Raw genomic sequence first — 134,417 nt, forward strand, 5'->3', positions numbered from 1 at the left:
GGGGGCTCATCTGAACGACCTATTAGCCCAAGGCACCTGGCCACCGTCACTCGCAAAAGAATCCTCCAACATGAAGGAACTACTGGCGGTCAAGTTCGCTGTACTGGAGTTCTTGGGGTCCCTTCACTCTCACCATGTCAGGGTTATGTCAGACAACAGGGTAGTTGTAGCGTACCTGAATCATCAAGGGGGTACTCGCTCTCAAAAACTGATGGAGGTAGCCAAGTCAATATTCCACATAGCCGAAAGCAACCTTCTATCCCTATCAGGCCTGCACATAAAAGGGGTGGACAATTACAGTGTGGACTTTCTGAGTCATTCCCAACTAAGGCAGGGAGAATGGGAGCTAAACCAAGCAGTATTCACCCAGATTACACAAAAATGGGGGGTACCAAGCATAGACCTCTTTGCAAACAACCTAAACAAAAAAGCAGGCTCTTTTTGCTCCATAACTCCATTGGGGAATCCAGTAGCGTTGGATGCGTTCCTGATTCCGTGGCTTCATCAGCTAGCTTATGCATTTCCCCCATTTGCTCTGATTCCGGCAGTGCTGAGGAAGATTCGGGAGGACGGGGCTCATGTGATCTTAATAGCCCCGTTCTGGCCGAAGAGGCCTTGGTTCTCTTGGATGATGAGAATGTCAATCTCCGACCCGTGGGTACTTCCAGACCTCCCAAACCTCCTCTCCCAGGGCCCAGTTCATCATCCGCAAGTTGCAAGCTTACACTTGACAGCCTGGCATTTGAGAGGAAGCTACTAGAAAGCAGAGGGTTCTCTCCAGGTCTGGTATCCACTCTATTGCAAAGTAGAAAATCAACTACAACAAAACAGTATGGAAAGATATGGAAAAAATTCCTTTCATCATCAGGCGCTAAAATAGGTGAAGAAGTACCTCTTAGGTCCATACTAGAGTTCCTACAAAACGGGTTGGAGATCGGTCTAGCCACAAGTACCCTGAAAGTCCACGTGGCAGCATTGGGAGCTCTATTTAACTATGACTTGGCAGGGAACCAGTGGGTTTCCAGGTTCATCAGCGCAGCGGGTAGATCGAGACCACTTCCAGTAAAAGTTACCCCCCAATAGGATCTAAATTTGGTCCTTAAAGCCCTGACTAAACCTCCCTTCGAGCCCTTAGGGGATATCCCACTGAAATTCCTGTCCCTTAAAACATCCCTGCTCGTTGCCCTCACCTCTGCTCGTAGAGTTAGCGACATACAGGCTCTATCTGCTAACCCTCCTTACACACAGTTTTTAGAGGATAGGGTCTTTCTCAAAATAGACCCAGCATACCTCCCGAAGGTGGCATCCCGGTTCCACAGAACTCAAGAGATATCTCTTGATATCTCTTGATATCGGGTTACTAAACGCGGCCCTGCACTTAGTAACCCGATGTTTACCCCGGTTACAAGTAAACACATCGCTGGATCGGCGTCCCACACGCCGATCCAGCGATGACAGCGGGTGATCAGCGACCAAATAAAGGTCCTGATCATTCCCTACCACCAACGATCTCCCAGCAGGGGCCTGATCGTTGGTCGCTGTCACACATAACGAGATCGTTAGCGGGATCATTGCTACGTCACAAAAAAGCGTGACGTTGCAACGATATCGTTAACGAAATCGTTATGTGTGAAGGTACCTTTATGGGTGTGCACACTGATATAGTGCCATATGCTAATTACCTGATTAAGTCACGCGGTATCTCAATTAAGCTAAAGTAATGTTAAAACTAATACACTATCCATAGTCTCCCATTGTTCTCTAGTAAACAACTGATGCGGGAGAGTGGTACCGCCTTTTTATCTGTAGGTTTCCTGTCCTTGATGGGCGGATCCCCTCTCTCCGTGGTGCCGTCATGGGCTCAGAGAAATACCGTTACTGGTAAGACCTATATTTTTCCGCAGCATGGGCACTGCGGATTGCGTTTTCCATAGGTTTACATTGTACTGTAAACGCATGGAAAGCTGCTGCGGACCTGCAGCTGCAGATCTGCAGCAAAATCCGTAACGTGTGCACATAGCCTAAGGATCTTGTTGATGGTTATAGGAAGTGACTGGTAGCAGTTATTTATTCCAAAGGGTGTGCAACCAAATACCAACCCTTGTTTTCCCCTTCGGACCAGGCCAATTTTTACAATTTTGATCAGTGTCATCTTATGTGGTAATAACTCTGGAATGCTTCAAACTATCCCAGTAAGGCCGGTGTCACACTTGCGAGTGTGATGCGAGAAACTTGCGCAAGTCTCTCACATCAATACCCGGCGGCAGAAATACATGCAGCCGCACACTCTGGTCCAGAGTGCCGGCGGCAGTGCCGGGTATTGATGCGAGAGACTCCCGTGAGTTTCTCGCATCACACAAGTGTGACCCCGGCCTAATTCTGAGATGTGTTTTTCATTACATTTTGTACTTCATGATAGTGGTAAAATTTGTTCGATATGACGTTTATTTCTGAAAATATTTGAAATTTGGCAAAAATGTTAAAATTTCACCATTTTCAAACTTTTAATTTTTATGCCCTTTAAACCAGAGAGTTATGTCAAACAAAATAGTAAATAAAGTTTACCACGTGTAAACAGGAGCGCAATTTTTGAGGGGGAATTTGGATTTGGGAGCACAGAATTTGCTGAATTTCTTTTGAGGGGTGAGGAGCCATTTTGCTTTTCCAGAGCTTTGTACTATCGGTAACGTGGAAGCCCCCTATATTTCTGTTAAAAGATGACAGACCTGAGTGAGAGCTTGCTGTTTTTGTGGCTTGAGTTGAAGCTCTTATTGGGAACATTTTACGTAATGATTGGGATCACTTTTATCCAGCGCTCTACATTGAGCACTTTGGGGTTTCCATCTAAATCTCCGAGTGACGTGATTCAGATGAAACCCCCCCCCCTCCCCGAGGGATCCATTTACTTTAATGAGGCAACAGAGTTACTCTGGCCTTCATCTGGCCTCTGTTCAGCATTGTCCTTCTTTCCAGAAGTGCACAAAACTGGCCGACCGTGCTTTTATGCACACCTAAAAAGACGAACACTGTCGGATCATAGTCCATACGGTGTGCCCAGTGCCTCCATCTGCCTCATTATATGGAATCTTCCTCCAAAGGTTTATGTGGAAACCCCGGTGTAAGCGCTCAGTAGAGCACAGGATAAATGTGCGCCAAGCCTTACTGCGATCTTTGGGAGGCAGAATGAGCAAATCTACAGCAGGTGAAGAATTGGTTTTATTTATTTTTTTACGCCGTTACTTGTGCGGTATAAGTAATTAGATGACTTTATTCTTTGGGTCGGTGCGATTACAGAGATACCAGATTTATATCGGGTTTTTATGTTTGGCTGTTGTCACATACTAAAAGATTCTTCTTTTTTTTTTTTTTTTTTTAACTAATTTTTGCATCACCATATTTTGAGAGCTTTAATTTGTCCATATTTTGGTCGACAATCATGTGATGGACGAGTTGATGTTTTTATTGCTACCGTTTTTGGGCACATGACAGTTTTTTACCGTTTTCTATTCCAGTTTTTGGGAGGCAGAATTAACAAACACCAGCAATTCAGGATTCTTTTTGAGGGTTTTTTCATGCTTTTCACTGTGTGGTAAAACTGATAAGGTAGTTTTATTCTTCAGGTCAGAACGATTACAGCGATATGGATTTTTAGCGGTATGATGAAAAGGCATAGTTTTTTACAATTTTTTTTTTTTTACTGTATTAATTGAAAGGGTTAGCTAGTGACAGTTTCATAGATCAGGTAGCTCCTGATGCAGCGATACCAAATGTGTTTTTTTTTTATTATTATTATTTCTACATGTATACATATTTATCGGATATATATATATATATATATATATATATATATATATATATATATATATATATATATATATATATATATATATATATAAAATATTTTTTTATTATTTTTTTTTAATAGTTTTCAAAACATTTGTAACATTTTTTTTCTTTGTCCAAAGTTGCTGGGGGTCCCTGGAGGAGTAAAAGTAGAGGGGCTTCTAGATAGATAGTGTTTTCATGCTGGGCACATCCGTGGCATGCACACTGGAGTCGCTGGTGCGCACAGCATGGAAACACTATCCAGGAGATGCCCCCCTACATTTACCCCTCCAGGGACTCCCAGCAACTTTAAACAAGCTCAGCACATAAAGAGCGACTCCGTGAACAAGACCAGGGACCGGGTCGAAACTTCTAGGTCACATTCACAACCTACCGTATATGCCTAATCTGAGCATATGTTTTGGCTGTATTTTAAAATAAAAAAATAATTGCATTTGACATAAGAGTGAGCAGTGAGCTTATCTACAGTGGACAATTGCAAAGCGGTTAAGTTGAGGGTGCTTGGCCCATTTTTGGGATTTTGTGTGAAATTATGTCCAATTTGGCTTTTTTCCTCTGCTTTTTTGTGCTGTTCCAATAGACAAAAAAGGTAATAAACATGTATAAAAAAATGTATAATTGCAATAATTTTCTGGGAGAAATACTTAATTTTTTAAATAATTTCAAAGATGCAAACACTTTTGTCATGAATATATAATACCGTATTTTCCGGCGTATAAGACGAATTTTTAACCCCTAAAAATTGTCCCAAAAGTCGGGGGTCGTCTTATACGCCAGGTACGGCATGTGCAGGGAGCGATCCTGGATGTTCCCAGGGTCTGAAGGAGAGGAAACTCTCCTTCAGGCCCTGGGATCCATATTCATGTAAAAAATAAAGAATAAAAATAAAAAATATGTATATACTCACCCCTCCGAGAAGCCTGGCTGTCACTGCTGCAAGCGTCTGCCTCCGTTCCTAAGAATTGCAGAGCATGAAGGACCCTCGATGACGTCGCAGTCCTGTGATTGGTCCGTGACCGCTCATGTGACCGGTCACCTGACCGTGACGTCATCGAGGGTCCTTCATGCTCTGCAATTCTTAGGAACGGAGGCAGACGCTTGCAGCAGTGACAGCCAGGCTTCTCGGAGGGGTGAGTATATCCATATTTTTTATTTTTATTCTTTATTTTTAACATGAATATGGATCCCAGGGCCTGAAGGAGAGTCTCCTCTCCTTCAGACCCTGGGAACCACACGCCGTATAAGATGACTGGGCGTATAAGATGACCCCCGTCTTATACAGCGGGCATATCCCAAATTCCATATTTTATATGGAAAAGTTGGGGGTCGTCTTATACGCCCAGTCGTCTTATACACCAGAAAATACGGTATATATCTATATATCTACATACATACACACACACACATACATACATACATACATACACACATACATACACACAGTACAGACCAAAAGTTTGGACACACCTTCTCATTTAAAGATTTTTCTGTGTTTTCATGACTATGAAAATTGTACATTCACACTGAAGGCATCAAAACTATGAATTAACCCATGTGGAATTATATACTTAACAAAAAAGTGTGAAACAACTGAAAATATGTCTTATATTCTAGGTTCTTCAAAGTAACCACCTTTTGCTTTCACTGCTTTGCACACTCTTGGCATTCTCTTGATGAGCTTCAAGAGGTAGTCACCGGGAATGGTTTTCCAACAATCTTGAAGGAGTTCCCAGAGATTGGGTTCAATCTGGTGACTGTGGAGGCCAGGTCATCTGGCGTAGCACCACATCACTCTCCTTCTTGGTCAAATAGCCCTTGCACAGCCTGGAGGTGTGTTTGGGGTCCTTGTCCTGTTGAAAAATAAATGATGGTCCAACTAAACGCAAACCGGATGGAATAGCATGCCGCTGCAAGCTGCTGTGGTAGCCATGCTGGTACAGTATGCCTTCAATTTTGAATAAATCCCCAACAGTGTCACCAGCAAAGCACCCCCACACCATCACACCTCCTCCTCCATGCTTCATGGTGGGAACCAGGCATGTAGAGTCCATCCGTTCACCTTTTCTGCATCACACAAAGATACGGTGGTTGCAACCAAAGATCTCAAATTTGGACTCTTCAGACCAAAGCACAGATTTCCACTGGTCTAATGTCCATTCCTTGTGTTCTTTAGCCGAAACAAGTCTCTTCTGCTTGTTGCCTGTCCTTAGCAGTGGTTTCCTAGCAGCTATTTTACTATGAAGGCCTGCTGCACAAAGTCTCCTCTTAACAGTTGTTGTAGAGATGTGTCTGCTGCTAGAACTCTGTGTGGCATTGACCTGGTCTCTAATCTGAGCTGCTGTTAACCTGCGATTTCTGAGGCTGGTAACTCGGATAAACTTATCCTCAGAAGCAGAGGTGACTCTTGGTCTTCCTTTCCTGGGGTGGTCCTCATGTGAGCCAGTTTCTTTTGCTTGATGGTTTTTGCCACTGCACTTGGGTACACTTTCAAAGTTTTCCCAATTTTTCGGACTGACTGATCTTCATTTCTTAAAGTAATGATGGCCACTCATTTTTCTTTACTTAGCTGCTTTTTTCTTGCCATAATACAAATTCTAACAGTCTATTCAGTAGGACTATCAGCTGTGCATCCACCAGACTTCTGCACAACACAACTGATGGTCCCAATCCCATTTATAAGGCTAGAAATCCCACGTATTAAACCTGACAGGGCACACCTGTGAAGTGAAAACCATTCCTGGTGACTACCTCTTGAAGCTCATCAAGAGAAAGCCAAGAGTGTGCAAAGCAGTCATCAAATTATACAATTCCACATGTGTTAATTCATAGTTTTGATGCCTTCAGTGTGAATGTACAATTTTCATAGTCATGAAAATACAGAAAAATCTTTAAATGAGATGGTGTGTCCAAACTTTTGGTCTGTACTGTATGTCATGGCAAAAGACCTATAGTTGTAATCTAGGAGGGTTATGAGGTGATGTTTACTTTGAAAAATCTAATAGTATGACGATAATTTCAGATCTTGATCTTCCTGTTTACAGACCTTGGTGAAAGAAAGAAGACTGCAGGATCAGGATCATGCCAAGGTCAAGGAGCAATCTGGTCTTTTGCGACGTAAAAAAAATATGTTTCTCTATTTAAGAAAAACTTGATATCACTGAAGGTGCAGTTATACTCCACGATTAACGTGAATTAGTGTTTCTGAGAACGGTCCTGTTCTGATAATCATGCAGTGTATACAAGCTGCTGATTGTTCGAGAAATGAGCAAATCTCTCGATCATCGGCAAACATAGTCAAATCAGCAGTCATTTAGCTGTACATTCGACAGGTGGAAAGGCACATTTAAGAAGACTTTACTTTTGCATTTTTTTTAAAAGTTCTACATAAAAGATTGGGCTTTGTAAAGCACTCCAGTGAGGAATGGTCAATAGAAAATGCAATGGTCACCATGACCTCTTGCCAAAATGGTGTTCCACCCTGTTTGATCAATTTAGGACTTTGGGAATTCAGGAACAGTATGCATCAAATGGCTTGAACAAAATTGATTGTCTTCTGTTGTATTGTCTTGGTGAAACAGACAAATATCTGCCTACAAGAAGATCTGGGCAATTAGCTGATTAAGGGTGTAGCCTCCTGCGTCTCCTGCTTATATACAGCCTACTGTCGTATACTTGTCAGGAAATATCTTTGCTTATTTGACCAGTGTTTCTCGATTATTGGACCAAACTCTCGTTATAGAATCGGTCAACTCTCCTGCTGTCACATATGAGTTATCTGGCTGTTGACTGATCTTCTGGATCTTAGCCCAAGGAAACACGGACTGTTCTCGCATCGGAAGACCCGGCCTGTGCCAACAGCTTCATGGGCATATACGAAGCAGCTAGCTCCGGTCAGCAGACCCGGAGGTTTTCCAATGTGTGAACAACCTTTGTTATACGGATGTGTGGAACCATCCTTAAATGGTATCCCATTGATTTTGGCATGGTCTTATAACTATATTTGAGGTTCCCCAAACTGTCGCTTTTTGGCAGATGCTTGACCATTACAAAGCCGAACATGCATGCCTATTAAAAAGAAAAAGAGGGGAGCATTCTGTCAAAAGATAACAAGTAGGCTTAGTTTATACCGAAAAGTGCTCAATTCATTAATGCATAATAATTAAAATAGTCTAACATATACACAATGCGTGCATATATTGATATTCACTGGGATTTTTATTCTCAATTAAAAAAACAAATTAACATGAAAACATATTATTGTAAAGGTGTGTGTCATGTTCCCAATGGCAGGGAATTAAACACATAACACGGGCAAAAACAGGACGAGCTCTAGGGTGATGGAACCTGAGCTGACTGCGATCCTGAACCTCAACACTCAACTAACAGCAGCCGGGGAACGTTCCTGGGGGAACTCTAGACGTCTCGCGCCAGCCGGAGATCTAGCTACCCCTATCAGAAGAATCACAGACCTATCTTGCCTCCAGAGAAATATTCCCACAGAAATAGCAGCCCCCCACATATAATGACGGTGAAATGAGAGGAAGGCACAAACGTAGTTATGAAAACAGATTCAGCAAAATGAGGCCCGCTTAAGCTAGATAGCAGAGGATACAAAAGGTGAACTGCGCGGTCAGCTTAAAACCCTTCAAAATACCATCCTGAAATTACTTGAACTCATGTGCCAACTCATGGTACATGAGTGGTAATTTCAGCCCACTAGAGCAACCAGCAGCAGAGAATTACATATCTGCAAGCTGGACTAAAAACATGAAAGCAAACATGAAACAGGGAAATCCAGACTTAGCTTGTCTTGAAGGCCTAGGAGCAGGTAGCAAAGGTAACAGAGACACACTGATACATTGATAGCCGGCGAGGGAATGACAGGAAAGCCAGGTTAAATAGGAAACACCCAGCCTCTGATGGACAGGTGGAAACCAGAGACCGCAACCCACCAAAGTCACCCAGTACCAGCTGTAACCACCAGGGGGAGCCCAAAAACAGAATCCACAACAGGTGTGGACTCTATTGCCCTGTTCCTGAAGTCAATAGAGTTATGTGAATGGTGTCATGCCTCTCTATGTGTCGTGTATAATATGGTTTGGTGTAATAGAAGTATTGTTAATATGGTAATGTAATGCATAATGTGCATGATATGTAGCAATGTATAATTTTGGTAGTGTACAGCATAGGGCAAAACATAGTTTAGGACCTAGGGCAGCATAAGATAACGAAAATAGGTTTATGACATACTGATCTAGCATAAGATATAGTTAATGTTTTGTGTTGTGAATTCTGCTTTTGGGTTCCCTCCGGTGGTAGTAGGTGGTAATGCAGTTGTCCCTGGGTTGCAGTCCTGGTCAGGTGTGTCTGCTGATTGCAGTTCTGACTGGGGTATTTAGGTGTGCAGGATTCATTAGTCCTTGCCAGTTGTCAATTGTTGTTGGGAGGTGTGGACCTCTGCCTGGTTCCTCCTGTCTTTCTGCCAAATCAGCAAAGATAAGTGTCTGGTTTTTTTTTCCTGTGGCACACATGCTGTGTGCTTCACAATTCAGTGCTATTCTTTGTGTTTTCTTGTCCAGCTTAGATTGTGTCAGTATTTTCTCAGTCTTGCTGGATTCTCTGGAGTGGCAGACATACATTCCATGTCTTTAGTTAGATTGTGGAACTTTTTGTATTATCTGTTGTGGATATTTTTGGAAGGGTTTTAATACTGACCGCCTAGTAATCTGTCCTATCCTTTCCTATTTAGCTAGAGTGGCCTCTTTTGCTAAATCCTGTTTTCTACCTGCTTGTGTCTATTCTCCTACTCACAGTCATTATTCGTGGGGGGCTGCCTATCCTTTGGGGGTCTGCTCTGAGGCAAGATAGCATTCCTATTTCCATCTATAGGGGTATTTAGTCCTCCGGCTGTGTCGAGGTGTCTAGGGTTTGTTAGGCACACCCCACGGCTACTTCTAGTTGCGGTGTTAGTTCAGGATTTGCGGTCAGTACAGGTTCCACCGACTCCAGAGAAAGTTTTCATGCGGCTCCAAGGTCACCGGATCATAACAGTACAACTGGCCAATAATGAGTTAAATGCATCTCAGAAGAAGGGAAGAAAGGTGTTGAGCCATTTTTTTTTCTGCAGTCTGTTTTGTCTTCTCTTCCCTCTTTATTTATGGGTGGCTGAGGAGTCTTGTGCCAGCATGGATGTTCAGGAATTAGCTTCTCGTGTAGACCAGCTTGCTGCTAGGGTACAGGATATTTCTGATTATATTGTTCAGACTCCTGCTTTAGAGCCGAAGATTCCTACTCCTGATTTGTTTTTTGGTGATAGGTCCAAATTTTTGGGTTTTAAAAACAATTGTAAACTGTTTTTTGCTCTGAGACCGCGATCCTCCGGTGATTCCATTCAGCAGGTTAAAATTGTCATCTCCCTGCTGCGTGGCGATCCACAGGATTGGGCATTTTCCCTGGAATCTGGGAATCCGGCCTTGCTTAATGTAGATTCCTTTTTTCAGGCTTTAGGATTATTATATGATGAACCGAATTCTGTGGATCAAGCGGAGAAAACCTTGTTGGCCCTGTCTCAGGGTCAAGAGGCGGCAGAATTGTATTGTCAGAAATTTAGAAAATGGTCTGTGTTGACTAAATGGAATGATGATGCTTTGGTGGCAATTTTCAGAAAGGGTCTTTCTGAATCCGTTAAAGATTCCGGTCTGAGTGATTCTATGTCTCTGGCCGTTCAGATTGATCGGCGTTTGCGGGAGTGTCAAACTGTGCGCGCTGTGGCGTCGTCCTTAGAGCAAAGTCCTGAGCCAATGCAGTGTGATAGGATTTTGTCTAGAACGGAACGACAAGGATTCAGACGTCAGAATAGGTTGTGTTATTATTGTGGCGACGCTTCTCATGTCATTTCAGTCTGCCCTAAGCGGACAAAAAGGATCGCTAGTTCATTTACTATCAGTACTGTACAACCTAAATTTCTGTTATCGGTGTCCTTGATCTGCTCATTGTCATCATTTTCTGTCATGGCGTTTGTGGATTCAGGCGCCGCCTTGAACTTAATGGATTTTGAGTTTGCCAGGCGTTGTGGTTTTCCCTTGCAGCCTTTGCAGAACCCTATTCCTTTAAGGGGGATTGATGCTACACCTTTGGCTAAAAATAAGCCCCAGTTTTGGACACAGGTGACCATGCACATGGCGCCAGCCCATCAGGAAGATTGTCGATTTCTGGTGTTGCATAATTTGCATGATGTTATCGTGCTGGGTTTCCCGTGGTTGCAGGTACATAATCCTGTGTTGGATTGCAAATCTATGTCTGTGACTAACGCAACCACAGATACAAGAATCACTGTATACCAATTGATTATAACTAAATATAAAATATTCTTATTGTGTTTCTATAACCACCAGTGATACGTGTTCTGTGGAGAGAAGTGTGGATACCCACTAACCAAAGATAGCAACCACAGCCAATATGGAGCCACCCAGAGATAACACCAAGCAGGAGTGAGATATAAAATGCCTTTATTTAAATTGGCAGCAATATAACATATATAATACATATAATATATAGAAAGTGTGCGCACACATGGGAATAAAAAGATTAGAATACTAAAAGCAATAGGGGAGTTTATACAGGCTGACCCTTTTATATTGGGATATCAGGTTAATGAAACCTCCAAGAATAAAAAATACATAAGAACATGCGGGCATGTGAAATTCATTGATTACTACTGATAGCATAGGGGGTGATGTAAGGACCGTTAAAGTGCCATGTGATAAATAAATAAAAGGTTTATATACTGTTAAATTAAAGTGATATGTACGTGACACAATTAATTTATAATATGTGTGCAGAAGTAGGCAGAATAAGGTGCAATGTGCAATACTGTGCAAAAGCCACAGGGTATATAATGACAGTATCCGCAATAGGTGCACAATATAATAAAGATACTACAATATTTAATTGTGATGTAGTGTACTAGCTCACAAAATACGTGTTAAAAAATGTGCAAAAAAAATATCTGCAAAAAAATATATAAATTGCAAAAATCCGTGCAAAACTCATAAGTTATACAATTATAATATCCGCACCAAGTACACAGTTTTGCGGACATAGATAGTAACAGACTTGCTGAAAATTGCACCATATACCGCAATGCCTATTGAGAGATCTCATGAGACTATCACATCCACAACCATAGTCCAACCCGAGGAGGAATGCAGTATTGCAATATACCTGTAAAAGGGGGGTCAGCCGGGTCCCATGCAGCGTACCCCGACGCGCGTTTCGGATCTAATCCTTCGTCAGGGGGTGGCCATTTAAGCGTTATGGGATCCTTTTATATGATAAACCAACTGAGCGCTACGGTCCGGGCCACGCCGGCGCATGCGCAGTCGCACAATCAGGGACTTCCGCCGCCCGCGTCATGCAGCCGGACGTACGGGGGCTGAGTACCCGACGTCTCCAAGCAACAAGGACGCGATACGGCAAAGCCCCATCATGGAGACCGGGCATGCGCACGACCAGGTCCCGAGTCTCAGATGGTATACTGGCAGTACGTATACAAAAACAATAAGGGATGCACTTAATGTCCAGGTGGCAGAGGAACCGCCGCTCTGTAATTGCTGTATAACAAAGAAAGGGGAAACCTAAAGGGGATGGAAGAGAGGGTAGGAACATATAAATAGGATATGCATCACTACCATATATATCCAAGTATTTACATGTATATTTGTAAATGACGGTAAAAGTATGTGCATGCATGGATGTACACATAATGTGAGGCAGGTGTGTGCAGCATGGATACATGCACACGTATGGAAGAGTCCGTATGGAAGAGTCTTTATTTTTGCAGTTGCACTAGTCCGTTTAAGAAGTCCGTCCCAGAGGTGCCGAGGAAGAAATCAAGCCAATTATCATAACAAGGTAAGTGGACACTAAAAAAATTGTATAATAGATAAGTTAATATATGAATTAAAATGACAGTACAACACAAAAGGGTTCCCTGTGCAAAGGCCAATATAGTAATGTATAAGATAAAAACATAAAAATATTTATTAAATTAAAAGAGGTGCATGTATACATACACACATATATATATATATACGCATATACACATATGCGCGCCCACGTGCACACACACACATGCACAAAGGACATATGTGGCGATTCCTATATATAGTGGGGGATAGGGAATTCATGCATATATCACATAATCTATTAGTCGAATATGGGGGAAAAAAATCTGTTTGTTTTTATGGATATATTGTTGTTGTGATATATATACTATATGTGTTTATGATCCCTTGTAATATTATGGGATATAGTACATGTGTGTGATCATATACGTGTGCATGTATCCATGCTGCACACACCTGCCTCACATTATGTGTACATCCATGCATGCACATACTTTTACCGTCATTTACAAATATACATGTAAATACTTGGATATATATGGTAGTGATGCATATCCTATTTATATGTTCCTACCCTCTCTTCCATCCCCTTTAGGTTTCCCCTTTCTTTGTTATACAGCAATTACAGAGCGGCGGTTCCTCTGCCACCTGGACATTAAGTGCATCCCTTATTGTTTTTGTATACGTACTGCCAGTATACCATCTGAGACTCGGGACCTGGTCGTGCGCATGCCCGGTCTCCATGATGGGGCTTTGCCGTATCGCGTCCTTGTTGCTTGGAGACGTCGGGTACTCAGCCCCCGTACGTCCGGCTGCATGACGCGGGCGGCGGAAGTCCCTGATTGTGCGACTGCGCATGCGCCGGCGTGGCCCGGACCGTAGCGCTCAGTTGGTTTATCATATAAAAGGATCCCATAACGCTTAAATGGCCACCCCCTGACGAAGGATTAGATCCGAAACGCGCGTCGGGGTACGCTGCATGGGACCCGGCTGACCCCTTTTACAGGTATATTGCAATACTGCATTCCTCCTCGGGTTGGACTATGGTTGTGGATGTGATAGTCTCATGAGATCTCTCAATAGGCATTGCGGTATATGGTGCAATTTTCAGCAAGTCTGTTACTATCTATGTCCGCAAAACTGTGTACTTGGTGCGGATATTATAATTGTATAACTTATGAGTTTTGCACGGATTTTTGCAATTTATATATTTTTTTGCAGATTTTTTTTTGCACATTTTTTAACACGTATTTTGTGAGCTAGTACACTACATCACAATTAAATATTGTAGTATCTTTATTATATTGTGCACCTATTGCGGATACTGTCATTATATACCCTGTGGCTTTTGCACAGTATTGCACATTGCACCTTATTCTGCCTACTTCTGCACACATATTATAAATTAATTGTGTCACGTACATATCACTTTAATTTAACAGTATATAAACCTTTTATTTATTTATCACATGGCACTTTAACGGTCCTTACATCACCCCCTATGCTATCAGTAGTAATCAATGAATTTCACATGCCCGCATGTTCTTATGTATTTTTTATTCTTGGAGGTTTCATTAACCTGATATCCCAATATAAAAGGGTCAGCCTGTATAAACTCCCCTATTGCTTTTAGTATTCTAATCTTTTTATTCCCATGTGTGCGCACACTTTCTATATATTATATGTATTATATATGTTATATTGCTGCCAATTTAAATAAAGGCATTTTATATCTCACTCCTGCTTGGTGTTATCTCTGGGTGGCTCCATATTGGCTGTGGTTGCTATGTCTGTGACTAGTTGGGGTTGTCAGGGGGTTCATAATGATGTTCCTTTGATGTCAATCTCCTCTTCTGAAATTCCAGCGTTTTTGTCTGATTTTCAGGATGTATTCGATGAGCCCAAGTCCAGTTCCCTTCCACCGCACAGGGACTGTGATTGTGCGATTGACTTGATTCCAGGCAGTAAGTTTCCTAAGGGCCGACTTTTCAACCTGTCTGTGCCTGAACATACCGCCATGCGGAGTTATGTTAAGGAGTCTTTGGAGAAAGGGCATATTCGGCCATCTTCTTCACCGTTGGGAGCAGGTTTTTTTTTTGTTGCTAAGAATCTCCTTGAGACCTTGTATTGATTATCGCCTCTTGAATAAGATCACGGTCAAGTTTCAATACCCTTTACCTTTGCTTTTCGATTTGTTTGCTAGGATTAAGGGGGCTAGTTGGTTTACGAAGATTGACCTTCGGGGGGCATATAATCTTGTTCGTATTAAGCAGGGTGATGAATGGAAAACTGCGTTTAATACGCCTGAAGGCCATTTTGAATACCTTGTGATGCCATTCGGGCTCACTAACGCTCCATCTGTTTTTCAATCCTTCATGCATGATATCTTCCGGACTTATATTGATAAATTCTTGATTGTATATTTGGACGATATTTTGATTTTTTCCGATGATTGGAAGTCTCATGTGGAACAGGTCAGGATGGTATTTCAGATCCTTCGTGACAATACTTTGTTTGTGAAGGGGTCTAAGTGTCTCTTTGGGGTGCAGAAGGTTTCTTTTTTGGGCTTTATTTTTTCTCCCTCATCTATGGAGATGGATCCGGTTAAGGTTCAGGCCATTCATGATTGGATTCAACCCACATGCGTGAAGAGCCTTCAGAAATTTTTGGGTTTTGCAAATTTTTATCGCCGGTTCATTGCTAACTTCTCCAGCGTGGTTAAACCCTTGACTGATTTGACGAAAAAAGGCGCTGATGTGGCGAATTGGTCCTCTGCGGCTGTCTCTGCCTTTCAGGAGCTTAAACGCCGATTTACTTCTGCTCCGGTGTTGCGCCAACCAGATGTTTCTCTTCCGTTTCAGGTTGAGATTGATGCTTCTGAGATTGGGGCAGGGGCCGTTTTGTCTCAGAGGGATTCTGTTGGTTCTTTGATGAAACCGTGTGCCTTCTTCTCCCGCAAGTTTTCACCTGCTGAACGCAATTATGATGTCGGCAATCGGGAGTTGTTGGCTATGAAGTGGGCGTTTGAGGAGTGGCGACATTGGCTTGAGGGAGCTAAGCACCGTATTGTGGTCCTGACCGATCATAAGAATTTGATTTACTTCGAGTCTGCCAAACGGCTGAGTCCTAGACAGGCTCGATGGTCCTTGTTTTTTTCCCGTTTTGATTTTGTGGTTTTGTATCTTCCGGGTTCTAAGAATATTAAGGCTAATGCCCTTTCTAGGAGTTTTTTGCCTGATTCTCCTGAGGTCCTTGAACCGGTCGGCATTCTGAAAGAAGGGGTGGTCCTTTCTGCCATTTCCCCTGATTTACGGCGGGTTCTTCAGGAATTTCAGGCTGATAGACCTGACCGCTGTCCTGTGGGGAAATTGTTTGTTCCTGACAGATGGACTAGTAGAGTGATTTCTGAGGTTCACTGTTCTGTGTTGGCTGGTCATCCTGGTATTTTTGGTACCAGAGATTTGGTTGGTAGGTCCTTTTGGTGGCCTTCTTTGTCGCGTGATGTGCATTCTTTTGTGCAGTCCTGTGGGACTTGTGCGCGGGCCAAGCCTTGTTGTTCCCGTGCTAGTGGGTTACTTTTGCCATTGCCGGTCCCTGAGAGGCCCTGGACGCATATTTCTATGGATTTTATTGCTGATCTTCCGGTTTCCCAGAGGATGTCGGTTATCTGGGTTGTTTGTGACCGGTTTTCTAAGATGGTTCATTTGGTGCCTTTGCCTAAATTGCCTTCCTCTTCAGAGTTGGTTCCGTTGTTTTTTCAGCATGTGGTTCGTTTGCATGGTATTCCAGAGAATATTGTGTCCGACAGAGGTTCCCAGTTTGTTTCTAGGTTTTGGCGGGCCTTTTGTGCTAGGCTGGGCATTGATTTGTCTTTTTCTTCTGCATTTCATCCTCAGACAAATGGCCAGACCGAGCGAACTAATCAGACTTTGGAGACTTATTTGAGATGCTTTGTGTCTGCCGATCAGGATGATTGGGTGGCCTTTTTGCCATTGGCCAAGTTTGCCCTTAATAATCGGGCTAGTTCGGCTACTTTGGTTTCGCCTTTTTTTTGTAATTTTGGTTTTCATCCTCGTTTTTCTTCTGGGCAGGTTGAGCCTTCTGACTGTCCTGGTGTGGATTCTGTGGTTGACAGGTTGCAGCAGATTTGGGCTCATGTGGTGGACAATTTGGTGTTGTCTCAGGAGGAGGCTCAACGTTTTGCTAACCGTCGTTGATGTGTTGGTTCCTGGCTTCGGGTTGGGGATTTGGTTTGGTTGTCTTCCCGTCATGTTCTGTTGAAGGTCTCTTCAACTAAGTTTAAGCCTCGGTTTATTGGTCCGTATAGGATTTCTGAGATTATTAATCCGGTGTCTTTTCGATTGGCGCTTCCGGCCTCTTTTGCTATCCATAATGTCTTCCATAGATCTTTATTGCGGAAATATGTGGTGCCCGTTGTTCCCTCTGTTGATCCTCCGGCCTCTGTTTTTGTTGATGGGGAGTTGGAGTATGTGGTTGAGAAGATTTTGGATTCTCGTTTTTCGAGGCGGAGGCTTCAGTACCTTGTCAAATGGAAGGGTTATGGCCAGGAGGATAATTCTTGGGTTTTTGCTTCTGATGTCCATGCTGCTGATCTGGTCCGTGCCTTTCATCTGGCTCGTCCTGATCGGCCTGGGGGCGCTGGTGAGGGTTCGGTGACCCCTCCTCAAGGGGAGGGTATTGTTGTGAATTCTGCTTTTGGGTTCCCTCCGGTGGTAGTAGGTGGTAATGCAGTTGTCCCTGGGTTGCAGTCCTGGTCAGGTGTGTCTGCTGATTGCAGTTCTGACTGGGGTATTTAGGTGTGCAGGATTCATTAGTCCTTGCCAGTTGTCAATTGTTGTTGGGAGGTGTGGACCTCTGCCTGGTTCCTCCTGTCTTTCTGCCAAATCAGCAAAGATAAGTGTCTGGGTTTTTTTTTTCCTGTGGCACACATGCTGTGTGCTTCACAATTCAGTGCTATTCTTTGTGTTTTCTTGTCCAGCTTAGATTGTGTCAGTATTTTCTCAGTCTTGCTGGATTCTCTGGAGTGGCAGACATACATTCCATGTCTTTAGTTAGATTGTGGAACTTTTTGTATTATCTGTTGTGGATATTTTTGGAAGGGTTTTAATACTGACCGCCTAGTAATCTGTCCTATCCTTTCCTATTTAGCTAGAGTGGCCTCTTTTGCTAAATCCTGTTTTCTACCTGCGTGTGTCTATTCTTCTCCTACTCACAGTCATTATTCGTGGGGGGCTGCCTATCCTTTGGGGGTCTGCTCTGAGGCAAGATTGCATTCCTATTTCCATCTATAGGGGTATTTAGTCCTCCGGCTGTGTCGAGGTGTCTAGGGTTTGTTAGGCACACCCCACAGCTACTTCTAGTTGCGGTGTTAGTTCAGGATTTGCGGTCAGTACAGGTTCCACCAACTCCAGAGAAAGTTTTCATGCGGCTCCAAGGTCACCGGATCATAGCAGTTTTGGGCCAGCCCACAGTGGGAGGGGTTAGTAAATTGATTCACTTCCTGGAAGTTGGGAGATAAGGAAGTACAGTGGGCTGCTAGGGCAAACATGGAACAGTCGTTCAAGGCAATGGGAGGCTGTATTGATATCCCATGTGGACATTCCGGCTATGTCAGGATCCCAAAGCTCAATGTGGAGGCTGATGGGCACATCGGGTCCTCTGGTGTACAGGGGAAGATGGACCATGTGAAGGGCAGATGGCTGATCCCGGGTGCACTGCAGAACTGGATAGAAAATCCCTGGGGCTGTTGGAGTCAATGGGATTAAGGATAGTCTAGGGGGAATGAATGGTAGGTCTGAAGATGTGTAGTGTTAAGGAAGTAAGGAATATGAAGTGTTGTGCCCTGTTCCACATGTTACCACTTGATGAAATGACCAGTAAATCTTTGCTTTTTGCAATGAACTTTGTGTCCTCTAAATTGTGAGCGGCGACTCCTGAGGATGAAGGTCTGGAGAACAGAGGAGGCTCGCTGCCTACAAATGAGTGTGATGTACCCCACACCATACCACAGCATACTGGGACTGGGACACAGTTTTCTTGTAAAGTGCCAGAGTGTAACTGGACAGCAGCTGGGTCATAACTACCGCTCTTGGCCACATTACATTATTGTTACTGCTCATTTTACCATTAAAATATTTAGCTTTTTATTTGCTAAACAAGCACTGCTATCAAAGTTTTTATCTACTATATAATCGTCTAATTCTGTCTGTTTGTCTGTAAAGGAAATCCCGCGTCGCTGATTGGTTGCACCAGCCGCCCGTGACCAATCAGCGACAGGCGCAGTTCTGTCAGTCACAGTGCCACGTAGTTCAGTCACGTTTACTGAACAAGTTCTGTCAGTCACAGTGCCACATAGTTCAGTCACGTTTACTGAACAAGTTCTGTCAGTCACAGTGCCACATAGTTCACTTACGTTTACTGAACAAGTTCTGTCAGTCACGTTTAGTGAACAAGTTCTGTCAGTCACAGTGCCACATAGTTCACTCATGTTTACTGAACAAGTTCTGTCAGTCACAGTGCCACGTAGATCAGTCACATTTACTGAACAAGTTCTGTCAGTCACAGTGCCACGTAGATCAGTCACATTTACTGAACAAGTTCTGTCAGTCACAGTGCCATGTAGTTCAGTCAGTCACAGTGCCACATAGTTCACTCACGTTTACTGAACAAGTTCTGTCAGTCACAATGCCACGTAGTTCAGACACGTTTACTTAACAAGTTCTGTCAGTCACAGTGCCACACACAAATATATTATAGTGTCGATGTACTTCTTTTGTCCGATGATTTATTTAAATACAGTTACATATTCATGTAATGGTTTATATATTTTGATAATCTGTTTAATAATTTCGTTCAGTTGTATTAAGTTCTCCGAGCAATAAAATGTAATGATAATGTATATATTTTACCCGGAAAATCCTGTGTATTTGTTGCATTATTATTAAATCTTCATAAATAAACTACATACATATTCTAGAATACCCAATGCGTTAGAATCGGGCCACCATCTAGTCCTTAATATATTGCAGTCATATTATATAGCCCTGTGTATGTACATTTGCTCTTTTTCCCTTTCTACCCAGCTAATTCTTCTTTTCCATTAGGTCTATGACATCACGATTTAATAACTGACTAGCTGAATCCTTCTAAGCTCTATATAGAAACAGGAAGTCTCTTGTATGAGTCACTCCTGGCAAGAATTAACTGAGTAGAAAAGCAAAATGTGCAATTGTAAGTACAAAGTGCTGTATAATATGATAACTGCATTAAATTTAGAGGATAAAAACTGTGATGGGAGGAGGCCTTTTTTAATAAACAAAGTAACGGGAAGTTTCAAAGGTCTTGTCTGGGACCAACACTTCCTGTAGATCATCAACATAAGGTCGGCGGCAGTCCGACACCAAGCAGCTCCCCCAAGAATCAGCTCATTTTTACTCCAGCAGTGGGGTCAATATGACCCACAGGCCATTCACAGAACTGCAAATCATGCCCTCAACATATAAAATAAAAACACATAATACCAGATCCATCAACAGCAGCTTCTTAATGGTTTCCCATTACAGATTACTTTCCTATACTGTATAGATTGAGAGTAACTGAAAAAATAAAAGGTAAAGTCTACGTACAGTTCAATGAAGTAATGTGTTACTTGCAAATGCTTTTGTATATGCAGGAGGGGATGTGAAGCCCATGCTATCTGCTTCAGTGGGAGCTGGGCTAGAAAAGCCTGAGACATTACACATCCTTCCAGCCAGCTGCACTTCTTGGAAGCAGGTCACACTCTGTCTTACATCCCAGGATGCTGCACTTGAAGGTCCAATTCCTGGATGACTCTCAGAAGACCTTTGTTGTGGATGTAAGTACATTATTAGATTACATAGCTTACATGCTCAGATGAGGGGTGACATTGGAGGACACTGCGCTGTACTGGGATCTGACATGTAGCATGTAGACTATTGCTCTTATCACTGCAGAGATTGTGCCAGGTTCTGGCCAAGACATTCTAGAAACGTTGTATCCACTGCAGACACTTGTATTAATTGGTGAATTGTCTTCATAGTTGTGGTTTGTGTAGCAGCTGACAGCTGGTTTATGTAGTGGAATAAGCTGAAAATCCCAAACTGACTGACCCCAAATATCACCTGATCACTACACAGAGATTTAGATACTTCTTCAAGGAGACATGGGATGTTCTGGACCAAGTAGCACATCAATATGGCATTCCGTGAGTTATAGGCACACAGATGTAGCAGAGCTGAATTAGGCTGATTGCCTAGGTGTATTGTCATAGAACGCGTCGGGTCTTGATGACTTAAATATTACATAAAACTATGTTCCATCAGTCAAAATATACATATAGCGATGTATTAATAACATTAAATGTGTGTGATTAAAAGTGGCATAGCTTATCTTGATATTGTGTTATCTGTGGTTTTTACATAGGACTGCAAGTGAGACTGAACAATACTGAAAAACATAGTTAAATCTGAGCTTCAGCTCTGCTACATCTGTTATAGATGCGTTACCTAATTAGGGTTATACAAGAGTATATGGGCAAATCATATCACGAGCTTGCAATAATAATTATTATTTATATAGCACCAACATATTCTGCAGCGCTTTACAGTTTAACAGTTTCAAACACAACAGTCATAAGTAATAATGTTAACAATACAATAATAAAGCAAAATAAGACGACCCTGCTCGTGAGAGCTTACAATCTACAATGAATCAGTCTCATAGAACTTTTGCTATATATGTATATAATATATATTTGTGTTTAATATATATGCGTGTGTATATATATAGAGAGAGAGGTGTGTATAGATATATATTTGTGTAAAATATATATATTCATATGTATGTGTATATATTTATATTTGTGTGTAATTTATATGTATTCATATGTATGCATGTGTATACATTTTTAGATTTCTGTGTAATTTATAATCACGTGTATGAACAGTGTGTGTGTGTGTGTAATACATATATTCATGAGTATTATAAATATATATTTGTGTGTATAATACGTATATTTATCTATGTGTATGTAAATGTATATTTGTGTGTGTGTATATAATATATATATTTCACACATTCACTCCTATTTCTATATGATACAGACCTATATTCAATTGCTTTGGAGCCATTGGTGAATGATGTTATTGTAGCTAATGGCTCCATTAGGGCTTGTCGTGCTGGTTATTCTTCCACACCGTGAACACATCTGACCCTTCACTTGCAGGCATTTGATCCATTTGGTGGAGGATACCGGACAGCATGAATGGAGCAAATGAGTTCATGGAAGATAAAATGGAGAATAGCTCAGGGCCCCATCAGCATGGGGAGGTCGCACCTGTGCATTCACTGACAGTACAAACGTGCAGATAGCACGGGGGGATTCGGGGTATGATCACTGCTGTAAGGAGTTAATGAGTGACATTAGGTTGTTCCATCTGTCTCCTAGAGAATAAGTAGCACAGAGGAGCTTTCCTGCTATTTACACCAGTTCTCTTTTTGTTACTTTTTTGCTCATTTCTGTATCTGACGCCAATGTATAATGTGAAATCCCACTGACTCATAATAAATCTAGGATGGAAAGTATATCCCTATGGATCATAAAGACTAATAATATCATTGATCTAAAGAAAATCAGAACTGTGACTTAAATTCAGTATGTGAGTGCATATTTCTGGGGTATACAATCACTTATTCATCTCTGGGAACCCCACCTATGAGGAGTATGATGGCCTCTGTGATGTGCAGGGAGCTGCTTTGGGCCCCATTCTCCTTAGTAGAGCCACATTGCAGCTTGTGATATTTGTCTTATAGTTTGTAACGTTTATTACCTCCTATTATTTTTCAATAGTAGGGGTCAATCAAGCCCTCTCGCTGACCAACAGATTTACCATCATGTAGGCCAAAATGGGCATCTAATTAAAGGGAATCTATCACCAAGTTTTTGCAACTACCTTGAGAATATCATAATGTAGAAGCAGTGACCCTGATTCCAGCGATGTGTCACTTTCTCGGCTACTTGCTGTAGTTTTGATAAGAGCACTTTTATATCAGCAGTCGATTTTCACTAGAAGACTAGTAAACCTGCTGCTGTGTAGTCGTCCATATTCATGAGCTCTGTATAACTCCTTGCCATCATCACTGATTGGGAGGTTTCTGCCTATGCACAGTGCACATAGAAAGCTGCCAATCAGTGACGTGGATGGGGTTATACAGAGCTCGGCATTCAGAGAACTGCTAGATGTGCTTCAGATAAAACTGCGATTGCATCAAAATTGCTGCAAGTAGCCAAATAAGTGACACATTGCTGGAATCAGGGTCTCTTTCCCTACTACTCTCAGATGGGCTAGCAAAAAACCTTGTGAGAGATTTTCTTTGTACTGTGAAATTGAGTCTAAAGGGCACATAATGGGCCATAGATTTATTCTTGTTCCATACTACAGATATAGCCATAACACCCATAAACCTATATAAATATATTTATATAACTGAATGAAGCAGCGGATGTTTCGCAAAGTTTTACAATATCTGGGTTACTGGCCCATGTCCTGGACACGTGTAGTGCACAGACGTTCATGTCAGACTAATTTGATCAGCTTCTATGAAGAGGTAAGTTCCGGACTGGACCAAGGGAACCCAGTGGACGTAGTATATATGGACTTTTCCAAAGCTTTTGATACGGTGCCACACAAAAGGTTGTTACATAAAATTAGAGTAATGGGGATAGGGGAAAATATGTGTAAGTGGGTTGAGAGCTGGCTCAGGGATAGGAAACAAAGGGTGGTTATTAATGGAGCACACTCGGACTGGGTCACGGTTAGCAGTGGGGTACCACAGGGGTCAGTATTGGGCCCTCTTCTTTTTAACATATTTATTAATGACCTTGTAGGGGGCATTCAGAGTAGAATTTCAATATTTGCAGATGACACTAAACTCTGCAGGGTAATCAATACAGGGGAGGACAATTTTATATTACAGGATGATTTATGTAAACTAGAAGCTTGGGCTGATAAATGGCAAATGAGCTTTAATGGGGATAAATGTAAGGTCATGCACTTGGGTAGAAGTAATAAGATGTATAACTATGTGCTTAATTCTAAAACTCTGGGCAAAACCGTCAATGAAAAAGACCTGGGTGTATGGGTGGATGACAAACTCATATTCAGTGGCCAGTGTCAGGCAGCTGCTACAAAGGCAAATAAAATAATGGGATGTATTAAAAGAGGCATAGATGCTCATGAGGAGAACATCATTTTACCTCTATACAAGTCACTAGTTCGACCACACTTAGAATACTGTGCACAGTTCTGGTCTCCGGTGTATAAGAAAGACATAGCTGAACTGGAGCGGGTGCAGAGAAGAGCGACCAAGGTTATTAGAGGACTGGGGGGTCTGCAATACCAAGATAGATTATTACACTTGGGGCTATTTAGTTTGGAAAAATGAAGGCTAAGGGGTGATCTTATGTTAATGTATAAATATATGAGGGGACAGTACAAAGACCTTTCTGATGCTCTTTTTAATCATAGACCGGTGACAGGGACAAGGGGGCATCCTCTACGTCTGGAGGAAAGAAGGTTTAAGCATAATAACAGACGCGGATTCTTTACTGTAAGAGCAGTGAGACTATGGAACTCTCTGCCGTATGATGTTGTAATGAGTGATTCATTAATTAAATTTAAGAGGGGACTGGATGCCTTTCTGGAAAAGTATAATGTTACAGGGTATATACACTAGATTCCTTGATAAGGCGTTGATCCAGGGAACTAGTCTGATTGCCATATGTGGAGTCGGGAAGGAATTTTTTTCCCCATGGTGGAGCTTACTCTTTGCCACATGGGGTTTTTTTGCCTTCCCCTGGATCAACATGTTAGGGCATGTTAGGTTAGGCTATGGGTTGAACTAGATGGACTTACAGTCTTCCTTCAACCTTAATAACTATGTAACTATGTAACTATGTAACACAGATTGCAAAGCAAGGTCAATGATGAAGCAGTTCTAGAGTTTCCAACCAGTCCTTACATGGAAGGTCTAGTATGTAGCCACACCATTATCTGTAGCTTCCTGCTCACATGTTAAGCGCCATGGCATAAATAATAATAATAATAATATTATAAACAGACGTCCGTCTGGCCAAACCCTTGTATGAGGGATTAGATTGTTTCTCTACATGTACAGCAAATTGATCACAAGAGATTCTAATTTCAAATCAATAGTCTAGGAGATCCACTTCACCGGAGTTTCTAAAGTTTTGACCCAGTATAAATGTAAATACATATAATCCATGTCTAAGATTTTTCGGAGGCATTTTACAGCAGGTGAAAGTGTTGGGAGTACACAACTCCTTTAGGTTTTTACTGGGGAGGCGATCTTGAGAAAGCAGCTGAATATGGTGCTTTGTGAACTGTAAGTGCAGGTGCCAATGACCACATTTTTGGTCCGAGTGTAATCCGATAAAACATTAGATCACCATCGGACCAATGTTAGTCTATGGAGCCATGCACATGTCAGAATTTCCCCTTGGACTGAGTCTATCAGAGGAAAAAAATCGCCGTATGCACAGTTTGCATGCATAACTGGATTGCTCTCGGCCATGCAAGTCAATCGATCTTTCAAAAAAATCGGACTCCACTGTGATAACATCTGAGTGCAGTCTGATTTCTATGGAGTGACAGAAAGGAGAAGATAGGAAAAAAATGTATCCATCGCCACATCCGAGAAAATTAGATCACACTCTGATCAAATACCACCCTTACAGTTTGATAAGTCTCTACTTTAAGTCCCCTCTTTTTCTTTTTTTTTTTTTAATTTGGTAATTTTCTTTTTGTAATGCTCATATTGCTAATAATGAAGGTACTTTCACCATACGGGGGAATGAGTGAGACAGACAGGAATCCTTACTAGAGATGAGCGAATATACTCGTTACTTGAGATTTCTCGAGCACGCTCGGGGGTCCTCCGAGTATTTTTTTAGTGCTTGGAGATTTAGTTTTTTTGGCTGCAGCTGAATGATTTACAGCTACTAGCCAGCTTGATTACATGTGTGTATTCCCTAGCAACCAGGCAACACCCACATGTACTTATGCTGGCTATCAGATGTACCGTATATACTCGAGTATAAGCCGAGATTTTCAGCCCACTTTTTTGGGCTGAAATTGCCCCTCTCGGCTTATACTCGAGTCATACCGGGGGTCGGCAGGGGAGGGGGAGCGGGGGCTGTCTAAAAATACTCACCTAGTCCAGGCGCGGTCCCTGCTTCCCCGGCGCCGGCAGCAGCAGCTTCAGGTTCTTCCTGTACTCAGCGGTCACATGGTCCCGCTCATTACAGTAAATGAATATTCGGCTCCACCTCCCATAGGGGTGGAGCCGCCTATTCATTACTGTAATCAGCGGGACCATGTGACCGCTGAGTACAGGATGAAGCGCTGCGGCGTCGGGGAAGCAGGATCTACACAGCGGCAGGACCAGGTGAGTATACGGGGAGGGGAGCGCAGCACTGCGCGATAGTCACCTGCTCCTCGTTCCGGGCGCCGATCTGTCTCCAGCAGTGACACTGAGGTCAGAGGGCGCGGTGACGTGGTCAGTGCCTGCCAAGTGTCTGTATGGAGCATCTATGGGGCCATAACGTTCCTGCAGCACTATATGGGGCCATAACGTTCCTGCAGCACTATATGGGGCCATAACATTCCTGCGTCACTATATGGGGGCCATAACGTTCCTGCAGCACTATATGGGGGCCATAACGTTCCTGCAGCACTATATGGGGCCATAACGTTCCTGCAGCACTATATGGGGCCATAACATTCCTGCAGCACTATATGGGGGCCATAACGTTCCTGCAGCACTATATGGGGCCATAACGTTCCTGCAGCACTATATGTAGCCATAACATTCCTGCAGCACTATATGGGGCCATAACGTTCCTGCAGCACTATATGGGGCCATAACGTTTCTGCAGCACTATATGGGGCCATAACGTTCCTGCAGCACTATATGGGGCCATAACATTCCTGCAGCACTATATGGGGCCATAACATTCCTGCAGCACTATATGGGGCCATAACGTTCCTGCAGCACTATATGGGGCCATAACATTCCTGCAGCACTATATGGGGCCATAACGTTTGTGCAGCACTATATGGGGCCATAACGTTTCTGCAGCACTATATGGGGCCATAACGTTTCTGCAGCACTATATGGGGCCATAACGTTTCTGCAGCACTATATGGGGCCATAACATTTCTGCAGCACTATATAGGGGCATAATGTTTGTGCAGCACTATATGGGGCAAGTGTCTGTATGGGGCCATAATTAACGTTTGTAGGGCACTACGGCATATGGGGCAAGTGTCTGTATGGAGCATCTTATAGGGCCATAACGTTTGTGCAGCACTATAAGGGGCAAATATCTTTATAGAGCATCTTATGGGGCCATAATCAGCATTTGTACAGCATTATATTGGGCAAATGTGTCTATGGAGCATCTTATGGGGCCTTTATTACCCTTTATGCAGGATTATATGGGGCATATTTTAATATGGAACATCTTATGGGGCCATAATGAACAGTATGGAGCATTATATGGGGCTCCTGATTCAATATGGATATTCAAAGACACTTAACCTACTGATGTCTCAATTAATTTTACTTTTATTGGTATCTATTATTACTTTTGACATTTACCGGTAGCTGCTGCATTTTCCCCCCTAGGCTTATACTCGAGTCAATAAGTTTTCCCAGTTTTTTGTGGCAAAATTAGGGGGGTCGGCTTATACTCGGGTCGGCTTATACTTGAGTATATACGGTAAATCATTCAGCTGAGGCGATGAAAACTAAATCTCTGAGCACTAAAAAATACTCGGAGGACCCCCGAGCGTGCTCGGGAAATCTCGAGTAACGAGTATATTCGCTCATCACTAATCATTACCTTCATTATTAGATTTCGGTGCATGAAGCCGGACTGTGCACTGGGTCTTCTCCTCCCTGTCTGTGATTTCTTATCCCTCTGCCTTCCTCTGTCTTTGATTCCCCGGCCCTTCTGCTGCCTCCGGTCTGTGAATGACATTGACATTCACAGACCAAGAGACAGGCGGAGGGGCCGGAGTCGCAGACAGGAGAAGACCACGTGCACAGTCCGACCCCTGTGCACCGAAATCTAACCAGCAGAAAACTTCTAATGCTGATTACAGAAGAACCACAAAGCCAATTTCTTCCGCCAAGGCTTCAATGTAATCTTTACTACAGCGCCGTTACCGCCATGTCTTTACATTACAAAATGGTGCTGACAGGCTATCTTTAAACAAGAAAATATATTTATGGTTGCAATAATAAGCAAAATATCGGTTAAGGGGGCTATTTTGATTTCTGGAAATGCTCCATTTTTTTTTTTTTTTGTATAATTAAAAGTCACAGAATTTTGCAATGTACTTTGTGCCTCCTGTCCTGCATTCTCTGAAACTAACCTTATTTGCTTACATCCTGAGCCATCAGAAGAACAGCCCTAATCTCTGAATTTTACATACGAATGCATGAGAATCTCATGGCCAGGAATGATTTTCAGAATGTTGACAGTCAATGACTATAGAAGTTGAAAATGCTTCCAAAATACAATAGATAACCCCCACTCTCCATTTTTAAGAAAAAAAACTTTGAGGAGCAATACAGCATGTGCCAATGTAGCATTTAGTCGGTTTAGACTGTTTCTTTAAAAAGTTTTGGAGAACTTGATGTTTGTTTGCAGCAAGTAGATAAAATGTAATTTTCCGTGCTTCATAGTAGAAGAGGTAAACTGATCTCCTATAGAGATAGAAAAAAACCCGCAAAGAACAAAGCAGCGCTCCAAACTTTCCATAATGACTGTTTTTTTGACCCACGACGACCCTATAGAGATACATGTTTGTGGAATCATTGTACGGTGACATCATTATTTTTTTGCAGCTCTTGGCAATGTTTTAGTTTTGCCGACGTCTTCACAGAACGTAGCACATGAAATGTTTAATCGGAGAGCGTTTTAATTGCTTTAATTACACGAGTCCTGCTTAACTTAGACAGGAACCAGCAGGACTGCTCGCTGCAAGCTACCATTAGACTGTCACCGAGAGAGGCTGAACACAGAGCATAGCAATTTTATCCAACAGCTCTTGATTTTTGGATACTTGCTATGCTCATTATTTCAACAAACAGCTCCGCTCCCCACCCCGATGTATCCCACCCTTCTTAGACAATGGAATTAAAGCTTCATTCATCACATGTTCATTCCGGAATCACTCCAGATTAGCATTATACCAACTATAATCCTTCTACCTCTTAATTTGACTATTAATGGTTCTGTGATTTACTAGATATTGGAGTATATGAAAGCAGACTCGTGGGAGCCTCCAACATGTTCGAATTTATCCAATATTTACATATTATCCTATGTGTATAATATCGCAAGGTGCGAAGAGCGGTAATCATGGGTGAAGGGCTGCTGTGTTCCTGCACCCTGGCACCCTACAATAAAGCAGTGTCCTGATTCCCTTGTACTGTGCGTGTTGTGCAGTACACTCCCGTTTCGACCTCGGGTCTCCTCTGTGTTCACAATTTCATTTGCAGGGACATCCGCACACAAGTCAGGGGACACTCGCTTCTTAACAAACAGTTCAACGTTACTTAGCATCTTGAGATCAATTGCAGTTACAGCACAATAAATTTCCATGTTCTGTTTGTTCCGCCTGAGGTATCCCTTAGCCTAATGACTCCCTCGACTCCCTGAGATACTCCATTCGGCTTCACTATTTCCATGAGTCCTGTCCTGTCTCCTTCATACGTTTCCCCGTCCAGCTTCCACTATTGGAAGGGAATAAGACATGCTTCTCAGAGCCTAATTGGGGCCGTAGGCCCCGAATGTTACAGGAATGTCCACTGAAGACAGTTTCCGACGTTCTCATACTGCCAAACAATCCGTACTTCTTGTGTCCTGATGACCTCTGGCCTTGAACTCCTGCTAACACTTTATCTCAGATCTAATCTCCAACTCTCATCTCTCTGACTAAAACCAGGAAGTGTTCCCTTTATTAACTGACCCTTACCCTTCCCATGCTGGGGTTGATCTCGAACATTTGACTGTATCCTAACCTGTGCAATTTACTTCCTACTTCCTATATCTAGCATGCACGCAACTGATACTTTCCCCTTTCTAACTTAATCCCTATGTCCAATGCCATTACTATGTCCTTTCCTTATATACTGTACATTAATCAAATTATACATTTATCACAGTACATTACATTAACCGCACATATTATTGCCTATAAAACTCTACACAGTTCCACATATTAATACAGTCACAAAAATACAGTAAAAGTCACACACTTTGTACAAACACTGTTATGAGAGGAAGAGGCAGATGACGGCCTCTGTCCCAGTCTTACAATTTGATCTGAAATTCATTTTAGATCCAATATTGGCCCTGATAGCATGTACCTGACTCATACAAAGAGGTTTGGGGACTTATCTCCAGCCAAACTTGGGCAGATGCTAGGGCCCACTAGAGATCTGCTTGTCATGCAAGTCCTGATCTGGTTCTGTCTGCCAAACACATTATCACTTTAAAGGTTTGATCCGTGCTTTATAAAATTGTAATTCTACCTGGAAATGGCGATGTAAATGGAAAAGAAACCCTAATCACCTGCTTTTCCAAACACAACTGTCCACAGACCCCTGTTGAGCTTACATTGGTTGGAGATATTGCATAGCAACACACAACTTCGTCCAAACAAAGAGCTCTGCGGGGGGGATGCGTACCGGGGGTGCTGGTGCAGCAAATTGCAAGTAAAATTCTGGTTACTGCTTAAAAATAAGCCTAGTTTACTTATTTAGGCAATTTATGAACATTAAGTTGGCTGGCATAGAATATAGGAAGCTCTAAAACAGAAATCATTTTTTTTTATATCTTATGATTCAGGACAGAAGGTTCTGGTGTTTTCCCATCTATGCCACCACCTCATTAATAACAATGCAATATGTCTTCATAGGGGAGTCCTGCCCAGTTCTCTCCACCAAATGGCACATATGATGCGGCCAGCGAGGACTGCCCCTCCACCTCTCCCGTGGTTGATGCAGCTGCATGTTTTGCCTGTATAGTGTTTTCTTTTTCACACTTGGAGTCCGATGCATCATTTTTCATCAGTCACTTTTCATTTATTTTCTTGTGTTATTCGCTGACATTTTTTGTATTAAATTCTCCAAAATGACGCATGGTGTTCATGAATTTGGAGCAAAATCAAATATTTTTCTTATTTTAGTCTTTGACCAATTTTTGTAACTTTTTAGTTCCAAAAATCACATCTTTAAAAAAAGAAACACAAAAATGCCTATATTGAAAACTCCATCTGAAACCTTATTTCAGGTGGGGATTGGAGTAAGATGCGCCAAACAAATGAGATATTTATTAAAAGTCACATTTCATGAATCTGTCTAAAACATCTGGATGAGCAACATTGGCTAGGAAAAGAAGCAAAAATGATTTTAAGAAAGAAAAACAACTTTAATAGAGGCACAAAATGACACTAAAAATGAGAAAATTATTCCAGAAAAGTGGGGAAACAGCAATAGCAGATAAGGGATTTGATCTTTAACCCCTTAGTGACAGAGCCAATTTGGTACTTAATGACCGAGCCAATTTTTACAATTCTGACCAGTGTCACTTTATGAGGTTATAACTCTGGAACGCTTTATCGGATCCCGCTGATTCTGAGATTGTTTTTTCGTGACATGTTGTACTTCAAGTTAGTGGTAACATTTCTTCGATATTACTTGCGATTATTTATGAAAAAAATGGAAATATGGCGAAAATTTTTAAAATTTTGCAATTTTCAAACTTTGTATTTTTATGCCCTTAAATCAGAGAGATATGTCACAAAAAATAGTTAATAAATAACATTTCTCACATGTCTACTTTACATCAGCACAATTTTGGAAACAATTTTTTTTTTGTTAGGGAGTTATAAGGGTTAAAAGTTGACCAGCAATTTCTCATTTTTACAACACCATGTTTTTTTTAGGGACCACATCACCTTTGAAGTGATTTTGAGGGGTCTATATGATAGAAAATAACCAAGTGTGACACCATTCTAAAAACTGCACCCCTCAAGCTGCTCAAAACCACATTCAAGAAGTTTATTAACCCTTTACGTACTTCACAGGAACTAAAACAATGTGGAAGAAAAAAATGAACATTTTACTTTTTTTTGCAAACATTTTACTTCAGAACCATTTTTGTTAATTTTCACAAGTGTAAAAACAGAAATTTAACCACAAATTTTGTTGTGCAATTTTTCCTGAGTACGCAGATACCCCATATGTGGAGGTAAACCACTGTTTGGGCGCACCGCAGAGCTTGGAAGTGAAGGAGCACCGTTTGACTGTTTCAATGCAGAATTGGCTGGAATTGAGATCGGACGCCATGTCGCGTTTGGAGAGCCCCTAATGTGCCTAAACAGTGGAAACCCCCCACAAGTGACACCATTTTGGAAACTAGACCCCCCAAGGAACTTATCTAGATGTGTGGTGAGCACTTTGAACCCCCAAGTGCTTCACAGAAGTTTATAACATAGAGCCGTGAAAATAAAAAATCGCATTTGTTTTCACAAAAATGATTTTTTCGCCCACAAATTCTTATTTTCACAAGGGTAACAGGAGAAATTAGACCACAAAAGTTGTTGTGCAATTTCTCCTGAGTACGTCGATACCCCATATGTGGAGGTAAACCACTGTTTGGGCGCACCGCAGAGCTTGGAAGTGAAGGAGCACCGTTTGACTTTTTCAATGCAGAATTGGCTGGAATTGAGATCGGATGCCATGTTGCGTTTGGAGAGTCCCTGATGTGCCTAAACAGTGGAACCCCCCCACAAGTGATACCATTTTGGAAACTAGACCCCTTAAGGAACTTATCTAGATGTGTGGTGAGCACTTTGAACCCCCAAGTGCTTCACAGAAGTTTATAACGTAGAGCCGTGAAAATAAAAAATCTCATTTTTTCTACAAAAATGATCTTTTTGCCCCCAAATTTTTATTTTCACAAGGGTAACAGGAGAAATTAGACCACAAAAGTTGTTGTGCAATTTCTCCTGAGTACGTCGATACCCCATATATGGGGGTAAACCACTGTTTGGGCGCACCGCAGAGCTTGGAAGAGAAGGAGTGTCGTTTTACTTTTTCAATGTAGAATTGGCTGGAATTGAGATCGGACGCCATGTCACGTTTGGAGAGCCGCTGATGTGCCTAAACAGTAGAGACCCCCCACATATGACACCATTTTGGAAACTAGACCCCTTAAGGAACTTATCTAGATGTGTGGTGAGCTCTTTAAACCCCCAGGTGCTTCACAGAAGTTTATAACGTAGAGCCGTGAAAATAAAAAAATCGCATTTTTTCTACAAAAATGATCTTTTTGCCTCCAAATTTTTATTTTACCAAGGGTAACAGGAGAAAATGGACCCCAGAAGCTGTTGTACAATTTGTCTTGAGTACGCCGACACCCCATATGTGGGGGTAAACCACTGTTTGGGCGCATGGCTGAGCTCGGAAGCAAAGGAGCGCCATTTGACTTTTCAATGCAAAATTGACTGGAATTGAGATCGGACGCCATGTCGCGTTTGGAGAGCCCCTGATGTGCCTAAACAGCAGAAACCCCCCAAAAGTGACCCCATTTTGGAAACTAGACCCCCCATGGAACTTATCTAGATGTGTAGTGAGAACTTTGAATGCCCAAGTGCATCACAGAAGTTTATAATGCAGAGTCGTGAAAATAAAAAATATATATTTTTTAACAATAAAGATTTTTTTAGCCCCCAAGTTTTTATTTTCACAAGGGTAACAAGAGAAATTGGACCCCAAAAGTTGTTGTCCAATTTGTCCTGAGTATGCTGGTACCCCATATGTGGGGGTAAACCACTGTTTGGGCGCACGGCAGAGCTCGGAAGGGAAGGAGTGCCATTTTGGAATGCAGACTTTGATAGAATTGTCTGCGGGCGTTATGTTGCCTTTGCAGACCCCTAATGTACCTAAACAGTAGAAACCCCCAACAAGTGACCCCATTTTGGAAAATAGACCCCCCAAGGAACTTATCTAGATATGTGGTGAGAACTTTGAATGCCCAAGTGCTTCACAGAAGTTTATAATGCAGAGTAGTGAAAATAAAAAATATTTTTTTTCCCACAAAAAAGATTTTTTAGCCCCCAAATTTTTATTTTCACAAGGGTAACAAGAGAAATTGGACCCCAAAAGTTGTTGTCCAATTTGTCCTGAGTATGCTGGTACCCCATATGTGGGGGTAAACCACTGTTTGGGCGCACGGCAGAGCTCGGAAGGGAAGGAGCGCCATTTTGGAATGCAGACTTTGATAGAATTGTCTGTGGGCGTTATGTTGCGTTTGCAGACCCCTAATGTACCAAAACAGTAGAAACCCCCACAAGTGACCAAATTTTGGAAACTAGACCCCCTAAGGAACTTATCTAGATATGTGGTGAGAACTTTGAAAGCTCAAGTGCTTCACAGAAATTTATAATGCAGAGTAGTGAAAATAAAAAAATATATTTTTTTCCAACAAAAAAGATTTTTAGCCCCCAAGTTTTTATTTTCACAAGGGTAACAGGAGAAATTGGACCCCAAAAGTTGTTGTCCAATTTATCCCGAGTACGCTGATGCCCCATATGTGGGGGTAAACCACTGTTTGGGCGCACGGCAGAGCTCAGAAGGGAGGGAGTACCATTTGACTTTTTTAGCGCAAAATTGGCTGTCGTGTTTGGAGACCCCCTGATGTACCTAAACAGTGGAAACCCCCCAATTCTAACTCCAACCCTAACCCCAACACAGCCCTAACCCTAATCTCAACCCGATCCATAATCCTAATCACAACCCTAACGATAATCACAACCCTAACCCCAAAACAGCCCTAATCTCAACCCTAACCATAACCCTAATCAAAACCCTAAATCCAACACACCCCTAACCCTAATCCCAACCCTAACCCTAATCCCAACCCTAATCCCAAACGTAACACTAATCCCAACCCTAATCCAAACCCTAACCCTAATCCCAACTCTAACCCTAACTTTAGCCCCAACCCTAACTTTAGCCCCAACCCTAACCATAACTTTAGCCCCCGTCGTCACAAAAAAAGTTCAATGTAACCTTTTTTTTGTACGTCGCGTCCGCCATTTCCGCGGATGCGTGGCTGTAACTCTGCCCCCTCCTCCCCAGGACATAGACTGGGCAGCGGATGCGTTGAAAAACTGCATCCGCTGCCCACGTTGTGCACAATTTTCACAACGTGCGTCGGTACATCGGGCCGACGCATTGCGACCGCCCCGTACCGACGCAAGTGTGAAAGAAGCCTAAGGCTACTTTCACACTAGCGTCGTACTCGGCCCATCGCAGTGTGTCGGGCCGACGTACCGACGCTAGCGTTGTAAGCGCCGCACAACGGGTGCAGCGGATGCTGTTTTTTCAACGCATCCGCTGCCCCATTGTGAGGTGCGGGGAGGCGGGGGTGGAGTTCCGGCCACGCATGCGCGGTCGGAAATGGCGGACACGTCGCACAAAAAAGTTACATGTTGTTTTTTTTGTGTCGACGGTCCGCCGAAGCACGACGCATCCGTCGCACGACGGATGCGACATGTGGCAATCCGTCGCAATGCGTCGCTAATGCAAGCCAATGGAGAAAAAACGCATCCTGCAAGCACTTTTGCAGGATGCGTTTTTTCTCCAACGACGCATTGCGACGGAAGCCAAAAAACGCTAGTGTGAAAGTAGCCTAACCCTAACCCTAGCCCTAACCCTAACCCTAAATTTAGCCCCAACCCTAACTCTAACCCTAACCCTAACCCTAACTCTAACCCTAACCCTAACTCTAACTCTAACCCTAACCCTAACTCTAACCCTAACCCTAACCCTAACCCTAACCCTAACTCTAACCCTAACCCTAACCCTAACCCTAACTCTAACCCTAATTTTAGCCCCAACTTGTCTTCTCCTGCCGGCCGGCAGATGGCAGCAGATGGCGGGCGCACTGCGCATGCGCCCGCCATGATGAAAAAGCCGGCTGGCAGGAGAAGACAGAAGAGGACCCAGGGACCCCGGGTGAGTATGATAGGGTCCCCGAATCCCCCTATTTCTCTGTCCTCTGATGTGCGATCACATCAGAGGACAGAGAAATAACTGATCGCTTTTTTTTTTTTTTTTGCGGTCGCCGGTAAACTGTTAATTACCGGCGATCGCAAAGCAGGGGTCGGTGCAAACCGACCCCGATCATGTTCTTTGGGGTCTCGGCTACCCCCGGCAGCCGAGACCCCAAAGAACATCCGGGTGCCGGGCGGCGGGCGCACTGCGCGTGCGCCCGCCATTTTTTCCCGGAAAAAAGATGGCGGCGCCCATGGGGAGACACGAGGAGCACCGGGGGAGGTAGGTAAGTATTGGGGGGCTATTGGGGGCCATCGGGGACCACATTTCTCTGTCCTCCGATGTGCGATCACATCGGAGGACAGAGAAATTAAACGGCAAATCGCGTTTTGTTTTTTTTTGTTGCGACCGCCGGTAAACGGTTAATTACCGGCGATCGCAACTCGGGGGTCGGTAAAAACCCCCCGAATCATGTTCTCTGGGGTCTCGGCTACCCTCGGCAACCAAGACCCCAGAGAAAATCCGACTCTGGGGGGCGCTATTCACTTTTTCCACAGCGCCGTTAATTAACGGCGCTGTGGATTAAGTACCCTTAGCGGCCGCCGTTAAAAGGCGTATCGGCGGTCGTTAAGGGGTTAAAAAAGTACTCACATCAAAATGTGTATCCTCTTAATATATTGCAATCATCATTTTATATACAGTGGAGAAAATAAGTATTTGATACACTGCCAATTTTGCAAGTTTTCCCACCTATAAAGAATGTAGAGGTCTGTAATTTTTATCATAGGTACACTTCAACTGTGAGAATCTAAAAATAAAATCCAGAAAAATCACATTGTATGTGTAATGCAACTGCAAGGCAGTTACACGCAACCTCCACCAGGGGGTGCGGGTAAGGGAAAAAGGTAGCACTCACCGTGTAGCACCACAGTGCAAAGCGAGGAGTGCCACCAGGAGGCGGCATAGTAGTCAGACAGGCCAGTCAGCAACAAACAGGAAGATGAAGTACCAGAAGTCACAGCAATGCACGTGGTCAGAAAGCCAGAAATCGGAACCAGATGGGAGCGCAGGATCCAAAACGTCAGACAGAAGACGTAGTCGGGGTACGAGCCAAAGAGTCAAAGCCAGACGGGAAACGTAGTAACAAAGACAGAAAACAGGAGGCAGGGTTCAGAATACAAGCAGAGTCATACACTGTAGAAAACCACCAAACACACACTAAGTCAGGGATAGGGAACGGGTCAGGCACAAATACGGGTAATCAGAGGCAGAAGGATCACTAGGGAATACTGGAAAGCTGCTCAAGCCAGGGACTGGAACTATCACTGACAAATGCTACCAGGAGTGGCACCAATAAATAGCCACCCAGGAACCAAAGAGAGGCAGGAAAGGTTAACCCCACCATAACCAGGCCAGGAAGGAAAAGCAAAGAAGCAAACCCCGACCTGGATCATGACAGTATGATTTTTAAATAATTAAATTGCATTTTATTGCATGAAATAACTATCTGATCACCTACCAACCAGCAAGAATTCTGTCCCTCACAGACCTGTTAGTTTTCCTTTAAGAAGCCCTCCTATTCTGCACTCATTACCTGTATTCATTGCACCTGTTTGAACTCATTACCTGTATAAAAGACACCTGTCCACACACAATCAATCACACTCCAACCTCTCCACCATGGCCAAGATCAAAGAGCTGTCTAAGCCTAGGTTCACATTTTGCATAATTGTGTACCATAACCAATGAGGTAACTTATGGTCTCGGTTTTTACAGCATATACTTCTTCTCCATCTGACTTGATGGATGACCTAATCTAATATTAATAATAAGGTAACCTAATCCCACCTGAGAGCACATTCCATCCTGCCAGTCACCACCTAATGGCACCCGTTATGTTTATTATATCCACAGAGCAGGTGATCATGTTCTTGTCTGATCAACCACCATTATTTCTTTACAAGTTTGTCAGTACGGTATGTTAATTCTTATTCCTTTTACACTGGAATTTTTTGTGGCTTCATCCGCACGCACGAGATATGCAGTTATCCCATTATGACCAAACTTTATTTATGTATATACCTTTTTTTCCTTTTTTTCTTGTTTTGTATGACACAAGTCTGTGTAACTTGATATAGCATTATTTTCTTTTATCCTCTTTCTTTGGATTTATTATGGTGTTTTTTTCAATTTATATTATTGTAGTAACTGAAGAAGGCCTCTTATGACCGAAACGTTTACTGGTACTACAAATAAATGTTGGGCTGCTTATACCTAAGTTGAGTGCCAGGTTCTCTTTATATTTACGTCACATGGTGTGGGAACCTACCTGTGCACCCTTTCAGTAGTGCTCACGTCGTATTTCTCACATTTGCGGTTGAGTTCGCAGTGTCTCGTACGCAACCGCAAACGCATGACAACGCTGCATTTTTTATCCGTGTCAGCTGACGCATGACGGATAAAAAACGCAATGTTTGCATGCATTTGCGTTGTTTATGCACATGCGTTTGTTATGAAAACATTTTTCAAGGAGAATTACCTTGACACAAGCTACGCCCAATAGTAGTGGCTCATGGGATTTCTGTATATAGACCCTTGTGCAAACACAAGCGTTGTTTTGGCGCACTCCTTCTGCAAGCGTCCGCATGCGTATGGTGGCGGAAATTTGACGCCCCAAAAAAATTCTAACATGGTGCGTCAGCCGCACACTGCAAAAATAAGCATGCGTAAGCAAACGCGTGCACCTGCGTCTACAATGTTAAAGATAGGTGAGAGCTTGGTGAGAAGGCAATAACTGTTGGCGCAATTATTAGAAAATGGAAAATACACAATATGACTGTCAATCTTCCTCTGTCTGGGGCTCCATGCAATATCTCGTCTCGTTGGGGTAAGGATGATTCTGAGAAAGGTCAGGAATCAGCCCAGAACTACATGGGATGACTTGGTCAATGACCTGAAGAGAGCTGGGACCACATTCTCAAACATTACCATTAATAACATAATACACCGTCAGGAATTAAAATCCTGCACGGCATGCAATGTCCTCTTGCTCACGCTAGCACATGTCCATGCTCGTTTGAAGTTCGCCAATGACCCTCTGGATAATCCAGAGGAGGCATAGGAGAAGGTCATGTGGTCAGATCAGACCAAAGTAGAACTTTTTGGCATCCACTCCACTTGCCGTGTTTGGAGGAAGAAGGATGAGTACAACCCCAAGAACACCTTCCCAATCAAGAAGCATGGTGGGGGAAACATCATACTGTGGGGGTGCTTTTCTGCAAAGAGGATGGAACGACTGCAGGGAGGATGATGCGGTCATGTATTGCAAGATTTTAACCAACAACCTCCCTCCCTCAGTAAGAGCATTGAACATGAGTTGTGGCTGGGTCTTCCAGCATAACAATGACCTGAAGCCCACGGAGTGGCTCCGTAAGAAGCATTTCAAAGTTCTAGACTGCCTAATGGCCCAATAGAAAATTTATAGAAGCAGCTGAAACTCCGTATTGCCCAATAACAACCCTGAAACCTGAAAGATCTGGAGAAGATCTGTATGGAGGAGTGGGACAAACATCCTGCTGCAGTGTGTGTAAACTTGGTCAAGAACTACAGAAAACATCTGACCTCTGTACTTGCAAACAAATGTTTCTGTACCAAATGTTTTTGAATTGTATCAAACATGCAATAAAATGCAAATTAATTATGTAAAAATCATGCAATGTGATATCCTGGTTATTCTTTTTAGATTCTGTCTATCACAGTTGAAGTATACCTCCATTCTTTGTAGGTAGGAAACCTGCAAAATTGGCAGTATATCTAATACTTATTTTCCCCAATGTAGCACTCTGTATGTACAGTCAAGGCTGCCACCATTAATTTCATGGTCCCACACTGGCAATATTTTCATTCCCCCTTGAGACTTCGCACAGGCTCCACCCAGCTCCTCCTCCACCCTAGTTCCACCTCCACCCCTCGAACCTTCCTCTGTCCCACTGGCCTTTCTGAGAAAACTCCACTTCTGCACCATGTGCTCACCAATCACACATTTAGGGTATGTGTCCACGTTCAGGATTGCATCAGGATTTGGTCAGGATTTTTCATCAGTATTTGTAAGCCAAAACCAGGAGTGGAACAATTAGAAGAAAAGTATAACAGAAACATATGCACCACTTCTGCATTTATCACCCACTCCTGGTTTTGGCTTACAAATACTGATGAAAAATCCTGACCAAATCCTGATGCAATCCTGAACGTCGACACATACCCTAACAGTTCCCATTGAACTCAATATCACTTACATAGCTATCAGCTTTGCTGTGGTCAAAAGATTTTTTAAGCCACCATCGACAATTTACGCTCTTCTTTGAATGTGACCAGACCACATTCTACTCGAACCTATTAAAAATTTCTTAAAATATCCCAAACTCTTTTTAGATATATTTTTATTTATTTTTCTTTAGGGCAACGTGTCACATGCATTTTTTAAAGTGACTAATAATACATACAAGAGACAAATATTATTACCACCACATAGTGACCGAATATGTTGTCTGGTCATGGTATGACTGTATTTGTACCTTGTTTGTGGTATTATTCACTCACTATGTGGTGTTAATACCACATACAAGGGACAAATACCATCACACCATGACCAAACCATATATTACCTCCACATATTGACTGAATAATATCACATTCAAGGAACAAATACTGTCACACTGTGACCAGACCACATATTACCACTACATAGTGACTGACTCATACCACATACAGGAAAAAATACTGACACACCGTGACCAGACCACATATTACCACCACATAGTGACCAAATACTACTAATACTGATCGTTAATAATAAAAAAATCACAAGACTAATACCATAAGTGTCATTATATACGGGAGCTCTGTACATAATATACAGTGTACAGTGTAAGTGTACAGGTAATACAGTGATCACGAGTGATATTATACACATGAACTCTGTATATAGTGTACCAGCAATAGAGGGATCACCAGTGACATTATACATAGGAGCTTACTAAATAGTGTACATGTAATACAGTGAGCAGCACTGACATACACAGGAGCTCTGTTTATAGTGTCAGTGTATAGTTAATACATTGATCACCAGTGATATTATACACAGAAGCAGTGTATAGTGTACAGGTTATACAGGGATTACCAGTGACATTACACACGAGCCCTGTATATATTGTCAGCGTACAGGTAATACGGTGATCACCAGTGCCATTATACTCAGGAGCTCTGAATACAGTGATCACCAGTGACATTATACACAGGAGCTCTGTATACAGTGTCAGTGTACAGGTAATACAGTGATTACGCGTGATAATATACACAGGAGCGCTGTATATAATGTATAGTGTACAAGTAATAGAGGGATCACCAGTGACATTATACACAGGAGCTCTGTTTATATTGTCAGTGTACAGGTAATACAGTGATCACTGGTGACATTATACACAGAAGCTCTGTATAAAATGTCAGTGTACAGGTAATACAGCGATCACCAGTGACATTATATACATTATACACGAGCTCTTTATATTGTGTCAGTGTACAGGTAATACAGTGATTACAAGTGATAATATACACAGGAGCTCTGTATATAATGTACAGTGTACAAGCAATAGAGGGAACCCCAGTGTCATTATACACAGGAGCTCTGTATATATTGTCAGTGTACAGGTAATACAGTGATCACCAGTGACATAATACACAGAAGCTCTGTATAAAATGTCAGTGTACAGGTAACACACTGACTCACCAGTGATGTCTCTAGTTAAAGATAATCATCTTCACTTTTCTTCTTCATCCAGTTCAGACTGCAATCTCTTCTTCCAGCCAGGGCTCGTCTGTTTGTTTTTTTTTTGTCTTTTTTCTACCTCCCAAATAAGAGATAATAAAAAAGGTAATCAAGTTTTTTGAATAGGACTTTTTATCCCTTGTAGAAAATATCTGCCTTTAGAAAATATGTATACTTATGTGTGTATATATATATATATATATATATATATATATATATATATATATATATATATATATATATATATATCCTTATAAAACGTTATATATATTTAAAAAAAATTGTTTTATTGAAATATGAAATATTTTCCTTATGAATTTTGTATGTTATCAGAAAAATATTTTTAAAAATTGGATTTTATTTGGATTACTTTTAGTGTTTATGCTTTTATGCGTGTAAAGCTCTGGATAAATTTGGAGTGATATGGTTGTCTAAAAAGGGTTAAACCCTGGTATGGCACCCAAAAATTATATGTACTGACTTCCTTTATATATATATAAAATGCACAAAGCAGTAATAGCTTATATTTAATACCTGAAGAAGACTCACAAGAGTTGAAACGCGTTGTATGCTGTATTGATAAACCTTGTTTTTGGAATATATCATCGTATCTCACCGACTGTGTTTTGGGAGCACACACCACTTGGAGAATAACTACATATGTGAAAATAATAGAAAATAATACACAGTTATCTAGAGCACTGCTTCTAGAGCACATTCCCAAATTTTTCACCAACTTCTACACTATGCCAGATGAAGACAAAAAGTGACATATTGCCGCCCTGCACAATAACAACCCCCCTGAAACAGTATCCTCAAAAATAAAATGCATCACAGCAGTAATACTATTCCTACAGTAATAATGTCCTCCTTGTGTCTCATTCCTGGCACCATATGTCTTCTATCCTGCCCCCATATATCCTCCCATCCTGGCCCCATGTGTCTCCACCCTGCTCCCATATTGTGAAAGGAAAAATGAGGAAGGTATCACTAACTGCTGAGATGGAATATCCTTAAAAGTAAAACTTTTATTTAACAGGTTTATAAGTCTACACGTTTCAGGGTCACACCAGGCCTCTTCATCAGGACAAAGAAAGTGGGTCAATTTTTGGGTCAATAGGTCAATTTTCCCTGCATGAGTGATTAGTCACTGCAATAGTCCCTGGCAGGGAAAGCGTGGAATAGCTGGACCAGGAGTTGAAGAGGGGAATGATAAATTCAATAACGAGATTTCCTGTTTCTACATAGAGCAGAGCAAAGAGAATAATTATCTCGGTAGAAAGGCAAAATGAGCAATTGTAAGTACACAGTGCTATATAATATGATGACTGCAATATATTAAGAGAAGAAACACTTTGATGGGAGGAAGAGAATTTCTTTAACTGGATGTTCATCTGCTAAGTCTAGAGACCAGGGAAGCTCCAGATAGACAAGTGTTTTGTATGGGTTTTACTAGAAGCACTTTTATGGAACAGCCAAATGCAAAAGTAAAATGCTGGAAAAATCTAAAGGTATATAGTATATCTATACATTGTTTTATTATTCACAGCAAAAAGCTCCTGGAAAAGAATTGTTCAATATGAGTTGTAGCCATCTGAACCTGACTGAGAAAGAATACTTTGGTTTGGAGTTCAAGAATCACACAGGCTACCAAGTAAGTGACAGATCTTTTATGTTTTCCTCGCAAGTATGTAGGAGAGATGAAAGAAAGATACAATGTAACTCCTCCAGAAACCTTTACAAATTGCATTAAAAAAGTTGTCAAATTGTGAAGGATTATCACAAATGCATCACCAAAAGGGACAGATTGTGCTCAGAGATCGATCAGATGAAAATGCATCAGACCCATTGGTGCAACAGAATACTAATCGGGGAATTATATGTAGAGTCTGTTTTCCAAGATGGATTCAATGTTACCTAGAGCCTTGTCTTCTTGGGAAAATAACACAATCTAATATATAAAGCTGAATGTGTGTATGTGTGTATGTCCGGGATTGGCATCTGCACCGTCGCAGCTACAGCCACAAAATTTTGCACAGTCACATGTCTGGACCCCGAGAGTGTCATAGGCTATGTTGTGAGGCATAATTTTAACCCCGCAAGTTCCAATTCACCAAACAATTTTGCCCCTATCTACATAATGGGGAAAAAAGTGAAAGGAAAAGTGTTGGAGGCAAATTGACAGCTGCCAGATGTGAACAAGGGGGACTTAAAGAATGAGAGCGATGGCGCCAAAGAGTATATACCGTACAGTTGCTAAGGTGGGGCCCCGACATGGGATATTCACCACACACGGGGATATGAACACACACACAAAATGCGCCACACACTACCACGTGCTTGAACACATATACCACCCTCAGCACACATTTCACCACACATACACCAACCTCGCCACATAAAAGTCGAAACACAAAAGTCGCCACTCAAAACTCACCATACGCAAAATTCGCCACATGGAAAACTTGCCACACGCAAAACTTGCTCACGTGGAAAAATTGCCACATGCACAAAAGTTGCAACACATGCAAAAGTTGCCTCACACAAAACTTGCACATACTCAAAAGGCACCACACATAAAACGCACCACACATAAAACTCGCCACGCACAAAACTTGCTGCACACAACTTGCTACACTAACCTGTCACATGCTACTCGACACACAAAAAGTTGCTACACGCATGTCATCACTCAAAACTCATCTCACAAAAGTCGCTACATGCATGTCGCCACACGCAACTCAACACACACAACTTGACACATGAAACTCGCCCTAAAACACACACAAGTCTGGTATTATCCTTCAATAATAAAAATCTGATTAATAAGCAAACTACAAGAGCAACAAATGTACCATATAGGAATCCGGCAGCTGTCAGTCACATGACCAGTCTATTATGTGTATGTGTGAGCTAATATATACTGCCAGGGGGTGGGCTTACTGTTGGCTGGGCATTTATCAGGCTGCCAATTTAGCTTACAAATACTGAGGTAAAAATACTGACCAAATAACGTGTGAACGAGGTCTAATACAGGAGGAGGTGACATACAGATATATACTATATACAGGAGGAGATGACACACAGGTATATACTATTTACAGGGGAGATGACACAGGTATATACTATATACAGGAGGAGATGACTTACAGGTATATACAGGAGGAGATGACATACAGGTATAATTGTAACAACTCTGCTGGCATCACGGCATGGCCTCGCATTTCTCACACTATCTTACCCACTGCTCCAGGTCATGATGTGGTTTCTGTTTCTTGCCAGCTCCATGTTCTGTGTCTCTGCTCTCTGCATGCTTCATAGTTCTGTGTATAGGGGGGCGGCGCCTGAACTCTCTGGTTCTTATAGGAATCAGGTGCATCTGTCCCTGACCAATTGTCAAGAGGCCTCCAGTATATAGTGCAGCTCCACCCAGTGTTCTGGGCCTGTGCAATGTGTTAGCTCAGTTAGTGTCTTGCTTCTGAGTTTGCCTGGCCTTTCTCTGAGTTACTCCCTCTCTGGAGGATTTTCTATGTTATTTCCTTGGTCTTGTTGTCCGCCCACCAGGAGGCAGAATATCCTGGTCCCAGTGTCTTTGTCCTTGTGTCTTGTTTCATTGCCTTGTCTGCACTTAGTCTTATCTCTGTCTCCTAGTCTTTGGCTTCCTTCCCTGTTGTCTTTCCTTGTATTCTCAGTCTGCTTACACTCCGCACTCTTGCAGCTCTGCCTGCTCTGAACCTTTGTTACTTTACCTCTGCTCCTCACTTCTGCGTTTCTGCTCCTTTCTTCTCAGCTTATCTTCTGCTGTTGCAGTTATCCCTTGCTGCAGCTTCTCTCCACATTCCTTGTGGCTCTGCTCAGCTTTGCTGCAGAGACCCCTCCCGCAGCTCCTCTCCGCTCCTTGCGGTTCTACCTGGCTCCGCTCCTTGCGGTTCTACCTGGCTCCGCTCCTTGCGGTTCTACCTGGCTCCGCTCCTTGCGGTTCTACCTGGCTCCGCTCCTTGCGGTTCTACCTGGCTCCGCTCCTTGCGGTTCTACCTGGCTCCGCTCTTTGTGGTTCTACTTCTCCTGCACTTGGCTCCGCCGCCAGCTCTTGGCTCCGCCTCCTGCCTATCTGCACTTGGCTCCGCCTCCAGCTCTTGGCTCCGCCTCCTGCTGTTTTGCACTTGGCTCCTGCTCTTGGCTCCGCCTCCTGCACTTCTGTTCTTGCCTCTAGCTCCTGTGCTTTCGCTCTGCATCCGCTCTTGCGGTCTTTTTCTACTTATTCCTAAGTCCTCGTGTCTGAACAGGTTCTTACCCGTTCTACATACCTGCCTGCAGACCGGTCCCTACCGGTTCTTCCAGTGTGCCAGTCTTGTCCACCAGAGAGCCAGCCGTGCCTGCCTACCTGAGAGCCAGCCGTGCCCGCCTGCCTGACAGTGTTCCTGTTGTACCCGTCTGCCTGCCTATGTGCCAGCCGTGCCCGCTTGCTTGTCTATGTTCCGTTCCCCGGTGGGATCAGCAGCCACAACCAGATTCCACCCTGGAGTGGTACCTGGTAGCTCCCTATTGCACAAGTCTGACCTCACCATCAGAGGCTCCAGCGAACACCTAGGAAGCTACTTAGTTACGCCCCTTCCTGGGAAGTTTGGTCTGTGGTCCAGTGGGGCCACTCCCCCGCACGCCCGCGCCAACCAGTTTGGGCGCGAGCATGACATATATACTATATACAGGAGCAGATGATACACAGGCCAGGCATATACTATATACAGGAGGAGATGACTTACAGGTATATACTATATATAAGAGGAGATGACATACAGGTATATACTATATACAGAAGGAGATGACATACAGGTATATACTATATATAAGAGGAGATTACACACAGGTGTATACTATATACAGGAGGAGATGGCATACAGGTATATACTATATACAGGAGGAGATGACATGCAGGTATATACTATATACAGGAGGAGATGACATGCAGGTATATACTATATAAAAGAGGAGATGACACTCAGGTATACACAGGAGGAGATGACCTACAGCAGGTACATACTATATACAGGGGAGATGACATATAGGTATATACTATATATAGGAGATGACATACAGGTATATACTATATACAGGAGGAGTTGACACATAGGTATATACTATACACTGTGTTCCAAATTATTATGCACAAAGAGTTTAGGAGTGATAAGGTTAGAATTTTTTTGTTTGTCATTTAAACTCATTGATGGTGATGTGTGTCAGGGCTCTTTATATCACTGAAAGCAATTGCAGATACCTGTGCAAATTAGTTTGGCAGGTGTGTCCAAATAAAGGCAAGACTACTTAAGAAGGCTGTTCCACATTATTAAGCAGCCTACATTTTTTGCCAAAATGGGAAAGAAAAAGGATGTGTTGGCTGCTGAGAAGCAACAAATTGTGGAGTATTTAGGTCAAGGCATGACTACAATCAACATTGCCAAGACACTTCATCGTGATCATCGCACAATCAAGCAGTATGTAGCTGATTCCCAGCACACACGTGTGCGTGCTGATAAGGAAAAATTGAGGACTCTTTCCAACAGGCAATTGCGTAAGGTTAAGAGCAGCTGCAAAAATGCCTTGTCATAGCAGCAGACAAGTTTTTGAAGCTGCTGGTGCCTCCAACTTCCCCAGAACAAGATGCAGGGTCCGACCACCTCTATCCACTGCACACAAGCAGAAACGGCTCCAATGGGCCAAACGATACATGAAGACTGACTTCCAAACTGTTTTGTTCACCGATGAGTGCCGTGCAACTCTCAATGGTCCAGATGGATGGAGTGGAGGATGGCTGGTTGATGGACACCCATGAAAACACGGCTAAGGCGCCAACAAGGAGGAGGTGGAGTAATGTTTTGGGCTGGAATCATGGGGAGAGAGATTGTCGGCCCCTTTATGATCCCTGAAGGGGTAAAGGTGAACTCCTTAATCTATGTGGAGTTTCTAAAACAACACTTCCTGCCATGGTTCAAGAGGAAGAACCGTGCTTTCCGCAGCAAGATCATTTTCATGCATGATAATGCACCGTCTCATGCTGCAAAAAACACATCTGCATCTCTGGCTGCTATGGGCATAAAAGAGGACAAACTTATGGTGTGGCCACCATCTTCCCCTGACCTCAACCCCATTGAGAACCTCTGGAGCATCATCAAAAGGAGTGTCTATGATGGCGGGAGGCAGTTCACATCTAAGCAACAGCTCTGGGAGGGTATTCTGTCCACATGCAAAACAATTGAAGCAGAAACCATCCAAAAACTGACAAATTCAATGGACGAGAGAGTTCAGAAGCTTCTTTCGAACAAGGGGTCCTATGTGCAAATGTAACATCACCTAGAATAAAGTTTTCACTTGAAAACTGTTTGATTTCATTTTGTAATAAGCTGATAATGCTTATAACTTCACAATTGACCTTTTTTTTGTTCAAAATAATAAAAAAGTTGAAAACTCTGCTGCGCATAATAATTTGGAACATGCATTTTGAGTGTTTATTTTTTTTTAAAAGATACTGTTTTCATAGGCAGTTTGTTCCAAAACATTGCAATTATACTAGAATAGTAGTTGACTGGAAAATAACAATGACTGCAATTCAGATAGGTAATTTAGAGAAAATATGAGGAAATATTATTTGCATAATAATTTGGAACACAGTGTATACAGGAGGAGATGACCTACAGGTATATACTATTTACAGGGTAGATAACATACAGGTATATACTATATACAGGAGATGACATACAGGTGTATACTAATACTGTATATAAGGGAGATATCAAACATGTATATACCGAGGGGAAATGAGAGGTGTGAGGTGAAAATGAAAAAGTGTCAGTGCAAAATGAGAGGAATGAGGGAAAATGACAGATGTGAGGTTCAAATGACAAATGTTAGGGGGGAATGAGAGGGGTGAGGGGGAAAATGAGAGGTGTGAGGGAGAAAATGAAAGATGTGAGGGGGAAAATGAGAGAAGTGAGGTGCTAAATGAGAGGCGTGATGGGAAAATAAGAGAAGTGAGGTGCTATAACTAACTACAGATATTTACTATGCCCAGGCAACGCCGGGCTCTTCAGCTAGTCTAATATATAAAGCTGAATGTGTGTGTGTATGTCCGGAATTGGCAACTACAGCCACAAAATTTTGCACAGTCACACGTCTGGACCCCGAGAGCTTCATAGGCTATGTTGTGAGGTGAAATTTTAACCCCTCACATTCCAATTCACCAAACAATTTTGCCCCTATCTACATAATGGGGAAAAGTGAAAGGAAAAAGGTTGGAGGCAAATTGACAGCTGACAGATGCGAAAAAGGGGGACTTAAAGAATGAGAGCGATGGCGCCAAAGAGTATATACCGTACAGTTGCTAAGGTGGGGCCCCGACATGGGATACTCACCACACACGGGGATATGAACACACACACAAAATGCGCCACACACTACCACATGCTTGAACACATATACTGCCCCCTCAGCACACATTTCACCACACATACACCAACCTCGCCACATAAAAGTTGAAACACAAAATTTGCCACTCAAAACTCGCCATGCGTAAAATTCACCACATGCAAAACTAGGCTCATGCAAAACTCGCCACACGTGCAAAACTCACCTCATGGAAAACTCGCCACACGCAAAACTTGCACACGCGGAAAAATTGTCACATGCACAAAAGTTGCAACACATGCAAAAGTTGCCTCACAAAAAACTTGCACATACTCAAAACGCACCACACATAAAACTCGCCACGCGCAAAACTCGCCATGCGCAAAACCTGCTGCACACAACTTGCTACACTAAGGCTACTTTCACACTAGCGTCGGGAACAACCCGTCGCTGCGCGTCGGGCCGACGTTCCCGACGCTAGTGTGGTCTCCGCCGCACAACGGGGGCAGCGGATGCATATTTTCCACGCATCCGCTGCCCCATTGTGAGGTGCGGGGATGTGCGGGGAGGTGGGGGCGGAGTTCCGACTGCGCATGCACGGTCGGAAAAAGCGGACCGTCGGGAGCAAAAAACGTTACATGTAGCGTTCTGTTTTCCCGACGGACCGCTACCATACGCCCAAACGCCGCCAAACGCATTCACCGTTTGGAAATGCGTCGCAAATGCGTCGCGAATGCGTCGCTAATGTTACTCTATGACGAAACAACGTATCCAGCAAAAACTTTTGCTGGATGCGGCGTTTCGCAAAAACGACGCATTTGCGACGTATTGCAGTTAACGCTAGTGTGAAAGTAGCCTAACCTGTCACATGCAACTCGACACACAAAAAGTTGCTACACGCATGTCGCCACACAAAACTCATCTCACAAAAGTCGCTACATGCATGTCGCCACACGCAACTCAACACACACAACTTGACACATGAAACTCACCCTAAAACACACACAAGTCTGGTATTATCCTTCAAAAATAAAAATCTGATTAATAAGCAAACAAACAAGAGCAACAAATGTACCATATTGGAAATACGGCAGCTGTCAGTCACGTGACCTGTGTATTATGTGTATGTGTGAGCTAATATATACTGCCAGGGGGGAAGGCTTCCTGTTGGCTAGGGATTTATTAGGCTGCCAATAGCAACCAATCACAGTTCTGCTTCTATTTTGCTGCAGTTAATTAATCTGTGCTCTGATTGGTTAATGTAGGCAACAAAGGACATTCTCAGTAGGGTTGAGCGACTTTTATTTTTATAGGATCGGGTCGGGTTTCACGAAACCCGACTTTCTCAAAAGTCGGGTTGAGTGAAATCGGCTGATCCTATAAAAAAGTCGGGGTCGGGGTCGGCCGAAACACGAAACCCAATGCAGTGCAATGGGATACTATGGTTCCCAGGGTCTGAAGGAGAGGAAACTCTCCTTCAGGCCCTGGGATCCATATTAATGTGTAAAATAAAGAATAAAAATAAAAAATATTGATATACTCACCTCTCCGGAGGCCCCTGGACATCGCCGCTGGTAACCGGCAGCCTTCTTTGCTTAAAATGAGCGCATTTAGGGCCTTCCATGACGTCACGGCTTCTGATTGGTCGCGGCCACCCATGTGACCGCCACGCGACCAATCACAAGCCGTGACGTAATTCTCAGGTCCTAAATTCCTAATTCTAGGAATTTAGGACTTGAGAATTACGTCACGGCTTGTGATTGGTCGCGTGAGCGGTCACATGGGCGGCTGCGACCGATCACAAGCCGTGACGTCATCTAAGGCCCTTCACGCGCTCATTCTTAGGAAGGAAGGCTGCCAGAAAGAAGCCGAGAGTGAGTATATTCCTATTAGGTATATACTCACCCTCGTACGTGCCCTGCTTCTTTCCGGCAGCCTTCCTTCTTAAGAATGAGCGCGTGAAGGGCCTTAGATGACGTCACGGCTTGTGATTGGTCGCGGCCGCCCATGTGACCGCCACGCGACCAATCACAAGCCGTGACGTAATTTTCAGGTCCTAAATTCCTAAGGAATTTAGGACCTGCGAATTGCGTCACGGCTTGTGATTGGTCGCGTGGCGGTCACATGGGCGGCCGCGACCAGTCAGAAGCCGTGACGTCATGGAAGGCCCTAAACTCGCTCATTTTAAGCAAAGAAGGCTGCCGGTTACCAGCGGCGATGTCCAGGGGCCTCCGGAGAGGTGAGTATATCAATATTTTTTATTTTAATTCTTTATTTTACACTTAAATGTGGATTCCGATACCGATTTCCGATATCGCAAACATATCGGAACTCGGTATCGGAATTCCGATACCAGATTCAGAAGATCGCCGACCTCACGGCCGACCCCACACAGGGATCGAGTCGGGTTTCATGAAACCCGACTTTGCCAAAAGTCGGCGACTTCTGAAAATGGCCGACCCATTTCGCTGAACCCTAATTCTCAGTATAACAAAGCTTGTGTGAGGTAATAACATGTCAGTTAGGGTGTGTTGGTGGAAAGGCTGATGTCAGTCACATTACCTCTATGTGAGAGGATATAGAAACTGCCACTTACAGACTATTTTTACCACAATAATGCCTCATAAGAAAAGGAATTCCATGGCACGAATGTCAGCTGATGCGAAAAGAAAAGCAGTTGGAATTGATTTACAATCTCCATGTTTTTCTCATGGTCAACTTTATGTGGCCTGTTCAAGAGTTGGAATAGCCAAAAATCTCTTTGTCTTTGCACCTGAAGGAAAAACTAAGAATGTCGTTTATCAAAAGGCTCTCGAATAAGTACTAGAAGATTACTCCACATTACTTGGCCAATTTAGTTAAATCTGTGTGGAATATCTCTGGTGTTGAAATATATGTTGTGAAATGCTTCTATTAGCTTACTTTTTGCCTTTTAATAATTACATTTCTATCTATTTGTTTTGTGCTTTTTGTGTGCAGAATACATTTTTGTTAACACATTCTATTTTGCTAACAGCAGTTATTAACCCGGGCGAAGCCGGGTAGTACAGCTAGTTTTATCTATATTTGTCTGCCATCACCTCGATGGATACAGCGCAGGCCTCTTCAATGGTGTACCCTGTCACTGAAAATTATGACATTACTGTTCACCTGTTAAAAGACTGCTACAGTCTGTGATTGGCTGCAACGGTAAGGCACCTTAAACAGTGCATCATCAGAGAGCCCTACCATGACTTGATGTTCAAGTCACGTGAACACTTGCAGCAAATCTCAGGGCACAGCAGTCTTATGACAATTTAAGACATCACTTCCTGAGTGGGTACAGGCCACTGGAGCATTCTGCGTTGTAGCCGTAAAGGTGATAGCCGGTGAGTGTCGGAAAGTTTATTTTCAGAGAAGCCTTAATGTCTATGCATATTAATATATTTCTCACATATAACCAATAAACCAACCATTCTGCAGCGTCTCCTTTATGCCCCTACATTGAACTGTTCCTCTTTCTCCTGAATTTGACAACTAGGCATTAGAATTCCCCTTGTTCGGCCTCATTCAGACATCAGGTTTTCACATACAAGTTCTATCTGTATTTTCCTGTTATAGTCTATGAGGCTGTTCACATGTCCGTGTATTCTTGCAGATTGAGTGGTCCACACAAAATCACAGAGACTTGTCCAGTTGTGATCCGAGTCACAGATTAAACCCTATACCCTAAGGGTATGTGTCCACGTGCAGGAAACGCTGCGTGTTTGATGCTGCGCAGAGCCGCAGCGTCCAGATGTTACAGCATAGTAGAGGGGATTTTATGAAATCCCGTCTCCACTATGCGTGGTAACATGCATCCGTCGACCCTGCGATTCCGGACATGCTGCGCGTCTTCTAAGATAGCAGCATGTCCGTGTACCTGACGGCGACGCTGCGCCGCCACAAGGAATATCACAGGGCCCTATGCGTGGGGTGCGATGATCCCGGATGTGTGCAATGAACACATCCAGAATCACCGCGTCTACAGAAGAGGGCGGGGCTTAGGGCGGAGCGGGTTTGCCGCTCCGTCCAAACCGCCGGCCATCCTGAAAGTGGACACATACCCTAAGTCTATGGGGCCAGGAAAAATCTTAGATAGCTCTTGGAAGCCATTTGTGTGCTCTCTATTTTTTCTTAGTTTTCTAGGAGCAGATTGAGAAACCTCCAACATAAAAAAAAAAGAAAAAAAAGAGAGAAACTGATGAAATTCTGATGGTAAAACTGATATGCTGAGCAAACACTGATGAAAGTCAGAAAAATACTACAGATGAAGCTTGTAGTGTTTTTTGTTACGAGAAAGATCATTGACATCTGCATGAGCCCCTAGATGTGTCTGTACACAGTTGGACATCACTAGGACTGACCTGATGCTTTGCTACAAGGTATTAGAGGTTATGTAAGTAAAACACATATATAAATACAACTTGGCCTATTTACATTGCAGGTTTGGCTGGGTCTTCTTAAACCAATAACCAAGCAAGTGAAAAGTAAGTCCTAATACTGCAGTGTATAAAAGTGGTGATAGAGTAACACAACTGCCTGTATAAGAAAATCCTGTGATTATATCATATAGGCATTAGTGATGAGCAAACGTGCTTGGATAACATCTTATCCGAACAAGCTCGTGTGTTATTCCAACATCTGGGCGTGCTCGTATATTATGTTCAAGTCTCTGCGGCTGCATGATTTGCGGCTGTTAGACAGTCTGGACACATGTGAGGATTCCCTAACAAACAGGCAATCCCCGCATGTGTTCAGGCTGTCTACCAACCACAAATCATGCAGCCGCATGGACTCGAGCATAAAGAGCACGCCCAGATGAATGGATAACACCCGAGCATGCTCGGATAAGATGTAATCTGAGCACGTTTCCTCATCACTAATAGGCATCATATGATCTGACTATGTCCTACTTCCCGGCCTCTTTCTACCGTCTGAGAAAGAATGAAGGGGACAGAATGATCACTAATAGATCACTAAGGCTACTTTAACACTAGCGTCGTGCACTGCATGTCGCTATGCGTCGTTTCGTCGAAAAAACGCATCCTGCAAAAGTGCTTGCAGGATGCGTTTTTTCTCCATTGACTTGCATTAGCGACGCAGTGCGACGCATTGCCACACGTCGCAACCATCGTGCGACGGTTGCGTCGGACCGTCGCCACCAAAAAACATTGCTTGTAACGTTTTTTGGTGCGTCGTGCCCGTCTTTTCCGACCGCGCATGCGCGGCCGGAACTCCGCCCCCGCCTCCCCGCACCTCATAATGGGGCAGCGGATGCGGTGAAAAACAGCATCCGCTGCCCCCATTGTGCGGCGCTTCCACAGTATGCATCGGTGCGCCACAACGTCGCATTGCGACGTGCAGTGAACGACACTAATGTGAAAGTAGCCTAACAGATCACCATACAGTATCATGTTATCAGAGCATATCTACAGGTAACACCTGTGATCTGCTGCTGAGAACAATGAGTTTTGTTCCAGCATAAACAATCCAATCACTCGATGAATATGCAGCATTTTGCTTGTTTAGTATAATACACCCCATAGTCCTCCCCATAGTATAATGTGCACCACAGTCCTCAATATTGTAAAATGCACAACCCATAGTCCTCCATATAGTATAATACACTCCTCAGTCCTCCATATAGTATAATACACTACCCATAGTCCTCCATATAGTATAATGCACTCCTCATAGTCCTCCATATATTAAAATACACTGCTCAGTCCTCCACATAGTATAATACACTCCTCATCGTGCCCCATATAGTATAATGCACCGCCATAGTCATCAATGATGTACAATTCACTTCCCATAGTATAATGCACCCCATAGTTCTTCATATAGTATAATGTATTTCCCATAGTTCTCAATACAGTATAATGCAGCCCACATATAGTATAATGCAGCCACCCCATAGAGCATAATGCAGCCACCCCACAGAGTATAATGTAACCCCCATAGAATATAATGCAGCCCCCTCATAGAGTATGATGCAATCACCCCTCATAGAATATAAATATAATACAGCCCCCCATAGAATATAATGTAGCCTCGAATAGAATATAATACAGCCCACCTCCCCATAGAATATAATGTAGCCCCATCAAAGAGTATGATGCAATCCTCCCTCATAAAATCTAATACAGCCCCCCCATAGAATATGATGTAGTCCCCATAGAACATAATACGCCCACCTCCCCATAGTATATTATGTAGCCCCCATAGAATATAATGCAGCCCCCATAGTATATAACACAGCCCCCATAGTATATAACACAGCCCACATAGTATATAACACAACCCTCATAGTATGTAACACAACCTACATAGGATATAACACAGCCCGCATAGTATATAGCACAAGTCTCATAGTATATAGCACAACTCACATAGTATATAGCACAGCCCACATAGTATATAGCACAGCCCACATCTCCCCCCTCCGAGAATGGCCCCACAGTCCAGTACTCGCTGTTATAGTAAAAAAAACACACTCCTCATCTCACCTCGTGCCCGCTCTGCTCCCTGCTCCTGTCTCAGTGGCTGCACTGCCTGGCACACAGTGAGTGTGCAATGATGTCATCACGCACCCACAGGGTCAGAGGCAGAGCAGGGAATGATGGGAGAGGGAGAGTCAGCTGACGCTCTCTCCTCCATCATTGCTTTGAACTGTACCGGCAAACGCCGATATTGTTCAATGTGGCGGGGGAGTTGGTGCTGGTGGCAGGCGAGCCCCCCTGCCTCACAGGGGCCCCATAAAGGCTGTGTGATGTGCCGCTGGCTGGGGGCCCCTGAGGGAGCGGGGGCCCCAGGCAACTGCCTGGTCTGCCTGCCCCTAACGCCAGCTCTGATGGGCAGATGGGTTTGCAGGACTCTAGTCCACCATCCAGGTCAGAACATTCTGGCGGCTGCACAGGAGATCTGTGATTCTCTTACTTTCCTGGATCTCCAGGGCAGCTTTTGGTTAGCTGGATTGGCGAGACAACTTCTGTACATCACATCACAGTAACCATAGGATAGGCTATCAATATGAGATTCTGGGGTCAAAAACGCAACGTCCCAATCAATCAGCTGAAAAATGTTCTTACAGCGGCCAGAGCCAAGCAATATGCGGTATGCGATGAAGTGTAGCCTTCCCATACATTGCTTAGTGGCTGTTACAATGTACTGTTGTAGTGCAGTACTCTTAAAAGTATACCTACTGGCCCCCCACCATTCCTCAGTACTGCTGCCCATGCTCCGGTATGGTCTCTTCGCTTTCTCTTCCAGTGGGGGATGTCACATAGCTGCCCCTGTCATAATTCATCCAAACCGGAAGAAACGCCCACTATCCCTCTCTAATGGCTCAGATGTAACCTGATTTTGCATGTGAGACAATTAACTGCAGCAGGAGCCTCTCCCCTCTGCTTTATCAGCTATAAATAATACTGAGACCTCCTTTTTGACTGAGATCAACATATTTTCTATTTTCTAACTAAAAAGGCCATTATGGGGTTATAAATAGGTTGCAGTTTTGCAATTCAATTTGATAAAAAAAAAGTACATTAATGTTTACTTTAGCTTATATTGTACATACCATTTTTGTGTGGATTTCTATATAAATAATGTATTGTTTTCTTGATTTTTGAGACCCTAAAGAATCTATCTTCAAATTCATGGTGAAATTCTTCCCAGTGGACCCCGGTCAGCTGCGAGGCGAGCTCACGAGGTTATCAATCCTTCATTCTGTAAATTCCATTCAGTATATCAAGATATAAGTGATAGATATAATAGATTCGTATGTGATGAAAAGTTCAGCTAATGTTAACCCCTTAAAGGCTATAGAAACCTTCACTGGCATTCTTTTTTTCTGCCTAAATGTATGTATTTTTGATAGTGATGAGCGAGCAGTAAACTGCTTGGATGCTCAGTACTCAAAACAATCCCATCAAACAGATTGGGAGCTCAACAGGAGTACCAAGCATAATGTAAGTTAATGAAGGCGTCAAACATTTTTCCAGGAGACCTGTATTCCACGGCCAGGTAGGAGAGAGAAAGAAAGATGCTCCGGGCCCTGTAATAAGCTCATTTGAATCTGAGCCATGCGCTGCACTGATGCCGGGAATACCACTGCTGGGAGCGCAGGGACACCTCTGTCAACCAGACTCTCTGTGAGCTCTCTCATCTATATCAACCAATCATGTGTACTCAGTACCCTCCTGGGACCCAGCCACAGCAGCACAGAGGAGGACAGGAGAGCCAGCCACAGCAGCACAGAGGATGTCAGGAGAGCCAGTCACAGCAGAATAGAAGATGTCAGGAGAGCCAGCCACAGCAGCGCAGAGGATGTCAGGAGAGCTCTGTGCTCTGAGGCTGGCTCTTCTAGCATCCTCTGTGCTGCTGTGGCTGGCTCCCCTGACATCCTCTGTGCTGCTGAGGCTGGCACTCCTGACATGCTCTGTGCTGCTGAGGCTGGCACTCCTGACATGCTCTGTGCTGCTGTGGCTGGCTCTCCTGACATGACATGCTCTGTGCTGCTGTGGCTGGCTCTCCTGACATGCTCTGTGCTGCTGTGGCTGGCTCCCCTGACATCCTCTGTTCTGCTGAGGCTGGTACTCCTGACATGACATGCTCTGTGCTGCTGTGGCTGGCTCTCCTGACATCCTCCGTGCTGCTGTGGCTAGCTCCCCTGAAATCCTCTGTGCTGCTGAGGCTGGCTCTCCTGGCATCTTCTGTGCTGCTGTGGCTGGCTTCCCTGACATGCTCTGTGCTGCGGAGGCTGGCACTCCTGACATGCTCTGTGCTGCTGTGGCTGGCTCTTCTGACATCCTCTGTGCTGCTGAAGCTGGCTCCCCTGACATGCTCTGTGCTGCTGAGGCTGGCACTCCTGGCATCCTCTGTGCTGCTGTGGCTGGTTCTCTTGACATGCTCTGTACTGCTGTGGCTGGCTCTCCTGACATCGTCTGTGCTGCTGTGGCTGGCTCCCCCTGACATCCTCTGTTCTGCTGAGGCTGGCATTCCTGACATGCTCTGTGCCTGTGCTGCTGTGGCTGGCTCCCCTGACATCCTCTGTGCTGCTGAGGCTGGCTCTCCTGGCATCTTCTGTGCTGCTGACGCTGGCACTTCTGACATGCTCTGTACTGCTGTGGCTGGCTCTCCTGACATGCTCTGTGCTGCTGTGGCTGGCTCCCCTGACATCCTCTGTTCTGCTGAGGCTGGCACTCCTGACATGACATGCTCTGTGCTGCTGTGGCTGGCTCTCCTGACATCCTCTGTGCTGCTGTGGCTGGCTCCCCTGACATCCTCTGTGCTGCTGAGGCTGGCTCTCCTGGCATCTTCTGTGCTGCTGAGGCTGGCACTCCTGACATGCTCTGTGCTGCTGAGGCTGGCTCCCCTGGCATCCTTTGTGCTGCTGAGGCTAGCTACCCTGGCATCCACTGTGCTGCTGAGGCTGGCTACCCTGGCATCCCCTCTGCTGCTGAAGCTGGCTCTCCTGGCATCCTCTGTGCTGCTGAGGCTGGCTCCCCTGTGCTGCTGAGGCTGGCTCCCCTGACATCTTCTGTGCTGCTGAGGCTGGCACTCCTGACATGCTCTGTGCTGCTGAGGCTGGCTCCCCTGGCATCTTCTGTGCTGCTGTGGCTGGCTCTCCTGGCATCCTCTGTGCTGCTGAGGCTGGCTCCCTTGACATCCTCTGTGCTACTGAGGCTGGCTCCCTTGACATCCTCTGTGCTACTGAGGTTGGCTCTCCTGGCATCCTCTGTGCTGCTGGGGCCTGCTCTCCTGGCATCCTCTGTGCTGCTGTGGCTGGCTCCCCTGGCATCCTTTGTGCTGCTGAGGCTAGCTACCCTGGCATCCTCTGTGCTGCTGAAGCTGGCTACCCTGGCATCCTCTCTGCTGCTGAGGCTGGCTCTCCTGGCATCCTCTGTGCTGCTGAGGCTGGCTCCCCTGTGCTGCTGAGGCTGGCTCCCCTGACCTCTTCTGTGCTGCTGAGGCTGGCACTCCTGACATGCTTTGTGCTGCTGAGGCTGGCACTCCTGACATGCTCTGTGCTGCTGAGGCTGGCTCCCCTGGCATCCTCTGTGCTGCTGAGGCTGGCTCTCCTGGCATCCTCTGTGCTGCTGAGGCTGTCTCTCATGACATCCTCTGTACTGCTGAGGCTGGCTCTCCTGACATCCTCTGTACTGCTGAGGCTGGCTCTCCTGACATCCTCTGTGCTGCTGTGGCACCCCATGAGTCCGGTTGCCACAGTGGCATTGCCTGCCTCACGGGGGTGGGGTGGGGGGGCGATGTCATGCCTGGAGGTAAGGAGGGATTCCCTTAGCAGATAACAAAAACATAAAGCACCTTCCTGACTGCAGTCCAGAAGGGGGAGCTCTAAACCCGGTTTCAGGGGAACTTCTCTGAGGTTAACTAGGGGGGGAGGAACATGTCCAATCCGGATGAAGATTCAGCGGCGGCCGCAGCCCCCATGATGCAGCCGGATCCAGCAGCGGCCGCAGCTCCTATAGACCGTCCGGATCCAGCGACGGCCACAGCCACAACTCCCATAATGCCGTTATCAGGGGTGTAACTACAACAGGTGCAGGGGTTGCAATCTAGGGGCCCCTAAAAGTTCCCTTGGCATATAGAAAAAGACTATTGCTATTAAAGATTTACAATATTTGGGGGCCCCATTGGAGCTTTTGCATCGGGACTCATGGGTTTCAAGTTACGCCACTGGCCGTTATCAATGCCGTATATACCAGGAGCCGCCTGGATACCGCAGTACTCAGAGGAGTTACACACCCTGAGCGATTTTAACCCCTTCATGACCCAGCCTATTTTGGCCATAATGACCTTGCCGTTTTTTGCAATTCTGACCAGTGTCCCTTTATGAGGTAATAACTCAGGAACGCTTCAACGGATCCTAGCGATTCTGAGACTGTTTTTTCATGACATATTGGGCTTCATGTTAGTGGTAAATTTAGGTAGATAATTTCTGAGTTTATTTGTGAAAAAAACGGAAATTTGGCGAAAATTTTGAAAATTTCGCAATTTTCACATTTTGTATTTTTATTCTGTTAAACCAGAGAGTTATGTGACACAAAATAGTTAATAAATAACATTTCCCACATGTCTACTTTACATCTGCACAATTTTGGAAACAAATTTTTTTTTTGCTAGGAAGTTATAAGGGTTAAAATTTCACCAGTGATTTCTCATTTTTACAACAAAATTTACAAAACCATTTTTTTTAGGGACCACCTCACATTTGAAGTCATTTTGAGGGTTCTATATGGCTGAAAATACCCAAAAGTGACACCATTCTAAAAACTGCACCCCTCAAGGTGCTCAAAACCACATTCAAGAAGTTTATTAACCCTTCAGGTGTTTCACAGCAGCAGAAGCAACATGGAAGTAAAAAATGAACATTTAACTTTTTAGTCACAAAAATGATCTTTTAGCAACAATTTTTTATTTTCCCAAGGGTAAAAGGAGAAACTGGACCACGGACGTTGTTGTCCAATTTGTCCTGAGTACGCTGATACCTCATATGTGGGGGTAAACCACTGTTTGGGCACACGGCAGGGCTCGGAAGGGAAGGAGCGCCATTTGACTTTTTGAATGAAAAATTGGCTCCAATCTTTAGCGGACACCATGTCGCGTTTGGAGAGCCCCCGTGTGCCTAAACATTGGTGCTCCCCCACAAGTGACCCCATTTTGGAAACTAGACCCCCCAAGGAACTTATCTAGAAGCATAGTGAGCACTTTAAACCCCCAGGTGCTTCACAAATTGATCCGTAAAAATGAAAAAGTACTTTTTTTTCCCCCAAAAATTATTTTAGCCTCAATTTTTTCATTTTCACATGGGCAACAGGATAAAATGGATCCTAAATTTTGTTGGGCAATTTCTCCTGAGTACACCGATACCTCACATGTGGGGGTAAACCACTGTTTGGGCACATGGTAAGGCTCGGAAGGGAAGGAGCGCCATTTGACTTTTTGAATGGAAAAATTATCTCCATCGTTAGCGGACACCATGTCGCTTTTGGAATGCCCCTGTGTGCCTAAACATTGGAGCTCCTCCACAAGTGACCCCATTTTGGAAACTAGACCCCCCCAAGGAACTTATCTAGAGGCATAGTGAGCACTTTAAACCCCCAGGTGCTTCACAAATTGATCCGCAAAAATGAAAAAGTACTTTTTTTTCAAACAAAATTTATTTTAGCCTCAATTCTTTCATTTTCACATGGGCAACAGGATAAAATGGATCATAAAATTTGTTGGGCAATTTCTCCTGAGTACGCCGATACCTCATATGTGGGGGTAAACCACTGTTTGGGTGCACGGCAAGGCTCGGAAGGGGAGGCGTGCCATTTGACTTTTTGAATGGAAAATTAGCTCCAATCGTTAGCGGACACCATGTCGCGTTTGGAGAGCCCCTGTGTGCCTAAACATTGGAGATCCCCTACAAGTGACCCCATTTTGGAAACTAGACCCCCCAAGGAACTTATCTAGATGCATAGTCAGCACTTATAACCCCCAGGTGCTTCACAGAAGTTTATAACGCAGAGCCGTGAAAATAAAAAATAATTTTTCTTTCCTCAAAAATGATTTTTAGCCCAGAATTTTTTATTTTCCCAAGGGTAATAGGAGAAATTGGACCCCAAATGTTGTTGTCCAGTTTGTCCTGAGTACGATGATACCCCATATGTGGGGGTAAACCACTGTTTTGGCACACGTCGGGGTTCGGAAGGGAAGTAGTGACATTTTGAAATGCAGACTTTGATGGAATGCTCTGCGGGCGTCAGGTTGCTTTTGCAGAGCCCCTGATGTGCCTAAACAGTAGGAACTCCCCACAAGTGACTCCATTTTGGAAACTAGACCCCCAAGGGAACTTATCTAGATGTGTGGTGAGCACTTTGAACCCCCAAGTGCTTCACAGAAGTTTATAACGCAGAGCCGTGAAAATAATAAATGTGTTTCCTTTCCTCAAAAATATTTTTTTAGCCCAGAATTTTTTATTTTTGCAAGAGTAACAGGAGAAACTGGATGCAAAAGTTGTTGTCCAGTTTCTCCTGAGTACGCCGATACCACATATATGGGGGTAAACCACTGTTTGGGCACATGCCGGGGCTCGGAAGGGAAGTAGTGACGTTTTGGAATGCAGACTTTGATGGAATGGTCTGCGGGCATCATGTTACGTTTGCAGAGCCCCTGATATGCCTAAACAGTAGAAACCCCCCACAAGTGACCCCATTTTGGAAACTAGACCCCCCAAGGAACCTTATCTAGATGTGTGGTGAGCACGTTCAACCCCCAAGTGCTTCACAGAAGTTTACAACGCAGAGCCGTGAAAATAAAAAATCATTTTTCTTTCCTCAAAAAAGATGTTTTAGCAAGCAATTTTTTATTTTCACAAGGGTAACAGGAGAAATTGGGCCCCAATATTTGTTGCCCAGTTTGTTGTGAGTGTGCTGGTACCCCATATGTGGGGGTAAACCACTGTTTGGGCACACGTCAGGGCTCGGAAGGGAAGTAGTGACATTTGAAATGCAGACTTTGATGGAATGGTCTGCGGGCGTCACATTGCATTTGCAGAGCCCCTGATGTGCCTAAACAGTAGAAACACCCCACAAGCGACCCCATTTTGGAAACTAGACCCCCCCCAAGGAACTTATCTAGATGTGTGATGAGCACGTTCAACCCCCAAGTGCTTCACAGAAGTTTACAACGCAGAGCCGTGAAAATAAAAAATCATTTTTCTTTCCTCAAAAAAGATGTTTTAGCAAGCAATTTTTTATTTTCACAAGGGTAACAGGAGAAATTGGGCCCCAATATTTGTTGCCAAGTTTGTTGTGAGTGTGCTGGTACCCCATATGTGGGGGTAAACCACTGTTTGGGCACACGTCAGGGCTCGGAAGGGAAGTAGTGACATTTGAAATGCAGACTTTGATGGAATGGTCTGCGGGCATCACGTTGCATTTGCAGAGCCCCTGATGTGCCTAAACAGTAGAAACACCCCACAAGTGACCCCATTTTGGAAAATAGACCCCCCAAGGAACTTATCTAGATGTGTGGTGAGCACTTTCAACCCCCAAGTGCTTCACAGAAGTTTATAACACAGAGCCGTGAAAATAAAAAATAATTGTTCTTTCCTCAAAAATTATGTTTTAGCAAGTAATTTTTTATTTTTGCAAGGGTAACAGGAGAAATTGGACCCCAATATTTGTTGCCCAGTTTGTCCTGAGTATGCTGGTACCCCAAATGTGGGGGTAAACCACTGTTTGGGCGCACGTCGGGGCTTGGAAGGGAGGGAGCACCATTTGACTTTTTGAACGCAAGATTGGCTGGAATCAATGGTGGCGCCATGTTGCGTTTGGAGACCCCTGATGTGCCTAAACAGTGGAAACCCCTCAATTCTAACTTCAACACTAACCCCAACACACCCCTAATCCTAATCCCAACTGTAGCCATAACCCTAATCACAACCCTAACCCCAACACACCCCTAACCACAACCCTAACCGCAACACACCCGTAACCCTAATTCCAACCCTAATCCTAACCCTAATCCCAACCCTAACCCTAATCCCAACCCTAACCACAACTGTAACCCCAACGCACCCCTAACCCTATCTGTAACCCTAACCACAAGCCTAATCTTAACCCTATTTCCAACCCTAGCCCTAATTCCAACCCTAACTCTAATTCCAACCCTAACCCTAAGGCTATGTGCCCACGTTGCGGATTCGTGTGAGATTTTTCCGCACGATTTTTGAAAAATCTGCAGGTAAAAGGCACTGCGTTTTACCTGCGGATTTACAGCAGATTTCCAGTGTTTTTTTGTGCGGATTTCACCTGCGGATTCCTATTGAGGAACAGGTGTAAAATGCTGCGGAATCCGCACAAAGAATTGACATGCTGCGGAAAATACAACGCAGCGTTTCTGCACGGAATTTTCCGCACCATGGGCACAGCGGATTTGGTTTTCCATAGGTGTACATGGTACTGTAAACCTGATGAAAAACTGCTACGAATTCGCAGCGGCCAATCCGCTGCGGATCCGCGGCCAATCCGCTGCGGATCCGCGGCCAATCCGCTGCAGATCCGCAGCCAAATCCGCACTGTGTGCACATGCCATAACCCTAACCCTACCCCTAACCCTACCCGTAACCCTAACCCTACCCCTAGTTCTAACCCTAACCCTAGTGGAAAAAGAAAAAAAAATATTTTCTTTATTTTATTATTGTCCCTACCTATGGGGGTGATAAAGGGGGGGGGGGTTATTTATTATTTTTTTTATTTTGATCGCTGTGATAGAACCTACCACAGCGATCAAAATGTACTTTGTAATGAATATGCCGGCCGGCAGATTCGGTGGGCGCACTGAGCATGCGCCCGCCATTTTGGAAGATGGCGGCGCCCATGGAGGAGGCGGACGGGCACCGGGAGCCTCGGTAAGTATAAGGGGGGGAGATCGGGGCACGGGGGGGGGCGTCGGAGCACGGGGGGGTGACATAGGAGCACGGGGGGAGCGGACAGGAGGACGGGGGAGCGGAGCACAGGACGGAGGGGACTACGGGACAGATCGGTGGCTTGGGGGGGCGATCGGTGGGGTGGGGGGGGTCACTTCAGTATTTCCAGCCATGGCCGATGATATTGCAGCATCGGCCATGGCTGGATTGTAATATTTCACCAGTTTTTTAGGTGAAATATTACAAATCGCTCTGATTGGCAGTTTCACTTTCAACAGCCAATCAGAGCGATCGTAGCCACGGGGGGGTGAAGCCACCCCCCCTGGGCTGAAGTACCACTCCCCCTGTCCCTGCAGAACGGGTGAAATCGGAGTTAACCCTTTCACCCGCTCTGCAGCGACGCGATCATTCCATGACGCCACATAGGCGTCATGGGTCGGATTGGCACGGGTTTTCATGACGCCTACGTGGCGTCAAAGGTCGGGAAGGGGTTAAGGAGAGACTGCAGTTTGTTTGAAGTGTACCCCCGTCTGAAAATTGTAAGGTCAGCATCCTTACTGGCCAGTTAACTGGTGCAACTCAGAGGGAGGAAAAGTCCTGGCTGGACACTGATAAAAGAACTGTTAAGGCCCCGTCTCACATAGTGAGATCGCTAGCGAGATCACTGCTGAGTCACTAGTTTTGTGACGCAACAGCGACCTCAGTAGCGATCTCGCTATGTGTGACACGTACCAGCGATCAGGCCCCTGCTGTGAGATCGCTGGTCGTGTCGGAATGGCCTGGACCTTTTTTTGGTCGTTGAGGTCCCGCTGACATCGCTGAATCGGTGTGTGTGACACCGATCCAGCGATGTCTTCACTGGTAACCAGGGTAAACATCGGGTTACTAAGCGCAGGGCCGCGCTTAGTAACCCGATGTTTACCCTGGTTACCAAAAAAAACAAACCGTACATACTCGCCTTTCGGTGTCCCTTGCCGTCTGCTTCCTGCTCTGACTGAGCCGTCGTACAGTGAGAGCAGAGCAGAGCGGTGACGTCACTGCTGTGATCTGCTCTCACTGTACGGCGGCTCAGTCAGAGCAGGAAGCAGACGGCAAGGGACACCGAAAGGCGAGTATGTACTGTTTGGTTTTTTTGGTAACCAGGGTAAACATCGGGTTACTAAGCGCGGCCCTGCGCTTAGTAACCCGATGTTTACCCTGGTTACCCGGGTGCTGCAGGGGGACTTCGGCATCGTTGAAGACAGTTTCAATGATGCTGAAGTCGTTTCCCTGATCGTTGGTCGCTGGAGAGAGCTGTCTGTGTGACAGCTCCCCAGCGACCACACAGCGACTTACCAACGATCACGGCCAGGTCGTATCGCTGGTCGTGATCGTTGGTAAATCGCTATGTGAGACGGGGCCTTTAAACAAATCTTGGCCAGGCTGAAGGACACCTTTGACCCCCGCACAGCAGTAGAGATAAAGATGAGATTCTTTGGGTGCAAACCAAGGGTGCAGGACAGTATACGGGACTATGTTCTTAATCTCCAGGAGGCGCTGCGGGCCATTAAGCAAAGTGACCCCAACAGCGTGCAAGGTGGGGACAGATTGTTAAAGGAGCAATTTATTGAGGGACTCCTGTCCAGCACCCACAGGACACAACTGCGCATCTTGGCCCTACAAAACCCTGTAAATTCTTACAATTGTTCACCTGTTGACATGTTTTCTTTTTGTTTCCTCAGTCCGGGACTACTGAATTGTACTAGGGGGGAATGTGGCACCCCAGGAGTCCAGTTGCCACAATGGCATTGCCTGCCTCATGGGGGGGTGATGTAATGCCTGGAGGTAAGGAGGGATCCCCTTAGCAGGTAACACAAACACACAACACCTTCCTGACTCCAGTCCAGAAGGGGGAGCTCTAAACCCCGGTTTCAGGGGAACTTCCCTATAAGTTCTGGTTTGGAGGTGGGGTTAGAGAGTAGTGTTAGACAGTGAAGGGGAAGGAAGGCTGTGAGGAGAGAGACTGGGAGTGGAGCTGTGATTGAGCTCTTCCGTGGATTAAGTGCAAAAGACACCGGAGTCCGTGGTTGTGTAAGGGTGGGGCAGGGTGGTAGTCGTGGCTGAGGTAAAAGTCTCTTGCACACCCTGACCTCCCCTCAAATACACTCCACGACTCTCAGTCAGCATACCTGCTGCTCCTTTAGTAAGTGTACCTGTGTCTCCAGGTCCAACTCCTTCAGAGTCTCCTCTCTTCTGCAGGGGACTCTCTTCAGTCGATTTCACACAAACAGAGACACAGTCCATTGCAACTTTCAACTGAACAACTTTACTGACTTCAGGACACAGCACATCCACTTCTGTTACAGCATTAATACCATGTTCTAAGCAGTACACGTCTTCCTCTTTCCCTGCACTATTCTTCTTGTCACACAGCACGTACCCGGGTCGTACCGTACCGCACGGTTTCTCAGTCTTCCCTGTTCAGCTCTATCACGGTCAGGGGTCCTGTAATCTGTTTCTCCCTAGACACAAGCCCTTCTGCCCCCGAAATCAGCTGCAAACAGGCGAGAGACCTGCCCTTCCGTCCTGGCTTTTTCTTCAGCCTTTGTTCAAATACTGCTGTATCTTATTGCTGTGGAGGGCCTGGTTCTTGCCTAAATCTTTATGTGGTCACTGCTATTGCTGCTGTCATGGCTGCAATCTTCCCCACTGACCCTGGATAGCGGGGCTTGTTTTAAAACGTTACGGGGCCCTTCTTCTCTCTCGGCTGGCCTTCCTGGCCCTGATGCTGCCTGACTGGACCTTGGACTTCTGCAGAGCTGACTGCTCTGACAGGGCGCTCCCGCCCAACTGATTCAAATTCTCAGCTGCTCTGAACTCTGTCACTAGCTCCTCCCACTTAACTATTTACAGGCTGAGTAACTCTCGACTCCCATCTAGTGGGCCAACTTGGGTACTACGCTCTCCCTAATACATATTAGAAACAATACAATATTTTAAAGCATAAATAAATATTAAATATTCATAACATTTCATGGCTTTAGTCAACCCCCTTGCAGTTGCACTGGTACCAAGGGCCCAGCAACTAGAACCGGAGGGCAGGAGATTGCAGGTCTCCTGGCCCATTTGACACCTGGAGGCACCACAGCAGGTTAGGAGCCTGGGGCTGCCAGTGAGAACACAGTGCCCATGAAAGGCTCATGCTGTTAACTATACAGGTCAGGAGTAAGAGACACTGAGAGGAACTTGTGTAAAGCTTCAGGCAGCTAGGGACAGAGTGTACAGCGCAAAAGGAAGGCCTCCGAACCCACCTGGCTGGGTGGATCCCAAGTTACTCCCAGGCTGTCCGGACCCCATCAATACCTGTAACCTGTGCCCCGGACTGCACCTGCAATTCACCAGTAAAAGGTAAAGGAAACTGCTATCCCTGTGTCCTCCAATTATTTCCTGCACCCTCAGTCCTGCACCCCACCGTCTATCATCCCTTACCAACTGCATCGGTAGCCCTGGGGCTCCCGCTCCACTTGTGGGGCGCAAAACCATCCTTGCTGCATTACCATCTGCCCCAGCGGTCCCTTTAAGCAGTGTCGGCTACAGGTGGCGTCACGAATTGTCCCCCATAGATTTTATTTTCCACTTACCCCCATAATTTTTGTTGGACGCCCAGGGCCACTGACTGTGTCACCGCTTCCGTGACCACTCCTTTAAGTACCGCTGGACCTGGACTGAGTACCCCACGGTCCTAGCGGGTGTTGCACTGCTGTGGCTGGCTCTCCTGACATCCTCTGTGCTGCTGTGGCTGGCTCTCCTGACATCCTCTGTGCTGCTGTGGCTGGCTTTCCTGACATCCTCTGTGCTGCTGTGGCTGGGTACATTTGATATAGAAGAGAGAGCTCACAGAGTCCTGCTGACCGAGGGTCCCTGCGCTCCCTGCAGTGGTATTCCCAGCATCAGTGTGATGTGCGACTCAGATTCAAATGAGCTTATTACAAGGACTTGAGCACCATGCAATACTCCGCACTGCTTGGTACTTGATTGAGCACCTGAATGCTTGAGTATGGAGCAGTGCCGAGCACATTCGTCCATCACTAATTTTTTTTTAGTAAAAATGATTCTTGCCATTAGGCTTAATTGCAATTTTTTGCACTATTTGCCTTCCATTGCTTCTGTCAGGGAGCTCTGATAGGAAGAGCAGCTCAAAAGAAGGAAGACAAGCACAAGCTCACTGATGGATTCTCAGCTAACTCATTCGGCAGCCAGCAGTAGATGCTGCAACCCAGAGACTCTGGAGGGCAAGCAGTACTACATTTTTAATTAAACTCATTTTAGCCAAAAATACACACATTTATAAAGGACTTTTCCCCAGGTCAAAAGTGGCTAAATTTGACAATTTTGCCCTTATTTTATTACAACTGCTCTTTTTACTTTTTAATTTATTGTTAATTTTTGTGGTCTTTACCAAGAGGATGAGGCTCACAGGATTCTCTGGGGGAGTGTGTTTAGACTACGCTGCATAATTACCTTGTGAGCAACGCCCCTGTGGAAAAGACCATAAAAATTAGCACCTAAATAAAAAGGCCAATGTCTTTGGAACCTAATGGTGGCAAGTACTAAAAATAAATAAATAAAATAATAATCAGTTGACCACTGGGAATAAATTAAGAGTAAAAACTGGCCACTTTCGACCAAGTCCTCTCTAGATAAAAAAAAAAGAAAAAAATGCCCTGGAGTGTGTCCATATATTTTCATGACCAGAGTGTTCTTGTGGTTTTGCCCACATGTTTTTATTCTAATTGATCATGACACATGGGATTGGTTTTTTTTTAACTCTTTAATTAATATTATTGTTTTAATATTATGGGTATTGTGTACAGAATGTTAATAGAATTTTTTGCATTTTTGGTTTACTTTATTGGACATTTTAACAAATAAAATGAAGTATCAGTTCCTTATTTTGTTTCAGATAGAATATGTATAGAATATGTATTACGGGCTGACTATGGCGACAGTTTTTGCTGGTGTGGATAGAGACGGTTATTTTTTTTTTTATTTATAGTTGTATTTTATTCAAACACTAAAAACATATGTTTACTAATATTTCAAATTTTCAGGTATCTGTTCGCTCTACAAATAAAAAAGGATTTGGCATCTGGGAAATTATCTTGTAATGATAACAGCGGCGCCTTAATGACTTCATATGTACTTCAGGGTAAGCAAAATACTTTGTCTTTGTAGATCATATCCAAACATGAAGGTTACATGTGTCTGTCAAATTAAAAAGTAAGACTTGTCACCTGGGGAATGGCTGTAGTTAGGAGAGCCCCAGTAGGGGCGGACAAACCATTGGTGCATTCTGTGCAGCCGGATAGGGGCCCAAGAAATTTCTAACTCCAAAACAGGTGTAATTGTGCATTATGATGAGCTATTGGAGTGCAAGGGGCCCATTTACTATTCTTGCACTATTCTCCTGTCTGTGGCCGCCAGTTGTAGCCTTGAAACATGCAACCGCAGAGACTCGAACATATTTTTCAGAGCATGTTCGCTCATCACTACTGATGAACCTGCAAACATAGTCACAGTCCATCCTCCATCGTGGCATTATCACCTCTCTAAATTATACAGGGGTTGGACAAAATAATGGAAACACCTGGAAAACTCAACAAAAGTTAGTTTAACATGGTGTAGGTCCACCTTTTGCGGCGATTACAGCCTCAATTCTACGAGGTATGGATTCATACAAGGTGTGAATTGTTTCCAAAGGAATTTTAGCCCATTCTGCAGTTAAAACACTCTCCAGTTCTTTGAGCGACAATGGCAGTGGAAATCGACGTCTAACTTGAATCTCTAAAATCGACCATAAATGCTCAATAATGTTGAGGTCTGGGGATTGTTGGGGCCAGATGAGATGCTCAGCTTCATTAGAATGTTCCTCGTGCCATGCTTTAACGATTCTAGCTGTATGAATTTGTGCATTATCATCCTGAAAGATGGCGTTCCCCTCCGAGAACAGTGCTTGAACCATTGGATGCACTTGGTTGCCCAAAATGCCTAAATAATCTCCGTTGTTAATTCTTCCATGAAGGGATATCATTGGCCCTGCGGATCTCCACGAAATAGCACCCCAGATCATCACAGAACCTCCGCCATGTTTGGATGGAATGCTTCTTTCGGCTGTCTCCAAACGTACACTCGGCCTGAGGTCGGAAATAGGGTAAACGATGATTCGTCTGAGAATATCACGTTTCCACTGCTCGAGGGACCAAATCTGGAGGTTTCTACACCACTCTAAACGCTTGGAAACATTTGTCATTGAGAGCAGCGGTTTTCTAATTGCAGCTCTTCCGTGGATACCAGATTTGTGCAGCTCCCGACGAACAGTTTTCGTGAAAACTGGGTTCTGTAGGTGTTCATTGAGCCCAGCAGTGATTTTTGGACCCGTGGTCTTGCAATCCTCTCTCACAATTCGCTTTAGAGTCCGACGGTCTCTCTCAGTCAACTTTGACTTTCGGCCGGACCTGTGCTTTCCTGCGGACATTTTTCCTTCTCTTTCAAACGCAGTCATTACTTTGGAGACAGTACCTCTTGACACGCCAAGCATTCGAGCACTTTCTGTTACACTAGCGCCTGCCATACGAGCACCAACAATTTGACCACTTTGAAAATCCGAGAGGTCTGCCATTGGTATCAGGTTCTCATCAATGTTCTTACAATTATGCAAAACAAACAGTTAATTTACATACACAAATAATCAACTACAAAACATTACCATATGTCACGGTTTGCATGTTTATCACATGTTTGAAGATTATCATGCCAAAACGTTAGGGGTTTCCATTATTTTGTCTAACCCCTGTGTGTGTGTGTGTGTGTGTGTGTGTGTGTGTGTGTGTGTGTGTGTGTGTGCGTGTGTATATATATATATATATATATATATATATATATATATATATATATATATATATATATATATATATATATATATATTTTAATATTTTGCACTGTAAAACAAAAAATGTTGTTGACAGTACACAATAGATTGTTGTACATGATGGGAATAGCATAATGCATTAAATAAACCTGCTATAACCTTTCCATGACATGGAGAATGAAAAATATCTAGTATTTTTTTTATTTTGTAGCAGAATTGGGCGATTATGAGGAAGAGACGGCCAGAAAACATGTGGAACAGAATCAGTACTTGCCAAATCAGGAATATCTGGACAACAAGATCCTCAAGTATTACCAGCGGCACGTGTAAGTAACTTTTTGAAAAGGAGCTGTCATCAGAAAATGATCTATTGATTGAATCAGATGTTGCATTAATTATACATATATATTTTTTACATGTTTTTCCCTAAAATCACAATCTCTATATAAATAAAAATTAGAATTGGAAATATTGTGGTTTTTTGCACTGGTTAGTGGGGCTTTTTTTAGACTCTTAACTTCCTGTTGTTTCAGGAAACAATACATGTACATAGCCACAATGCACAGACTCTGACCCTGTGTAATGAGCGTGTGCGAACGTCATTGTAGAGGAAGGGGAGCAGGGTCAGCTGTGATACGTCCAATTGTGAATGGTGTATCCTGTCTTACCAGCTGCGTATTGAAGTATAACGTTTGGGGTTAACCATCAGATATTAAAGATGGTGTTGTGTTAACATCCATATACAGTCTCCTCTTCTAGGCCGCGTTATCACAGCCTGATGACGCTAACTCTCTATTACAGGGGGAAATCTCCAGCAGAATCAGACATGCAGCTGCTGGACATAGCGCGAAAGTTGGACATGTTTGGAATACGACCGCACCAGGCTATTGATGGAGAGAACATGCAAATCAACCTTGCGGTGGCTCATATGGGTGTTCTGGTCTTACGGGTCAGTAATGTAAAAAAAAAAAAATGTAAAAAAGAAATCACATGCAAGTACCATGTTAAACAGTAATTAAAAAGGACGTGTCTGTTTTTTTGTTTTTTTTATGTGGACTGAATTCCAAAAATTCCTGTGAAGCACTGAGCCATCTCTACATGAGATTCCATACTGTTAATCTTTGTGTTTAGATTTCCCATTGTACTTGTTTAGGGAGGAGACCCGAGTCTGTGCGCTAATCTGGCACAAAGGACAAGTTCAGATGAAAAAGTAAAAGATTGAAAGCTGCCATATCTACTGTGGGCTCAGATATTTCCATGGAACTTTATTGCAAATTTTACAGTAGTTGTCCAACTTTTGGGACAAGATGGACAATTTTTCGGTTTTACAGAAATACATGTATTTGGGACTAGAAAGCATTTTTGCAATTGAGTTTTTAATTAAAAATGTTGTACTGTTTCGCTTTTACAGTCTTTTTTTTCTGCACATTCAATTTTGATATGGTTTGAGGTCATAAATCAAGAAAAAAAAAAAAACACAGACAAGGTGTACAAAGCCTCCTGTAAGACTGTCAGAGGAGCTCACCGATGACTTCTCTTCGTTAACGCATTCTGAAGCTAGAAACACAGAAGCTACAGAAGGCAAATGGTGCATGATTTTTAATGAAACCCAATAGTAAAAATAACACAGGAAACTAAAAGAAAAAAAATTCCCCAAAAGTGGACAACCTTTATTAAAATATAAGGTTGAACGACAAATCAATGTGTCTTGTTGGTTAAAAATAAATCCTGACTCTAGTGATCGGTTGCCTATAAACTGAATTGTTGGAAGACTTCCATGTATGAGGCTTGAATCACCTTGCATAATAAAAAACAATTGGGCCTTCTCGCATTTCCGTGAATGATCCCGATTGTACATCCTCCACTGTTACAATGTAATGTATGTTGGGGCACACTGATGCCCTCTGCACAGTATCAATCGACTGGCAGGGAAGGATGTCAAGTAGGGTTGAGCGACTTTTACTTTTTTAGGATCGAGTCGGGTTTTGCGAAACCCGATTTTGTCAAAAGTCGAGTGAAATCGGCCGATTATCGCGCAAAGTCGGGATCGACCAAAACACGAAACCCAATGTAAGTCAATGGGGAAGCAAAGTCGGCAGTGAGTGGAGGACAGGAAAACACCTACAGTGCCCATTTTAATGTCAAAAACATCAATTCGTGTCACTTAAGCTTGTGAATCTTAATTTACCTTATAATAATAGTTAGGCATTGAAAATTGGGAGTCATTTGGCTAAAGTTGTGGGGGGGGGGTAGGGCTGGCTCAAGTTTCTCGTGGGCCCAGGAAACGCGAACTACGTCACGGCGGTGGAGCAGGGAGCGGTCAGTATTTCAACTTTGCAAGTGCTGTGATCCTGAGCAAGCAGGGGGGGCCCACTCATTCGCATTGGCACTGGCACAGGGCCCCTCAAAGTACGGCGTTGTGATTGACGGCGGGGGCGCCTCCCACCGGCAGAGACACTTTTGCGTACTATGTGGGGCCCTGTGACAGTGATGTCGCCAACGAGTATGCCCTCCCCACTTGATGAAGGAACCTGCACTTTCATCTGCGCCTTCCTCTTTGTCCCCGTGTAAGGTGGTATAGTATGCGGGAAGGGGAACTGTTGTGAATTTACCTTTTTGGCTCCCTCTAGTGGTTACTAGTGATTTGACTCTGGGAATGTCTGCCATCCCTTGTATGCTCACCTGGGTCGTTAGGTCAGGGGTGTTGCTATATAAGCTCCCTGGACCTTCAGTTCAATGCCTGGCAACGTTGTAATCAGAGCTAATCTGTTGTGCTCTTGTCTACTGATCCTGGTTCCTGCTAGATTAAGCTAAGTCTGCTTTCTTGCTTTTTGCTATTTGTTTTTGTTTGCATTTTTGTCCAGCTTGTACATAATCTGTATCCTACCTTGCTGGAAGCTCTAGGGAGGCTGGAGTTCTCCCCCCGGGCCGTTAGACGGTTCGGGGGTTCTTGAATTTCCAGTGTGGATTTTTGATAGGGTTTTTGTTGACCATATAAGTTATCTTACTACATTCTGCTATTAGTAAGTGGGCCTCTCTTTGCTAAACCTAGTTCATCTCTGTGTTTGTCATTTCCTCTTACCTCACCGTTATTATTTGTGGGGGGCTTGTATCCAACTTTTGGGGTCTATTTTCTGGAGGCAAGAGAGGTCTTTGTTTTTCTCTTCTAGGGGTAGTTAGTCCTCCGGCTGGCGCGAGACATCTAGCGACCAACATAGGCATGTTCCCCGGCTACTTCTAGTGTTGGCGTTAGGAGTAGATGTATGGTCAACCCAGTTACCACTGCCCTATGAGCTGGATTTTTGTACTTCGCAGACTTACTTGTTCCTCTGAGACCCTCGCCATTGGGGTCATAACAGTTTGCCAGGCCAGTATTAAATGTTAAATGCATTGCAGAAGCGGGATTATAAGAAAGAAAATTCTGAGGTTTTTTTTCTCTTTCTCATTTTTTTTTCTTTTCCCCTTTACCTTTGAGTGGCTTGTGTTTGCTGCAGACATGAATGTCCAGACCTTGATTACAGGTGTGGACCAGCTTACTGCTCGTGTGCAGGGCATACAAGATTATGTTATCAGAAATTCTATGTCAGAACCTAAGATACCGATTCCTGAACTGTTTTCCGGAGACCGATTTAAATTTAGAAATTTCAGGAATAATTGTAAATTGTTTTTGTCCCTGAGACCCTGTTCATCTGGAGACTCCGCTTAGCAAGTGAAAATTGTTATTTCTTTTTTACGGGGCGACCCTCAGGATTGGGCCTTCTCGCTGGCGCCAGGAGATCCGGCATTGGCTGATATTGATGCGTTTTTTCTGGCGCTCGGTTTGCTTTATGAGGAACCCAATCTTGAGATTCAGGCAGAAAAAGCCTTGCTGGCTATGTCTCAGGGCCAGGACGAGGCTGAAGTGTATTTCAAAAATTTCGGAAATGGTCCGTGCTGACCCAGTGGAACGAGTGTGCATTGGCTGCAAATTTCAGAAATGGCCTTTCTGAAGCCATTAAGAATGTGATGGTGGGTTTTCCCATTCCCACAGGTCTGAATGATTCCATGGCCCTGGCAATTCAAATCGACCGGCGGTTGCGGGAGCGCAAAACCGCAAATTCCCTCATGGTGTTGTCTGAACAGGCACCTGATTTAATGCAATGTGATAGAATCCTGACTAGAAATGAGCGGAAAATTCATAGACGCCAGAATGGCTTTGGTTACTACTGTGGTGATTCTACACATGTTATCTCAGCATGCTCTAAACGTCTTACTAGGGTTGTTAGTCCTGTCGCCATTGGTAATTTGCAACCTAAATTTATTCTATCTGTAACTTTGATTTGCTCACTGTCATCGTATCCTGTCATGGCGTTTGTAGACTCAGGTGCTGCCCTGAGTCTGATGGATCTGTCATTTGCCAAGCGCTGCGGTTTTGTTCTGGAGCCATTAGAAAATCCTATCCCTCTTAGGGGTATTGATGCTACGCCTTTGGCAAAAAATAAACCGCAGTTTTGGACACAGGTTACCATGTGCATGACTCCCGAACATCGGGAGGTGATACGTTTTCTTGTTCTGCATAAGATGCATGATTTGGTTGTTTTGGGTTTGCCATGGTTACAGACCCATAATCCAGTCTTGGACTGGAAGGCAATGTCGGTGTCAAGTTGGGGCTGCCATGGAATTCATGGAGATTCCCTGCCCTTGTCTATTGCTTCTTCTACGCCTTCGGAAGTTCCGGCGTATTTGTCTGATTATCAGGATGTCTTCAGCGAGTCTAAGTCCAGTGCACTGCCTCCTCATAGGGAATGTGACTGTGCAATAGATTTGATTCCTGGCAGTAAGTTTCCTAAGGGGAGACTGTTTAATTTGTCGGTACCTGAACATACCGCGATGCGTTCATATATCAAGGAGTCTCTTGAGAAGGGGCATATCCGTCCTTCTTCTTCCCCTCTTGGTGCGGGATTCTTTTTTGTGGCCAAAAAGGACGGATCTTTGAGGCCTTGTATTGACTATCGGCTTTTAAACAAGATCACTGTCAAATTTCAGTATCCTTTGCCGCTGTTGTCAGACTTGTTTGCCCGGATTAAAGGTGCCAAGTGGTTCACCAAGATAGACCTTCGTGCGCATTAAGCAAGGCGATGAATGGAAAACCGCATTCAATACGCCCGAAGGTCATTTTGAGTACTTGGTGATGCCATTTGGGCTCTCTAATGCACCTTCAGTTTTTCAGTCCTTCATGCATGACATTTTCCGGAAGTATCTGGATAAATTTTTGATTGTTTATCTGGATGATATTCTGTTTTTTTCTGATGATTGGGACTCGCATGTGGAGCAGGTCAGGATGGTTTTTAAGATTTTGCGTGAAAATTCTTTGTTTGTTAAAGGCTCAAAGTGTCTCTTTGGTGTACAGAGGGTTCCCTTTTTGGGGTTCATTTTTTCCCCTTCTGCTGTGGAGATGGACCCAGTCAAGGTCTGAGCTATTCATGATTGGACTCAACCCTCGTCAGTTAAGAGTCTTCAGAAGTTCTTGGGTTTTGCTAACTTCTACCGTCGTTTTATCGCAAATTTTTCTAGCGTTGTTAAACCATTGACGGATATGACCAAGAAAGGCTCTGATGTAGCTAACTGGGCTCCTGCTGCCGTGGAGGCTTTCCAGGAGTTGAAACGCCGGTTTACTTCGGCGCCTGTTTTGTGCCAACCTGACACCTCACTTCCCTTTCAGGTGGAGGTGGATGCTTCGGAGATTGGGGCAGGGGCCGTTTTGTCGCAGAGAGGCCCTGGTTGCTCTACTATGAGACCTTGTGCCTTTTTCTCCAGGAAGTTTTCGCCGGCAGAGCGAAATTATGATGTGGGCAATCGGGAGTTGTTGGCCATGAAGTGGGCATTTGAGGAGTGGCGTCATTGGCTCGAGGGTGCTAAGCATCGTGTGGTGGTCTTGACTGATCACAAAAATCTGATGTATCTCGAGTCTGCTAAACGCCTGAATCCTAGACAGGCCCGCTGGTCATTGTTTTTCTCCCGTTTTGACTTTGTGGTCTCGTATTTACCAGGTTCTAAGAATGTGAAGGCCGATGCTCTGTCTAGGAGCTTTGTGCCTGATGCTCCTGGAGTCGCTGAACCTGTGGGTATTCTTAAGGAAGGAGTTATCTTGTCAGCTATTTCTCCTGATCTGCGGCGTGTGTTGCAGAGATTTCAGGCTGGTAGGCCTGACTCTTGTCCATCTGACAGATTGTTTGTGCCTGCTAAATGGACCAGCAGAGTCATTTCCGAGGTTCATTCCTCAGTGTTGGCAGGGCACCCGGGAATTTTTGGCACCAGAGATCTGGTGGCCAGGTCCTTTTGGTGGCCTTCCTTGTCAAGGGATGTGCGGTCATTTGTGCAGTCCTGTGGAACTTGTGCTCGAGCTAAGCCTTGCTGTTCTCGTGCCAGCGGGTTGCTCTTGCCCTTGCCTGTCCCGAAGAGACCTTGGACACACATCTCTATGGATTTCATTTCTGATCTTCCGGTGTCTCAGGGCATGTCTGTCATCTGGGTGATATGTGATCGTTTCTCCAAGATGGTCCATTTGGTTCCTTTGCCTAAGCTGCCCTCCTCTTCTGATCTGGTTCCTGTGTTCTTCCAGAACGTGGTTCGTTTGCACGGCATTCCTGAGAATATTGTGTCGGACAGAGGATCCCAGTTTGTTTCCAGGTTCTGGCGATCCTTTTGTGGTAGGATGGGCATTGATTTGTCGTTTTCGTCCGCTTTTCATCCCCAGACTAACGGACAAACGGAGCGAACTAATCAGACTCTGGAGGCTTATTTGAGGTGTTTTGTCTCTTCTGATCAGGATGATTGGGTGACCTTCTTGCCGTTGGCTGAATTTGCCCTTAATAATCGGGCTAGTTCCGCCACCTTGGTTTCGCCATTTTTCTGCAACTCTGGTTTCCATCCTCGTTTTTCCTCGGGACATGTGGAGCCTTCTGACTGTCCTGGGGTGGATTCTGTGGTGGATAGGTTGCAGCGGATCTGGAGTCATGTGGTGGACAACTTGAAGTTGTCACAGGAGAAGGCTCAGCGTTTTGCCAACCGCCGCCGCGGTGTGGGTCCCCGACTTCGCGTTGGGGATTTGGTATGGCTGTCTTCTCGATTTGTTCCTATGAAGGTCTCCTCTCCCAAATTTAAGCCTCGCTTCATTGGTCCTTACAAGATATTGGAAATCCTTAATCCTGTATCCTTTCGCCTGGATCTTCCGGTGTCGTTTGCCATTCACAACGTATTTCATAGGTCCTTGTTGCGGCGGTACGTTGTGCCTGTGGTCCCTTCTGCTGAGCCTCCTGCTCCGGTGTTGGTTGAGGGCGAGTTGGAGTACGTGGTGGAGAAGATCTTAGATTCTCGTCTCTCCAGGCGGAGGCTTCAGTACCTGGTCAAGTGGAAGGGCTATGGTCAGGAGGATAATTCCTGGGTGGTCGCCTCTGATGTGCATGCGGCCGATCTGGTTCGTGCCTTTCACACCGCTCATCCTGATCGCCCTGGTGGTCTTGGTGAGGGTTCGGTGACCCCTCACTAAGGGGGGGGGGGTACTGTTGTGAATTTACCTTTTTGGCTCCCTCTAGTGGTTACTAGTGATTTGACTCTGGGAATGTCTGCCATCCCTTGTATGCTCACCTGGGTCGTTAGGTCAGGGGTGTTGCTATATAAGCTCCCTGGACCTTCAGTTCAATGCCTGGCAACGTTGTAATCAGAGCTAATCTGTTGTGCTCTTGTCTACTGATCCTGGTTCCTGCTAGATTAAGCTAAGTCTGCTTTCTTGCTTTTTGCTATTTGTTTTTGTTTGCATTTTTGTCCAGCTTGTACATAATCTGTATCCTACCTTGCTGGAAGCTCTAGGGAGGCTGGAGTTCTCCCCCCGGGCCGTTAGACGGTTCGGGGGTTCTTGAATTTCCAGTGTGGATTTTTGATAGGGTTTTTGTTGACCATATAAGTTATCTTACTACATTCTGCTATTAGTAAGTGGGCCTCTCTTTGCTAAACCTAGTTCATCTCTGTGTTTGTCATTTCCTCTTACCTCACCGTTATTATTTGTGGGGGGCTTGTATCCAACTTTTGGGGTCTATTCTCTGGAGGCAAGAGAGGTCTTTGTTTTTCTCTTCTAGGGGTAGTTAGTCCTCCGGCTGGCGCGAGACATCTAGCGACCAACGTAGGCATGTTCCCCGGCTACTTCTAGTGTTGGCGTTAGGAGTAGATGTATGGTCAACCCAGTTACCACTGCCCTATGAGCTGGATTTTTGTACTTCGCAGACTTACTTGTTCCTCTGAGACCCTCGCCATTGGGGTCATAACAGGGAACCTGACTTTCAGCAGGGTCAGATTCTGGCTGTGTAGCCTGCAAGGGGAATGTAGTGGTCTGGGTCAATGTACCAGCAGACTCATGTAGCACTGGCTGGGCAATGGGCAGGATGAGGAGGACACACAGATATAGGCCCAAATAATAAAGTGGGCTAAATGCAGTTCAAAATTGGTAACAGGACTAACCAGGCGGCATTGCTTTGTTCAGTGGAGGACAACTGAAATGAGAGGCAGACACAGTTAGTAGGCCCAAATAATAAAGTGGGCCAAATAAAGTTCAAAATTGGTAACAGGAGTAAACAGGCGGCACTGCTTTGTTCAGTGGAGGAGAACACCAAAGAGCGGCAGACACCGTTAGTAGGGCCCAACCAAACTAGTTGGCCAAATGCAGTTTAATATCTGATATAGGCTGAAAGCCTGAAAATTGAAGCTCAGCTTTGTTCAGTGGAGGAGAAAAGCAAGCAGCGGCAGACACCGTTAGTAGGGCCCAACCAAACTAGTAGGCCAAATGCAGTTTCATATTAAAAATATAGGCCGAAAGCCTGAAGATTGAAGCTCAGCTTTTTTCCTTGGAGGACAACACCAAGGAGCGGCAGACACCGTTAGTAGGGCCCAACCAAACTAGTAGGCCAAATGCAGTTTCATATTAAAAATATAGGCCGAAAGCCTGAAGATTGAAGCTCAGCTTTGTTCAGTGGAGGAGAACACCAAGGAGCGGCAGACACCGTTAGTAGGGCCCAACCAAACTAGTAGACCAAATGCAGTTTAAAATTTGTAAATATAGGCCTGAAGATTGAAGCTCAGCTTTGTTCAGTGGAGGAGAACACCAAGGAGCGGCAGACACAGTTAGTAGTGCCCAACCAAACTAGTAGGCCAAATGCAGTTTAATATCTGATATAGGCCGAAAGCCTGAAGATTGAAGATCAGCTTTTTTCCTTGGAGGGCAACACCAAGGAGCGGCAGACACCGTTAGTAGGGCCCAACCAAACTAGTAGCCTAAATGCAGTTTAATATTCTAAATACAGGCCGAAAGCCTGAAGACAGAAGCTCAGGATAAAAAAACAGGAGAACACCAAGGAGCGGCAGACACAGTTACTAGGCCCAACCAAACTAGTAGCCCCAATGCAGTTTTCAAATTCCTATAGGCTGAAAACCTGACAATTGAAGCTCAGCTTTTTCCAGAGGAGGACAGCTGTATTGAGTGGCGCAGACAGACACAGGTAGTAGGCCGTAACCAAAAAAGTTGGCTCAATGCAGTTTAAAAAAGGTTACAGGGGTACACAGGCAGCATTGGTGTGGTCAGCGGAGGACAATTGGAAGGAGTGGCGCAGACTTACTAGGCCTAAAATAAAAAAGTAGGCTCTATGCAGTTTAAAATAGGTTACAGGGGTACACAGGCAGCATTGGTTTGGTCAGCGGAGGACGATTGCAAGGAGGGACCGCAGACAGACTTACTAGGCCTAAAATAAAAAAGTTGGCTCTATGCAGTTTAAAATAGGTTACAGGGGTACACAGGCAGCATTGGTGTGGTCAGCGGAGGACAATTGGAAGGAGTGGCGCAGACTTACTAGGCCTAAAATAAAAAAGTAGGCTCTATGCAGTTTTAAATAGGTTACAGGGGTACACAGGCAGCATTGGTGTGTTCAGCGGAGGACGATTGCAACGAGGGGCAGACACAGTTAGTAGGGCCAAAAAAGCAATAGGCAAAATGCAGTTAAAAATAGGTTACAGGAGTACGCAGGCGGCCTAGCTTTGTTCAGTGGAGGACAACTGTAAGGAGTGTCTGACACAGTTAGTAGGCCAAAATAATAAAGTGAGGTTAATGTCTGGCAAAAAAAAAAATTCACAAATAAACAGGTGGCATACCTAGGTACAGGGGTGGGCTCCTCTGCTGACTTGCAGACAGTGGTAGTTGGCGCAAAGTATTAACTGGTGTAAATGTAGGACAGGGCCCCTGAATATTTTTACTAGCATCAATCATGTCAACAAATTGGTATTGGCAGTGCTATTGAAGGATTTAACAGCACAGACTAAACAGTGGTGGAGCAGTGAGCGGTAATTTTGCAAGTGGTAGAGCACTGTTTGAGCTGGGGGGGAACACTCTCTCGTGGGCGGTGGTACTGGCCCAGGGCCCCTCATGTTACGATGGTGTGTCTGACGTTGGGTGTGCACCACCACCGCCAGAGACACTTCATTGTACTATGAGGGACCCTGTGCCAGTGCCGTCGCCCAAAAGTGGGCACACCCACCTGTTCAGCCAAACGGCACTCGCATGGGTGCTAGCGCCAAGTGGTGACCACGGCCCCGTGGGGGGAGTCAGCCCATTTAGGGAGGTGTAAAAATGGCCTATGGTGGACATACAGCAGCTGCAAATGGAAAAATTTGAGCAGTCAGTAAGACGAGTCCAAAAGCAAGACCTTTTTACAGGAAAGCTAGGTGTCAGCAGGGAAAGGTGGGGCAAAATAATTAGAAATCCATGATTAGTTCATTTTAATGAAGGTTAGATCATCAACATTTTGGGTAGCCAGACAAGTCCTTTTTTCGGTCAGTATTGAACCAGCAGCACTGAATACTCTCTCTGATAGCACACTAGCAGCTGGGCAAGCAAGCTCCTGTAATGCATATTCTGCCAATTCAGGCCAGGTGTCTATTTTAGATGCCCAGTAATCAAATGGGAATGACGTGTGAGGGAGAACATCGATAAGGGAGGAAAAATAGTTAGTAACCATACTGGACAAATGTTGTCTCCGGTCACTTTGAATTGATGCAGCAGTACCTGTCGTGTCTGCGGTCATTGCAAAATCACTCCACAACCTGATCATAAAACCCCTCTGTCCAACGCCACTTCTGATTTGTGCACCTCTAACACCTCTGCCATGTTGCCCCCTACAGCTCGTGTGAGAACCATCACCGCCGCTGTGTGCTGGGAATGCCTGAACCAAAACGGTCTACAAGAGTTGCTTGTTTGGTAGCCAATATTTGCTCAAGGTTCTCATGTGGCATGATATTTTGCAATTTCCCTTTATAGCGTGGATCCAGGAGGCAGGCCAACCAGTAATCGTCATCTGTCATCATTTTGATAATGCGGGGGTCCCTTTTTAGGATACGCAAGGCATAATCCGCCATGTGGGCCAATGTTCCAGGTGTCAATTCACTGCTTGTGCTGGGCTGAGGAGCACTTTCTTGCAAATCAACATCACTTGTGTCCCGCAAAAACCCTGTACCTGACCTTGCAACGCCACCAGTTTCTATTGCCCCCTGAGAAGCTTCCTCCTCCCATAAATATTCATCCCCATCATCCTCCTCGTCCTCCTCCTCTTCGTCCGCCACCTCGTCCAGGAGACTTCCCTGAGCAGACAATGGCTGACTGTCATCAAGGCTTCCCTCGTCCTCAGCTGCAGATGCCTGCTCCTTTATGTGCGTCAAACTTTGCATCAGCAGACTCATTAGGGGGATGCTTATGATGGCGTCGTCTGCACTAACCAGGCGTGTGCATTCCTCAAAACACTGAAGGACTTGACACAGGTCTTGTAGCTTCGACCACTGCACACCTGACAACTCCATGTCTGCCATCCAACTGCCTGCCCGTGTATGTGTATCCTCCCACAAATACATAACAGCACGCCTCTGTTCGCACAGCCTCTGAAGCGTGTGCAGTGTGGAGTTCCACTTTGTTGTAACCGATTATTAGGCGGTGCTGGGGAAGCTGCAAAGATCGCTGATGGTTCTGCATACGGCTGGAGTGTACGGGCGAACGGCGGATGTGCGAGCAAAGTCTTCGCACCTTCAGGAGCAGGGCGGGTAACCCCGGATAACTTTTCAGGAAGCACTGCACCACCAGGTTCAAGGTGTGAGCCAGGCAAGGAATGTGTTTCAGTTGTGAAAGGGCTATGGCAGCCATAAAATTCCTTCCGTTATCACTGACTACCTTGCCTGCCTCAAGATGTACACTGCCCAGCCATGACTGGGTTTCTTGCTGCAAGAACTCGGACAGAACTTCCGCGGTGTGTCTGTTGTCACCCAAACACTTAATTTCCAACACAGCCTGCTGACGCTTACCACTAGCTGTTCCATAATGGGACACCTCGTGTGCAACACTGGCAGCTGCGGATGGAGTAGTCGTGCGACTGCGGTCTGTGGATGAGCTCTCGCTCCTGCTGGAGGACGAGGAGGAGGAGGAGGGGTGGCGAACGCCTACAGCCAACTGTTTCCTAGACCGTGGGCTAGGCAGAACTGTCCCAATATGGCTGTCCCCTGTGGACCCTGCATCCACCACATTAACCCAGTGTGCCGTGATGGAAACGTAACGTCCCTGGCCATGCCTACTGATCCATGCATCTGTTGTGAGGTGCACCTTTCTACTGACAGATTGCCTGAGTGCATGGACAATGCGGTCTTTGACATGCTGGTGGAGGGCTGGGATGGCTTTTCTCGCAAAGAAGTGTCGACTGGGTAGGTCATAGCATGGTACTGCGTAGGCCTTCAGGGCTTTGAAAGCTTCGCTTTCAACCAACCGGTAGGACATCATCTCTAACGAGATTAGTCTAGCAATGTGGGCGTTCAAATCCTGTGTACGCGGATGAGAGGACGAGTACTTCCTTTTCCTAACAAGAGTCTCTTGTAGGGTGAGCTGGACTGGAGAGCTGCATATGGTGGAACTAGCAGGGGTAGTGGTGGACATGGCAGACTGAGAGAGGGTTGGTGATGGTATTCTTGCTGTTGGCCTACATACAGTGTTTCCTACCAAGAACCTGGTGATTCCCTGACTGCTTTGGCCTTGCGACGATACCTCCACATTTGCTGCAGGTGGTGTCGTAAACGGTGGGCTTACAGTGAGGGAAGGAATGTAGCGTTGCTAACTAGCTTAATTGTGAGCGGGTGCAACAACGTTATGGGATGTTTGGTAGTCAGTCCAGGCTTGCAAGTGCATGGTGGTTAAATGTCTACGCATGCAAGTTGTATTTAAATTTTTGACATTCTGACCTCTGCTAAAGGTCCTTGAGCATTTCTTACAGATCACTTTGCACTGATCATTCGGATCTTGGTTAAAAAATTGCCAGACTGCACTCTTCCTACTATCGAATACCTTTTCAGGCATTGCACACTGTGCTACTTTAACCGGATGGCCACGCTGTCCTACAACTGTTTTTGGTTTTGACACACGTTTTTGGCCAGATACGGGCCTGCCAGATGAAAGCTGTTGTGATGTTGATGCCTGCTGCGGCTCCTCCTCCGCTTCAGAGCTACTGCCAGCGGCACCCTGTTCCCCCGATGGCTGCCAATCGGGGTCAACAACTGGGTCATCTATCACCTCCTCTTCTATGTCCTGTGCTCCTTCCTCTGTGTCACCGTGTAAGCCGGTGCTATAGCGTTCGGGATGGGGCACCATAGTCTCATCAGGGTCAGATTCTGGCTCAGTGCACTGCGAGGGCAATGTTGTGATCTGAGTCAATAGAACAGCATAATAATCTAGCTGTGGCTGTGCATCTGTGCACTCCATGTCCGATTCATCTTGTAATGGGCATGGCCTGTTAACAATTTCCCTTTCTAACCCAGGCACGGTATGTGTAAAGAGCTCCATGGAGTAACCTGTTGTGTCGCCTGACGCATCCTTCACTGTTGTTCTGGGTGAAGGACACAAGGAAGCGACTTGTTCCTGACCGGGAGCATCCACTGACGACGCGCTGCTTTTAAATTTTGCACTTTCCGAAGAGGAGGCGAAAGAGCTAGAGGCAGAGTCAGCAAGGAAAGCCAAAACTTTTTCCTGCTGTTCCGGCTTTAAAAGCGGTTTTCCTACTCCCAGAAAAGGGAGCGTTCGAGGCCTTGTGTAGCCAGACGATGACACTGGCTCAACAACTCGAGACTTAAGTGCTGTTTTGCTTTTCCCACGACCACCTGATGCTCCACCACCACTACCATCATTACCAGCTGGCAATGACCGCCCACGGCCACGACCTCTTCCACCAGACTTCCTCATTCTTGGAAAAATGTAACCAAACTAACAACCGTTATATGGTATGTAAAACCAGGTAGAAGGTGTACGTAAACTTGTTGTGAATTTAAATCTCCCTTTATAGGTGTGGGAGACTGCTGGGAAAATCAGGCCCACTGTATTACACTACACAGTTTCAGTGTCAGAAAGTGGCTGACAGATATGCCACAAACAGGACTGACGCAGATGCCCTTAGTGGCAATAGAAATTTCCCTTTATAGGTGTGGGAGACTGCTGGGAAAATCAGGCCCACTGTATTACACTACACAGTTTCAGTGTCAGAAAGTGGCTGACAGATAAGCCACAAACAAGACTGACGCAGATGCCCTTAGTGGCAATAGAAATTTCCCTTTATAGGTGTGGGAGACTGCTGGGAAAATCAGGCCCACTGTATTACACTACACAGTTTCAGTGTCAGAAAGTGGCTGACAGATATGCCACAAACAGGACTGACGCAGATGCCCTTAGTGGCAATAGGAATTTCCCTTTATAGGTGTGGGAGACTGCTGGGAAAATCAGGCCCACTGTATTACACTACACAGCTTCAGTGGCAGACAGTGGCTAGCAGATATATATATATATATATATATATATATATATATATATATATATATATGGGACTGTGCTACAATAACAATCTCCCTACAATGATCTAAGGACAAGTATGGCAGCCAGCAGTAAAAAGGACTGCTGCACACAAAAGTGTGGACAAACAGAGAAACAAGAGAACTGTGCAGAAAGAAGCAACAGGATTTTTGCTTTGAAAAAAGCAGTTGGTTTGCACAGCGGCGTACAAACAGCAATGCAGCTATCAGGGAGCCTTATAAGGCAGCCTTATAAGCTACAGAGCTGATGCACAGAAATCTAGCCTCCACTGTCCCTGCAAAGAAAAGGTGGTGTTGGACAGTGGAAATCGCTACAGCACAAGCGGTTTGGGGGTTTATATTTCCTCCCTAACAATATCCCTGCTTCTGACGAAGCTGCAGCAACCTCTTCCTATGCTACGATCGGCAGAAGTAAGATGGCGGTCAGCGTGCACGCCCCTTTATAGTCCCTGTGACGCCGCTGAAAGCAAGCCAATCACTGTAATGCCCTTTTCTAAGATGGTGGGGACCGAGACCTATGTCATCATGCTGCCCACACTCTGCGTCCACCTTCATTGGCTGAGAAATGGCGGTGAACGCGTCATATGAAACGCGACTTTGGCGCGAAGATCGCCGACCGCATGGCCGATCCCACACTGGGATTGGCTCGGGTTTCACGAAACCCGACTTTGCCGAAAGTCGGCGATTTATGAAATTGACCAATCCGTTTCGCTCAACCCTAATGTCAAGGATTTCATTTCATTCTTTCCGGTAAAATGAATGAGCTCTGTGCGGTCAGTAAAGGTAATGAGGAATGATATTTAGAAATACTTCACAAATTTTATCGCCCAACTTGCGTCAGAGTTTGCTTGTTAATCCTTGGAGAGAGCACGAGCTCCTCAGTGTCTTGGAGACAACTTCAAGAACATATATATCAACAATCCAACATGTCCGTAAAATCCAAACTTTATTGTAGAGCATTTAAAATGTTAGTACACAAAACGATTGATGTGAAAAACAATCCAACATGCGACGCATTTTGGACCACACTGGTTCTTTGTATGTTACGCTGTAACCAATTGCATTCATACTATTTAGAATCCTTCTAACATCAATACTGAACCAAAGCACTTGATGCAAGAGGATGCGGACCCTAGTTAACCCTTAAATCACAAAGATAAAAATGGTTGGGATAAAAATAGCACACAAATATGCTGCTATTGCTAACCATCTAAATAAAAAGCTCAAAAATACATAGTAAGGGTAGGCACTATAGTAGCACCATAAACACAAATCGAAGTTACAAACATGAACAGGCACAATAAGTCGGGGCTGGGAATAGCAAGAACACTAAGGGTATGTTTCCACGGTCAGTAAACGCTGCAGGTTTGACACTGCGTTCATCTGCAGCGTCAAACCCACAGCGGCCAGAGAGTTACAGCATAGTGGATGGGATTTGAAAAAAATCCCATCTCCAGTATGCGTGCAGGGATGCCTCCATCTTCTCTGCGGAGACAGACATGCGACGCGTCTTTCCAGACTGCAGCATGTCTATTTATCTTGCGGAGACGCTCCGTCTCCACAAGATAAATTTCCCGTCCAATCTATTGGGCGCCGTGATTCTGCACGGTTCAGTGAACAGAGGAGTCACCTGCGTTCAAAAGCAAGCAGCGCTTTGAATGCAGCGGACATGTGCTGCGTCCAAAGCGCTGCCGGTTCCTGACCGTGGAAACATACCCTAAGTGATGCTCTGCCATATACACGTTAGCATGTTCACAGCGGCAGACTGCACTTCATATGGGCACTGAACGATCTGTAGCTGATGGGCATAGGCTGCCATTGCTCTCTGAAGCACGAATCCGGTTTAGATACGCTGCATAGAACGATGAACTGTTGTGAAAATTAAAAGATCACTGCTACGAACATTGAATCCCCAGACCTCCTCGTGCGAGCCTGAGATGATTTTGAGAAACCGCGCGCAAGGTAATGACATTACTGCGTGTCTGCTTGGCATGATGAGGCCATTTCAGCGCTCACGGCAGTGATAAGACGATGCGAGGATGAGCGGATGGGTGAAAGTGAAGAGCGGAGACCGGATGGGTGAAAGTGAAGAGCGGAGACCGGATGGGTGAAAGTGAAGAGCAGAGTGGCCGGTGAGGTGATCATAAGGATTATTTTTATTTTTGAACCTTTTAATGGCCCTTTATGGTTAAGAAAAGTGTTGGCTAACTAAATCTGAGAGGAAACAAATTAGAAAAAAAAATTACATTTTGGCGTATGCAGATCTTTGTAATATTTCAATTAAAATTCAATTTCATTTCAATATATTTCACTCATTTCTGAATTTTCCGGTTGTGCAGGACTGTTGAGTGATGAGCATTATCATGTACAAACTATACAAAAGTTGTTTTTTTTGTGGCCTTCCCTGTAATTGCACAATTTCTGAATTATGTAATCATCTTCATCACTTTTAGACCTCATTCAGTTCAATTATTTTTCTAGTGCACAAAACAGATGTTTTTCATTTGAGTTTCTTCAGTGTTTGGTCAGTTTTTCCTTCATCATCATCAGTGATTTTCTTGAATGAAAAATTACAAAGCTTCTCCTGTCCATTAGAATGCTAAACACGGACAGGTCACTGATTAGATTGTGTGTCGTCAGTGATTTTCACAGATCCATAGACTTAGAATGTGTAATATTGATTTGAAATCTTGGTTCCAAAACGGACATGTCTCTATGATTTCATAATGGACACGTCATCTTCAAAAAACTACAGACATCCATGAAAAATGAAGATAGAACACGTACATGAGAAACAGACGTCTGAATGAAGCCTAATAATTTTTCATTCCGTTGTAGTATTTGAGTGACTATAACACTGTAAATTTTGTAGACTAAATAATTTTTCAACCCATTACTTTTCTTTTACAGGGTAACACCAAGATTAATACCTTTAACTGGGCGACGATTAGAAAGCTGAGTTTCAAAAGAAAAAATTTCCTGATTAAACTTCATCCACATATTGATGTGAGTTAAGAAGAATGTTTATTGTATGTCATTTTAGTTTCTTTAAAAGGATAGTCCCAGAATTGAAAGTTAAATGCTATCCACACGAAGTGGGCTAAAGAACTGATTGTAGGGGAATATGGTCTATGACATTGCTGGAGAAAACCATGTGGAGCTCTTGGCTGTTTACGGCAGTCCGATAGACAATGAATAAAGAGCATGTGCCCGTCGATGCGTTTCTGTTCTGTGCTATAGCATCGCAGTATATAGCACAAGTGATGAGACGATCACAGCTCCTAGTCCCCTAAGGGGACTAACAAGAGCAGTGAACAATAAAAAAAACAAAAACTAAAAAGTTCAAATCATCAACACCCTTTTCCCCCATAAAAAATAAAGATATAAAAAAAATTATCACTGCATTCAGAAAAGTCAGATCTATCAAAATATAAAATTAACCCTATCAAGTATACACTGCAAAAAATACGCCGTCAAACAGCTTCATTGACTGAAAAATTTGAATGTAACGGCTCTTGGAAAATTGTGACAACCCTAAAAAAATTTTTTTTTGCAAACTGATTTTTTTTCACCACTAATATAATAAAAAAACTGGACGTGTCTGGTATCATCGTAATTGTACTAATGAGGAGAATCAAATTTTGAGGTCATTTTTACCACAACATTTACACCGTAAAAACAATTCCCAAAGAATATATCAGAATTGCTTTTTTTCACCATTTCAACCCACTTGGAATTTGTTTTCCTCATTTACCAGTACACTATGTGTTAAAATGAATGAGGTCATTGAAAAGTACAACACACTCATATGTCTATGTGGATAGAAAAATAAAAAAGAGTTATTGCTCTGGGAAGATGGGAAGGAAAAATGAAAATGCAAAAATGCAAATTGACATGATGGTGAAGGCGATAATGAGCTGAGTTCAATCACAGACACTGAACACGGACTTCACCAGAAAGTTTGTGTTACTGTTCGGGTTTGGCCCCCTGAACACCGGGTGTTTGTCACGCTGTCATGTGCATGATGACACGGCAAACGCCGCTTCTGATCGTCAGTAAAATTATCACCGATGGTCAAACAGCCGTGGTTCCCAAATGACAGCATGAGTGCGCAGCTGTGATCGGAGGTATAAAGTTTACCTCCGGTCAGTGGTGTCTGCTAATAACAGTGAGAGCAGGAGCGACTGATGGGAGTATTCATCAGCCGGTGCCTGCGCTGTAAATAAATCATTTAAATAATAGTTCCCCTGTATTATTGATAACCAGCCAGGCAAAAATCACAGCTGCGGGCTGCAACCCTCAGCTGTCAGCTTCAGCAAGGCTTGTTATCAAGAAACTGTATTTTTAAATTAATTTTATAACTAATTTTAAAAAATGCCCCCCCCCCCTTCATTTTTGACAATCAGTATTGCTAAAGCAGACAGCTGGGGGCTGGTATTTTTCGGCTGGTAAGGGGCCATGTATATTGGCCCCCAGCCTAAAAATAGAAGCCCGCAGCCACCCAGAAAAGGCGCATCTATGAGATGCGCCAAATCTGGCTCTTTTCCAGGCTCTTCCCACTTGCCCTGTAGCAGTGACAAGTGGGATTCATATTTGTGGGGTTAATGTTACCTTTGTATTGTCCGGTGACATCAAGCCCATGGCTTAGTAATGGAGAGGCGTCTATAAGACGCCTCTTCATTACTTATCCTATAGTTATCTGGTAAATAAACACAGCCAGAATAAAGTCCTTTATTTCAAATAAAACAAAACACTTATTTAAAAATAAACAGTTATACTCACCTTACACCTAATTCCACTGAATCTCTCGTCTCCTGTAATAAAACAAAAATAAAAAACAACAATATCCCTTACCTGTCCGTCGTTCTGTGCCACACTGTAATCCATGTCTGGGGAATAAACCGTTTTAAACCTGGACGGTGCCAAGTTGCGACCGTCCAGGATGAGAACCACTGGTGAATGAGCTGCTGCTAGCGCAGCATCATTGACTAATGGTGACATCATCATGGTTACCGCAGGTCAGTGAAGCTGCGTTCCCAGCCGGGCTGATCTGCGGTGAGATCACCGCTAGCACCGTGATGCAGAGGCGGGTTCACCGCAGTGAAATTCTACCGGTGAACTCGCCTCTGCACCTTGAAACTTTCTCACAGTGCTAGCCAGGATCTCACCAAGGTTACCACAGTTCAGCCTGGCTGGGAACGCAGCCTCAGTGACCTCCGGTAACCTCCAAGACGTCACCATTGGTCACTTATGCTGTGCTCGAGCAGCTCATTCATCAGTGGTTCTCTGCCTGGACGGTCGCATCTTGGCACCGTCCAGGTTGAAAACTGTTTATCCCCCAGACATGGATTATGGTGTGGGACAGAATGACAGACAGGTGAGTGACATGGTTTCTTTTTATTTTTTCTTTATTACAGGAGATGAGGGATTCAGTGAAATTAGGCGTTAGGTGAGTATAACTGTGTTATTTGTAAATAAAAATGTAAAAGTGTTTTATTTCAAATAAAAGACTTTATTCTGGCTGTGTCTTTATTTACAATATAACTATAGGATTATAGACACCTCTCCATTAGTAATCCCACTCATCAATGCGGTCAACTGTATCGGCATCCAGCCAATACAGTTGAACTTGCGATGACGGGCAGGCAGCCCACTGCTAGCACCGGACTCCTCTCATGCTCAAGGGCCCCATAGCGGCCAGGTGGCAGTGCAGGGAGATCGATTCTCACTGCTCTGCTGCAGAATGTAACTGTATTGGCATGCTGTGTATGCCGATACAGTTACAGTAGTGTAGCTCCAGGTGGACCCGGGTGACCGCCCCCTCTGCTCCCCCGGTAGCTACACTACTGTCTCACACTAGGAATCAGTTAAGCTCAGAACTAAAGGCTAGCTTGCAAAATAGATACCATGAGGTTTAACTGCTTTGTTCAGTCAGCTATGATTTCATAAGGAGAATATGGACTTATTGTACTTCCTGGTCACACACTGGTTACATCTTCGAGATCTCTGGACCAGACCGAACACCTTCCTGGGTCTCATCCCGTTATAGCATCACAGGATGAGGAGATAAGTAGAATGGCTAGTAGGAGCCAGGTAGCAAAGCTGTGTTTGATCTCAACATGTAGCAGGGGCCCGGCCACATCCGATGGCACCAAAAGCACCTTTCTAGGACCGTCCATTAAGGAGTTATGACCCATTTTCGATTTGGGAGTTTTTAGCTGCAAGAGGCAAGGGGAGAGATTTAGGTTCAGCCCAGAGGGCAGCAGGGGAATGACCCAAAGGAGATAAAGGCTAGTGTAAGGCCATGTGGTCTCTTATGCTTGCTGTTCACTTTGAAAGTGGGTGTCACGTCGAGTAACGTGCTATGAAGAAATGAGGAACCAGCTGCTGGCCCATGCCCCTGCGGCCCGGGGCACACATGACCTAACATCAACTCAATAATTGACATGATCCATCTGCTTATATCTTTTGTTCTACCACTATTTGTATTTGCATATTTGACCTTTGTATATGCATAACCATTGTGTATATAGTGTATTGTCTAGTGTGCCCTTAAGGTGACAAAATATATAATTTAACCTTGCGCTGCTCTTTTATCACGATCCACAAATCCACACGACAGTTTCTCCACTTAACTTATTATGCTCACGGGTTAATTCTGGCCTGATATAATCCCATTAATGGACCGGGCTTATATCTAATGAGGAACTGATGGTAGTCCTACTGGGCAGACCAACCGCTGTTTCCCTGGTGCTAGTGAAATGGGCCTCTCAGCCTGTCCAGGTTGTGAGCAAGTTTTGTGCCAGGTCAATGACTGCATAGGCAACAACTTCTTACTTCCCGGCGCCTCCCTGAGCCCATGTGGACAGGGTGTGTCTGTATAAAACTGTGCCAAGCTGACCTTAGGTGTCCGCAGGGGGTGCAGAACGTCACGTTGGTGATAGTGGGGAGACCGCATTATGTGATCCTTCTGACATAATAATAAAATCAGGTGGGGTGGCAAAGTGCGGGTTCATCATACATGGGTTCTTCTAAGCAGCTGCCTAGCACTCAGAATATGAAAATGGGGGAGTCCCACAAAGCAGGAGAAAGATATAGGAAGATAGCAAAGTGTTTTCAAGTTGCCCTTTTCTTAGTTCGAAATGTAATTAAGAAATGGCAGTTAAAAGGAAAAGCGATGGTCAAGATAAGGTCTGGAAGACCAAGCAAAATTTCAGCGAGAGCTGCTCGTAGAATTGCTAGAGAGGTAAATCAGAACCCCTGCTTAACTGCAAAAGACCTTCAGAAAGATTTAGCAGGCTTTGGAGTTATGGCACGTTGTTCTACTGTTCAGAGACACCTGCACAAATATGGCCCTCATGGAAGAATCATCAGAAGAAAACCTCTTCTGCGTCCTCACCATAAAATTCAGTGTCAGACATACGCTTCAGAAGTAAAAGCCTGATGCATTTTGAAAACAAGTCCTGTGGACCGAACAGGTTAAAATAGAACTCTTTGCCCACAATGATCAAAAGTATGTGTGGAGAAAGAAAAAGAATTTAAAAAGAACATCTCGCTAACCATTAAGCATAGGGGAAGATCAATCATGCTTTGGGGTTGTGTTGCAATCAATGGGAACATTTCACTGGTAGAGGGAAGAGTTATTTTAATGAAATTTCAACAAATTCTTGATGCAAACATAATACCTTCTGTAGAAAAGATCATGTTGAAACGAGGATGGTTTGTACAAATGGATAATGATCCTAAACACACGTCAAAATCCACAATACACTACCTCAAAGTCACAAGCTGAAGGTTTTAAAATGGCAGTTTACAGTCTCCTGATCTGAACATCATTGAAAATCTGTGGCTAGACCTCAAAATAGCAGTGCATGCAAGACAACCCAGGAATCTCACAGAACTGGAAGAATTTTCCAAGGAAGAATGGATGAAAATCCCTCAATCAAGAATTGAAAGACTCTTGTCTGGCTACAAAAATCATTAACAAGCTGTGATATTTTCAAAAGGGGGTGCTGCTAGGTACTAACCATGCAGGGTGCCAAAACTTTTGCTTTGGCCCATTTCCCTTTTTGTAATTTTTAAAATGTAAACGATGAAAAAATATATATTTTTGCATAAAATACATAAGAAATGTGTCATCTTTAACTTTAGGCCTGTTAGAGATCATTTTATTTTCAACTTGCTTAACTATTCACAATAACAGTAATTTTGACCAGGGGTGCTCAAACGTTTACATGCCACTGTATTACTAAATTCCCTGTCTAACCAGCCCTTTATAATGTTATTCACTTAAATCCATATTTTTTAAAAAAGGTATTTATAAGCTCTGCTTTTCCAATGCTTATTAGGTCTTTGTCTAGTCCCTGCCATCTTTGACTAATGCCATGTTCTGCACTTCCGGTCATGTGCAGTGTCCGGTCATGAAAATGATGCACGACATAGCACATATTCACTCTGTCGGCACCATTATAGTCTATGGCCCCTTCGGAGCCCGAATCCCATTTTGCATAGGGGCACGGACATAAGACCTGACATGACCAGCGAACAGGTGCCAAAATGCAGTGTTAAAGCACCCAAGTCAGATCTCCACCTCCTTAATCATTAGAAGCTCAGACTGCTGCTCTTTCCATCCCTCATACTTCACTCTACAAGACAAGTCATTCCATTCTGGTACAATAAAAATAGAAAAATTATAAACTGCAAACATTTTCTTCACTAGCATGTAGAGGATCAGATCTTTTTGCAATCACGTCTTCATTTTCTTGTATCTTGTCTTTTATAGACCTTGTGTAAAGACACTTTAGAGTTCACCATGGTAAGTCGAGATGTCTGTAAAACCTTTTGGAAAACTTGTGTGGAGTATCATGCCTTCTTCCGCCTATCTGAAGAACCCAAATGTAAGCCAAGACCATTCCTCTGCAGTAAAGGCTCGAACTTCCGATACAGGTAAAAGACAATTAGTCTAGAGTTACTGGAAAATAACAATTTCATTCTAGAATCGTCATAATAAAATTTGAAATAAAGGAAAAAGTGAATGTTGGGGTCTGATATAAATTGATGGTGAGTTTTCAAAAGTAATTTCTTCTACTTGGAGCAAGATATTATAATCTCAGTAAATATTATTTGTAAAAAAAAATTGCAAAGGCTCCATAAAGCTCATTGCTGTACCACAGAACTATTTATGGATTCTATGCTTGAGAATTCTTAAAATCTTATTCTCCAGTCCTTTAAATTTTAAAATTAGCAATTTACTTATTAACAATCCTCTACATTCTCAAGATCGTAGGGATTTTATATGTTATTTACTGCTCCTTGCGTACGTTACTGGCCACTGCTGCGGTCTGGCTGTGGTGACCAAACAAATGCAGTGCACACAAACTGTTTCCTATAGCTTGTAAGTGCTGCTCTGAAGCTGGCTACATCATTGGAGTGCACTATTAGCTCCTAATCCAGGCTAGATCCAGTCCCCTTATGCAAAGTTGCCTTGGAGAGAGCACAGTTTGTCTGAACTGTCAAACAGGTGTACCCCCACCACCCAAGAGCAGGAAACCGTGAGGCAAGGGAACAGTGCACTCCAGAAGACAAGATAAGACAACCCCTTTAAAACATGACACTAGTCAAGTGTCATGTGCATAAGTATCTACGTGATGAATACTGCGCTAAACACCATGGCTTAGATTCAAACGGATTTTACCAGATTTCTAGCATAAATTGCTTTGAAAAGTCTCAAATTGTTTGCACAACATAATAATAATTTTTATTTATATAGTGCCAACATATTCCGCAGCACTTTACAATTAAGCGGGGACATGTGCAGACAATAAATTCAATACAAGTTAAGACAATTTAAACAGTGACATTAGGGGTGAGGTCCCTGCTCGCAAGCTACAAGGCAACTAAGTTGTGCAAGAATTTTTGTGACTTGGCATTTTCACTCCGGTTTCTACCATATCCACCAAAATTGGTGGAGTTGGGGAGTGACAGGGGCACAACAACATGTGCTTGTCAAATTCCTGTCAAGCTGTGGCGTGCCTTTTGCCACAAATGTTACATCAGTCCTTGATTGGAGTAAAATTTGTGCTGAGGCACAAGGAGGCATCTGAGACATCTGATTCATTAAGATGCACCTGTTTCATTACATGGCGTCCCTTCCCTCATCAAGACCGGCTTGAACAATGCCAGTCTTTATGAATTCGCCCCTATGTTCTCTTTCATTTCATCTTCAGTGGAAGAACCCAAAAGCAGTTGATTGATTCGTGGACTAAAGGAAAAGCAAAGAATCTTCCCTTTGAAAGGTAAGTTTTTCATATCTAAAAGTCACGTATCGGTAAATGTACTTTACAACAAATTTGTCTACTGCAATTCCAGAAAACATTTACAAGCAAACCTTCATGAAAGACAATGCAGATCTTCCCCTGACCTCCTGACCGAAGTGGCCAAACAGGTAACGCATCCCTAAAATGTATACAAATCCACATCTACTTCTATACTTCATCTTTAGTTTAATGCTGGCAATAGCAGATGCAATGTGGTCTTCAAACTCACTACCTCACCTATAGAACTAAGGAGCACTATACCAAATAGTAACATAATATTTGTGAATCACTAAATGGATATTGATAATGTCTTACTGACCATGTCTTTCTGACCATTTTCCAGCCCAATGACTTGCGCCTACTATACACCAGCAGACCATGCTCCAGGAGTGTAAACAGCGTGGGCTGGGATCCAGTTCTAGACAGGCATCGAAGAAACTCGGCCATTGAAGTCATTTTTACTTCAGAGATGGAGCACCCAAAACCGGAGGTGCTGGAACAAGTGTCTTTGCAGCCTTCAAAAAGTAGCTCTTCATTCCCTGGGTGCAGCTATGGTGACATAGCCAGTGGGTTGTCACAAGAGCGTCCATACAGGAGACCATTGTCTTGTTATGAGGAAACTAATCATTTTTTGGGGAATCGTAAAAGTTCTTCTGAAGGCAGCATGAGGGAGACAGTTCCTGCATCACCAAGGACGTATATCGATATGGGTCCTACAGCAAGACAGAAGTTCTATAAAAGCCCTCCAAGCATATATTGCTACACCGATGGTATATCGCCAATACCAGCTCAGACAGCCGCAGTAGTTGAGGAAATTATAAGACTTACTAGCCAATCTAAACTTTTTGCAGGACAACCAGCGGATAGGAGTCCAAGTGCCACTAGGTTAAAGGAATATCATCAACCAGTTTACCCTCGGACCAGTTGCAAAAATAGTTCAGGCATGGGATCGCAGGTAGAAACATACATAACAAATGCAGAAGATGATCAAGAATCTTATCCCAAGAGATCTTTGAGTCATTCAGACATGAAATCTGAAGGTTTTCCCCAAGCTTCAGAATTCAGACCTCTAGGTCCCTACCCCATACTTAGTAGAACATCGAGTGTCTCAAGGAACCCCCTACCTCATCAGCTTCCTCCATTACCTCTTCCACCACCACCATTACCACCACGTCCTCCTGCATCAAACTCAAAGAAAGGTCCACAAGTCACAGAAAGATATGTATACAGTGGGACTGAATCGAGTGACTCAGAATCAGAGATTATAAATCCATATTACTATGCTGTATTTGGGAAAAATATAAGACATCCCATGGCGAGAGTCAGATTGTCCTCAGGCAGCCTTCAACTAGAAGAAGAGGAAGACCTCCCCTTTAATATCCATGCATGGGAAAGCAGGAAGCCTAAGCAAGAGTGGAAGCATTTTCATACCTAAACTCTACATCCTACTTTGACCATCATTTTTCACATATATCTAGAAATAATCTATGTACAAAGTTGAGAAACTTGGTAAATATATTGCTTTACTCACATTTGCACTCGTCCACATTACAGAGCTGCATTACCAATTCTGCTGGTCTGGTCAGTTAACAAAATTTCGAAATACACCATCAACTAGAAGGGCATCAAAACATCGCTGAAAAAAGGCCATACTTACTAATACAGGTTTACAAAGTTTTAACCAGAGATCTAAGGGAGAACATTTCTCCTTGCGAAGAGCGCTAAGCCAGTGTTAGGAGACTTATAGGTCATACAATCAGGGCCGGACTGGGACAAAAAAAAAAAAAAAGCAGCCCTGCCACACAAACCCCACCAGCCCACATACTATAACACTCCCCCACACCCGATTAGTGGATTTTGCTATACTTTGTTGGGCCTTTCAAACACTCCTCTTAAAGGTGTTATTTGAAGAGCCATGTGTGAAAGCCGCTGCAGTGCACACGATCGACTGCTTCTTTAGAGCACCAGTTCTCGGCATCATGGGGGTCCCAGCGCTCGGACCCCAACGACTACATAAGTCTTGGGATAGGGGATTACTTGGCATAATCCATTTAAATGGGTTATCCAATTTATGCACCGTATTTTTCGGACTATAAGACGCACCTAGGTTTTAGAGGATGAAATTAGGGGAAAAAAAACTGAAGCAAAAAATGTGGTCAATTCTGTACTTAATGTCCCCTATCCTGGTAAATATGATCCTCTCATCCCTGGCCTGGTAGGCATGGCCTCCTCATCCCTATACTGGTATGCAGGGTCCCCATCTCGTCTAAATATGCATGGCCCCATCCCTATCCTGGTATGCAGGGCTCCATCCTTTACTTGTTATGATTGGCCCCCATCCCAGTCCTGGTATGCATGGTCCCATCCTTATCCTGATGATTGGTCCCATTCTTTCCTTATCCTGGCATACATGGCCCCATTAGAAAAGGTTACAAAAACCAAACCATTACACTTACCTTCCCAGCACTCCCTCGCAGCATCTTGTTCTGATGCCAGCAGCTGCTTTATGCTTGTAAGCAGCGCATAGCAGGGACGTCATGCGCTGCTTGCAAGCCGAAGGGCAGTTGCCGAAATACTCAGTGCTCTGCATGCTGGGACTGTTCATCGCAGAGAGCAGTGAGTATTCATTGCCCTTAAGTAGCGTGCAGTGTCTCAGCCTGAGCCTTCCTGCAGGGACTGGCGGTCACATGTGCCGATACTTAAGAGAAATATTAAGTATATATACAGCACAGGAAAAGTGGTACTGAGCAGGGTATATATACAGGACAGGAAAAGTGGTACTGTGCAGTGTATATATACAGGGCAGGAGGAGTGGTACTGTGCGGTGTATATATACAGGACAGGAGAAGTGGTACTGTGCAGTGTATATATACAGGACAGGAAAAGTGGTACTGAGCAGGGTATATATACAGGACAGGAAAAGTGGTACTGTGCCGTGTATATATACAGGGCAGGAGGAGTGGTACTGTGCGGTGTATAATATATATACAGGACAGGAGAAGTGGTACTGTGCAGCGTATATATACAGGACAGGAGAAGTGGTACAGTGCAGCGTATATACACAGGACAGGAGACGTGGTACTGTGCAGCGTATACAGTTAAGTCCATATATATTTGGACAGAGACAACATTTTTCTAATTTTGGTTATAGACATTACCACAATGAATTTTAAACAAAACAATTCAGATGCAGTTGAAGTTCAGACTTTCAGCTTTCATTTGAGGCTATCCACATTAAAATTGGATGAAGGGTTTAGGAGTTTCAGCTCATTAACATGTGCCACCCTATTTTTAAAGGGACCAAAAGTAATTGGACAGATTAAATAATTTTAAATAAAATGTTCATTTCTAGTACTTGGTTGAAAACCCTTTGTTGGCAATGACTGCCTGAAGTCTTGAACTCATGGACATCACCAGACGCTGTGTTTCCTCCTTTTTGATGCTCTGCCAGGCCTCCACTGCAATGGTTTTCAGTTGCTGTTTGTTTGTGGGCCTTTCTGTCTGAAGTTTAGTCTATAACAAGTGAAATGCATGCTCAATTGGGTTGAGATCAGGTGACTGACTTGGCCATTCAAGAATATTCCACTTCTTTGCTTTAATAAACTCCTGGGTTGCTTTGGCTTTATGTTTTGGGTCATTGTCCATCTGTAGTATGAAACGACGACCAATCAGTTTTGCTGCATTTGGCTGGATCTGAGCACACAGTATGTCTCTGAATACCTCAGAATTAATTTGGCTGCTTCTGTCCTGTGTCACATCATCAATAAATACTAGTGACCCAGTGCCACTGGCAGCCATGCATGCCCAAGCCATCACACTGCCTCCGCCGTGTTTTACAGATGATGTGGTATGCTTTGGATCATGAGCTGTACCACGCCTTCGCCATACTTTTCTCTTTCCATCATTCTGGTAGAGGTTGATCTTGGTTTCATCTGTCTAAAGAACGTTCTTCCAGAACTGTGCTGGCTTTTTTAGATGTTTTTTAGCAAAGTCCAGTCTAGCTTTTTATTCTTGATGCTTATGAGTGGCTTGTACCGTGCAGTGAACCCTCTGTATTTACTTTCATGCAGTCTTCTCTTTATGGTAGATTTGGATATTGATACGCCGACCTCCTGGAGAGTGTTGGTCACTTGGTTGGCTGTTGTGAAGGGGTTTCTCTTCACCATGGAGATTATTCTGCGATCATCCACCACTGTTGTCTTCCGTGGGCGCCCAGGTCTTTTTGCATTGATGAGTTCACCAGTGCTTTCTTTCTTTCTTTTTCTCAGGATGTACCAAACTGTAGATTTTGCCACTCCTAATATTGTAGCAATTTCTCGGATGGGTTTTTTCTGTTTTCGCAGCTTAAGGATGGCTTGTTTCACCTGCATGGAGAGCTCCTTTGACCGCATGTTTACTTCACAGCAAAACCTTCCAAATGCAAGCACCACACCTCAAATCAACTCCAGGCCTTTTATCTGCTTAATTGAGAATGACATAACGAAGGGATTGCCCACACCTGTCCATGAAATAGCCTTGGAGTAAATTGTCCAATTACTTTTGGTCCCTTTAAAAACAGGGTGGCACATGTAAAGGAGCTGAAACGCCTAAACCCTTCATCCAATTTTAATGTGGATACCCTCAAATGAAAGCTGAAAGTCTGAACTTCAACTTCATCTGAGTTGTTTTGTTTAAAATTCATTGTGGTAATGTCTATAACCAAAATTAGAAAAATGTTGTCTCTGTCCAAATATATATGGACTTAATTGCATATACAGGACAGGAGAAGTGGTACTGTGCAGCGTATATATACAGGACAGGAGGAGTGGTACTGTGCAGTGTATATATACAGGACAGGAGGAGAGGTGCTGTGCAGTGTATATATACAGGACAGGAGGAGTGGTGCTGTGCAGTGTATATATACAGGACAGGAGGAGTGGTGCTGTGCAGTGTATATATACAGGACAGGAGGAGTAGTACTGTGCAGTGTATATATACAGGACAGGAGGCGAGGTACTGTGCAGCGTATATATGTATATATACAGGACAGGAGGAGTGGTACTGTGCAGTGTATATATACAGGACAGGAGGAGTGGTGCTGTGCAGTGTATATATACAGGACAGGAGGAGTGGTGCTGTGCAGTGTATATATACAGGACAGGAGGCGAGGTACTGTGCAGCGTATATATACAGGACAGGAGAAGTAGTACTGTGCAGTGTATATATACAGGACAGGAGGCGAGGTACTGTGCAGCGTATATATACAGGACAGGAGGCGAGGTACTGTGCAGCAAATATATACAGCACTGGAGGAGTGGTACTAAGCAGTGTACATATATACAGATTCTTAGATTTACACCAAGCAGGTTATATATATATATATATATATATATATATATATATATATATATATATATATATATATATATATATATATATATATATATATATATACACCTTATTTTTCGGATTATAAGACACACTTTTTTTACCCAAAATTTTTGGGGAAAATGGGGGTGCGTCTTATAATGCGGATATACCTTTCCGGCCGCTGTGGAGCAGGGTCCCAGGGTCACTGCAGGCTGGGATGAGGGGGTGTTCTGATGTGCGGCACGCCGCTGCGGGAACTCTGCCGACATTTTGTGAAAGGCCAGAGCCCCTGCATTTCAGCTCAGCGCTGAAATCTCATCTCCCGAGATTTTGGTGCCGAGATCTCCGTCTGCTCATGCTCCACCCCCGGCAGCCATTTTCCCGGAGTCCACCCCATAGGAAATCATCCAACTGCGGGTCTCTGGCCTTTCACAAAATGTCAGCAGCGCCCCCCCAGCAGCGAACACCCACAGCAGTGCGCCGCACATCCGAACACCCCGTCATCCCAACCTGCGGCCTGCAGCAATGCTCCACTCTTGCCTCCTCCAGCACCGACCCTGCACATGAAGAAGTCCGGGATCAAGCAGCTCATCCTGAACTTCCGCTTCATGTTTAGTTTGTCCAAAAGCGGAGACAGTGACTGCAGCGTTGTTTGGCACCGGGCATCACGTGTCACAACACCACATCAGAGCCCCAGGGAGTCATCACAGCCACTGTGGGAACGGCGCGGGAGGTGAGTATAGGCTTTATTATTTTATCCGGGCCAAACATTTAGTTTAAGACTAGGTTGTCATAGTTGGAGACAATCCCTTTAAGCAGTGGACTCTTTATTATTATTATTATTTCAATTTTATATCCGAGAAAAATGTTCTGTTATTGATCTGAAACGTTGCCACATGGGCCAATAAAGACTCCACCACTTTTATCACAATTAGGCCTGGGTCACACTTGCGAGTGTAATGCGAGAAACTCGCGCATCAATACCCGACACTGCTGCCGGCACTCGGGACCGGAGTGCGCGACTGCATAGAAATACATGCAGCCACAAACTCCGGTCCCAAGTGCTGATGAACGAGTTGTTGTAGAGATGTGTCTGCTGCTAGAACTCTGTGTGGCATTGACCTGGTCTCTAATCTAAGGTGCTGTTAACCTGCGATTTCTGAGGCTGGTGACTCGGATAAACTTATCCTCAGAAGCAGAGGTGACTCTTGGTCTTCCTTTCCTGGGGCGGTCCTCATGTGAGCCAGTTTCTTTGTAGCGCTTGATGGTTTTTGCCACTGCACTTGGGGACACTTTCAAAGTTTTCCCAATTTTTCAGACTGACTGATCTTCATTTCTTAAAGTAATGATGGCCACTCATTTTTCTTTACTTAGCTGCTTTTTTCTTGCCATAATACAAATTCTAACAGTCTAGTCAGTAGGACTATCAGCTGTGTATCCACCAGACTTCTGTTCAACACAACTGATGGTCCCAACCCCATTTAGAAGGCAAGAAATCCCACTTATTAAACCTGACAGGGCACACCTGTGAACTGAAAACCATTACCGGTGACTACCTCTTGAAGCTCATCAAGAGAATGCCAAGAGTGTGCAAAGCAGTCATCAAAGCAAAAGGTGGCTACTTTGAAGAACCTAGAATATAAGACATCATTTCAGTTGTTTCACACTTTTTTGTTAAGTATATAATTCCACATGTGTTAATTCATAGTTTTGATGCCTTCATTGTGAATTTACAATATTCATAGTCATGAAAATACAGAAAAATCTTTAAATGAGAAGGTCCGTACTGTATATATATATGTGTGTGTGTGTATACACACACACACACACACACACACACACACACACACATACACACACACACATACATACTGTAGGGATTCACTCGCTCAGGTGCAACGGCTGACACGCAGGAGACACGTTCCTTTAAAAGTTGACAGGTTTATTTGCTCCATAAACCAGCAAGGCAGCAAAAAAAAAAAGATAACAGTCCGTACATATAGCCTTTGGCTCAGGCATAGGGAAACAAATGTCTGTTCCTTCAGGCTCAGTCCTGAAGCCTTAACACACTGTGGAGGCTTGCCCCTCCACACACACAGACTCCTGTCTGTATTGTCCACCCTGGACACATGGAAATCTGTCCACCATGACAGACTCCCACACTCACACCCATGTGCCAAACACACCTCCATTATGTAGCCTGAAACCACACCCAGTAACCCATCACATGATTAGACATGTGGTCCTGACATCACCACAGGTCCTGAAACAAACATAGACAGGCATGGTTATGCCCCTTACCCAGGGGTGAGTGTTGTGAATTAGACCTTTTGGCTCCCTCTTGAGGTCACTAGTGATATGACTCTGGGATTGTCTTTCTTCAGTTTGGCACTCACCTGGGTCGTTAGTCCAGGGGTGTCGCTATATAAACTTCCTGGATCCTTAGTCCAGTGCCTGGCATCGTTGTAATCAGATCCTTCTGTTGCTCCTGTCTGCTGGTCCGGCTCTTGCAAAATTAAGCTAAGTCCTGCTTCTTTGTTTTTTGAGTTACTTGCTTTGCTTCTATTTTTGTCCAGCTTGTACTAAATGTGATTTCTGACTTTGCTGGAAGCTCTAGGGGGCTGGTGTTCTCCCCCCGGCCGTTAGACGGTTCGGGGGTTCTTGAATATCCAGCGTGGATATTTTGATAGGGTTTTTGCTGACCATATAAGTCATCTTACTATATTCTGCTATTAGCTAGTGGGCCTCTCTTTGCTAAATACCTAGCTCATTCTTATGTTTGTCTTTTCCTCTTGCCTCACCGTTATTATTTGTTGGGGGCTTGTATCCAACTTTGGGGGTCTTTTCTCTGGAGGCAAGAAAGGTCTTTTCTTTTCCCTTCTAGGGTTAGTTAGTTCTCCGGCTGGCGCGAGACGTCTAGAACCAACGTAGGCACGTTCCCCGGCTACTTCTATTTGTGGTGCTAGGATTAGATATATGGTCAGCCCAGTTACCACTGCCCTATGAGCTGGTTTTTTATGTTTGCAGACTTGGTATTTATTCCTGAGACCCTCTGCCATTGGGGTCATAACAGTATGCCAGGCCTATATTGAATGTTTAATGCATTGCAGAAGTGGGATAATAAGAAAGGAAATTCTGAGTTGTTTTTTTTTTTTTTTTTTTTTTCCCTCTCTTCCTCCCCTTTACCTCTGAGTGGCTGGAGCTTGCTGCAGACATGAATGTCCAGACCTTGATTACAAGTGAGGACCAGCTTGCAGCTCGTGTGCAAAGCATACAAGATTTTGTTACCAGTAGTTCTATGTCTGAACCTAAAATACCTATTCCTGAACTGTTTTCTGGAGACCGATTTAAGTTTAGGAATTTCAGGGATAATTGTAAATTGTTTCTATCTCTGAGACCCCGTTCATCTGGAGACTCAGCTCAGCAAGTTAAAATTGTTATCTCTTTTTTACGGGGCGACCCGCAGGATTGGGCTTTCTCGCTAGCGCCAGGAGATCCGGCATTGGCAAATATTGATGCATTTTTTCTGGCGCTCGGATTGCTGTACGAGGAACCCAATCTTGAGGTTCAGGCAGAAAAAGCCTTGCTGGCTATTTCTCAGGGCCAGGATGAAGCTGAAGTGTATTGCCAAAAATTTCGGAAATGGTCCGTGCTTACTCAGTGGAATGAGTGTGCTCTGGCCGCAAATTTCAGAAATGGCCTTTCTGAAGCCATTAAGAATGTGATGGTGGGTTTCTCCATTCCTACAAGTCTTAATGATTCCATGGCGCTGGCTATTCAAATTGACCGGCGTTTGCGGGAGCGCAAAACCGCTAATCCTCTGGTAGTGTTGTCTAAACAAGCACCTGATTTGATGCAATGTGATAGAATTCAGACCAGAAATGAGCGGAAAAATCATAGACGTCAGAATGGGTTGTGTTTTTACTGTGGTGATTCTACACGTTATATCAGCATGCTCTAAACGCCTAACAAGGGTTGTTAGTCCTGTCGCCATTGGTAATTTGCAACCTAAATTTATTTTGTCTGTGACTTTAATTTGCTCATTATCCTCTTACCCTGTTATGGCGTTTGTGGATTCAGGTGCTGCCCTGAGTCTTATGGATCTGTCATTTGCCAAGCGCTGTGGTTTTGTTCTTGAGCCGTTGGTTAATCCTATCCCTCTGAGGGGTATTGATGCTACGCCATTGGCGGAAAATAAACCGCAGTTTTGGACACAGGTAACCATGTGCATGACTCCTGAACATCGGGAGGTGATTCGTTTTCTTGTTCTGCATAAGATGCATGATTTGGTCGTTTTGGGTTTGCCATGGTTACAGATTCATAATCCAGTCTTGGATTGGAAGGCAATGTCTGTGTCAAGTTGGGGCTGTCAGGGTATTCATGGTGATTCCCCGCCGGTGTCTATTGCTTCCTCTACTCCTTCGGAAGTTCCTGAGTATTTGTCTGATTATCAGGATGTGTTCAGCGAGTCCAGGTCCAGTGCTTTGCCTCCTCATAGGGACTGTGACTGTGCCATAGATTTGATTCCAGGTAGCAAATTTCCTAAGGGAAGACTATTTAATCTGTCTGTACCTGAGCATGCCGCAATGCGTTCTTATGTCAAGGAATCTCTGGAGAAGGGGCATATCCGTCCTTTCTCTTCCCCTCTTGGTGCGGGATTTTTTTTTGTGGCCAAGAAGGACGGATCTTTGAGACCTTGTATTGACTATCGGCTTTTGAATAAAATCACTGTTAAATTTCAGTATCCTTTGCCTCTGTTGTCAGACTTGTTTGCCCGAATTAAAGGTGCCAAGTGGTTCACCAAGATAGATCTTCGTGGTGCGTACAACCTTGTGCGCATTAAGCGAGGAGATGAATGGAAAACCGCATTTAATACGCCCGAAGGTCATTTTGAGTACTTGGTGATGCCTTTTGGGCTCTCTAATGCTCCTTCAGTGTTTCAGTCCTTTATGCATGATATTTTCCGGAAGTATCTGGATAAATTTATGATCGTTTATCTGGATGATATTCTGTTTTTTTCTGATGACTGGGACTCGCATGTAGAGCAGGTCAGGATGGTGTTTCAGGTTTTGCGTGAGAATGCTTTATTTGTTAAGGGCTCAAAGTGTCTCTTTGGAGTACAGAAGGTTCCCTTTTTGGGGTTTATTTTTTCCCCTTCTGCGGTGGAGATGGACCCAGTCAAGGTCCGAGCTATTCATGATTGGACTCAACCCACGTCAGTTAAGAGTCTTCAGAAGTTCTTGGGTTTTGCTAACTTCTACCGTCGTTTTATTGCTAATTTTTCTAGCATTGTTAAACCTTTGACGGATATGACCAGGAAGGGTTCTGATGTTGCTAACTGGGCTCCTGCAGCCGTGGAGGCTTTCCAGGAGTTGAAGCGCCGGTTTACTTTGGCGCCTGTTTTGTGCCAGCCTGATGTCTCACTTCCCTTTCAGGTTGAAGTGGATGCTTCTGAGATTGGGGCAGGGGCAGTTTTGTCGCAGAGAGGTCTTGGTTGCACTGTGATGAGACCTTGTGCCTTTTTCTCGAGGAAGTTTTCGCCTGCTGAGCGGAATTATGATGTTGGCAATCGGGAGTTGCTGGCCATGAAGTGGGCATTTGAGGAGTGGCGTCATTGGCTCGAGGGTGCTAAGCATCGTGTGGTGGTCTTGACTGATCACAAAAATTTGATGTATCTCGAGTCTGCTAAACGCCTGAATCCTAGACAGGCCCGCTGGTCATTGTTTTTCTCCCGTTTTGACTTTGTGGTCTCGTATTTACCAGGTTCAAAGAATGTAAAGGCTGATGCTCTTTCAAGGAGCTTTGTGCCTGACTCTCCGGGAGTCGCAGAACCAGTTGGTATTCTTAAAGAGGGAGTTATCTTGTCAGCCATTTCTCCGGATTTGCGACGTGTGTTGCAGAGATTTCAGGCTGGTAGACCTGACTCTTGTCCACCTGACAGACTGTTTGTTCCTGATAAGTGGACCAGCAGAGTCATTTCCGAGGTTCATTCCTCGGTGTTGGCAGGGCATCCGGGAATTTTTGGCACCAGAGATCTGGTGGCTAGGTCCTTTTGGTGGCCTTCCTTGTCACGGGATGTGCGGTCGTTTGTGCAGTCCTGTGGGACTTGTGCTCGAGCTAAGCCTTGCTGTTCTCGTGCCAGCGGGTTGCTCTTGCCCTTGCCTGTCCCGAAGAGGCCTTGGACACACATTTCCATGGATTTCATTTCAGATCTCCCGGTGTCTCAGGGCATGTCTGTCATCTGGGTGGTATGTGATCGCTTTTCTAAGATGGTCCATTTGGTGCCTTTGCCTAAGCTGCCTTCCTCTTCCGATTTGGTTCCTGTGTTCTTTCAGAATGTGGTTCGTTTACACGGCATTCCTGAGAATATTGTGTCTGACAGAGGATCCCAGTTTGTTTCCAGGTTCTGGCGATCCTTTTGTGCTAGGATGGGCATTGAGTTGTCGTTTTTGTCTGCCTTTCATCCTCAGACTAATGGACAAACGGAGCGAACTAATCAGACTCTGGAGGCTTATTTGAGGTGTTTTGTTTCTGCGGATCAGGATGATTGGGTGACCTTCTTGCCGTTGGCTGAGTTTGCCCTTAATAATCGGGCTAGTTCCGCTACATTGGTTTCGCCATTTTTCTGTAACTCTGGTTTCCATCCTCGTTTTTCCTCGGGACATGTGGAGCCTTCTGATTGTCCTGGGGTGGATTCTGTGGTGGATAGGTTGCAGCAGATCTGGAATCATGTGGTGGACAACTTAAAGTTGTCACAAGAGAAGGCTCAGCGTTTTGCCAACCGCCGCCGCGGTGTGGGTCCCCGACTTCGTGTTGGGGATTTGGTATGGCTGTCTTCTCGATTTGTTCCTATGAAGGTCTCCTCTCCTAAATTTAAGCCTCGCTTCATCGGTCCTTACAAGATATTGGAAATCCTTAATCCTGTGTCCTTTCGCTTGGATCTTCCGGTGTCGTTTGCCATTCACAACGTGTTCCATAGGTCTTTGTTGCGGCGGTACGTTGTACCTGTGGTTCCTTCTGTTGAGCCTCCTGCTCCGGTGTTGGTTGAGGGCGAGTTGGAGTACGTGGTGGAGAAGATCTTGGATTCTCGTCTCTCCAGGCGGAGGCTTCAGTATCTGGTCAAGTGGAAGGGCTATGGTCAGGAGGATAATTCCTGGGTGGTTGCCTCTGATGTGCATGCGGCCGATTTAGTTCGTGCCTTTCACGCTGCTCATCCTGATCGTCCTGGTGGTCTTGGTGAGGGTTCGGTGACCCCTCCTTAAGGGGGGGGTACTGTTGTGAATTAGACCTTTTGGCTCCCTCTTGTGGTCACTAGTGATATGACTCTGGGATTGTCTTTCTTCAGTTTGGCACTCACCTGGGTCGTTAGTCCAGGGGTGTCGCTATATAAACTTCCTGGATTCTTAGTCCAGTGCCTGGCATCGTTGTAATCAGATCCTTCTGTTGCTCCTGTCTGCTGGTCCGGCTCTTGCAAAATTAAGCTAAGTCCTGCTTCTTTGTTTTTTGAGTTACTTGCTTTGCTTCTATTTTTGTCCAGCTTGTACTAAATGTGATTTCTGACTTTGCTGGAAGCTCTAGGGGGCTGGTGTTCTCCCCCCGGCCGTTAGATGGTTCGGGGGTTTTTGAATATCCAGCGTGGATATTTTGATAGGGTTTTTGCTGACCATATAAGTCATCTTACTATATTCTGCTATTAGCTAGTGGGCCTCTCTTTGCTAAATACCTAGCTCATTCTTATGTTTGTCTTTTCCTCTTGCCTCACCGTTATTATTTGTTGGGGGCTTGTATCCAACTTTGGGGGTCTTTTCTCTGGAGGCAAGAAAGGTCTTTTCTTTTCCCTTCTAGGGTTAGTTAGTTCTCCGGCTGGCGCGAGACGTCTAGAACCAACGTAGGCACGTTCCCCGGCTACTTCTATTTGTGGTGCTAGGATTAGATATATGGTCAGCCCAGTTACCACTGCCCTATGAGCTGGTTTTTTATGTTTGCAGACTTGGTATTTATTCCTGAGACCCTCTGCCATTGGGGTCATAACAGGTGAGGTATATGAGTAGCCAGACCCTCCCATCTCTCATAGCTACACGTAACCCGGACCCAAATATACTACACAATTCCTTATTACTTTATGAGCATTAAAGAAAACACTCCGGGTCACATCACAGCGACAAGCCTTCTCTGTGATACATACCTCCCATCGATTAGACACCCTTTAGCCATGCTACATACCTCCCCCCTCTGCCTAAAGCTGTGGGGCTTGGCACTTGTCCTTAACCGACTAGAGACCCCTCTCAGTCGTCCCTGACAGTCAAACCGTCTGTCTAAGTCAGGGCCTGTTATTGAACCCTTGTCACCTCGTCTGCTACAGGATCTCCTGCTGAGGTCACTTAACCCTGAGCTAACTGAGGCACCACTGCTTCTACCTGTTTCATCAGGCCACCTTCTCCCATGGTCTTTATTGGCTGAAGAGCAGTTCTTCCCTGTATCTCTATATCCTCTGTTAGCTTGGGGACTTCGAATCTTTAGAGAACCTCTTTGTCTCTCTATACCGCAAGTTGAAGGTGGTGGCAATCTGTTTGCCAATTCCCGCAGCTCTATACTGACCTGCTCCCTCTCACGTCTTAGGCTACTTTCACACTAGCGTCGGGCCGACGTTCCCGACGCTAGCGTTGTGTCTCCGCCGCACAACGGGGGCAGCGGATGCATTTTTCCAGCGCATCCGCTGCCCCATTGTGAGGTGCGGGGAAGTGCGGGGAGGTGGGGGCGGAGTTCCGGCCGCGCATGCGCGGTCGGAAAAAGCGGACCGTCGGGAGCAAAAAAGTTACATGTAGCGTTTTTTGGTCCCAACGGTCCGCCACAACACGGCGCAACCGTCGCACGACGGTTGCGACGTGTGGCAATGCGTCGCTAATGTAAGTCAATGCAAAAAAACCCGCATCCTGCAAGCACTTTTGCAGGATGCGTTTTTTCGGCAAAACGACGCATTGCGACGTATTGCAGAAAACGCCAGTGTGAAAGTAGCCTTAGCTGCTCAAATTCTATTAGATAACTCATGCGATACCCCAGGAGCATCCGGATATTTTCAAGACTCTCCATGGATCCAACAACAAGGAACGGAACCATCTCATCTTCACCCACGACCTGGGCCTCGTCATCACCCAGAACCCTCAGTCTCTTCACACCTGACCTATTTACAATCTCCTGCATCACTCGGCCAAGCCTCCCGATGACTTTTCCCACCAAATTTCTGGGTACCAGAATGATGTCTTCCACCAAGCCAAGCCGATTTTGAGCTTCTCTCGCTAGCTCCAGACGTCGAGCGGCTTCCTCATTCTTCAACGTGATCATTTGTTTTGTGCGGAGGCATTGTAGATGCATCTCTCTCAGGACAGCCACCCGCTTCACTGTGACTTCTCTAGACGAAAGTATGACCAGTTGATGAGTCTCAGGCGCCCAGTGCACACTACACGCCTCTACTGCCTTTCTAAATGCCTCATGCACACCTTCACCGGTACAGGCTTCTTGCACCTCTTCAGGTACATCAATTACGGTCTTGAAGAGCAGGGTCTCACTCTCTTCAAAGACAGACGGCTCCCTTTTTGCCTCTGACCTTTCCACCAAGACCTCTGTCACGACCGGGTGACTCTCTTGTTCCGCTTTTAGCACGAACTCTTCCTCAATCTTTTCTTCCGCTTGAGCCTTCGCCAAAATGGGCATTGGCAACTCCTCTGCCAGGCAGCGACGTTCCTCCTCTCTCTGGAGAAGCTCCTGCTGATGTTTTTCTTGAGCCATTCTGAGCACATCCATATCTTTCAATATGGCCCTATTCATGGCCTGACACGCTGATAGGTGACCTCTGAGTTCAGAGACTTCCTTCTCCAGCTCATCCACTCTGTGCTCAATCGCCAGTCTCAGGACTAGTGTTGAGCGATACCGTCCGATACTTGAAAGTATCGGTATCGGAAAGTATCGGCCGATACCGGCAAAGTATCGGATCCAATCCGATACCGATACCAGTACAAGTCAATGGGACTCAAGTATCGGACGGTATCCCTGATGGTTCCCAGGGTCTGAAGGAGAGGAAACTCTCCTTCAGGCCCTGGGATCCATATTAATGTGTAAAAGAAAGAATTAAAATAAAAAATATTGCTATACTCACCTCTCCGACGCAGCCTGGACCTCACCGAGGGAACTGGCAGCGTTGTTTGCTTAAAATTCGCGCGTTTACTTCCTTACGTGAAGTCCCGGCTTGTGATTGGTCGCGTGCCGCCCATGTGGCCGCGACGCGACCAATCACAGCAAGCCGTGACGTAATTTCAGGTCCTTCAGGATTTTAAAATTACGTTCCGGCTTTGTGATTGGTCGCGTCGCGGTCACATGGGCGACGCGACCAATCACAAGCCGTGACGTCACGGGAGGCTGGACACGCGCGCATTTTAAAATGCGCGCTTGTCCTGCCTCCCGTGACGTCACAGCTTGTGATTGGTCGCGTCGCCCATGTGACCGCGACGCGACCAATCACAAGCCAGAACGTAATTTTAAAATCCTGAAGGACCTAAAATTACGTCACGGCTTGCTGTGATTGGTCGCGTCGCGGCCACATGGGCGACGCGACCAATCACAAGCTGGGACGTCACGGGAGGCAGGACACGCGCGCATTTTAAAATGCGCGCGTGTCCAGCCTCCCGTGACGTCACGGCTTGTGATTGGTCGCGTCGCCCATGTGACCGCGACGCGACCAATCACAAAGCCGGAACGTAATTTTAAAATACTGAATGCCTAGCAGGACCTGAAAATTACGTCACGGCTTGCTGTGATTGGTCGCGTCGCGGCCACATGGGCGGCACGCGACCAATCAGAAGCCGTGACGTCACGGAAGGAAGGAAAAGCGCGCATTTTAAGCAAAGAACGCTGCCGGTTCCCTCGGTGAGGTCCAGGCTGCGTCGGAGAGGTGAGTATAGCAATATTTTTTATTTTAATTCTTTATTTTACACATTAATGTTGTTTCGATACCGATACCCGATACCACAAAAATATCGGATCTCGGTATCGGAATTCCGATACAGCAAATATCGGCCGATACTTGCGGTATCGGAATGCTCAACACTACTCAGGACCCTTTCTTGCTCGACTGTCTCTTTAAGCAGCTCTATCTCATGGTCCTGCTCTCTTTTGGCCAGCACATGTTGCACCACCAATTCTCTAATTAGATTTTCAGACGGGGGCTCTTGCCCACCCACACTCTGCCTCTTCAGAGTTCCACCTGTTTCCGCAACCACCTCTATGGTCCCTCCTGGGCTCTCTGTCTGTTTACTCTTCGGTACCTCTGGAATCTTGGTAACTTCAGAGTTCTCCATCTCTTCAGCATCACGTACTTCATCATACTGAGCCACTTCACTCTTTCCGGGCATTGCAGATATGGGACTACCACAGGTCTGTTTTAATTCCAGCCCTACCTCTGTGTTGGGATTTCTCAGAGGTAAAGTGACCTCCTTATCAAAGACAGTAACCTGATCTGTAACTGACCCTGTCTCTTCCTCATCATCTCTCTTCTCAGAGGGCGTAACCTGTCCCGTCTTTTTGCGTCCCCCGCGACGAGATGAAGATTTGTGATTTTTACTGGGCTCCTCCTTACTGCACTCTTTTCCCTTTGCGCTTGAGTCACAGTCTGGATAGGAGTCACCCCCTCTCATCCTGGAACAGCAAGTCCCCACTTAAACAGGTGTCAGACCCACACTTTCTTCCAGTCACCCGTAACTCTGGACTATTGACATTAGGTGGCACTACTTTCTCTTTACACATCACACCACTCGGAATCACTACAGCCTCCTGTTGTGGTGAGGCTCCCTTAGGGTCACTCAGACTCTGTTCTGAGCAATCAGACACTCCCCTTTCCTCCCACAAGTCCCAAAACCTTTCAAAGTCCTGGCCTATTACAACAGGGAATGGCAAGTCTGGGACTACAGGTACATCATGGCTGGCAATAACAGTGGGCGTCTCAATGATTACCCTGGACACCGAATAATCCCTAGCGACCCCATGAACGCAGTGGGCTTCCATCCTCCTTCCGGGAATCAGATAGACAGGGAGTGTGGCGCTCACCAGCGTCACCAGGCTCCCTGAGTCCAGAAGTCCAGTCACGCACACTCCATTGACTTCTACAGAACAACTCTGACATCTTGTCAAGACGAAAAGTCAGTACAACATTCTGAACATGCGCTGTTCGAACACTGAACCCGGCAACAGTCCATCAGCGCATTCACCGCCTCCCCTTTTTGGGCCGCCACCCCTATTTGGGTTGCCGCCCCTTCTTGATTCCACCCCCTTTTGGGTTACCACCCCCTTGTGGACCATTTTCTCCTTTAGGGCCACCACCCCTTTTTGGGACTCCACCCCCTTTTGGGCAACTACCCCCTTTTGAGACGCAGCCCCTTTTTGGCCAACCATAATAATTTGGGCACTGCTCCGTTTTTGGGACTCCACCCCACTCTTAGGGACACCACCCCACTCTGGGGTACACCCCGTGGACTTCCCACAGCACTCTCAGGCCCCAGTTCGCACAGCACACCAATGTGACTCTGGTCCTTTAAGAGTCTGCACACATTAAACCAGCAATGTCTCTTTTTTTTTTCTCTCTCTCTCTTTGCTGCAACTGCAGCTACACTTTACAAGGCTCTGCACTCCAAACTTCGTGGACCCGCCGATCCACAGCAAGCTGCTTGTCACCTTCGTGGACCCGCTGATCCACAGCAAGCCGCTTGTCACCTTCGTGACCCCACCGAACGACAGCAAATTTCGTGACCTCACCGAGCCACAGCAAGCTGACCACAGAAGGAAAAAAAAGAGACAAGCCTTCTCTGTGATATATACCTCCCATCGATTAGACACCCTTTAGCCATGCTACAATACATATACACACACACATAAATATATCTGTATATATAATCGTCTAAGGGTCACTTCTATCTGTTTGTCTGTCTGTCACGGAAATCCCGCGTCGCTGACCAATCAGCGACGGGCACAGTCCGGCCGCGAATTCGCCCCTTCCTACTCTGTCAGTGCCCCCTCCAGTCAGTGCTCACACAGGGTTAATGGCTGCGTTACACCGCGTTATGCTATGGTGTAACGCAGTCCGTTAACGCTGCTATTAACCCTGTGTGACCAACGTTTTACTATTGATGCTGCCTATGCAGCATCAATAGTAAAAAGATCTAATATTAAAAATAATAAACAAAATAAAAAATCATTATATTCTCACCTTCCGTCGCCTTTTCCTGCTGCTCCTCGCGACGCCACGGTCCATGCATTGCGGTCTCGCGAGATGATGACGTAGCGGTCTCGCGAGACCGCAATGCATTCTTGGGACCAGAGCGTCGCGAGGAGCAGCGGTAAACGCCTGGGCTGGATCCGGGGGCCGACGGAAGGTGAGTATATTTTTTAATTCTTTTTTTTAACAGGGATATGGTTCCCACATTGCTATATACTACATGAGCTGTGCTAGATACTGCATGGGCTGTTATATACTACATCTCTGTGCTATATACTACGTGGGCTGTGCTATATACTATGTGGCTGGGCAATATACTACATCACTGTGCTCTATACTACATGGACTGTGTTATATACTGCATGAGCTGTGTTATATACTGCGTCTCTGTACTAAATACTACGTGGCTGGGCAATATACTACATTGCTGTGCTCTATACTACGTGGCCTGTGTTATATACAGCATGGGCTGTGTTATATACTACATCTCTGTGCTATATACTACGTGGCTGTGCAATATATTACGTGGCTGGGCAATATACTACGTATCTGTGCTATATACTATGGGGGCTGTGCTATATACTACGTGATCTGTGCTATATACTACTATACTACGTGGGCTGTTATATACTACGTGGGCTGTGCTATATACTACGTGGGCTATGTTATATTCTACGTGGGCTGTGCTATATACTACATGGGCTGTGCTATATGCTACGTGAATTGTGTTATATACTACGTGGGCTGTATGCTACTTGGCTGTGCTATATTTCTCTGCTGTATCTGTGCATCATGAATCATGGTATGTGTTAAAGAGGGGGGCCCACTGAGACTTTCGCCCGGAGCCCTCAAAAACCTGGAGCAGGCCCTGGCTTCACTGATTGGTCACGCCCAGCCGCGAGCAATCAGCGACAGGCGCAGTCTGGCCGCGAATTGGCACGGAATTTGAACCATGCTTCGCTATTTGGTTGCGCCCGGCCAGCCGAATCCTGTGTATAAATTGCATTATTCTGAAAACTTCATAAATAAACTACATACATATTCTAGAATACCCGATGCGTTCCGTCTGTTTGTCTGTCTGTCTGTTTGTCTGTCTGTCACGGAAATCCCAAACCGCTGATTGGTCGCGGCCAGCCGGCCGACGGGGTGAGTATATAACTATTTTTTATTTTAGTTTTTTTTTTTTTTTAACAGAGATATAGTGCCCACACTGCTATATACTACGTGGGCTGTGTTATATACTGCATGACTGATATATACTATGTGGGCAGTGTTATATACTGCGTGGGCTGTGTGTATATACTACGTGGCTGCTATATACTACGTGGCTGCTATATACCACGAGGTGTGCTATATACTATGTGGCTGTGCTATATACTACGTGGCTGTGCTATATACTACGTGGCTGTGCTATATACTACGTGGCTGTGCTATATACTATGTGGCTGTGCTATATACTACGGGCTGTAATATATACTACGTGGCTGTGCTATATACTACGTGGCTGTACTATATCCTGCACCCCAATCCCCCAACATCTAGCGCCCCGAACCCCCGACATCCTGCGACCAATCAGCGACAGATGCAGTCCAGCTGCGAATTGACGCGGTATTTAAACACTGCTTCGATCATTGGTTGTGCCCGGCCGGCCACGACCAATCAGGGACAGGCGCTGTCCAGTCGCGAATTGGCGCCAGATTTGAAGCACGTTTCGCTGATCGGCCAGCCGGGCATGACCAATCAGCAATATTGGCGCGGAATTTAACCCCCACTCACAGCGCGACGTACATACATACATACATACATATTCTAGAATACCCGATGCGTTAGAATCGGGCCACCAGCTAGTGTATATATATATATATATATATATCTATATATATAAGAGGCATCGTGATTACTCGCTAATCCCGCCCCCTGCACAGTAGCTCCGCCCACCACCACATCACCACACACAATCCCGCCCCCACCACATTACCACACAAATCCCACCCCTCACCACATTACCACACACAATCCCACCCTCCCACATCACCACACACAATCCCGCCCCCCACCACATCACCACACATAATCCCGCCCCCCAACACAACACCACACATAATCCTGCCCCCCACCCCATTACCACACAATCCCGCCCCATCACATTACCACACACAATCCCGCCCCCCCACCACATTACCACACACAATCCTGCCCCCCCCACATCACCACACATAATCCCGCCCCCAACACATCACCACACATAATCCCGCCCCCTCACCCCATTACACCACATAATCCCACCCCCCACCACATCACCACACATAATCCAGCCCCCCACCACATCACCACACATAATCCAGCCCCCCACCACATCACCACACATAATCCCGCCCCCCACCACATTACCACACATAATCCCGCCCCCCACCACATTACCACACATAATCCCGCCCCCCACCACATTACCACACATAATCCCGCCCCCCCACCACATTACCACACATAATCCCGCCCCCCCACCACATTACCACACATAATCCCGCCCCCCACCACATTACCACACATAATCCCGCCCCCCCACCACATTACCACACATAATCCCGCCCCCCCCCCCACATTACCACACATAATCCCGCCCCCCACCACACACAATCCCGCCCCCATCACATTACCACACATAATCCCGCCCCCCCACATTACCACACGAGGCTCCGTCCCCACATTACCACACGAGGCTCCTGAGCATGCCGAGCGTTAGCTGGCTGGAAACAGCTAATATATATATATATATATATATATATATATATATATATATATATATATATATATATATACACACACACACACAAACACACTATATGGGCTAGACACAGTGGTCACAGTATATATACACAGACTGCTGCACATACATTATATAGGTGATAGTGATTATGTACAGCAGTATCACCTATATAATGTACATACAGCAGTCTATATGCATTATACAGGTCAAACTGCAAATGCTGTATATATTCATAAAAAAATGCTTCCATCTTAGTACTGACTTGAGATGGGGGGAGGATGAGGTGGATCCACTGTCCAGCCAATGTCGAAGGTGGAGCGGACGCTGGCCGGGGATTGGTGAGTAGAGCCCTGTTCTCTGACGCTGGTACTGTGCACGCGGTGGTGGCCTTTTCAAACTTCTGCACAGGCCCTGGTGCGCGCTCTCCTGCTTGCCCGCACTGAAGAGGGCCAGAGCCGCGCGATGTATGAGGGCCGCGCTCACGAGCTGACGCGGGCCGCCGCGGCCCTGGTCAGCACATGCACAGAGAGTATGTGCGCATCAGGGCCTGTGCAGAAGATTTAAAGGGCCGGAGACGGCCCATTTTGATGCTCAGCCGCCGGCCCAGCAGGCATCTGCCCGCTTGAGCAGATTATCAGTCCGGGCCTGCATACCATGCTTGTCTAGGAATTCAAATATGCAAAAGACTCTTTAAAAGAAAGAATACTTCAGCTCTGTCATCACATATTGGATGTGACAATCCTAAAAATCAATATTAACCATTTAATGAGTTTTACCATTTGACTTGGGTCTCATTCAGACATCAGATTTTTGCATGAGTGCTAGCCGTGATAGTCTATGGAGCCATTCACATATTCGTGATTTTTTGCGGATCGTGCGGTCCGTGGAAAATTGGTGAGGCAGGTCCAAAAAAAGGGTCGGATCAAATTCAGTAATGCAAGTCTTTGGGTCTGTAAAAAAAAAAAAATCAGACTGTACTCTGATACTATCTGAGTGTGGTCCGGTTTTCACAGACTGTCAAAATGAAGAAGGTGAAGAAAATTTTTGGGAATGGAAAATGTGATCTAAAAGAAAATGGTTCCGTTTTTCTGGCATGTGGAAAATCAGACATCTGAATGAGGCCTAAGGATAAGAAGTCAAACCAGAAACTCCATTTGCAAACATGTGTTTCTGGGTGTTGCCCCTCTTCAGTGCAAAGCAGGAGATCTGATTTGACTGGGTGAGAGGCCTCTGACTAGGGGCCTAAGGGGGAACATTTCTCCATTGTGGAGAGCGCTAAGCCGACATAAGAGACTTATAGGCCATGTAATGTTCTACTGAGAATCTAAATATGCAAGTAGTCTCTTCACAAGGAAGAGGACTTGATCTCTGGCCTCATCTATTGGATGTAGCAATCCTAAAAATCAATATTGACCCATTAATGAGCCTTACCATGTGACTTGGAATAAGAATTTAAACCAGAAACTCAATATGCAGATGTGTTTTGTGGTGTTGACTAGAGATGAGCGCGTATCTTCGGCTCCCTTTATTTGGCAAGCTATAGCACTTACTGAATAAGCTGCATCGGGAACCCGGATACCTGGAGCGTTCCCGATAATCAGCTGTTCCGAGCCGCAGCTGCATGTGTTGCGGCTGTGTGGCAGTCACAACACATGCATGGATAGCCTGTTTGTTGGGGTCTCCATGCATGTGTTGTGACTGTTACACAGCTACGACACATGCAGCTTCGGCGCCAAACAGCTGATCATCGGGAGTGCTCCAGGTATCCGGGAACCCGATGCAGCTTCTTCGGTAAGTGCTATAGCTTGCCAAATAAGGAGGGAGCCGAACATACTCGCTCATCTCTGGTGTTGACTCTTCTCCTTGCACAGCAGGAGATCTAATTCTAAAGGGAAACTTTTTTTCCTTGCAGAGTGCCACGCAGAGAGACCTATAGGCCATGCAACGCTCGTCTGAGAGTTTGAATAAAACTACAAATATTGACTTTTAGGATCGCTACATAGAAAAGGTGGCACCAGAGATCAAGTCCTCCTCCTTCTGAAGAGGACATTTGCATATTGAAGTTTTAACCATTTTATTAGTAAATATGGCTTTTTTTTCAGTGGTGTGTCATCACTCAGACATCACTCACCCGACAGATTGGCTGAATTCACAATGCATTTTGACAATTGTTATAAAATCAGATTACAGTAAAGCATTTGTTATAAAGAGAACAAAACATCAGAAAAACTTTTGTATAGGGCCTGGATCAGCGAGGAATGTCGGGAGATTTCGACTCTGCAACTTGCAGAATTTTGAATGCAGCTCTGGACTATAATATACGCTCAGAATCTGGATAAGCAATACCGTGCATTTACCTAGTTATTTTTTATGTACATCAATTCAATGTGTGAAACAAAAAAAACGGGTCCAAACATGGATACATTTTAAAGGTGTGATGATATATCAATTTATGATCAAAGGGATCCAACCTCTAGAAACCCCAATGATCCCGAGAATGAAGGACAGGAAGAGCATTTATTATCCCCCCTGCACAGAGGTTTTCCCAACCACGAGCCGTGAGGGGAACGTCGGCTAGAATTGGTCCGGCGGCAGTTTTCTACGCAAGTGGGTTGGCAGAAAAGCCAGGAAAACAGTTGTGGCCCCCGCTAGCTCAGGATCAGCGGAGTGACCACAAGGCAACCTCCACGGATCACAGTTATAGCATATCCTAGAAATATGAAATGAACATGACCCTGAAAAGACTAATATGTTCAGAATAGAAAATTATATGTCCCTGAAAACTGTGATAGATCTGCTGATCTATGTAATTGCACATGTAAAAGGTAAATTTAGGCAGGTCTTGTATGAAGAAAAAAATAGTTTTATTCTAGGCTAAAGTTTTGCCTTAACGCGGTCAGTAAAAAAAATAAAAAATAAATGGTGTTGTATATAACCACGGTTCCTACTTTAAGAGAAGGTGCCATAAAAAAAAAATGTTTGCTCAACAATTGAAAAACTGTAAAGTGTTACTGTTTAATAAAATGAAGTAAAACATGGAAAATAAGTTAGAAAGGTTTGGTACCTCCACTTTTAAACACTAGGGGGAGCAGCTGCTGAAATTTGCCATGAAAACTGTACAACTAGCTCACATTACGACTGCAGTAAATATGGGCGGGGTCAGTATACTGGCCCGATGTAGTGCCCCACAGTATAATGGTCCCATATAGTGCCCCACGGTATAATGCTCCCATATAGTGCCCCACAGTATAATGGTCCCATTTAGTGCCCCACATTATAATAGCCCCATATAGTGCACCACACTATAATGTGCCCCACATCATAAAAGCCCCATATAGTGCCCCACAGTGTAATGGCTGCAAATAGTGCTCCCCATATTGTGCTCCATACAGTACACAGCTCTGCTTTAAAGGGAACCTGTCACCCCCAAAATCGAAGTTGAGCTAAGCCCCCCCGATGTATCCTGAAAGATGAGAAAAAGAGGTTAGATTATACTCACCTGGGCGGGCGGTCCAATCTGATGGGCGTCGCGGTCCGGTCCGGGGCCTCCCATCTTCTTACGATGACGTCCTCTTCTTTGCTTCCTGCCGCAGCTCCGGCGCAGGCGTACTTTAATTTTTGTTTTTTCTTATTATTCCAAAAATCTTGGGTATGAATTTATTTTTTTTTAATGTTGTACCTTTACTCTTCTATCATGGTTTCAGCTATATGTGGCTTGTTGCACAAATGATTTGTGTTTGTTCACACAAAGAGGGGAACGAAAGCATGATAAAAGCAGCACGTGTAAATACGAGCTTAGTGTCCATCTTCACAGTCTTACAGGCCCAAGACATTTCGGAAATGCGGAAATAGAACACCAACTAAAACTAAATGTGAACAAAGTCTATCTTTTTTTTTCTTTCTGTGAATATTTCAAGACTGCACGGTTGAGTTTCACGCACCTTATGTTAATAAATGTGGCCTAAATGGTCAGTAACAAAACTAGAACAGGCGTTTACATACTTGCTGGTTTCAGAATTTGAGTTTGTACATTAAACAATGGAAAGAATGAGAATCCTTTGGCGATCTGAGTTGTCATGTGCAATTATGGTGAGAGTAAGGCCGGGGTCACACATGCGAGTTTTACGGACGTAAGAGCGCAGAAACTACGTCCGTAAAACTCGCATAACATACGGCACAATTATTCTCAATGGGGCTGCTCCTATTAGCCGTATATTACGGTTCAGTATTATACGGCGTTCTACGGCCGTACAAAATCGCAGCATGCTGCGTTTGTCAGCGTATTGCGCAAAAAAATCACCAATGAAAGTCTATGGGGGCGAGAAAAATACGGATTCCACACGGACCAGCAGTGTGACTTGCGAGAAATACGCAGCGGTGTTAGTGAAAAGTCGGTAATTCAATTGCCGGCTTTTCATTTCTCCTGCACAAACGCGACAGGATATGAGACATGGTTTACATATAGTAAACCATCTCATATCCCCTTTTTTTTTGCATATTCCACACTACTAATGTTAGTAGTGTGTATGTGCAAAATTTCAGCGCTGTAGCTGCTGAAATAAAGGGTTAAATGGCGGAAAAAATTGGCGTGGGCTCTTTTCTCCGCCAGAGTGGTAAAGCCAGTGACTGAGGGCAGATATTAATAGCCAGGAGAGGGTCCATGGTTATTGGCCCCCCCGTGGCTACAAACATCTGCCCCCAGCCACCCCAGAAAAGGCACATCTGGAAGATGCGCCTATTCTGGCACTTGGCCACTCTCTTCCCACTCCCGTGTAGTGGTGGGATATGGGGTAATGAAGGGTTAATGCCACCTTGCTATTGTAAGGTGACATTAAGCCAGATTAATAATGGAGAGGCGTCAATTATGACACCTATCCATTATTAATCCAATAGTTTGAAAGGGTTAAAAAACACACACACACACATTATTAAAAATTATTTTAATGAAATAAACACAGCGGTTGTTGTAATAATTTATTGCTCTCTCAATCCATTTCCAGGCCCTCGCTTGGCAAAATAATAAACGCACAAGATACATACCTTCTGATGTCAGATCACTTCCCACGAAGTAATCCATCTGAAGGGGTTAATAATTTTACAGGCACGAGCCCTGCTATAATGCAGCTGTGCTCCGTGCCTGTAATCCCCGGCGAATGAATGAAATGTAGGTCATTGACCTACATTTCCTTCAGTCGCGGTGATGCGCCCCCTGGTGGATGTCCTCATATGACCTGGAGCGTGGGAAAAAGTTCCCAGGCTGCAGTTCATGAGAACATCCAGCAGGGGCGCATCACCGCGACTCAATGTAAGTACAGATCCAGCTTTCCTTTCAGCACCCGGGGGATTACAGGCACGAGCGAGTGGTTTATCGCAGCTCGTGCCTGTAATATTAGTTAACCCCTTCAGATGGATTACCTCGTTGGACGTGATCTGACATCAGAAGGTATGTATCTTGTGCGTTTATTATTTTGCCAAGCGAGGGCCTGGAAATGGATTGAGAGAGCAATAAATTATTACAACAACCACTGTGTTTATTTCATTAAAATACTTTGAAATCATGTGTGTGTTTTTTAACCCTTTCAAACAATTGGATTAATAATGGATAGGTGTCATAATTGACGCCTCTCCATTATTAATCTGGCTTAATGTCACCTTCCAATAGCAAGGTGGCATTAACCCTTCATTACCCCATATCCCACCGCTACAGGGAGTGGGAAGAGAGTGGCCAAGTGCCAGAATAGGGGTATCTTCCAGATGTGCCTTTTCTGGGGTGGATGGGGGCAGATGTTTGTAGCCACGGGGGGGCCAATAACCATGGACCCTCTCCTGGCTATTATCCCCTTCCCGACCTTTGACGCATACGCTGCGTCATGAAAGTCGGTGCCAATCCGACCTGTGACGCAGCGTATGCGTCATGGAGGGATCGCGCTCCTGCAGATCGGGTGAAAGGGTTAACTCCAATTTCACCCGAGCTCCAGGAACAGGGGGAGTGGTGCTTCAGCCCAGGGGGGGTGGCTTCACCCCCTCGTGGCTACGATCGCTCTGATTGGCTGTTGAAAGTGAAACTGCCAATCAGAGCGATTTGTAATATTTCACCCCAAAAAACGGTGAAATATTACAATCCAGCCATGGCCGATGCTGCAATATCATCAGCCGATGCTGCAATATCATCGGCCATGGCTGGAAAACCTAATCTGTCCCCCCCCACACCCACCGATCTCCTCCCCAGTGCTCCGTTACGTGGTCCGCCCCCCTAAGTCGTCCTGTCCGCTCCTCCGTCCTCCTGTCCGCTCCCCCCGTGCTCCGGTCCCCCCTCCCTGTGCTCCGGTCCCCCCCCCCCCGTGATCCGATCACCCCCCTTTCATACTTACTGGGCCTCCCGTGGCCGTCCGGCTTCTCCATGGGCGCCGCCATCTTCCAAAATGGCGGGCGCATGCGCACTGCGCCCGCCGAATCTGCCGGCTGGCAGATTCGTTTCAGATGTATTTTGATCACTGCGATATAACCTATCACAGTGATCAAAATAAAAAAAAATAGTAAATGACCCCCCTTTATCACCCCCATAGGGACAATAATAAAAATAAATAAAATATATATATATTTTTTTCTACTAGGGTTAGGGTTAGAACTAGGGTTAGAATTAGGGTTAGAATTAGGGGTAGGGTTAGGGGTAGGGTTAGGGCATGTGCACACAGTGCGGATTTGGCCGCGGATCCGCAGCGGATTGGCCGCGGATCCGCAGCGGATTAGCCGCTGCGAATTCGTAGCAGTTTTCCATCAGGTTTACAGTACCATGTAAACCTATGGAAAACCAAATCCGCTGTGCCCATGGTGCGGAAAATACCGTGCGGAAATGCTGTGTTGTATTTTCCGCAGCATGTCAATTTTGTGCGGATTCCGCAGCGTTTTACACCTGTTCCTCAATAGGAATCCGCAGGTGAAATCCGCACAAAAAAACACTGGAAATCCGCTGTAAATCCGTAGGTAAAACGCAGTGATTTTTCAAAAATGGGGCGGAAAAATCTCACACGAATCCGCAAAGTGGGCACATAGCCTTAGGGTTAGGGTTGGAATTAGAGTTAGGGTACCGTCTCACAGTGGCACTTTGATCGCTACGACGGTACGATCCGTGACGTTCCAGCGATATCCATACGATATCGCTGTGTCTGACACGCAGCAGCGATCAGGGACCCTGCTGAGAATCGTACGTCGTAGCAGATCGTTTGGAACTTTCTTTCGTCGCTGGATCTCCCGCTGTCATCGCTGGATCGTTGTGACAGCGATCCAGCGATGCGTTCGCTTGTAACCAGGGTAAACATCGGGTTACTAAGCGCAGGGCCGCGCTTAGTAACCCGATGTTTACCGTGGTTACCAGCGTAAAAGTAAAAAAAAAAAAAACGTACATACTCACATTTCGGTGTCCTTCAGGTCCCTTGCCGTCTGCTTCCCGCTCTGACTGCCGGCCGGAAAGTGAGAGCACAGCACAGCAGTGACGTCACCGCTGCGCTCTGCTCTCACTGTATGGCGGCACTCAGTCAGAGCGGGAAGCAGACGGCAAGGGACCTGAAGGACACCGAAATGTGAGTATGTACGGTTTTTTTTTTTTTACTTTTACGCTGGTAACCACGGTAAACATCGGGTTACTAAGCGCGGCCCTGCGCTTAGTAACCCGATGTTTACCCTGGTTACCTGGGACCTTGGCATCGTTGGTCGCTGGAGAGCGGTCTGTGTGACAGCTCCCCAGCGACCACACGACTTTCCAACGATCACGGCCAGGTCGCATCGCTGGTCGTGATCGTTGGTAAATCGTTATGTGAGACGGTACCCTTAGGGTTGGAATTAGGGCTAGGGTTGGAAATAGGGTTAAGATTAGGCTTGTGGTTAGGGTTAAGGATAGGGTTAGGGTTGTGTTGGGGTTACAGTTGTGGGTAGGGTTGGGATTAGGGTTAGGATTAGGGTTAGGGTTGGATTTAGGGTTACGGGTGTGTTGGGGTTAGGGTTGTGGTTAGGGGTGTGTTGGGGTTAGGGTTGTGATTAGGGTTATGGCTACAGTTGGGATTAGGGTTAGGGGTGTGTTGGGGTTAGTGTTGAAGTTAGAATTGAGGGGTTTCCACTGTTTAGGCACATCAGGGGTCTCCAAACGCAACATGGCGCCACCATTGATTCCAGCCAATCTTGCGTTCAAAAAGTCAAATGGTGCGCCCTCCCTTCCAAGCCCCGACGTGCGCCCAAACAGTGGTTTATCCCCACATATGGGATACCAGCGTACTCAGGACAAACTGGGCAACAACTATTGGGGTCCAATTTCTCCTGTTACCCTTGCAAAAGTAAAAAATTACTTGCTAAAACATAATTTTTGAGGAAAGAACAATTATTTTTTATTTTCACGGCTCTACGTTATAAACTTATGTGAAGCACTTGGGGGTTGAAAGTGCTCACCGTCACCACACATCTAGATAAGATCCTTTTGGGGTCTAGTTTCCAAAATGGGGTCACTTATGGGGTGTTTCTACTGTTTAGGCACATCAGGGGCTCTGCAAATGCAATGTGACGCCCGAAGACCATTCCATCAAAGTCTGCATTTCAAATGTCACCACTTCCCTTCCGAGCCCTGACGTGCGCCCAAAAAGTGGTTTACCCCCACATATGAGGTATCAACGTACTCACAACAAACTGGGCAACAAATATTGGGGTCCAATTTCTCCTGTTACCCTTGTGAAAATAAACAATTGCTTTCTAAAACATCTTTTTTGAGGAAAGAAAAATGATTTTTTATTTTCACGGCTCTGCGTTGTAAACTTCTGTGAAGCACTTGGGGGTTGAACGTGCTCACCACACATCTAGATAAGTTCCTTGGGGGGTCTAGTTTCCAAAATGGGGTCACTTGTGGGGGGTTTCTACTGTTTAGGCACATCAGGGGCTCTGCAAACGTAACATGATACCCGCAGACCATTCCATCAAAGTCTGCATTCCAAATCGTCACTACTTCCCTTCCGAGCCCCGGCATGTGCCCAAACAGTGGTTTACCCCCACATATGGGGTATCAGCGTACTCAGGAAAAATTTGACCCCAAAAGTTGTTGTCCAGTTTCTCCTGTTACCCTTGGGAAAATTAAAAAATTCTGGGCTAAAAAAATATTTTTGAGGAAAGAAAACACATTTATTATTTTCACGGCTCTGCGTTATAAACTTCTGTGAAGCACTTGGGGGTTCAAAGTGCTCACCACACAGCTAGATAAGTTCCCTTGGGGGTCTAGTTTCCAAAGTGGGGTCACTTGTGGGGAGTTCCTACTGTTTAGGCACATCAGGGGCTCTGCAAACGCAACGTGACGCCCGCAGAGCATTCCATTAAAGTCTGCATTTCAAAACGTCACTACTTCCCTTCCGATCCCCAACGTGTGCCAAAACAGTGGTTTACCCCCACATATGGGGTATCAGCGTACTCAGGAGAAACTGCATAACAACTTTTGGGGTCCAATTTCTCCTGTTACCCTTGGGAAAATAAAAAATTGTGGGTTAAAAAATCATTTTTGAGGAAAGAAAAATAATTTTTTATTTTCATGGCTCTGCGTTATAAACTTCTGTGAAGCACTTGGGGGTTCAAATTGCTCACCACACATCTAGATTAGTTCCTTGGGAGGTCTAGTTTCCAAAATGGGGTCACTTGTGCGGGAGCTCCAATGTTTAGGCACACAGGGGCTCTCCAAACGCGACATGGTGTCCGCTAATGATTGAAGCTAATTTTCCATTCAAAAAGCCAAATGGCGTGCCTTCCCTTCCGAGCCCTGCCGTGCGCCCAAACAGTGGTTTACCCCCACATATGGGGTATCAGCGTACTCAGGAGAAACTGCATAACAACTTTTGGGGTCCAATTTCTCCTGTTACCCTTGGGAAAATAAAAAATTGTGGGTTAAAAAATCATTTTTGAGGAAAGAAAAATAATTTTTTATTTTCATGGCTCTGCGTTATAAACTTCTGTGAAGCACTTGGGGGTTCAAAGTGCTCACCACACATCTAGATTAGTTCCTTGGGAGGTCTAGTTTCCAAAATGGGGTCACTTGTGCGGGAGCTCCAATGTTTAGGCACACAGGGGCTCTCCAAACGCGACATGGTGTCCGCTAATGATTGAAGCTAATTTTCCATTCAAAAAGCCAAATGGCGTGCCTTCCCTTCCGAGCCCTGCCGTGCACCCAAACAGTGGTTTACCCCCACATATGAGGTATTGGCGTACTCAGGAGAAATTGCCCAACAAATTTTAGGATCCACTTTATCCTGTTGCCCATGTGAAAATGAAAAAATTGAGGCTAAAAGAAATTTTGTGTGAAAAAAAAGTACTTTTTCATTTTTACGGATTAATTTGTGAAGCACCTGGGGGTTTAAAGTGCTCACTATGCTTCTAGATAAGTTCCTTGGGGGGTTTAGTTTCCAAAATGGGGTCACTTGTGGGGGAGCTCCAATGTTTAGGCACACGGGGGCTCTCCAAACGCGACATGGTGTCTGCTAAAGATTGGAGCCAATTTTTCATTCAAAAAGTCAAATGGCGCTCCTTCCCTTCCGAGCCCTGCCGTGCGCTCAAACAGTGGTTTACCCCCACATATGAGGTATCAGCGTACTCAGGACAAATTGGACAACAACATTCGTGGTCCAGTTTCTCCTTTTACCCTTGGGAAAATAAAAAAATTGTTGCGAAATATCATTTTTGTGACTAAAAAGGTAAATGTTAATTTTTCCCCTCCATGTTGCTTCTGCTGCTGTGAAACACCTGAAGGGTTAATAAACTTCTTGAATGTGGTTTTGAGCACCTTGAGGGGTGCAGTTTTTAGAATGGTGTCACTTTTGGGTATTTTCAGCCATATAGAACCCTCAAACTGACTTCAAATGTGAGGTGGTCCCTAAAAAAAATGGTTTTGTAAATTTTGTTGTAAAAATGAGAAATCACTGGTCAAATTTTAACCCTTATAACTTCCTAGCAAAAAAAAAAATTTGTTTCCAAAATTGTGCTGATGTAAAGTAGACATGTGGGAAATGTTATTTATTAACTATTTTGTGTCACATAACTCTCTGGTTTAACAGAATAAAAATTCAAAATGTGAAAATTGCAAAATTTTCAAATTTTTCATTTCCGTTTTTTTCACAAATAAACTCAGAAATTATCGACCTAAATTTACCACTAACATGAAGCCCAATATGTCACGAAAAAACAATCTCAGAACCGCAAGGATCCGTTGAAGCGTTCCTGAGTTATTACCTCATAAAGGGACACTGGTCAGAATTGCAAAAAATGGCAAGGTCATTAAGGCCAAAATAGGCTGGGTCATGAAGGGGTTAATATCTGCCCTCAGTCACTGGCTTTACCATTCTGGCGGAGAAAATTGCGTGGGAGCCCACGCCAATTTTTTCCGCCATTTAACCCTTTATTTCAGCAGCTACAGCGCTGAAATTTTGCACATACACACTACTAACATTAGTAGTGTGGAATATGCAAAAAAAAAAGGGGATATGAGATGGTTTACTGTATGTAAACCATGTCTCATATCATGTCGGGTTAGTAAAGGAGAAATGAGAAGCCGGCAATTGAATTACCGGCTGTTCACAGATATCGCGCTGAATGAAATCTAAATACAGAATATATATATATGTGTCTCAATGACATATATATATATATATACTGTATATATGTTTTACCGAACATTTGAGCACATAAATCCATTAGATGTCGGTTTTGCAAGCCTGCGCGAAAATTTCGCAGTCCGGATGCCATACGGATTACATACGGAGGATGCCATGCGCAAAATACGCTGAAACACCTTGACTACGGATCACTATTTTGGGAACATTTCTCCGTATTACAGCCGTAGTACGGACGTATAATACGTGGCGTATTGTCTTACGCCAAGTGTGACCCCAGCCTAAGAATTACATTGGAGGAACATGTGACACCAAGATGCTGCATAGAATTAGAATGCATACTTACCTCCTGAACCAGCACTGCTCTCAACCCTGTGACCCCCGGTAATCTGGGGAATTGTGATAGGGCCTCTGTTCAAATCTTTAATTTTTTAAAGCCAAGGTGGGGTTTCAAAAGTGTCACTTACGCTAGAAAACTTGTCCTGCCACGCATTAGGCCCCTTTCACACATCAGTTTTTTTTTATATCAGTTGCAATCCGTCAAATTTTGAAAAAAAAACAATCTGGCGACTGATGCCGCCAAATCATTTTTTTCTCATAGACTTGTATTAGCGATGGATTGCCTCACGTTTCATCCGTCGTTCGCCGGATCCATCAAAAATTGTTTGTCCGGCAGCCGGAGACAACGTAACTTTTGTGTCAGTCGAAAAAACGGACAGCAACTGATCCGTCACCGTCCGTCGTTTGCTCGAATGGAGGTCTATGGGCGCCGGATCTGTCAAATGACGGATTGTTTTTTTTTTTTTTACTGAGCATGCTCTGATTTATTTAGCCAGATCCGCTAGTCGCATCAGTTTTTCACAATCTGTGACGGTTCCGTTGATCCGTCAAGCCAACGGATTGTGACTGACGGCAAAAAAAAACTGATGTGTGAAATGGGCCTTACACACACACCAATGATTTATATGCACACGCACGCACGCTCTTATATGGGCACTTTTTAATACCTTGTTTCCCCTGTGTAGGCAGTGCAGGAAACCCAAACACCTACCATGTTTCTCCACAGACCAGCTTCTTAAAACAAAGAAAAAAAATTGTCAAGGGCCAATCTCATAAAAGGGCTACTGAGTGCCAAATGAGCAGTTGGTGTAGTTTATTATTATAGCGCCATTTATTCCATGGCACTTTACATGTGGAAGGGGTATACGTAATAAAACAAGTACAATAATCGTGAAAAATACAAGTCACTGACTGGTAAAGGAGGAGAGGACCCTGCCTGTGAGGGCTCACAGTCTACAAGAGATGGGTGACCCAATAGCTGAAGGTCGCACAGGAATTACAGAATCCGCGGATATTTTTGACCAGGTATTGCTTGACCATCTTTAAAAACTTTTCCCTCCTTGTCAAAAATACCCAGTCATAAGGGATGGAACACTGGGAGGATGTCAAGAAATTGGGCCAGGGCTGTGACAGTGTACCCCTGCCTATGCTGTACCTGGTGTGCCTCCTCCGTTGGGCAAGGAAGTTTGCCCCCAACCCCCCCTCCCTCCCCTGCCGATAGCATTGTCTGATGGAAATTTTTTCAACACATTTTCCACAATGGCCTTCTGGTATAACACCACTTTAGAAGACCTCTCTACCTGAGGAAGAACAGATGCAAAGTTCTCCTTGTAGCGTGGGTCTAGCAGGATGAACAACCAATATTATTTTTGCCGAACACTGCCATATGTGCCAAAGTCCCTACAGCCAACACTTCCCTCTCTCCACCATGCTGACAACTTTCCATATCTTCCTCCTCATTCCCATCCTCAGCACATCCATGTTTGAGAGATGAGACAAAGGTTGTGTGGGTACTAGCCTCTTTTGTGCTATCAGCCAGCACTTGTTCCTCCTCCTCAGCCTCCACCTCCTTATTGTTACCCAATCTGCACTGAGCAGATGAGGCTGGGCTGGGTAGTATCTTCTCCCTGTCTCATGTCTTCCTCCTTCTCCATGGTGCGCATGCAAAGCTTCATGTTTAATTTTGACCTGCAACTGTTTTAAGCAGACACAGACGCGGCATCTTCGCCGCTCACCATCTTTGCAGAGTCCACAAAGTCTTGGAAAACCACACAAATGTCAGACATCCATGCCCACTCTTCAGTTATGTGTGGAGGCTGACAAGAATAACGACGGCGTGTTGGAGTTGGTATTTCACAACTGGCCTCTGCTTTCCAGCAGGTGCAGTGTGGAGTTCAAGTGCATGGTCAAGTTGCACACCAGTCAGTGAGCTGGCAGTTGCATGCACTGCTGCAGTACTGCCAGAGCAGCAGCAGCAGCGTACTTGTGGAAATGGGCGCTGATGCACTGCACCTTGACCATAAGCTCTGGCAAATCTAGGTAGGTTTTCAGAAATCGCTGAACTACCAAGTTGAGCACATTGGCAAAGCATACTATTGTGTATGAGCTTGCCAAGCTTCACAGCCGCCACCAGTTTATGTCCAATATCACACACAACCATGCCTGGTTGTAGGTTTAGCGGCGAGAGCCACAGATCTGTCTGGTCTGTTATTACTTTCAATAACTACTGCGGTGTGCGGTTTTTCTCCTAGGCAAATTAGCTTCAGCAGAGCCTGTTGCCACTTCGCTGAGGCAGAGCCGAAGTACCACATCAAAGGAGGATGAGGAGCAGGAGGGGGCGCAGGAACTGGCAGAAACCCTGATAGGATAGGACCAGCAATCCTCAGCGTCAATAGCCATAACAGGGTGGGACGCAGCCCTGGTCTTCACAATGTTTACCTAGTGTGACATCAGGGAAATGCAGCGGCTCTGGCCATAAGCACTTGTCCACGTGTCGGTTGTTACATGGACAATCCCAGTGACCGTGGTAAAGGCATGGGTGCTGTTCCTGTACACATGCTGGTACAAAGTGACACCACAACGGAATACATAATGGCGACTGGGGACAGAGTACCGAGGGACCAAATTTGTACACCTATAGCAGGACAATATTTGTTTAATTTTAAGCCAACAAAATTTCAGACAAACCAAGTTCTAGAGTATAAATGATAAGTCAATATTCTGTGAACTGTACCAGGCCAAGTGGTTTTTAACCCCTCCATGACAGAGCCCTTTTTCGTTTGTTTTTCACTCCCCTTCTTCCCAGAGCCATAACCCTTTTATTTTTCTGTCAATATGGCCATGTGAGTGTTTATTATTTGCGGGACAAGTTGCACTTTTGAATGACTCCATTGGTATTACCATATCGTGTACTAAAAACGGGAAAAAAAATTCCAAGTGTGGTGAAACTGCAAAAAAGTGCAATTCCACAACTAGTTTTTTTATCCATGTTCACCAAATGCTAAAACTGACCTGCCATTAGGATTCTCCAGGTCATTACGAGTTCATGAACACAAAAAAAAGAACCTAGACATGTTTGATTTAAGTGGTAAAAAAAATCCAAAGTTTGTTTAAAAAAACAAAATTACATAATTTTCCCAGACCCGTAGCGTCTCCATTTTTCATGATCTCGGGTTAGTTGAGGGCTTATTCTTTGCGGGCCGAGCGGACATTTTTAATTATAACATTTTGGTGCAAATACGATCTTTTGATCTCCCGATATTGCATTTTAATGCAATGTTGTGACGACCGTAATTCTTGGGTTTTGACTTTTTAATTCACTACGCCATTTACTGATCGGATTAATTCTTTTTATAGTTTGATAGATGAGGTGATTCCAAATATGTGTATATTTGATTTTTTTTTGTTTTATTTTGAATGGGGCGAAAAGGGCGTGTTTTGAACTTTTTTTTTTTTTTACTTTTAGCATGCTTCAATAGTCTCCATGTGAGACTAGAAGCTGCCATAACCCGATCGGCTCGGCTACATAGAGGCGACGATCAGATCAACTGTATATAGCAGAATTGCTATGAGCGCAGACCATCATTGGTGACCTGCGATCACATGACGGGGTCACTGATAGGCGGTATCATAGACTGACAGAGGCATTTAACAGGTTAACAGCCACAGGTGGATAGCAGTTCCACCTGCAGCCATTAAAGGCACATGTCAGCTGTTCAAAGCAGCTTACATGTGCTGGGAAAGAGGTGGGCTCAGCGACTGATGAATGACTTATTGAATCCAGAAATATTTTTTTAAAGTAAATATTTTGAAAGTGTACTTTATGTACACCTACATTCATAAACGCTTTGCAGAATGTGCAAAGCCAGGAAAAAAAAAAAAATGAGAAGGGTAATACCAGTAATCCTCTTCTGGTGTCCATTTTTTCTTCTCCTTCCTCAGGAGGCTGGGGGGGAGACTACCTCCACCTGCTTCCTGGAGCCCAATTCCCAGGTGCATGGACTATAAGTGACCTGGCTTCGGGTAGTGCCAGAGGCCCCAACACGTAGGAATGGGCGACAGCCCCGTGTCACCTGCACCATCGCCTGCTCCCGAATAGGTGGGGGAGCCCCAAAGGACAGTACGATCTCTTGGGGGTAGAGAAGTAGAGTCAGCTTACCAGCATGTGTGTACATGCTCCCCAGTGCTGCCCATTGCCTCACACGGATCAAGGCGAGTAGCTACAATGAAATGAAGAGAGGATCCAGCAAAGAGCGGGGGTGGCTAAAAAATATTTTAATAGCTTTGCAATAAAAGTTAAGTTGCAAATATTGT

General features: G+C 44.8%; 1 protein-coding gene across 2 annotated transcripts; it reads left to right on the forward strand.

The window, feature by feature from the left end:
* The first annotated feature begins 20,451 nt into the window (after positions 1 to 20,451).
* FRMD7 (FERM domain containing 7) lies at positions 20,452 to 98,534 on the forward strand. 2 transcript variants are annotated; one of them, XM_077285348.1, is made up of 12 exons: positions 20,452 to 20,628; positions 43,325 to 43,429; positions 53,639 to 53,681; positions 56,827 to 56,905; positions 69,724 to 69,821; positions 71,752 to 71,866; positions 72,342 to 72,489; positions 89,355 to 89,450; positions 95,227 to 95,390; positions 96,671 to 96,739; positions 96,813 to 96,888; positions 97,104 to 98,534. In XM_077285348.1, the coding sequence occupies exons 1-12, from the start codon at positions 20,572 to 20,574 to the stop codon at positions 98,193 to 98,195; spliced, it is 2,142 nt and encodes a 713-aa protein (XP_077141463.1). In that variant the 5' UTR covers positions 20,452 to 20,571; the 3' UTR covers positions 98,196 to 98,534. The 2 variants fall into 2 exon arrangements, with proteins under 2 accessions (XP_077141463.1, XP_077141464.1); XM_077285349.1 differs by having other exon boundaries at positions 71,755 to 71,866; positions 97,104 to 98,291.
* Positions 98,535 to 134,417: the final 35,883 nt, after the last annotated feature.

This window comes from Ranitomeya variabilis, chromosome 2, assembly GCF_051348905.1.
Source record: "Ranitomeya variabilis isolate aRanVar5 chromosome 2, aRanVar5.hap1, whole genome shotgun sequence".
In the NCBI taxonomy this organism is placed as follows: domain Eukaryota; kingdom Metazoa; phylum Chordata; class Amphibia; order Anura; family Dendrobatidae; genus Ranitomeya; species Ranitomeya variabilis.

Bases quoted from the DNA above. Each gene is read 5' to 3' on its own strand.
- FRMD7 (XM_077285348.1), top strand. From the start codon at position 20,572: ATGCTGCACTTGAAGGTCCAATTCCTGGATGACTCTCAGAAGACCTTT. The intron at 20,629-43,324 runs GTAAGTACATTA...TATTATTCACAG, and splicing joins AGAAGACCTTTGTTGTGGAT to CAAAAAGCTCCTGGAAAAGA. The intron at 96,889-97,103 runs GTAACGCATCCC...ACCATTTTCCAG, and splicing joins TGACCGAAGTGGCCAAACAG to CCCAATGACTTGCGCCTACT.